The sequence below is a fragment of the Cygnus olor genome, chromosome 6, assembly GCF_009769625.2.
Source record: "Cygnus olor isolate bCygOlo1 chromosome 6, bCygOlo1.pri.v2, whole genome shotgun sequence".
In the NCBI taxonomy this organism is placed as follows: domain Eukaryota; kingdom Metazoa; phylum Chordata; class Aves; order Anseriformes; family Anatidae; genus Cygnus; species Cygnus olor.
Genome location: NC_049174.1, coordinates 14,676,104 through 14,820,282, shown reverse-complemented (window position 1 = coordinate 14,820,282; position 144,179 = coordinate 14,676,104). Strand labels below are relative to the sequence as shown.

The window sequence follows — 144,179 nt, the reverse complement described above, 5'->3', positions numbered from 1 at the left end:
ATGGTCACACAACGTGCTTCAGTGGACGAGAGGGACAAGAGATTCATGTGTAGAGGTTCACCATCCCTGCTATAAGTCCTCTTAAAGAAAACCACATCTCAATAAATAAATAGATAATTAAAACAGTAAGTCCCTTATTGTGCCTAATATTTTAGCAAGAAATTGCTTTCACTCTCAACAGGGCTCTGTATGAGGATGTTTTTCACAACACATTTTGAAATATGAGGGGTTTGTTGTTGATGTTCTATGCTGGAAGGAAATTAAAACTTTTTCAGTGTTACTTGAAATGAGTGTTTGAACCAGGGGCATTGTCCTGACATTTGGAAGAAGCATCTTTTAGGGTAAAATTCCTGTCTGACTTAGAATGAAGGGGGTTGTAAAAACCTGTCTAAATCAGAGGGAGCAGGAATTTGAACGTAAGCCACAATGCCTCACACTCCTCTACGGAAGCTTTATTTCAGCAAGCAGTTGCACTCCACATTTGCATTAATTTGTTTTCTTCTGTGCCCATCATCCAGGACTAACCTGCTAATCTCTTGAGACTACATTTTGAACACAATCTTATCAAGCAATGTCAGGTTTCTGTTGACACAGAGGTAATTTAGGAACATCTATTATCCCTTACTATAAACATTCAATACTTAGATGTCTTTAGGGTGATTTCTATTCTTAAATATACTGCAACTTAATTAGATCTGAATTGCATTCTCTCTTTAAAATGTTATTTTTTCCATTTCGCATGCAGTGAGAGTGCAAAATAATTACAATGGCCAACTCTAAAATCGCATGATGTTCTTTAGTGATGCATTTGGTTTTCCTTTCCTGCCAACAGTGACGACAATGCCAAGTACAGTTTTTTGGCTCATTTGGTGACAGCAGCCCATTATTCACCTCTGGCTATAGTTCCTTCAGATGTGCCTGCATTATCGGAAATTTTCAGGGAATAACTTCTTTTCCCACACACTGGGAGGGTTTAAGACTGCTGAGACACATAGCTCTTAGGCACACTCAGCCAGTTGTAGTTTAGCTATTATGATGCAAAATTTCTACTAAAAAGCCTTTGCCCATGTGTTCACAAGGAAACATGTAAATGCCAACCTGACTCCTCAGAGCTGACAACTAATGGAAGCAGGGCAGCATGAAGAAGTGTGTATGTCCTACACTAAGTGCTTTTGTTAATTCAGTATTTGATTAATTTCTCAAAAACTTGGATATCTTAAAGAATGGGATAATAATAGTAATTTCTATATTTACTTTCATTAAACTGATTATGAAAATAGAGATCAAACAAATAGTCCAAGGAAGGAGAATAGTTCATGAGTGGACTTCAGTTCATTTGCTCTCAAAATATCCTCCACCAAAACAGATTCCTTGTAATTTATTTTTGTTAATATCACCTCCCAAAAACACAAATAAAATGTGTTCTTTTTTGTTTTGTTTTGTTTTGTTCTGTTTTGTTTTGTTTTTTAAATCACTAAATAATTCTTGGGAAATGTGCCATAAGAACAAGCAGGAAGAATATATTTTTAGCACTTTGAAATTCATGCTTGACAGAGAGTAAGGGAGAATGGTTTGTGAAGTCTGACAGCATGCTAAGCGAGTAACTTTTTCTTTCTTCCAAGTAAATAAGTTGTAAAAACCATCAAATTGTATCAGTTTTGGCAGTGACCGTCTCTTAAGTACCTGGATTTTATTACCAACAGGATGCTTCTGACATTTTTTTTTCTTGTACTGGTATTTCTTTGTTTGCTGTACCTAGTACAGAAATTCTGCAATTCTAATGAGAGTATTCAGAACTTAATCTTCTAAAATGTCTATCTTTCTTCATTACCCCTCCCCTTAAAAACATCTAAAGCTCACATTAATCCCAAGACTGGAAAAGCTGATAATATCTAACGGTTAGAGAGAATAAAGCAAGAAAATAGGAGAAATGCATCTTGACATGAAACAGTCTAAAATTCACTTCCAAGCAAGTTCCAAATGTTCCAATTTCATCACACATCCTTTCATTTGACTGTGTCTAAACATTCGTATACTCAAGAAATGAGGACAGAAACAGCATCTAGCAATAGCTGCACTAATGGATGTGTATTCACATAGGCTGGTGATGAATCATATCGTTTGTAAAAATGTCGTTGCTTATATGGGATTAAGGATTTCTTGCTGAAAACGATTATCAAAAGTTACATGATGTACTACATAAGAAACACTGCCTGAAAACAAGGGTATCTAAGGCTGCTTTTTATTGCTCCTACGATTAAATTGAGGCCCTATTATTCTGCTTACCAAAACATAATCATGAGAGTCTTTCTCACCCTCTAAAAAAGGAGAGATTTATATCCCTGAGCAAGCTCTGTTATAAGAATAGGGACATAAATTGAATGAATTACAGATTTGGCAAGGAATCAGGAAGTCTTAGAGGATTTCCAAACTACAATAAATTGCTGGTTAAAAAAGAAAGCAAGTCACATACTTGTATCACATACACATTTTGATAGAACAAAGACAGTAAATACTTCCATTTTTGTAGCATTTGCTTCTTTACTACCTGTTTTTATCTCGGAATTCAGTTCTCTCCACATTCAATCACTTAGGGATGAAGGTTTCCATAAAACATTCTAACCTTTGCACTTAAAAACAAAAATCTAAAAACAAATATTAACTTGGCAATTTTTCTTGAATATACACTGAGAACACAAACAGCCATTGACTTCAGTAACTAAAATAAATCTTTCACCTCTTTTTGTTTCTCCTATAAAAGCAGCAGCACAAGCAAGGAGTAAGCCACTCTGCCTGGCATTGCACCTACCAGAGGTGAGCATCCACAAGTAGACATTTACCACAGATCAGCAGGCACGTGGTAATTCATTGCCACAGAAAGCAGCAGTTCTTCGCTTCCGGACCTGCTCCATCACACATCTGGCCACAAGTCAGTCAGACAAGATGCAGCTTTTCTCTGAAGACGTGCTCAGGAGGTTGGAGGGTATCAGTTTGAGTGCTGGGATTGACTAATGAACAAGTCTGTTCTAAAAAGTTGGGAGGCTCCACCTCTGAATCTTGCTTGGACCTATCTTTGCCACCCCTAAAGGCTACAGCTATGTTGATGCAAAATTAAAACCCCACTGAAAAATCAGGAAGCTGGGATAAAATGCTGCTGAATGAAGGAGAAGCTGCAGCAAGAATGTCTACTGGCAGATGGACTGGGAGTCCAGACTCGAATATGTAAGTTGGTTTAACACTATGGAAGATAATTTGCATGCCTAAAACACAGCTATTAAATTATTTCCCTTAAGAGCTGGATACTTTTAGAAGAGCATCTTACTGAAGATGGCAAGGAGCCACCCTCTTCCATTAAATGGACACTTGGAAAAAAAAACCCTAAAGTCTAACGCAGGAAATCTGTCTGGGTTAACAGTTACCAATGCTTTAACTACTGATATAAACAAAAATTAGTATCTACAACAACACAGAATTCCAAACACTAACATTGTTAATAGCAGTGCTTACCTCTCTTGGAAACAAGCTTGCTTTCTTTGTTTCATTTAAAGCTCCATCAGTATTACCATGTTAGTGGCTTTTGATGACAGAGGCAAAAGTGGCTGTGTGCACAAGACCCATCTTTCCCTTGTGCAGCAACAACAGCAGACCTTTACTTTTAGGAAAGGAAGGAGCTTTCTGTTGCCACGCTTCCCTATGCATCAGCTATGCACTCCTGTAATAATGGACTCCATGGGGAAAGTGGAGCAATGAAAGTAGAAAAGGTAAGAGGCACTTCCAATCCTTTGAAGGACCCTAGACATAAGTGATAACAGTCACGAGTGCAACTGCTTTAGTCAGTTAATTTTTTAATGCCAGACAGCTAAGAATGTGCTGCAATTGAACACGTGAATCTGATCTAATATGACACTGCTACCTAAAGGGGCAACTACCCCTTTATATACCTATTAACTTCCCACTGCCCCTGAGTAGAGTGTTACTGCCGTCTCCCTTGTATTAGTGCAAACATTTTTGTGGCCACATGGTAAGCTTCTCAGAAAACTGATTTGGCTGGAACTAAGCCAGCAAAAAACATAAAACTGATTCATTTTCAATCAGAATGGTTCCTTGCTTCAGCATACTGTGTGCTCTGTTGGCAACAGTCCAAAGGACAGGGCAAAATGCATGGCAGAGGATGGAAGGGAAGGCAAGATTTCTCCTTTCAGTAGGAGCCTGGCTTAAAAACACTAAAGTCAGAGACACGGTATTAGTTAAGCACTCTGAACGGAAACTGTACCCAGGGACCGTACGTCTTTTATCTTTCATTAAGATCTACAGCAAAATGCCAGCATTTCCTTAGACCTTAGAATTATACATACCTGGTTCAATAATGAGTCCTTGGTTACAGTGGAGTGCTTATGATTTTCTTTAAGCATGTACATTTCCTTGAAAAATAACACCATTCTTTTCATTGTAGAGGTGAAACTTGGGATAAGCGGTGCACACTTCATAAAACTGAGAGCCTGCTTTGGAGACCAAAATAGTAGCTTGGTAGTCAATGCTCCAAAATGCGAAAGCAATGGCTGGGTATGCTACTGAATGAATCATAGGTGGGGAGTGAATTAATCAGTGTAAAAACTTCAGTGCATAAAGTAGAGAAACTAAAGGATCTACAATTTGAACTGCTAATTTCATTGTCTTTCCAACATATTTCCGTGCTACAGACAATCTCTAATGTCTCTTTGAGGCATTGCCATTGCTGAGGGCTCTTCAGTGAAACTAACCATATCTGAGCTTCTTTAATTTCCCAGAATGTGCAATGTAACTGCAACTGAAGCTTTTTAATTTCATTATCAACCAGAAAGCACAATTTAAATTTCTTCAATTCTATTTCTTCTCTAGTTACATTTTTATGGTTATCCAAGTCCAACATGATAATTTATCATGCAGAAGTGGTTATGCTAATCTGTATCTATTTCTACTAGTAAGAGGGTGGGGATGAGGGAACTTATGCCTTTCAACAAGAAACTTTAATGTGGAAAAATACGGTTTATTTTAAAATGTCATTCCTATGACATTTTTGCCTTTTTTGGAGATGCGTGGCTTGTTTAAAAGACACAAGCACTTAGGAGCCCACAGTTCCCCAAGGAAACAGAAAAGTGAGTCCGATTTCTAAAAGCTGCATAAAAACACAAAAACTCAAGCATTAAATCCGAACTTTCTGTTTAATTATTGCCAATCTTAGAATCTTTATTCATTAAACAACTTTCCTTCCTAAAACGTCCTACCAACTAGACCTCCCGTGAAGTAAAACCCTTCTTTTACTACTGGACTTGCATAAGCCAAAATGAAGAAGTATTCTCAAGTCTTGTAGCTGACGTAGATTCTCATCTTTGCTAATAAAAATATTTTATCAAATGTCACAAAGCCTGCGATTATGTCAATTCCATTTGCAGATGCTTGATAGCAACTGAAGTGAAATTCAGGAGGTATTCAAGTGTGCATAAGGCCTTAATTAAATCCTTCCACTACTTGACATTATAGATATTCATAGCTCTGAATTTTGCTCCCAGAATTTCTTAGATTTCAGCTTTGTGTCTTGAATGGAAGTTCAGTTACTTACTCAGTATTAGACATGAAAGAACAGAGTTATTCATATAAATGTATGACTATTAGTAAAACATTCTTTCTTTGAAAAGGATGCAAAAGATGTACACAGACATTACTGAGCTCTACAATATTCACTCATACAGAACTGCTGCAATGCAACTATTTGTACAATGAGAGAAAGTATCTTTAAGGAAATGCATGCATTTGAAACTGTTGGATGTCTACATCCCTATTTCTCTTATTCTGTAATTACCAATGCCATTTACTTGCAACTGGAAGTTTCTCCTCTAGAAAGCAGCACCCCCAACAACACAACATTCCCCCAGCACTCAGTAGTCCAAAAGCTAAAAGCACCATCCCGACCTACATACTCTTCCCAGATTATAAAACTCTATCAGCATTTTGTTATTTAGCACAAAGAGTTATGGTTTTCTGCCTTCTCCCACCAGTCTCCATATCAATTTTCTGCCCATTATTGCCCAACTCATTCTAATTCAAGAAAATAATAAATAAACTAATAAATGCAAGTTTCTAATAGCCTCACTATACACCACTCACGAGATATTACACTACGGTCACCCTACTCAGACCATGGCAGAAAAGGCCCTTTGCAAACCTACATATAACATATCTGTTAACCAAAAAGGGCAATTGTCTGTGGAATGTTTTTGTGGTACCTATTGCTTTTTGTCTTTTGAGTTACATTACCATGTGTGGTATATAGAATCACAGAATCGTCTAGGTTGGAAGAGACCTCCAAGATCACCCAGTCCAACCTCTTACCTAATACTAACAAGTCCTCCACTAAACCATATCACTAAGCTCTACATCTAAACATCTCTTAAAGACCTCCAGGGATGGTGACTCAACCACTTCCCTGGACAGCCTATTCCAATGCCTAACAACCCTTTCAGTAAAGTTCTTCCTAATATCCACCTAAACCTCCCCTGGCGCAACTTTAGCCCTTCCCCCTCGTCCTGTCACCAGGCACATGGGAGAAAAGACCAACCCCCACCTCGCTACAGCCTCCTTTAAGGTACCTGTAGAGAGCGATAAGGTTGCCCCTGAGCCTCCTCTTCTCCAGTCTGAACAATCCCAGCTCCTTCAGCCACTCCTCATAAGACTTGTTCTCCAGACCCCTCACCAGCTTCGTCGCCCTTCTCTGGACTCTCTCGAGCACCTCGACTTCCTTCTTGTAGCAAGGGGCCCAAAACTGAACACAGTACTCAAGGTGCGGCCTCACCAGAGCTGAGTACAGGGGGACAATCACTTCCCTAGCCCTGCTGGCCACGCTGCTTCTTATACAAGCCAGGATGCTGTTGGCCTTCTTGGCCACCTGAGCACACTGCTGGCTCATATTCAGCCGACTATCAACCAGTACTCCCAGGTCCTTCTCTGCCATGCAGAGAAGGACCTCTATACAAAATAGAAGAGAAAGAAACAGACTAATCTTGCCTTATCAAGAATGAAATCGCAAGATGTTAATGCCCATAAATCCAAACTAAAAAAATAGCTGCATTACATGGATATAAAATATTTTTAAAATCCTAATAAAATGATAGAGCAGCCATTACCATTGCAGTACATAACCAAAAAAAAAAAAAAAAGTGAACATATATATATGATTTCTGTCACCTGAAATATTTAATGCAGCAATCCTTTCTCATAATTCAAGCACTTTTCTACTGTTCTCTGCATCATCACTCTGTTAACATTATCTTTTATATGATTTCTGTATCTACAGAAACATGCACTCACACGTTACTGTGGTTACTCTTATTAACAAAACAAACCTGCATACCATAAAGTCATAGTTCTGTAAAGGGCTTTGCAATGCCTATTGTCTTTGAATAATGTTTAGGAAGAAATAGTTGTTAAAAATGTCAGGAAAAAGTGATACTATGCTTATGAAATAGGATCTCCTTTGAAAGAGTACTTTAAAAGACATATTAAAAAAAAAAAAAAAGTACCAATAATTCTACAGAAAGCTGAGAACACAGAAAATTCCATTGTCCATCATACCCCTATGTACATATGTATATACATATGCCAATATCTATATCTACATATATATAAATATTCCATACTTTTAAACCCAGTAGCCTTTCACAGTTTATTTGGGCTTCTCTAAAATATTGCAGAGGTAAATATAAGGATAAAGATTCCTTGCATTCAGCATTTTAAGGAGATAATTCAACTTTTAGAATGTCAAAAACAAGGCAAATGTCAAGTTAAGAATAAGCTATCCACATTGATCTATGCTTTGCTAGATAATGCTGTAGTCTGTATAGAGAGTACTTTCTCCACTTCTGTATGTGCATTAATCTCATTTGCAACATATTTGAAAGATCAGCTTCTATCTTCAATGGTTCCTTTTTGAAAAATAAAACAATGATTTCAGTACAAGCTTCCCCTTGCTGCAAGTGACATATTCTATCTGTCCTTTCTGAATAAATGCATAATGCATTTAATCAGCTAACCCTAGACCACACTGTTAATCAGCACTGGAATTTATCAGTACCCATTCCCAGTTTCATTTGCAAAAATAATTAATTAGCTTGTGAAATTACAATTCTGTGAAGAAGAAACTATGTCATTATCACTCAAAAGTAAAGCTAGGCATAACCCTTACTCATCTTTGGATATGCAAGGTTCTGAAACATTTTATTCAGACTCTCATGTAGCATGACCTTTTCTAAAGTGAAAAATTAATGTTTGAATCAGGCAAAGTATCTGATTTGAATCAGACATATTTCTGAGGATTTTATTTAGGTTTAGCATCAGTCAGAATTTTTGCCGTGCTCCACAGGTATGTGCTAGAAAATAAATGGCTACAAAAATGCATATGGTGAAAAAAGATTTGGAAAGAAAAGTTACATGCATTTTGATTGCATAAATTGCAACAGGGTACTTCCTACAAATAATAGGGAGAATTTATCTGGGACTGGGAAAATATGACAAAGGATATAAAATAAGACATTATAGAATATTAAGTTTTAGTTTGTTGGCATAAGAAAAACAGCACATTTTGAAACTTTAGGGTAAAATGCAGTAAATAGAAGACTTACTTTAGTGGGGTCAAGATTCCACATGGAGGGGGCAAAATGCCTCATAAGGGACATTAAAAATCAGTGTAGGTAAATAATCAATGTAAGTATATTCCTCTGGAATTAACACTTAATTTCACATATGGTGAAAACATCCATCTTTATTTGCACATCCTTTGAAATGCAGTCCTGGACATACTATTGTAGAAACATTTGTCCCTGTTACTTAGATTAAACAAAATCCTTCAGCAAATTTTGTGTCTAGTTTGTGAATCAGCTAGAAGACAGGCGCTGGAACAAGGCTCATCGTCTGTTTACCAGATATTTCATGTATGCTGGCCAGCACATTACTCTCATTTAAACAGAGCCCATTCTCAAGAAGCTGCTGTTTACTCACAGCAGTAAAATATCCCTCAGAGTCCAGCCAAATAAATTCAAGCCCACATAAACTTTCTAGTTACTACATGGGGCAATACAGGGCACAGGACATGCTATTTCTGGTTTCTGTAACTGCTCAAGGACAGATTTCCATTAGCTTCTTATTTCTCTTGCCACACCCTTAGGACAAGATAACTAACTGAAATATAAGGTTCTGCCAAGAGATCTCTTCCTGTGGCTACAGCTCCACCATCCCACCTTCACACAGCAGTGAGAGGGAATGCAAACAAAACATTGCTCAGAATAATCAGATATAGGAAATTCCATATTACGAGTTTTCTTCTTCTCATAAGAATACACTCGGAAGTACATGTAACTACATAAATATTCACGTAAACAACTACAGAAAGCTAGAATTAATTGCTAAATGCATCAGTCTGATGCAGGACTAGAGTTTATTTATCTTTGCTTTGTCTAATGGAAAGAGCATTTAGGCTGTGTAAACTGCTGCTAATGGAACTGTCAGTCATTCAGACAAGTAAATAACTTTTTTCTTCCAAATTATGCTTTCTGAAAATATTCATAGCTACTTAGCCTCAGTCCCTTTCTGCCTGCGAGCCAAGATTCCTGTTAGAGGTTCTTTCACTCATGTCCAGAAATCTCCAGCTCCTGGAAAAGCTCTTCTGAGATCTTCTGGCCTGCTTCTCCAGACTCTGAAGCTGAGTTTCAGGCACAAAGTCTGATGTCTGATAAGAACAGCCTTCCACCAGTGCCTGAATACTGTCTCATACATCAGTCCCAGCCAAGTCAACTGGCATCTGAGGAACACTTTGAATTCAGAAGCTCCTTTCTCAACATAACAAGAACCTGCTCCTAGAGCCAGTCCTTTACAGCTTTCTCCCATTCAGGCCCATTATATTCCACATGTAACAGGAAGAGCTGCTTGAACAGTACAGTCCCATGCCTTTTAGAGCCAAATCCCCAAGGCAACAGGAAAGAAGGTTGAGAAGGATGGACAGGGAGTGGACAAAGAAACTGAGGTTCATCTGCCTTTGTGAGGCAAACTAACACATTATTCTGTAATTGGAAAAGGCCAGTAAGTGTCAGGTAATTACAAAAGATTGGCTAACACATGACGGTTTGGTAGGCTACAAGTAACCTGCTAACCTGAGGCTAAACTCTTCTTGGTGGCACTGTACCAGCTGAAGAATTAAATCAGCCTCTGTCTCCCACTGCTCATTGTTGTCCTTGAGAAAGGGTGGCACACCTTCCCAGCCTGCTGCCTGGGTGCCTGCATGGCAGTACCCTCTGGCCCATTCTAGTAAGAAACAAAATTTGTGCCAGAGAAGAACTATATGCTTACTGTTTAAACTTACCCAGCTTATTTTGACTCCAGCAGGTAAGAAATTTTTTCACAGAAAGAGGAGGGCTGGTAACCGCTAGAAGTATAGATGGAACAAGAACAGGACATGCCTCTAGAGCCAATGTTCATTTTCAGAAGGCTGGGTCATTTTTGGTTTTTCTTTTCTTTTCCTTAAATGTGCACATAAAATTGCTTGTTACTTTAGTATTAATCTTCAGAGTATCATATTGCCAGTTTTAAAATGGGAATAGAGAGAGCCCTGTGCTTCAGAGAAATGTGAAAAATCAGCTGGTTGCTATTTACAAAGTTGTTGCACATGTATGCTAAGCACCAGAAAGGCCTACAGAGTTAACAGCTCTGTCTTAATTCTGTGCTAAGAACTGAGCAGGAAACAAAGCACTAACCATGGGGAAAAAAAATACAAAGAATAGCTTTGCACTAAATGCATACAATCTTCTAATTACTGTCTTTTAGTATACTACAACACATACACACAAACAACCATAACAGCTGCTAATTTCAAAAAAAAAATACAAACAGCTGTGATTTCTTACTATTTTAAGCACTTTCTATTAATCTTAGCAAAGCTATTTCAGTCAAGTTATTTGTGATTAAGAAGGTACCTTGGTAATAATCTGGACTAAACTGCAAGCATAGCTCATGGTGACAAATGTTATATACACTGAGGTAAGATGTTTGGGTTAGTATTTTCTGAATATTCTTTTAAGTTTACAGAGCATTCTAAGAGCGCGGTGTAAGTAACAGATGGATGGAGAGAGTGTGTCCTGATAAATTACATACATTTCTGTTCCTATTTGAATTGTAAATACCATGTTGCTACAAGTTACCCTGTGAATAAGTTGCAGTACACACTTACATAATCTTCTGCTAATGTGAAGTGTTGAAGAAATGCTTGGTGTTAGCTAGAAGCCTGACAGAGTGATTTGAATGCAAGCAAAAAGCAGCTAATACTGAATACTGACTTTTTAAACAGATTTTTAGTGGATTTAGCTCTATCGTTTACAAACCAAGAAATTAAACATAAAGTGCAATTAGGAGATTGAATGTCTTCAGTACTAAATCCCTTGCAAATTGCTACATGAAATATGGAATCTGTCACTTAGAATTAATAAATTCTCTGTTTTAGCATTTTATCAAAACGAGTTTTTTTCTCCACTGTTCTCTATTAATATACATTTTGGAAATATTCCATCTCCCAGTGCCTTCAAATGAAGATGTCCAGCACAATGTGTACAAGGCCAAGCAGCTGAAACTGAAGTCTGGTTTAAACTCTGATCCAGACTTTCTCTCTCACTTTGGATGAGTCCAGCTGCATCCAGACCAAAGCTGGGAATGCTTCCCATCTCCTGGACTTGAGCAAGCATCATGACTAACAGGAGGTGGCTGGGTGGGCACCACTACCTGCTCTTCCTCTCCTCTCACTCTGGAAGCATTTTGAGAAAGAAACTCAGCCTTACAGGGGTAGAAAGGGCATCATACAGTGCAGATACAACCTTAAACGACCTGTCTTGAACAAGCACGTTGATAAATTCTAAAGCTTATTTATTTAGTGTGGAAAAAATGCAATCGACAGACTAAAATGATCACTCTAGCCATGAACTCTAAGCTGCTGCAACACTATGCAAAGTCTGTTGCCAGTTGGACACCGGACACATAGCTAGCTAGTTACAAATCATAGCTAAAAAAAACATATAACTACAAAACTAAAACTAAATTTCATGTGCCTACTGATATGTAGCAGGAAGTTACATGCAATATATATGCTTTCACAAATATAGAATACTGTATTCCGACCTCTTCAACAAATTTCTTGTTTTCTCACTGCCTGCACAAGTCGAACACCTCAAGACGCAGAGACGAAAACCTTTCCTCTGTGTTACTGCACTCAGGGTGCCTTGAGACTTCTTTAAAAGAGGATGGTCATAGATTGTCTCTTATTATGTAAATAATATTTCTTCAACCATAAATCTTCCCTAGCATTCAAAAAACACAGGTAATGGTGAGATAGCAATGACTTTATGAACTGAGAAATTTCCAAAGATATTGGTAAATAAGTGTCCTACAGTGCCAAGATAACTTCTTCTGTATCTCAGAGACAGAAAAGATTTTACATTAAATTACTTATTAATAGAAATAGATTTATTATCTTTGTAAAGCAATTTCTCTCATTGCAGAAAACTGTGAGATGGGCTCCCTCTAGAGTCTTTTCTCTGATACAAACTTGGAATTAAAAAAGATTGCATAGATCACTTATATGCATCAACATCATACTCAGTTCCTCTCAAAAAAAAAAAGTTCTGAGATAGCACAAGTGAGAAAATTTTACATTCCCAGTTAAATAGTTTTATGTACTTGTACAGATCAATTAAATTCTTAATGCAGCACAGTAAATTTTGTTCTTCCATATATTTACCACAAGATCCAAATAAATTTTGAGATATTTCAAAAACCTGAAGTGAAGTGTAGAACTGGAACCGTCCATCTGTATGAAAAAAAATAATGGATCTTGAAATAAGTATGTTAAGAGTATGGAAAAACATTCTTTTCCCCCTCAAACACCACTTAAAGTTTTTGTAGTAATTCTAGTAAAACTTGCATTACCCTAGTGTTTGATCTTGTTTAATTCACATCAGTAGACACTTTTGTACCAGTATGAACATGAGAACATGCCATCAGATTATTAGCTCCAGCGTAATTAAAGAGCACAAAAAGTGTGGGTGGGCAACTTTTGCTATCAGCTATGGAAAGTTGTATTATAACACGACACTTATTCTTGTCTTCCCCCCAGAAGACAGTGTGGAGGGAAGATGGCAAGCAACAGGGTGAGGCTGGGCTGTGTCTTCTCCCCCACCAAATACACAAGGGCAGCAGAGCTGAACGAGCACAGATGGGGGAGAAGCTGAGCACGGAAAAAAGCTGCTGTCATTCTTTTTTCTTCTAAAGCAAAGGGGAAGCAGACTGTGAATCTCAGTATATGCTCCCTGACATAATTCTGTGAGATGCAAATCTATAGTATCTCTTTCTCCACCTAATACAACCAGCAGTGATGAATCCTAAGGAAAGGAAATACATCAATTTTACAACAATAAGCTGTTACCTTTCCAGCCTTGTGTTTTTATGTTATTTTTTTTCCCACTCTTTGGAGGAAAAAAAAAAAAACAAACTTTGCCTTCAGAAAAACACAGTGTATTAGACATGCAGCCTCTTCCAGAATGAAGAAAGTACTACTGCCTCATAAAATTGACAATTACAATTATGTAATTAACATAGTTATACATAAATTACAACTCAAAATAAACATGTGGATTAACATTAATTTGTCATTAACAGAGATACAACAAACCAGAAATGCTCATTTCACTTCCTAATGCTAGTATTCATGCTTGTTTTGCTCTGCAGTTTCTATCTTATGCTGTAACTTAAAAAAAAGAAAAAAGAAAAAAAGAAAAAAAATAAAAAATAAAAAAACAAAAAAAAGAAAAAAGAAAAAACAAAAAAAAATAAAAAAGAAAAAAGAAAAAAAAGAAAAAAGAAAAAAAAAGAAAAAGAAAAAAGAAAAAAAGAAAAAAAGGAAAAAGGAAAAAGAGAAAAGGAAAAAAAAACAAAAACAAAAAAAAAGGAAAGAAAAAGAAAAAAAAGGAAAGGAAAAGAAAAAAGAAAAAGGAAAAGAAAAAGGAAAAGGAAAAGAAAAAGGAAAAGGAAAAGAAAAAGGAAAAGGAAAAGGAAAAGGAAAAGGAAAAGGAAAAGGAAAAGAAAAAGAAAGAAAAAAGAAAAAGAAAAAGAAAAAGAAAAAGAAAAAAGAAAAAAAGAAAAAGAGAAACAGAAAAAGAAAAAGAAAGAAAAAGAAAAAGAAAAAGAAAGAAAAAAAGAAAAAGAAAAAGGGAAAGAAAGAAAAAGAAAAAGAAAAAGAAAAAGAAAAAGAAAAAGCATATTACTAGATTAAGACATCTTAGTTCTGAAGGTTCCTTCAGAACAGTTAAGAAGAGTTGTCATAGATTTTGGCTGCAGATTATCAGCTATTTCGTATTTCTTGTTTTCTGTTTGCTATGTACTGCTAGGACAGATATAGTAGTCATTCTCTGCAATCTGGCCATGAAAAGGTATAACAAGTAAAGAGCTTGCTGCCTTGACTATCTCAGTCTTCCTTAAACTCAGACTGAGCACAGAAAATTATCTTTATTGTCTCTTAAAATAACAGTGACACTGCTTAAGAGAAGAACAGGTTGAATGGAATCATGCAGTCCCTTAGGCTTTTGATACGTGTACGTCAGAGTCCAGTTGGTAAATAGGACTCCAGACTGAGAGCAACAGTATTCTAGGAAAGTCAATCATTTTTGAAAAGCACTTTATATTTGGGTTGTAAGCACCAAGACAAATAGAAATAAATCCATTATATGACATATATTTTCCTTTCTTTATGCTTCAGTGCAAAATAATTACATCACGTGAATTTCTGTTACTAATGCAGCTAAATCTTCCTTATAGTTTCATCCATTAATAAAATAAGTTAGCATCTGTTATTATGTTGGAAAGGACTATAAAATATTATACACAGCATCAAGTAAGTTTACAAACAATTAATTCAGGACTTCTTATAGAGCTCAATGTGCCTTGAAGTCACATTAGCATCCTTTCTTTTGCTGTTTCCATAGGTCCTACAGCTCCCCATGAGTTGGGTAAAAGATGTGTGGTTTGAGCGTGCTTGGAAGGTAAGTTTTCGAAAAATAATCAAAGGAATGAACGAGTATCAAAGTAGATTTCTTCAGGGAGAACCCCTTCTGGTATCTCTATATTTTATTTAAAAGGTTTTCAGTAAATGTGCATCACAAAACCTCAGTGCACGGCATCCTACAATGCACCATCTGAAAGCATAGTAACATTTAGTCTGTGATTAAAACCATTTTATGACAACATCCTACAAAAAATATGTTCAAACATGAATAAATTAAATAGTTCCTCTAAACCACTTGTCTACATAGGAAATCAGCAGCCACGGCGGCCAACCCCCAGCACGGTAATTTTGCAGCTCCACGCCCTTATTGCTGCTAGTCTAGCAGTGTGTCTGGCCTGGGGCCGAGCTGAGGCTAAGCATTTTGTACTCCAGACCCAGAAGCAAGGCAGCACACTTCTGGGAGCACTGACATGGTCAGTAGACAGGATGGAGTCAACACTGAGAGGTCTGAGCATTAAATTGCTGCATCCTAGCTGAGACAACCATGTTTTCTCCTTTCCAAGGAGACGAGAGTTAAAAACATCCATCTCAGCTGAGCCTGGCACCTTCCTGCCACAAAGCTGGCACCTGCCGTGCCCTGTGAACAGAATGCGCTGCAGCTGCCAGCGAGAAGGAAGGAGAAGGTAGCGCCTGGTGAGGACAGCCGTGTGGAGCCCTGTGCCCGCTCTGCCTGGTGCAAAGCCATAGCACCATCCCGTTCTGGCAGGCAGCTCCATCTTTGGGGGAACTTCCCGAATGGAAACGTGACCAGAACTATGCAAACAGTGAGGTCTGGTTAACCACAGTGGCAGCTGTGGACCTGCTGAAAAGTATGTCTCTAATATTACTGAGGCAGGTATTTTGAGAAATAGATCTTAGGACGAATAGGCTCTTCTTCCTATGTTAGCTCTACCTGATTTAAGAGGTAATCATTGCATTTGCTTCTAACGCACTGAATGTCACAAAAATGAATACTGATATTAAAGCTGTTTACTCTGAAAACAGCTACAAAGCTCTTAGTAAATATAGCATGTTTGAACAAATGCCAACCAGCTAAAAATTGCTTACATATTTAAAATAAACATCAAAGACAGTCAGGGTTGAAGCGTCTTGATTTGCAGTCTCTGTATGAATGCTAGTTTACATAACAAAAATGAATCACAGTAGCTTTAGTTTCCACCATGTTTCCACACATTCTTGGATCACATTAATATATTACGGCATTTCTACAACTGTCAGATTTGTTACCTTGATTGTACAGACTTAAATTCTGCAAACACTTGCACATAGAAATATCATCTTTTTTTAAAGTATACAGCACTTCAATGTTGTCATTTTTTGTTGTTTTTGATGTGCACGTAAATGCAAATTGCCTACAGAACTGAGACCCTGTGTGCTAAGCAGTTTCCTCCTACTTTGAAATCAGACCTAACAGCCCTACTAATATCCTCATAATTTGCTTACCAGAGATCACGATTATTACGGCCTTTCACCTTAAACACCATCTGAGCACAGAGTCACAATCAAACATAAGCAGACTTTCTTCATTCAAATATCACTTACTAAAGAAGTTTCAGGAAGCTGAGATTTCCAAAGTTGTGCTGAGGACAGGTGACAACTCCCATTCAATTCCATAAAACTACGCCAGTTCACATCACAGTGAAAGCAGAGTTCTCTGCTCAGGATCCGGCCCAGCAAGCACACTGGACATTTGAACCCAGTATTTAGTCTTTAGCATGTAAGCTTATTGCAAGTGTCTCATGGGCAAACTTGCTGAATTGATAGATACTTCAGAAAGCTAGTGTTTATTAGAAATCTTCACATTCTTACAATTTCATCACAGAAGTTAAAACTATATGATGATTCAGAGTGCAAATTAAGCATCTATTTTTGGATTATGAATTTTAACAGGAGCACAGGGACCAATTTTGAAGGAATATAGATAAAAATAATACCATTAACATCAGTTCCAAACTAATGAGCTAAGTTTAGCTGGTTACTGTTCTTCAGGCTCATTAATGATAACTGAATATGAATCACAAGAAATGTAAAATACATTGATTTTTTTTTCTATCAGGCTTCTTAAACATTTTCTTTTCATTAAAATTACACATACAAGGTAAATAGATGGACAATGCAAGGAAATCAGTTTTAAATTCCCTGTACTAGCTCAGAAAAGGCTTAAACTGCAGCACCCTTTACAGTTAGAATTATAAACAATGATATATGTCATACCAGTAGAAAGGAAGGCTTTTACTCACATTGTCACCTGCAGAAATCAAACTAAGCATGGTATCTAATACAAAAACCTTATCGTATACTAAGACAGCTACAACATATGTAGAAAAGGTCATGTTAATATGCCACATACATGTTCACAATTTGATACTCCAGTGCTAGAATATGTCCATAATGAATAAACCTTTATCTGCTTGCAAAATGGAAGGGGTAGCATTATCATCGCCAACAACAGCAGGCAAACACCTGCTGCATCCTTCAGTGGTAAAATACCAAATATGCCAAAGCAATGATCTTTGTACCCCAAGGGAGGATGATTTTAAACCTCAGTGACAACAGAGAGTTGTGTTTCTAGTCTTCAAAGAAGCTGCCACACAGCTGGCTCCTACTGTGCATGACAACATGTAGAGATTTGTTTAAAACATATGGTTTCCACTACACTCTGAGTGTTATGGTTCAGGTTAGAAGAAATATAACAGCCCTGAAGAAATACTGAGGCATGAAAACTAGTAAAATACAGTTGTGACAGACCTGCATGTTGATGGGGGGAGTTGCCCTCCACGAATAGCACCATACAGACCAATCACAAAGTCCTCGCTTTGAAAAACATTTACAAGAATAATGTTCATGATGTCAAAGGAACTATTTTTGTGAATAACTGCTCATCGGTGAGTAAAGGATCACAACTTAAGCCATTAATTTGAAAAATACTCATCTTTAAATAACCAACCCAGTATGACCCCATCAGTCACTTTCACTCCCTTTGACGGGCATGATTTTATAACCTCTAGCCTAAAAATGTCCAGCTCTGCCTACCTCAACTCCATGTGCCCAATCACTGACTCTTCTCCCTCCTTTCTATCTTTTCTCTCTTCTTCCCATGAGCAGAGCTGTTCCTAGTCAAAGTTACAGTCTAGCTAAATTTGGACTAGATGGTCAACGAGAAGTAACCACACTCTCCAAAGAGCACAACACTTAGGCATAAGCCCATGAATGGAGTGCTGGAAGTCTGGGCTTCAGCCTGGAGCAGGGCATTCAGTCACATGTACACATACAGGCTAGCAGACCTAATGCTGAGGAATGAGAAAGCTGGGCAGTAAAGGAAGGAAGAAAGACTAATATAGACCTGTCTCATTTCATCTGGATTCATATCATCAGTTTAAAGTCACGCAATGTGACTTGCTGTTCATGGGACCATGGCAGTTTGTGAAGATGGGTAATCTTAGTGCTGCAACAACGTTTTGGTTTAGTTTGTTGTTTTTCTGCTGTCCGTTTGTTTTGTTTCAAGAACATACCAGGCAGCTAAGAGTCATGAAAAAGTACTTGTGCAGCATCCAAAATGGCAGTATGTCAGTAGAATTAAAATAGGATGCTAAAAATGTGAAACTAAAAATTTCACCTATAAAAATAGGATGCTATCTCATCCTATAAAAATAGGATACTTAGATTTTCCCTTTGGGAAATTTTTAATTAATAATTAATGAGAAACAGTAAGCGCATCTTCCCCGTTTACTAAATACTGACAATATTAAGAGTGGTTCCCATGTTTTGTTTGCTCTTTCTTCTCTTTTTTATGCAATTAACTGGTGACTGCCACTGCTAATCTTTCTGAAGTAACACATCTGCAATCATTTTTGAAGGTTTCTGCTTGGTTTTAGATTTTTTTTGAAGAGCTGTGTTGTTGTTACTATTATTGTTTAATGGAAAAAAAAATTCAAGGATACTAGGAACTTAGAAACTGAATCACCAATATTTAAAACATCAAATGTTGAAATACTTGGACAAACACAACATCTGCTACATTATGGCTGTTTGCATGCCCACTTCTATCTAAAGTCTCACTTCAGGGGATATGGAGATTTTTTAGAAGTTTATGGGTACGTTGTGAATAAATTAGTCACCTTCACCCTTAAATTTTTACTGAGTTAGGAAAAATTGTTAAGCCATTACTAAGAGTAGAGGAAAGACAGGACTTTTGGAACTAAATCTGTCAAATTTTGTCGTAGTCCACAAAAAGGTAAAAAAATAATCTCAAAACACCTCTTCAGATAAGATGTCTGAAAACCTTATAAAATACTGAAACTCAAAGCTTACTTGTAAATAAAAAATTATCCTACTAAGACTTTAAAAAAGTTTGTTAGCACTTCATGCTCTTATAACAACATTTGTATCTGTTAAACCATGCATTAAAGCACATACAAATATTTCTTTGAGGGTATAAGCAAGCAAAATAAGGCTTGTACAAGGGAAAAACACCTTAAAGAATCATAATCAGGAATTCAAAAGATCAACTACTGGCAGACCAAGTCAGATGGAAAGTATAGTCGTGCATTCAAGATCTGTGAAGAAACGCTTAAGCTGAAGTACACGTTACAGGAAACTTCTGCCCCCACAGTCTTACCTCATTTTATCTTCTCATCTTTTCTAAACTGTCAGAAACTGTCCTTCTGAGAAGCACCTTGCAAACAGCTTTTCAATTGCATCAGAGAAACTCCAAATAAACTAAAAAGTTCCAGTAAAATAAAGCTCTGAGTGTTTATAACACCAAATGCCACATATCAGAATTTTAAAATCTGATAGGAATGCTATGGAATTCCTGTGTTAGGCTTTAATTAGGATTTAGCAGGTAATTTTCATTTGTTCAAGGGTTCCCCAGGAATCCTGCCACCAGGAATGGCAGAAGAGATGTATGCTTTCTGCTCACAGTTTCTCCTGCCAGCTCCACGTAACATGAGTTTATGTTGATTCTTTAACAACCAGAAATGGGAACTAGTTTGCAAATACAAGGGCCCAAAGAGCTGTATCGTATGACACCAAAGAAATAGATTACAGGAAAAAAAACAGCTAATGAATAGAAAAAATAAAGCCCAAATCCTCCTAAGTTACCCACTATCCATCATATGGAAACCTTCAAACTCTCACAGTCTACTTTAGCTTTTATCTGTTTAAAGCTACTAAGAATAAAAAACTCAAATGCCAAAGTCGATAAGTTCAAATTCAAAATGTAGTAATGTTAACAGAATTTCTGCAGAAAATCCTCTTTGCTAACGGTTATTATATATTTCACTGTATATTTCCTGAGGACTTTCTGCAGAAGTCCTCAGGAAAGCTGAATGCTAATTTTAAAGCAATCAAAAATGCATAGATGTCTTAAATTACAAGAAATGGCTCTGTAACATCTTGACTATCTAAACAGAAGCAGATGGTTTACATGGCTTTACTGCTTAATTAAACATTTTATATACTCTGTAAAATTCTATCTGATGGCATTCTTTCTGATTGGCTTTCTAAATTTAAATTACAAAGTAATTTTATATATACACCATATTAAAATGAAAATTAATAAAAATATTCATATCCAATACTAACTAACAAATCTAGTTTATTTTCTAATACATGTGAAAAATTTAATGGTCCACCTCTTTCTTATTTCTTCTTTGGGATAATGCTAACATCTATCTTTTTCATAATTCTGCTAGATTCCTTTATTTTAAATAGTCCTAATTCAAAACCCAGTATTTTAGATTTTCCCATCCCATTCCCTTTACAAAAATAAAAATAGAGAAACAGAAAAAAATAAGATGGAATATATTTTATGAAAGACTTCAAACCAACTCCAAACAAGATATAGATATGGATGTTACTATCATAGTAAGATACAGCTAGATGTGTGGGAAAGATCTGACAGAAACAATAATGAAGAAAGTTTAAAGAAATTGCTTGAAATTCCTGTCATGAATGAAAGACAATTGGGAAGACGTATGCTGTCTCTGAGTTCCCCAGGGAAAAAATAAAATCAGTTTACCTAGGTCCGTAAAACCACGGTCACATCACTGGAAGAAAAAGAGGAATGCAAAGGAAAGACTGAGCACAGCAGCCAAAATTTTAATTAAATCATTACTAAGTACAAACTCGATGTGGTAAGTCAAGTGAAAGAGCAACTTTCACTATCGTTATTTATAGTTACTGGCGTGACTTTTTAAAGCAGATGCAAAACTGACGTAGTAAAAGGTAAAAATAGACAAATAACAGCAGTAAGCTGGGTGCTTGTTCAAGTGTATGACTGCTAAAGACAGCCATGGATTAGAATGAGCTTCATTCTGTTCTCATGGCTAATAGTTCAAACTGGATAAAATCAGCATGAAAAGGTATTATCATTCATTGCATACATGAATGGCCTTGCTCAGTTACACTTCACTACAACCCTTGCACAAGCAGATGACAGAAGCCTATCAAAGTGAAATACAGAAGAGGATGAAGTTGGCTTGTGAGTCGTGGAAAGTCACGAGGGTCACAGCTCATTACGCCCTCCACCTAAGTGAAAAGCTCTACCATTAGAGAGTGTTTTAACCTACAGCAGCTTTTCTGGTTCTTTCCAAGCATTTGTTCAGCACTGTGCAGCTCAGAACTCCAAGAAACTTTGGAGGACTTTTCTGATCCTCTTGACCCAACACAAACCCACACTAATGAGTAGGGGAGCAAATCAAAACATTAATAGGTATTCCTTAATTAATGAAAATCAACTATGTAACAGCCCAGTCCATTATATATTACTGGTACATTGTAGAAAAACACAGAAATAACATTATTTTGCCATCTAGTTGTACAGACATGTATTTTGATTTAAAATAGCAGTTGAGAAAAGGGCATTTTATTGACTAAATCAGAATAGCAACTGTAGAAAATTGCACTAATATGATAAAAGGACAGTTAGCTGCTAAAGTGAACCCTATCCTTACAACTATGTAGGATTGTCTGCTTCCCATCTCCATTAACACTCAAACTCAGCATTCACAACCACAGACAAAAAGAACAGCAGAATAATTAACTCATGGAACTCACTACCATTAGGAACTGAAACAAATAGTTTAGGGAATATTTTTAGACCTGCATTGTTTTCAATAATATATATAACCACTGTACCTGCATTACTTTAAAATAAGTTAAAGTTATTACATTTTAATCATGACTGAAGATCAAGAAATGCCTTTTCTTGTATTCCTCTAGCTAAACAAGAAAACTTTTACCCTTTGCAATGAATGATACATCTAACATTGCTTTCCAGCTACATATTAGTTCGTAGTGATACCTGAGTTCGCTTACCTAGCAGTTGCTTGTATTCCTCTAATTGAAGCTTGATCTGGAAAAAAAAAATATAAAAAAAATAAACTAACTGAACTAACTTAGGACTAACATATCTCTTATGTTTAACAACCGCAGTAAGTGTCCCCACCCCATCTGAAAGATACCAAGTCAGTGAGTACCCACATAAAGAGATAAAAGTTGCATTTAAATGTGTAATTTAAAGCATCATTTAATTTTTTTAAATTGAAAATTAAAAATAATGGTGTCTTTCACTTTAACCTACTTTGTCACAAAATCATTAGGGAGGAAATTTAAATGTTTCAGCAGATATATTTTTTGTCATTAGTTTGACAGACGTTTTGATTTCCATAAGGTTGTAATAACATGAAAATCAGAAACTAATTTCTCAGGTACACTCCATATTTTTGTCTTCACTGGCTAAACTGTTTGTTGGTTTTTTTGTTTGTTTGTTTGTTTTTACCCAAATATTTCACAATGGAAACATTTGTTTAGATAACTGGGACTGAAAAGTAAACAAACAGCATGAATCAATTCATTTTATCTATCAATGACCCTTAAAGTGCTTCTATGGCAGCTTGACTTGGGCTGAAGTACGTAACTTACATTCAGTTTTGTCTACATAAAAAGGAGTAAGTTCAGATAGAGAACTGTTTGACAGAATTTCAAACAAAGCAAGTGTGTGGAGAGTCAAACTGTAAGTATGTCTGTATTGCATGGGCAGTGTTTCAAAGATTTCTTGCAATGCACATTTATTTGAGAACCCACTTTCCAGGCCTTGATCATAAAACAAGTCTACCTAAATAGCGACAATGGGCAGCAAGCTCAGTTTTTAACCATCTTTGAGCTTTATAAAGAAGCCTATCACTTCCCTCAAAAGACCATACCACTTCTGAATCCCTTAATAGCCCTCACTGTGACAAATGGTACTTTGCTTCTTTGCCTGACCTGGGTGAGGAACACCCCAGCGCACTCCTGGAGGGGTTCAGCAACCCCGCCACACCTCACATGTTACTTTTTCTGCTGCCCTCCTCACAGTGGGAAGAACTGTGTTCAGCAGGGCATCCCAAGCAATGTTTCAGGTCTGTTTCTTTTCAGACATTTATGCCCCTGTGCAGATATGTGAGGAAAGGCAAGTGACCAACTATGAAGAGACCACTGCAGCCTGTCTGTTTCTGGAGCCTCTCTCCGCCAGGAGCCTCACTGAGGTGAGGGCAGCTCCCCGTGCTATGGGACAGCACTCCTGAGGAAATGGGCCCCTTGACTGTCTTTATCTTCAGAGACCTTCAGGCATCCACTGAGAGGCTTCTGGGCTCAGGGCAGAGATTAGAGCCTGGCCACAGACCGGAGAGTTTGTGGTGGGTCAGCATCCTTGCCATGCCCAGGCAGGCCTGGCACCACAGGGCTTCTTCAGCACTCCTCCTCCTCCTGCCACTTGCATCTCTTCAACTACCAGCCTCCCTCAGCTGGCTGGAGGCTCCCTGAGGATGCGGCCAGGCCCTCACATGTAATGGCCACCTTTGGATGCGTTTTGGGTTTGCGTGGCAAGATTTTGGTAGTGGGGAAGCAGCAGAGGCAGCTTCTGTGAGGAGAGCCCAGGAGCTGCCCCACGTTAGATAAGAGCTGGTTCTGTCTGTCTCCAACAGAGACTTGCCGCTGGCCAGAGCCGAGCCAGTGAGCAATGCTGGTGGCACCTCTGTGGTGATGTATCTAGGAACTTGCAAGAAACGCTGTGGCACAGCTTTGTGAGAGGCGAGTGAAAACGTGAGAGAAGAAGCCCTGCAGACGCCAAGGTCAGTGAAGGAGGAGGGCAGGAGATGCTCCAGGCGCTGGAGCTGAAGTTCCCCTGTGGTGTGTGGAGAAGCCCCTGGTGGAGCAGGTGGATGTGCACTGAAGGGAGCTGCCGCCCTGGGGGACCCGTGCCGAGCAGTCCGTTCCTGACGGACGGATCCCGTGTCACAGAGCCCTGCGGAGCTGTCCTCCCGCGGGAGGGACCCCACGCAGGACAGCGACCACGACCAAGTGTCGGAGCTGAAGCGCTAAGGGCTGGCCGCCATTCCCCGTTCCGCTTGGGAAGAAGAGGCAGAAGAGGGCGGACGGGAGGAGGGTGTTTCCAGTTTGTTTTCAGCTCTCACTGCTCTACCGTTATTAACGGCCAATAAATTAATTTTCCTCAAGCCAGTGCTTTGCCAGTGAGCGATCTCCCTGCCCTTATCTCGAGCTTTTTTCCGTCCCGCTGATGAGCGCGGCGATGCTGCCGCCCACCCGCGGCTACCCCTCAGACGGCCCCGTGGGCTGCAGCAGCATCCCAACCCGCTAGGGGCGGGCCGAGGCCGCGGGGAGCGGCCGGGAGGAGCCGAGACCCGCCCGGGGCGGGCGCGGCCGCCACGTCATCCCGGAGCCGCCCCACCCGGTCCGGCCCCGAGCCGGATCCCGGCGCGGGCCGCCCTTCCGCCGGCGCCGGGGAGAAGGCGCTGCCGACCCATGCTGCTCCGCGCCCGGCCCGCCGCCGCCGAACGGTGAGAGCCGCGCTGCGGGCAGGGCACGGCAGGGGTCCGGAGCGGAGCGGGCGGCAACCCCACCCCGGGCGCCCCCGGCGCCCCCGGCGCCCCCCGGCCTCTCCGGCCTCTCCGGCCTCTCTGCTCCATTGCCTCACGGCCACGGCCCTGCGCCGGCCCCCGCGCCCGGCCGGTCAGCGAGAGGCTTCCAGCGCCCTCCGGCCCCGAACCCCGGCTGCGAACGGCGCGGTCCTTGGGAGAAGTGTCCCCCCGGGGCGCTGCGAGTAAGTTCGATGGAAGAGCGGGGCGAACCGAGAAAGCGTTTGGGCCAGCCGCTTGGTTAAAGCTTTGCTTCGTTGCCTGAGTCAATAAGGCACTTGATAAAGAGCTGGTCTGTTAGTTGTGCGGCCTTCGGGAAGCAGGTAGCTAGCCATCAAAAAACTTCATGTGCAGACCACAAAACCTGGCGATGCAGCTCTTTACTCGTGTATATTTATTGAATACCTTGAAATATATACTTTTTTTCCCCTCTTTTTATAGATTGTAATTCTTGCAAGACTTGTGATGTGAGGTAGGACAACTAGGATTTTGAAGAGGTCTGTCATAAGTACAGCATATCTCCAAACATCAGTGGATTTACCAAAGACTCTTCTCAAAGCCTGCTTGAATCAGAACCTGTAAACTTTCCAGAAGTTTCACGATGGAGTTCATATTGTTCAAAGGAGATCATACCAGATATTTGAGATTTTTACTGTTAGTTTTAGTATGTGCAATAGTTCTTGTGTGCACTGATCAGGACTACTATAGTTTACTTGGAGTATCCAAAGAAGCAAGCAGTAGAGAAATAAGACAAGCATTCAAAAAACTGGCATTAAAGTTACACCCTGATAAAAATCAGGTAAGTTACATCTTTAACAGGTCAATGTTGTTGAGGTAAGGGATCTTAATGTTTAAACAGAAAGCGTTTTTATTTTTACTTTATCTAAAATGTTTCTCTGTTCTTGTGAAGTAATGTACACAGCTGGCAACATGATTTAGCTCAGATTTTCTGTAGAGAAGACTTACGAGAAGGGGTAGACTGGTAATATACATGGTTGTGTTGACATTTGGGTCATGTCAGATTGCTAAAGGAAAAAAGGCAGTATCATTTACTTTTTGTTTGCATTTTTGTAAATACAAGAAAACATACATCTGTACCATATTACCTTGTTGGTAAACTGATGAGTTTATCTTTTTCTATTTAGCTTAGGGGACCTTACTGTTTCCCTGCTGTGAAGTCTCAACCAAAGAGCAAATAACACCAGCCTATCTTGAGACATCAGTCTCCAGGTGTCAAACAGAACAAAGCAGAAATTCTAGGACTGCCAAGGCCTAATGAAGGAGGGTGAAAAGGAGCTGTAGGGTGAATAGAGAAAGATGACTGTGAATGGCTCAGTGTGTGATACCGTATTTTCCAAAGCACAAAGAAATTATTTTTAAAAACTTAATTGCCATAATTTTTTTCAAGATTTCCTTAATTAGTCAGAAGTTCATAGGAAATATGATGGTTTGGCACTTTATGTGCAACTACACCTGCACAGAGATACACAGGACATTGATGTGCCATGTAGGCTCACGGCCTGCCTCCACAGAGTACAAACTATGTTTTTACAATGGATTTGTATGTGACAAAGCTCGAAGAGAAAGCCAAATCCCAACCAAGTCAGAAATGCCAATTTGTACCTGTTAACAGCAAGCTATGGTTTCACTGGGTTGATACGTTCAAAATAATATTTCAGGTCAGATTCTGTAGCTTTCAGGTATGCAGATATTACTGAAATACTACAAACAATTTTTCAGCATATTACTTGCAACATTAAAGATGATCATAGAAGATGAAGCCGTTACACAAATTCTATAATAGCAATTCATTTCATGTACATCTATGTAATTATGTGAAGTATCGTTCAAAAGGCACTTTCTTAAAGCAATGTGTAAGCAGAAGTCAAAAAGGTGGGAGAGAGCACTACAGATCTTGTTCACCGCTGTTACACTGCACCAGCTCAGGACCCAAACTGGAATTAAAAGTATATTTTTCACCATTCTAATTCCAAAGAACCTAGAATACCTAGAACCAATAATGCTTTTCAAATAAGTAAAGGAACCTATAAGCCATGAAATACATGGAAATATCAAGTCTTCATTCTTAAGGTTTTTTGGTGGTTGTTTTTTTTTCATTCCTCTGCATTTGCAAAACAAGGTGCATAATATACCAGGACCCAAAGTAATAGGAGAAAACAGGGAATGCATTTCTGCAAGTCCATATACCAGAATAACTCAGTTAATCTACTGAGCTCAGAAGTACAAAATATTTTCAGTTGGGAGATGCATTGACAGTGTTTTACTTGTCGGAAGAAGCATCCTGCTGAATTTGCGTGTATGCTCCTGCTTCTCCTACACACACATTATGTATTATCTTCTCAAGGTAATAAAAGTTGCACAGGAAACTTAATCTGGAAGGAGAGGAGATCAAACAAAAGTTAGGAGAGTTGAAAGAAGAGGTATCACTGAAGAACGTTACGGCTTCCTACCAGTTTGCTTTGTATTTCAGTTGGTACCTTAGTGAGGATGAAGAAATGAGAAGGAGATGCATTGGGCTTTAGGAAAGGAAAACTTTACTGTAGTTTGTTTGGAGACCACTAGTGTCAGATTCCAGTGCAACTGGCATCTTTAGGGATACAAAAAAATTTTCAAAGATTGTACACATAATGCTGAGAAAATAATGTGGTTTATTAATTATTTACTAATTATAGTTTTTCCTTAAATAGAACGATCCAAACGCACATGAAAATTTTTTGAAAATAAATAGAGCCTATGAAGTACTTAAAGATGAAGATCTACGGAAGAAGTATGATAAATATGGAGAGAAAGGCCTTGAAGACCAGCAGCAAGGAGGTCGTTATGAAAGCTGGCACTTTTATCGCTATGATTTTGGTAAGTGATGATGTGTGTTTGTGACTTGTTTAAAGCAGTCACAAGCAAATGCTATATTCAGATCTATATCAGTCTTTTCATAAACTTCTGATGTATCCTGTCGAGATTTCTGCTTGCTCGGTTGTTCTGTAGCTGTCAATTTCACTCTGAGCCAATTTTTTATTTATCATGTTAATGGCTACCCACAAAATAACAACATGGTGCTCTATCTACCTAGCCTTTTGTTCCTGCTGCCCGTCTTTTTACTCTGTGTCAAGTGCTTTTTTTTTTTTTTAATTCCAGTGTTACTGTTTCATTGGTATTCTTTTTAACTCTTCGGTACAGGAATTGCATTCTCAAGTGGATTTTGAGAGATTTCTGCACTGTCAAGCCCATTTTACATGCACTTCTACAGTTAGAGATCAGTGAAGAAGTAGAAGAAAATTAAGAAAACGAATCATAAATAAAATGATCTTAAGACAAGTTATTTAGTGTTTATCTCAACAAATCTTTTATAGCTGTAGGAAAAGGTGGGGATGAACTATTCTCAGAGCTGCTTTGGCAGAAGTAAGTTAAAACAGGCAGTTGAGGAACATGGCTTGATTGATGTGAAGAAGAAAGCTGAAATGAACCTCCACCCTGGCAAAACAGTCAAAGCCAGTAGTTTTTTTTGGTGTTTTTTTTCCCCTTGTGTAGGTTGATGTAATATGTTCCCCATCTCTAAAAAAAAAAAATTGTCTCTGCAGATTGGAATTGATTAAACTGGAGGCAACTATCACAGGAAAAAAATGGAAATTACTCTAGGCAGCACTGCTTGATTGAGAAACAGTATCCTTGGAAGTCTATTAACCAGTCATTTGGAGTGGTTTATTTATATATACATGGATGTATATTTATATACTATATATGTATAAGTACAGATGTAATATGTATAAATATTTTTTCAAGTGCATGGGTGAGTGTAATGTATTAAATTATATATGAATGGGTAGTAACATAAAAACTGTCTTGTCAACTGTGAAAAGTAATTTCTTGTCATTTATTTGTATTTAATGCTTGTATACCTCAGGTGAAATGGGACCTTAACATGTTAGGTACTGTAAAAGAACTGTAGCCATAGTAGCATAATATAATATATAGTACTCTGGGTATCTTGTTACTGGCTTTCTTGAGTACTTGAAGTAGTATACCAGCTGTCGTGACGTTCTAGGTAGAACTGTGTAGCTTTTTAGGAAAGCTGCTGTTCTTAACTTTATTCTGTGCACTTTATTCCACTGTATGCACACACTCTGTTAGTGAAAAAGCTTGTGGCTTAAACACCTTTTTGTTCTAAATAGTTTAGATAACCAGAGGCTCAGAGAAGACATTAAAGCTTCCATACATTACATATAGTGCTCTCACTGAGAGCTGGAGTTTCTTGAATTATAATCTGACAACTAGTTGACACTATTTCTAATATGCTTGCTGTAACACCATAGCTGTCTCCTAGAAGCCTGTTGTTGATAGGAAGTGGTAGTTCAATTTTCTTGCTCGCTCAGTAATTGGTCTACTAAAATACCAAAAGAACTCTTCTGTTCTGCTGGTGGCTTTTGTAGCATGAAGACATGGCAGTTCATACGAGATTAGACTAAGGTTACATGTTACTAAATAAATACAGTTTAGTTGTAAAAACCTGTCTCTGCCAGCCTGCTGTTTCAACTTAAGTGTACTGCTTTCTGTTTCCTGTCTTGTGAATAAAATTATGGTTTGTTTCTTCTTTTTAAAAATGGTGACATTAAAAGGAATTGTTTGCTTTTTGATAGGTATTTATGATGATGATCCTGAAATTATAACATTGGATCGAGGAGAATTCGGTAAGCTTTAAATAAATAGCTTAGTTTGACAATCCAAGGTAAAAATGTTTACATTCTTAGCTGTGTATCTATAAACTTCTATTACATATCTTTAAAAAAAAAAAATTGTCAGGAAATCATCTTCATAAGAGAGAACCAAAAAACCCCTAACGCGTCCTGGCAAATGCTAGTTAGCAAATAGTTCTATCAATAAACAGTTTGGTTTGGTTTGTGAGATCTGTAAGAGGAACTTATTTGACTTATTTAGTTTCTCCTTATCTTTCATCACGCCTTCGTGGTGTCTTGTCTAAAAATGCACTTGATAGAATTTCTTTTCTGTTTTATTTCTATTCATTTTTTTCAGAATATCATTTTCCCTGTATATTCTCACAAGCAAGAAAATTAAGGAATATTTTAATATAGGCAAATATAACCTCCAAAACTCACTGTAAAAACTATGGCCAAAAACACAGAGGCTGAAAGATATGTAATTCAAGCTGATAACATGTATGTGTATATTTTGTTGCCGTTGTCTTCTTTTGTTTGTGAGAGTATTGCATTGTTTCCCATGATTTTTCTAGTAACTATATTGGTTAAGTTGTGTTTTTACCTGTTAGACAGGGATTCTACCTAAAAACATGGCCTGGTGGAATCCTGAAAAGAAGTGATTATCAGGAAATGGAAAGTACTGTTGTGTAACATTGTTTTAGCACTTGTGTTTTGTTGTTAAGGTAACCAAACTTACACTATCAAACATCTCAGGTTAATCTGTAAAGATTAATTATTCTTAATAGAACACATGTTGAGAGTCAGGGTGCTGAAGTATGATTTTTGTTCGTTTGCCTACAGCAGCAAGTACGTGTGAATGAATTAAGTGCAATCTTTATCCAATCTCAGTTACTGTTACTAACTTGTGTCTAACATAAGGAAATACTTAATTTGGCTTTCAAGGAAAACAGTATAGTAAAAATGTACATTGGAGATATATCTACATTGTAGGTGTGCATTACTTACATGTGATTTTCTTCTCTTGATCTAGATGCTGCTGTTAACTCTGGAGAGTTGTGGTTTGTGAATTTTTATTCTCCTCGGTGTTCCCACTGCCATGAGTTAGCACCTACGGTATGTATAACAAACAAGTGACTCTTAAAATTCAGTTCCTCAACTTAAATTTTAACAAAGCAGATTTTTACACTGAAGTCAAAACCAAAGACAATCACTCAAAGTTCCAGGAAGAAAACATATGCTGATTTTTCAGTATTTCTTCATAGGAGAATATCCCTTTTCCCCTCCCTTTTTTTCCTAGTGGAGGGAGTTTGCTAAAGAGATGGATGGAGTAATACGCATTGGAGCTGTCAACTGTGGAGATAATAGAATGCTTTGTCGAATTAAAGGGATTAACAGTTATCCAAGTCTGTATGTTTTCAAAACTGGAATGGTAAGTGATAAAACTTCAAGCATTTTTTAGAATTACTAAAATCTGGAAATGTATTTCTTTAATACTTGTTCAATTGTGTATCTCTATATAAAGCTTTCCATTTGTTTTAACTTCTTTATAAGAAATTACTTTTTCTCTACATTTACCTTGCTTAAATTAATTTATACAGCTAAATTCAGTAACTGGCTTATACAGTCCTTTTTTCCTGTTTATTTATTTATTAATCATTTTGCTGTTCATCCATAAACTTCTGATTTTCTTCCTAAAATGCATTTTACTGTGCAGCAGTAAACTTCTGATTTGAGAAGATACTGTCAGCAGTGGTGCATTAGTAAAGCAGTGAGTCTAAGTACTTGAACAATTTCGCTGATACTATTGCAATGGACTTTTAAAATACAAAGAACGGTCTCTGATTTGAGTTCAACGAATATGACCGTTTACCTAAAGAAATTTGGGAATTGCTTCCACAAGACTTCCTCCATGCTAGGAGGAGTTATGTACGTCATGCTGCATAACTGCCTGTTGAGTCGTAGTTCCGGGAGTGGCATACAAAGACGTGAATAGTTAGGCGCATTTTGACAATGATAAAATTTGTGAGGTTAGGTGCAGAGATTGTACGTACATGCAAATGGACTGATGCAAGTAATTTTAATTTTTATTTAAATAACGATATAATCACTGGGAGCTGGTATTTTTAAGACTTAATTATCTTTCGTTGCTTGACTTGGGAAGAAATCACATTACGAAATTTAAATAAAGGTTAAATTTCAGGCATTCCAATATAGGAGGGAAAAAACAGAGCTACGGTCTCAGGGAGAGAAGGGGGTCTAGCAGTTGCATAAGTACTGTTATGAAAAACACTGGTGTGTGTGTATATTAAATTCTATGAACTTTATTCTTTGTCTTCTATAGCAACCTGTGAAATACTATGGAGACAGGTCAAAAGAAAGCTTAAAGAACTTTGCTATGCAGTATGTTACAAGCACAGTCACGGAGTTATGGGCAGGTAATGTTCATGTATTTTTACTTGGGGTGCTGTTCTTGAAATTGCTTTTATATGCTTTTATAAAAGATGTCAGAAGCTATGTATAAAACCAAATCTGTCCACTGTTGCTAAGTGTTACATTTGAGATTAAAAATAGTATTTATTGTAGTTTGTTAACATAAAACTTTGTTTCAGTCACATTGAAGTATACCAAAACCAGTCACAAACTTACGCAAATTGATTTATTTTTAGGAAACTTTGTTAATGCCATTGAAACTTCATTTGCTTCTGGCCTTGGTTGGTTGATCACCTTCTGTGCTGAACGTGGGGGTAAGTGTGTCAAATACTAGTCAAATAAAACGAGCAGGGGGAAAACTAAAATTTATTTTTGTAGACAATGGCATAATCCCTTTCCCTTATAATAAAGAGTAAATTTGTTCAAAGTCTCAGAAGCCACAGTATGTGGACTGTGGGTCACTTAAGCTCCATTCTACAGGCTGTTTGACAAAAGGGACGTTAATAGAAAGATTATGGTATTGTGCTTCTCTAATGTCATGTGAGTCATTAAAACAGCACTCAAATACAACCCCTAAGGGAAGGGAACAGGTAGAAAAGAAGTATCTCTGACTTCAGTTTCCAGCACAAGCTCAAATGACAGATACTGCATATAGGCACATAGCAGCTTGTCATGGTACCAGAGTAGAATCGTATCGTATCATAGAATGGCTTGGGTTGCAAAGGATGTTAAAGATGACCCAGTTCCATCCCCCTTGCTATGGGCAGGGATGCCACCCACTAGACCAAGTTGCGCAGGGCCTCATTCATCCAGCCTGGTCTTGAACTCCTCCAGGGTTGGGGCATCCAGAAGAAAGGATGTATCTCCCTTTAAACCACCAATACCCCAAAATTAGCTGAATATTTTCTTAATGTTACCATTAAAAATTTGTTTTGTGATTTGACATCACATCTGATAGCAGTCTGCGTGCAATGCTCACATTGCTTATAACAATAAACACTGTTGAAGTTGCTGGACTTTTTGTTTTTAATAAGCCATTGGTTTGAAACTGGTTACCAGACTCATTTGCTACGTCTTCAGCATGTTTGTGAAAGGACAGAAGTATGATTTAGTTTGAAAGCTTTCTCAACATTGATCACTGCTTACACAGAAAGATACTATCTAACATATATAAAACAAATTATAAGTTAGAATTGGACATAGTAATCATCTCTTACCAATGTCACGACAGTGTAGATTTGTATTATTTTCAGTATTTGTTTTGTCATGGACTTTCTTGGGATCAGTATTGGATACAGTAGGAGAAAATTGCCTTGGTTAGCTGGTAGAGCTAAGTAAATTTGCTACACCTTTAACAAATAAAGATTTCTCAGTCTTATGAAGAGACTTTTGTTCTGGGAATTGAACAATCAGAGTTAGCGTTAGGTTTACGTTTGTAAATAGCTTGATTTCAAGTTGTAATCCTTTTGTAATTAGGTTTTCAACTTCGGTCTAGTTACAGTGAGGTCGATGTATCTTTTTTCAGAAAAAAAGTCTGCATCAGAAGCTAACTATTCAAACTAAGTCTGGATGGGTAATTAGAGCATATAATATTTGTTACACTGAGTTGTTATTTTAATCACAGGGAATTAATTGAAATCTCCTTATAGGACAGTATGTATGTATGTGGTGTGGTTTTTTTAAACATTGAGTCATACAAGAAATTTTTACGGTGAGTCTTAGTACAGCAAATAAAAATTTAATATAACTTAAAATGAGAATTGTTTGTTCACGAAGCAAGAGAATGTTCACACTATATTTTAACTTAGAGTATACAACTGTGCTGATTATTAGGTGTTACAATTTAGAGTCACTGAAATGTTGCATGACTAACTGTAGCATGTCTGTTGAAGTGGTTACATTTGCAGGGAGGAAAGGGGTAATTCTAAACAAAAGTATGTTTAGTGGATTAATAATTTGAAGTCTTATGTTTGTAAGTAAATCACTTCTATTTTGCAGATTGCTTGAGTTACCAAACACGTCTTAAGCTTGCTGGCATGTTGGTAAGTAGTGTTTTACTTTTCACCTGTTATATTTAAAACAAAATAACAGAGTTGAAAGCATGAAGTGCTAAATTCTTACTGAGTTTAGTGGAACTATGACTTCACCCATTAATTTTCAGAACAGTGAAAAATTTTGACTAAGCAGCTGTTGAAATTACATTATTTTTAAATATATATATATATATATATATATAATGTGAATGAATTAATATTAAGTGATGAATGATAGTTGTCTCCTTCCATCTTCTAAATGTTGTACATAATTGGTTGTATTGGGATTTTTAAAAGCATTTCTGAACCTAACATTGAAAAATACCATTCTTCGTTTTTTTGTTGTCTTGTTGTGTTTTGTTTTTTTTTTTTTCTTTTATTACAGGAAGGCCTTGTTAATGTAGGCTGGATGGACTGTGGCACTCAGGGTGAGCTTTGTGATAATTTAGATATCTCATCTAGTACTACAGCATACTTTCCACCTGGAGCCACCATAAATAACAAAGAGAAAGGAGGTGTTTTGGTACGAGTTGTTTCTAAACAGTTCTGTATTTAGATAAGATAAGGTGATGACAAAGGAATGTATAAATAATTATTAGATTGATTATATACAACTGAAAAAATGTTTTGTTTTTTTTTTTGTCTTCTAAGCTTGTGTATCCTGATATGTATCTCTCTTGGTTTCTAAGGCAGTTATCCCTGGTGGTAGTCCCCAGCTTGCTGGTATGCTGGGAGAGTGAACAAGAACACAGTGCAGTAGCAGCAGCCTGTAACTGTGCTGAACCATCTCTTCAGGAGCCTCACTGAGTAGGAATCCAGGGGTCTTTGTGACAGACCCAAGAGCCTAGTCCTGAAGCTGCTATCCAGCTATCCTGGGCAAGCTTGGGAGATTTCCCATATGCCCCCAGTTTTTACTCCAGAAAGAATATGCCCCAAGTATCACAACTTTGAGAAATGCTTCTCCAAACAGAATACTGACACATGTGATGAATACTCCTACATTGTCTGTCCGCATGGCTTATGCTGTTTGGCTCTATTCTAATACTGCAACCTCCTCCTACATTTGTATGGTAATTTTAACTTCCTTAAGTGATAGGAGACGTTTCTCAGTTTAATGTATGGTTTGTTCCTCTATTGTCACTACTGTTACCTTTAGTCTTAAAAGGAGGAAATTAGATTTGCAACCTACCCATTTTCAACCTTATCATAGAATCACAGAGTGGTTTGGGTTGGAAGGGACCTTAAAGACCATCTTGTTCCAACACCCCTGCCATGATCATGTTGCCCAAAGTCCCATCCAACCCGACCTTGAACACTTCCAGGCACGGACCATCCACAACTTCTCTGGGCAACAACCTTGTACCTTACCACCTCCGGAGTTACTGACTGATACTAATTCCTAAATTTTACAAATTACTGAAACATAAAAATCTGTACAATGCAATAAGGGAAGGCTGTAAAAATAGACTTGAAATCTTGTAAATTTGATCATAAAATTTGGTTTGAAATTTGAATTTGAGGACTTTCAGCACCCAAAATACAGTATCTTGAGTTTAATGTTGTGAGAAAACAAGCTGAAAAGCAGTAGTCTGAGTGCTGTTGTCAAATTATATATGTGAAAAAAGTTGATCAAATAACATAAACTGTACCCTTCAGTTGATAGAAAAGAACAAATCAGAATAATTTCCCTGATGCTTTGAGTACAAATCATCAATAATCAGGATGATATTCATAGTTTCTTAAACAGAGTTAACTTTCCTTTCTAGTTTCTTAACTCCTTGGATGCCAGAGAAATATATCAGGAAGTAATGAAGCATCTGCCTGACTTTGAAATTATTTCTGCAGCATCATTAGAGGTAAATTAAAAAAAAAAAAAGTCACAATGTCTATGAAAATCTTTTTATCAACTATCAGTTTTAAATTTCTCAAATGCTGTTGGTATGACAACCTAGTATTACTGTTTCTGAAGATGATATTTTTTCCCCTCTAGACAAAATTGGTTATAACTAGTTACTACTTGTGTAGTTTAGCGCAATAAAAGTGGGGGCAGAAGGGTGTGCATATTTTTATTTGTAGATAGAGATTTAGTAGGAAAATAGAAAACCACAGACGTTGCCTTTGGAACTCACTCTGCAACAGTAACTTCCTAGTTACTATTTTTTAAATCAACTACCAAATCAACTTTGTCATGTTTTGCAGGAGTGGGAGGGGAAGGAAAGGAAGGCTCTTTTGACACTTGTAATAGTGGCAGCTTGACCTCCAATAGGAAATGTGATGGAAACAAAGTGTAGAGAATAGCACATAGCCAGCTTGGTTTCAGACTTCTTCCACTTTTCACTTACAATGCACTGAAGGAAGTTTAGTGAAAGGACTGCACGAAAGAATTTACTGAGGAGGGGGACGTCACTTAAAGAACAAGTGAATAATTGGGCATTTGTCATTCTAAAACATAAAAGGAATTTATAAATTGGTATAAGTAGGAAATAATGATGTTTTTTCCCCTCCCGCATGTAAAGGACCGTCTAGCTCATCACAGATGGCTAATTTTCTTCCAGTTTGGGGAAAATGACAAATCAAGTGTACAGGAATTTAAGAAACTTAAATCTTTACTAAAAGATGAACATATTCAGGTAAGAATGCTCGCTTAGCTAGTATTAACCTCTCTTTGCGTTCAGAGCACAAGTCAGCATGTTGTTATCATTATTAGTTATTATTGCCACCTCTGGTACCAAAGAGATATGCTATACTGTGATAGATGTGTAGTAATGCTTTTAAAATAAAGCAAGCAGTGAAGCTTTCCATACTAAATAATGTCTAAATAATTTAAAAGTAGTTAGGAAAGACTCTATTTTAAGTCACCTCTCTTGTAGCAAATGTTGTTGCTGCAGATGCCCTTCAGTTAACAATCAAAACTTAACACTTTAGTGTCAAATTGATATATGTGAAACTATTTTAATTATTTAAAAAAGAACTAATTATTTTGAAAATATAATAAAAAGAAACCAAATTCAAACTTTGTACTAAACATATATGGATTGTGTTACTATACAAGATATGGATTTCAAAAAATGTGGCGTTGACTAGAAGAATTCTGAAGTCATTTATTTCAGGTGTCTTTCTAGTTCCTTGCTGTTTTACTTGGAGAGGGGAAAAAAATATTAGGTTTTATTCCTTGTTTTGACCTTTAAATTTAAAAGTAGCTGAACAGCCTAATATAGTTATGGTGGTAGTTTTCCTCTAACATCAAAGATATGTTTGTCTTAAGACCTCTGATATTTGTTTAAAAAAAAAAAAGGCTACTACTTGTCCATACTTAGACTTTATGTTGTGAATTTATCCTAATTTTTACTGCCCTTCAGAATATCTTGGTGTATTTAAATTTGTATGCCTTAATGGTGCTGTCTGTTAAATAGGTTGGCAAGTTTGACTGTCTTTCCTCACCAACCATCTGCAAGAAGCTATATGTCTATCAGCCATGTCTAGCAGTCTTCAAAGGAAAAGGAATTGAAGATTATGAAATTCATCATGGTAAGGGAAACTTTGGCAAACTTAAATCTTTACATAATCACTTTAAGATGACACCATCTTTGGCACACTGCATTTGTTTTCCAAAGAAACAGTTTTGTAGTCCTAGTATTTGCTCTTTTTTTTGTGACCTTATTGTAGCCTTGCACAGACCTATCATTTCTTTTAGGGTTTTTTTGGGTCCCCCCCCAAGTAAGGGATCACCATATGCTAAGAGATATACTTTGCATTTACTGTCTTGTCTATTTCAGTCATCCTTACATCTACACCCGTACATATGAAAGAAATCTCTGAAGCTGATCAAGACAGCTTATGCTTTGGGTAGGACAGCCAAAGAATGCTGCAAGGCACACCCGTCACAGAGGCTTTACGTGCCAGATATACAGTGCTGTCCACATGATAAACTTGGATTTGATTTTGCTTGTCACTGCACTGAAATGAATTCCTTGTTTAATTGATTCCCATCCAAGAAAGTCTATACTGAGATGTTGCCACTTAGATTCATTTGCAGAGTAGTAGTTTGGTTCCATGAAAGATTGGAACTATGTTACTGCGTACCTCTGAAAGGATTGAAAAATGATGGTAGGAGCGAGAACAACACAGGTTGCTACAGTTTTGTTTCAACAATCAGTGTAGCTTCATCCAGAATGCAGCAAAAGGCAGTTACGCATGATGAGGCTCTGATTTTTCAGTCTCAGTTCCTAGGAACAGCTTGCAAGAAATCTCAGCCAAAATGTAATATTAAAGAAGAGAGGGGATAATTGTTTGACCACCTAGATAAATCAGTCATATCGAAGGGTGGAAGATGATCCCATGCATCTAATGAGTGTTGTCAGAGAAAAACCTTACATGCCTGCAATTTCCACCCCTACAAAGAAGACAAGGGTCGTATACATACAGCATTTCTAGATCTTTTCCAGTATTTATAACAACATAATATTTTAAAGACATCTTTCATAGGGAAAAATAAAGTTTCCTTTCTACATTGTTTCTTGAAGGAAAGAAGATCTTATATGACATCGTTGCATTTGCCAAAGAAAGTGTCAACTCTCATGTTATCACACTGGGACCTCAGAATTTTCCTGGCAAAGAGAAGGAACCATGGCTTGTGGATTTCTTTGCACCAGTAAATATTTAATATCTACATTTCCCCTTTTCTAAAATCTGTTATGTAAATATGTAACAAAATGCTATTAGTATTTTGAAAGCATCCTTCGACATCATGAGACAGTACTGTAATTTCTCATTCCTTGGCAGCACTAGTTCCTAGATTGTGTGGGCTTTTTATTTAGTGGAGTCTGTTGTCAAAGCAGCATATTATTCATTTCAAACAGCTTACATTCTCCTGAGAGCCAACTGCAGGGCAAAGCAATTGTGTTTATTTGCATTTTGTTTTCTAGTGGTGTCCTCCTTGTCGAGCTTTGTTACCAGAGCTGAGAAAAGCATCAAAACATCTTTATGGTCAGCTTAAATTTGGAACGCTAGACTGTACTGTCCATGAAGGGCTTTGCAACATGGTAAGCTGTAGAAATTTAAAACGGGAAAAAAAAATCGTATCAAATGGTTTATATATGGTTTATATATATTGGTGGGAGCAGATCATGCTTGTTTTTAATACTTTTTTTTTTTCTTTTAAAGGGCAGTAACCCAAACAGGGCATTTGTATCAAGATATTTTTTTCAAAGCAACAAACTATACAGTCACTACAGATAATACCTAAATGCAAAAATACAGGTCAAATTTTGGTCTGATTTGGTAGTGTTATTGGAAGACTCAGGAAACTGTTAGAATTTAGTAATTCCTCTTTTTTTTTAATAAAAAAATAAAGCAGACCCAGAAAGGTTTTTCTTTCTGTAAATGCATACATGCGCTCGTTTTGTTCTTCACGTGTGAAGAGGGAAATAGTAGAACATGTAAAAAAACATAAGGTTTATATTGATGCAGCATTTTTTGAAGGTGTCTGCAAAGACTTTTACTTTAGTTCACCCTAAATGACTGATTTTTATTTTGTGGGGTTTCAGTGCAGGATCAGTTTTGAAGTAACAAAGTTTATTACTTATTAGCTTGCACTCATTCCATTACTACATTTTTGAATAAAAGATTATTAAAACCTTGCCCAATTTTCCATTTTTAAATTTGCTTAGCTTTTGCTTCAATTAATTTAGTGGGGTAAAAATTATTAATATTACTTTTCTTGATTTCCAGAAAATACAGTTCGGCAGATTTCCTGCTGAATGTGCATCTGCACATTTTATTGTTTATAAGAGCTTATGTTAGAATATTGTATCAATATTAAAAATGTGAATGTCTTAAAACACATGAAAACTAGGTTAAAAAAAGGAACAACTTTGAAGTTGTGTTTTAGATGTGCTTATACACTGATTTCAAATTATGGGAGCATCAGCGTTCAATAGTAGATGATATGGTTCTTCATATGGTACAAGTGTTTCCACCTGAGGCCTGAGAATAGTGTTAAAAACTAAAGGCTTAGAAGGCCTGTGGGTTAATTCCTGTATTGCAGAATACACTTCAGGACAAACTATACTATCTAAAATACAAATTGGCTTTTTTTTTTTTCTGGACTGGTTTGTTATGGTTTCAAACTCCCACCTGCATGTATATTTAAGCAGTTGTACTGCACAGAAAGGATAAAGTAGCAGCTGTGAGCCACCAATACCAATGGCAGTTAAAGGAAAGTATGGGAAGTCTACTAATTCCTTGCAATTTCTCATTGTCTGTTTTGTTAGCATAATATTCGAGCTTATCCAACAACAGTTTTGTTCAATCAGTCCGATGTTCATGAATATGAAGGACATCACTCTGCTGAGCAGATCTTGGAGTTTATAGAGGTATGTAAGTTACAATCCTTGTTGCAGTTGTGCTGTATTTGCAATATATGTCAATACATCTTTAGTTGGAAGATTCTAAGATTTATTTTAATTAGACTAGTAAGACAAGGAGTGGAAAAAACACGTTGGGCGAGAAGTGATGCAGCAACTATCAGGCTGGGACTTGACACTTAGCAGATTTATTTCCCTACTCTGTCAACCTATTTCTTTGATGTCATTAGCAAATGTCTTAAGATCCTTTCCAATCTACAGAATAATAGTAGTGATTTCTACAGCACAGAGCAGATAAATTAATTAAAAATATGAAGTGCTATACTATTAAGGTGAAAATCTCACACAACTTGACATTAGGAGGAAGTTCATATTTTTTGTCAATTAACTTGCTGCTCTCTATACTTAGTGTCTGTTCCTCAAACTTTCTTAACTCACAGAACTGCAAATCATTGATACTCAGCATTGTTGCTGCCAGAGTTCTTGTACCATCTTTCCTCCAGCATGCAGGTTCTCTCACTGCTAGAGCCATGGGCTGTTTTTCCCTCTTCAAATCAAAGAGACTTTGCATTCTTTTCAGGCAGCTTATAAAAAAGCAGGTGCAAGAGTGCTTATGCAGTGCTCTTTCCTTTGATACTCAAAGGTACCTAATGCACCATATGCATTCCTCTGCATCCCAGTCTAAAATGCATGGCTGAGTCTCATAATCCCTGTTCTTGCCAGGTGAGCTGAGTTTCATACCTTTTGCCTCCCTTTTGCAGTCTTTTGGGGTTTGTTTTTGTTCATTTTTCCTATCAAATCAGGCATGTGACATCTGATGCTTGCATGCCTTTCAGTGATATGGAGTCTTCCCTACCCCCAACATCAAGCAGATTTCAGTAAAAAAAAAGGCTCAGACTTTTGTACAGTCTGTATGTGATGACAGTAGGTACAGGTTTACAGGATATTATTGCAAGGTACGTGTCCATAAACTGTCTTTGATTTAGGATCTTAGGAATCCATCAGTGATCTCCCTAACACCAGAGACTTTTGTTGAATTAGTTGAGAGAAGAAAACGAGAGGAAGTCTGGATGGTTGATTTCTATGCTCCATGGTGTGGACCCTGTCAAGCTTTAATGCCAGAATGGAAAAAAATGGCCAGGGTAAGAGACATTCAGATGTTTTTCTGTTTTTGTGTCCTGTTATGCAGTTATTGAGACTGAACAACTGCTGTCTTAAACTTGTCACTGAGAAAGTCTGGTGATTAATATGGTGAACAAAACAGGGAATTCCTACCTAACAGTTGTATATTATTCCAGATGAAGTTTTCCTTTTGTTTTTCAGTACATTAATATTGTAGCCCAGTCTTTCCTGTTGATACAAGTGAGTTTTTGAAGTTGTGAGAAACTTTCAAGTAAAGTTACTTAATGCTTAATACTTTGCAGAGATAGCAACTCTGCATTTGTTTAAAATAAAACATAAAAAATTAAAGCTTTACCCATAAATAGAATAAGAGCAAGTTGAAATAATTTGCTGCTTTATCCACAGTTAGTCTTCATGATCATTAATCATTTTTAAGATGGCACTTAGACCTTTGTGAAATCTCTGGTTTGAATTTTAGATTAAATGAATTCAATCTTACCTAATTATTTCTTAAAAGATGTTTTTTCTGGAGATCATGTTTTCTTCATTGAAGGTAAATAAATGTTAAATTCCATATGCTTTAAGGATGACTGTTAACTGAATTCCATATACTTCAGTACCCAATTGTTGGTGCTGAGAGAGGATGTTTCTGTTTTGCAAGGTCGTTACAGTGTTGTACTATTTGCAAAAGTAGTATTTGTAAATACCACAGTCACTGACAACCATCTGGGTTTTCCTGGGCATACTTCGGGAATTTGAACTAGAAACTTTGGGCAAAACATGAAACTAGTCCATAACTTTCAGACATTTAAAACTCACTTGGACTAGGAATTCTGTCCAGGATTCTACCTATGTTCTGGTCAAATGTCTGTGAAGTATTATTAGTTCTATAGTATATGTTCAGTAATCATCAGCTTCCTTGCCCATGCCAGGTGGTTTAGGCCTTTGCAACAAATCCAGCACATTCAAGACAGACACAAACTGTGAAATTGATAGCTCATCTACACTGTACCAGGATCTGTTATAGTTACTGAGCCTGTGATACAAAACATGGTAAGATGGTAGTCAAACTAGATAACCACGCTTGTATGTACCTTTAAGGTAAGACAGGTACCTCATGAACCATGTCTGTACAGTTCATACTAAAATGTTACGTGGATGCTGGGAATGCACCTGGATAGCTGGCTCCCATTAGATACCAGTGATACATTTACAGGAAAGAAAGCCTCGTGATAGTCGTGATTTGTTGGTTTGTTTTCTCCCCAGCTACGTATTCAAGTGATTAAGGCACAAATTCTGAAGTACTACTGAAGTTGTAGTATTATTGACTAGCAGGTTTGACTGCTGTTTTTTCTTATTTTTAGATGTTAAATGGATTAATCAGTGTAGGCAGCGTGGACTGTCAAAAATACTATTCTTTCTGTCACCGAGAAAGCGTCCAGGGATATCCTGAAATAAGACTCTTTCCTCAAAAATCAAAGACAGCTCATCAATATTAGTAAGTAGTTTACTTCACTTTGGAAAATGATAGAGGATGTGTTACAAAATGAGTTTGCATATTCTGTTGTATGGGAAAGGTTCACCAAAGCTATTAAAATAGGCTCCTATGACATTTTGTTGTCCTAGACATTATTGACTTCACTGCTTCAAACATACCATTGTAATTTGATCTTCTATTTCCGTAAGTTGAAATGAAACTCTCTCAGGAACCTTGATTTTTATTTCTTGATGCTTATTGAGTGCCAGTTTTCTAAGTTCGGTAGCCTGTTAAAGTAGATGATGTAAATCACATAATATAAAAATACTATTAGGCCTAATTGATTGCAACTTCAAAGAACAGTGTGATATAGCCATCTGATCATCCTCACTGGCAACAGTCTTAGCACCATTGCAAAAATTGTCTTCGTTTATCTAGCTATCCCATTCATTGTATGATTAGTGTGGAAACATTATTCAATAATGAGAAAAAAAAATCCTGTTGGAAATGAAATCTGGCCAAAACCAAACAGCCTGTCCCCTTCATTTCACAGTACTGTTTGAAGATCCAGGGATTTCAGAAGGCATATGCGTATTTAAAGATACATAAAGGTCTGAAATGGTAGATGTGTTACTTCATTCTCTTACAAATTGGAAAGCTGATTAAATGCTGGCAGATAATAAAATGGATTGCCTTTTCACTGTAGTGCTTAATAGCAGGCCTTCAGTAGCTTTCATCATGGGACTGTTTTTATTTGATTCTGCTAGAAAAATCTTCTCTTAAAAGCGTATTTCTTTTCTCTGTTGAAAACAACTAAGTTGGTGTACCTGACTGTTATTAAATTCCTAATAGTAAGTTAGCTACTTTTTTTTCCGGCAAAAATATGGATATTTGTCTCTTAAAATAAAACTCACCTAACGCTATCAGGTCAGATCTTCACTAGTAACTCTATATTGAAAAATACTCTGTTATGAAGTTGCAAATTAGTAGATATGAATCACGATTTCCTATTTTTTTTTCTTGGCATTTCAAACTTAAGCAATGCCTCAAGTCCAAGTAATAAACCTTAATCAAAGTTACTAGTTTGCCTAACTTTTCTACCCTCAAATTGAGAAAAATGTACCTAATTAGTAATAGTAATATTGTAATGAAGGGGCATCAATTAGAAAACACATTAAGATATTTCTATTTGATTTTTATGTTTCTTAGTGTCTGCAATTTTATCTGGAGTTACTACCAAAGATCCTTCATTCAAAATACTTCCAGCTACCAAAGTTCACGTGCTTCAGACCAAATTTCTTACTTTTCTGACACAATTTTCTTCCTTTTCCTTTCTTCATTCTAGTTCTTCTGGTCCTTAATTCTGTATCTTTGAAATGTATTAATGAGACTCTCAGATTTGAAAGCAAGGCAGAAATACATTCTGAAGCACATGCTTTTAGGTTCATTATTTCATCATCTGTATTCCATAGACAATTCAAACTGCTGTGTGACTGGATATTTTTTCTTTTTAATCTTTTTATAGTAGCTACAATGGATGGCACAGAGATTCGTATTCACTGAGAGGCTGGGCATTAGGGTAAGTTACAGCATGAAACTTTTGTTCACAAGCTGTGCATATAGTTTTCTTGCTAGGAGAAATTAATATCCAAATTGTATATAAATCAAGAATTCGAAACACTGATGTATACGTATTGCTTCATTTAAGATGTTAATGTTTCCACATTTTTTAAATTAAGCTTTTAAAAGTGTGGAGAAATACCATTACTGTCCACCAATTTCATGAAGATTGTATCATCTTATCTACCACATCTAAAAAGTGATTCCTTAATAGTAGAAAGAATAAAGTAAGAATTTCTAGATCACTAGTACACTTAATTTCAGAAAGTTCTATTGTCTGTAAGTGGAAATTGAATATGTTTTAAGTGTTGAATTGATTATGACTGTTACTCTCCCTTTCCTCAGGTATTTACCACAAGTGTCTGTAGACCTGACTCCTCAGAGTTTCACAGAAAAGGTTCTGAATGGGAAAGATCACTGGGTCATTGATTTTTATGCTCCTTGGTGCGGACCTTGCCAAAATTTTGCTCCTGAATTTGAGATCCTTGCAAGGGTAGGTTTTTTAACTGTATTAACAGATTGGTTTCTTCTACTAGTAATGGTTACAATACTCCACAGCACATTATTTCTTAGCAACCATCCAAAAATCATATACCTTGTTCTATCTACAGGAAAAAAGACTTAGGTATTTAAAAACTGAAATATTATAACTGTTGCTTTTTAGGTTTGTTACGCATTTCACTGTGGTTTTTTAAGTTTGAGGCATAATCATTAATTCATCTTCAGTATTTTTAATGTACACACCTATTGTTCTTCTGATACAGGGAGCAATTTATTAGAGCATTTTATGTTTATGGTGATAGTAAGAAAATGTTTCTTGCCATTTTATAGAAAATAAGAAACATGTCTAGAAGTCCAGTGTAGTTTTACAAAGTCTTCAAAATCTCACTGATCATATTTTCAGACTGAGAGAAGGGAGACGTTCTCATTAGAAGTCCATGCTTTTAGGTCCCACTTGCCGGGGGTATTGCACCTTGTGTAGACAAGCGCGCACACAAAGGCCATCCTTTGAGGCAGACATCAGCCTGTGATAGGATGACCTTTTAACTGTGACATGCTTTGCTCTGAATTCAAGTAGGAGTGCTCTGCTCAATGTGGGGTAGCTTCTGCTACAAGGGTTAACACTGAGAACAAAGCAAGTGACTACTCTTTAAAAGATTTGAGCAATGATTTTTGCTTTTTTAGCTGCATTAAAAATTTTCAAATTATTTGCTTACAGTCAGCCCTGGAAACTTGATGTTTGGTTCTACTTAACATATCTCCTTTTAGGCTGTTAAAGGAAAAGTAAAAGCTGGAAAAGTAGACTGTCAAGCATATGGTCAGACCTGTCAAAGTGCTGATATCAGAGCCTACCCTACTGTTAAGTTTTACCCCTACCAAGGAATGAAGGTAAAGTGTTTCCTTTGTGTACAGTGCTGTGCAGCTAATGGTAGGAGACATTTAATTTCGCATTAAACTTAAGAGACTCTTTCTATAACATATCAAAGTACATTATTTAGATATTCAAGAGATACAATTATAATTGATTTCAGTAATACTTAAAACACTGGGAAAATGATACAATAACAATCTGTTACTGTAAAAGAGTAAGTTGTAAATTAATTGAATAGCAATGAAAATGTAGACTTAACCAGAACCAGGGTTTAATTTTGCAGGAGTCTCAAATGATAAAAGGTTTTTTTTTAACCACCAACTACCAAAGCAGGCAAAGTCTCTCTTAAAATGAAATGTGGATGAATTAATTTTGGTTAAGGAAGAATACTCTTTCAAAGTAATCAGTATTTCATTATAATTTTGACTTAGATAATATTTCAGGATAGAAAATTAGTATAAAATACTTAGTTGCATTCTACCTCAAACCTTCATAAACGACTTCAGTCAAAAATTACTGAGACCACCAGCTCCTATTAATGGATTAATAGTATTAGATTTAAAAAAAATTCAAGTGTTCAGACACTTCTAGGAAACTGCCTTTATTCTTGTAAAAGCAATCGACTGCTATTAAATTTCAAGAATGTTGCAGTCATCTTTTTAAATGTATTAGTCTAGAATAGTATTCAACGCATCCTAATAGTTAAACCAACTCTTAACTATGTTTTTTTTTTAACTCAATCTCTTAAATTAAAGTATTAGAAATCCTTCCTCACACAATCCCATCAAATTTTGAGGGATTTTTCTGTGTTGAGTAGGGGTTTTTCAGGTCTTCCAAGCAGTGAACCCACACTGACAGATTTATTGAATATAGAGCATGAAGTCACAAACTTTTTAATGGCTGTCAACGTCAAATACCTAGCTGAATGAATGTGAGAAAATTGTAACCATTTTGTATTTCTTTAAGTTTAATGACCAAGACAACGCTTTTATAGTTGTAAAAATCTAGCAGCTAGAAGTGGTTCTTACTGCAAAGAGAATTAGCATTGTTGAAACAGGCAAAATATCTATCAATTTCAAATCAAGCTGCAAAAGTCATTGCCTGCCTCCCTGCATTCTTCTGGAATTTTAAATGAAAGTAAGCGCATATTCTATTCAGTATAAAGTATGAGTAATATTTTACAACATTTTAATTGTTTTTTTTTTAAGAAAAGTGTTCTTGGGGAATATATAGACAGCAGAGATGCAAAAGGTATTGCTGACATTTTGAATGAAAAAGTAGAAGCAATTGAAAATAAAGGAAAAAGAAAAAAATCTAGAAATAAGGTAAGAAAACTTATTCTGGGGACTTTTACAAGAGACATTTTAAAGAATAGCGCTTTAAAACAATATTAGCCTTTGCTCATTTTCTGTGAAGTATCAAATGCCATCTCTTCAGACAGCACCAGGTACATTTTACTTTGGCTTGTTTTGGTTACTATTCAGTTTTCCATGTCTACAGATATTGCAACAGCAGTATTCTGATACATCAGTTGTCAGGACTTAGATGAATTTATAGATGTCCATGGAACATGAAAACACCCCTTTGGTATGAAAATACAAAGACTATTGAGATGCACTGTATGTGTAATCCTTAGACTAGATTTACCAAGCAGACACACAAAGTCAGGGGCTGATTAGTTCAGATTGAGATTGACATCCTACCTCAGAAAGAAGATAATACGCAGTAGTGAAGAAGTATTAACAATTCTTTTTAAGAAACACTTGTCCAACTGAGATAAGTTAGTACTTAAAATCGAAGAAAAAACATTGCAAGTGGTATAAAAAATCTGGAAGACTTATTTGTACTATTAAAATAACTATTTATTTTCCTGTCACTAGGATGAACTCTAAATGGTACTGGAGGCGGTGGATAACATGAAAAATACACTGAAGCTGTGAATATAGAAGACACCATAAGGAAAACATAAAGCCAGTTACATTCATGACAAGACAAATGAAAATAGTTTGAGTTCATGGACACATGTGACTGCGTATATGAATTCTGTTAAACTGTGGGGAGATGAAAGCATTTTTGTTTTGGTGGAGGCATTCAATGTTTCTGCAAATGAACTGCGCGTGTCCCTCTTCTGATACGCCAACTACCTTCTTCCTAGTCCAACAGTGGAGTTAACCAGAAACATGGACTGTATCACTTCTGTCTACCCATTTTCTATTTCCTTACATTTTTCTTGTCTGTTTCCAAACACTTTTGAATGTGGCACTCAGCCTGTGGCTGAATATGCACTCAAACCACTCTGCAATGCAGAAACACAATGAGGGATTGTCTAGTTGAAAGACAGTTAATCTGCTTTGGGTTTGTATTATTGTTTAGTCAGTTGCTAAGAGATTAAAATCAGGAATTGGTAGCAGGACAGGTTTATTGAATTCCAGTGTTCCTGCCCTTCAGCACATTACTGTGGCACTGGTGGTGGTAGCAGGATTAAGACTGAAGAGCTTCTCTGGTTGTTTGGTTTTGAGGTTTTTGTTTGTTTTTTTAATCAAAAAATAAATTAAGGACTTTGAACTTTGTGTTTCACTGACTTTTAAGATTTGAATTATGCCATAGAAGCATCTGTTTATGAGCTAATACCTTAATGTTATTATTGTCTTTTTAAATATGAATATATTCTGTGGACATGTTTAACCTCTCTTGGTATTGCCACTTTTCCTTCCTCTGAAGACGTGTGAGTTTTGTTTCAAATAGTCATTTGCAAATAGGATAGCAAGTGCCTTTTTAATTTAATAATGAACACTGTACATTGCAACATCTACTCATGCATCTTAATGTAAATCCTGCTTTTACAGTACTATTTTTCATAGCTTCTCCCTAGACAAAAAATACTGAAGACAAACTACTACATTTAGGAGTTTGTTGAAATATTTCATTTTTTTCAATAAAATGCTGCTGAGTGTGTCAGATTTTTCTCCCCTATGTGTTTGGATTTGGCATGACTAGTCACTAGTGTGAATATTATAAATTTGTAAATACTTGTACACAAGTAATTTATTTTATAAAGCAAGCAGCAATAAATAAAAGGAAGAGATTCTAGTAACTTTGAAGCATTCAAATGCTTCTTCCCCCTTGCTTTGGGTTCTGCAGTATATTAATAAGAAAGAAAAGGTATTGCATGGTGTTTTTTAATCAAGTTGACCTTTCCCCCATCTAAATCAAATCTCAAACTCCATCACGGTCAAAAAAGGAACATTTTTATACTTGTGACTTTAATACAAACTCTATTCCTTTGGACAGCTATTACATCTATGTTTGATTTTAACTTCCCTTCTCATTTCCTCCTTTCTTCCTGAAGCCAGAGGTCATGGTTACATATTCTTGATCCTACTATTAAAATTCCAAAAGTGACCTAATACAGAATTGTACCGTTTCTCCTTTATTTCTAACAGGAATAGAATAGTAGGACTAAAATACAAGTACCTCATGATAGTCTCCTCAGTAACAATGTGCTGGCTTTACTGTGGCTCAACTCATACTTCACTTTTTTTTTTAATAAAAAGCACACGCTACTTCCTTCTATTTTAGTTGAACATACAGGTAACTACTATAAAAAGACAAAACTACACTCCTCATAAAAATATCCTACACACTGACTTATTATTAGAAGGGTTACTTACTTTGAAACACAGGATTTGGGTTAAAAATCAATAAAAGCTAATTTTTAAGATTTAATTCTGTATCATAAGATTTTTTGTAAAAAATAATAAAAACTTTAGGCTAAAAATAACATGTATAGATTATAGGAAAGGCTTCAGTACAGAAAAGAGAGCTGTAGACTGCAGGTTTCCAAGCGATTTTTCCAAATTTGGGGATGGTTTTTGGTTTTTTTCTTTGCTAGTTGCCATTTCTGACAGTTTTCAGGAGGCAGGGGGGGAAAAAAAGCCTTTATTCCTAGTCAAAGCAGGAGACCTTGTGGCTGGCCTTGTACCTTTCCTTCTCATTTAACTACACATGCACAAAGAAAGCATAATACACAATCAAACACAAAATAAGTGTGTGCTGTGTGACAGCTGGCATAGTACATATAGTCTAAAATACAACCCTCATTTTTCTGACCACATATATTAACAGAAATGGTATCTGTCCTCTCTGAGGTACATATTCAGCTACTACAGGACATCAGTCCTCCACCTCTTCATATGTAGACTAACAGCACATTTAGACTACCTGAGAAACAATACAGAATTCTTACTAAAACCATATCTTCTCTTCCAGTTTTGCTATCCTGTTACGTAATTTAAACAAACATACAGCCAGTCAGCCTTTGTACTAGAGGTTTATTTGAAAAACTAAATTGGATTGCCAGCAGGTGGCAGCAAAGATTCAGTCTTCTGCAGCCCACCAGACCTCCCTGTTATTTTACAAGCCAAACGAAACCATCTGTCATCTACTGCTGTACCTATACAGTAGCCAACTGCTTTTCCCCTTAGACAAACCTTTTCAGCGAAGAGAGCCTCCTAACTGCAGTAAGCTTTCAAGCCATACAGGACATCCTACTACAAATTCATATCAAAAAGTAGCATAGAAATTCTGTTTTGAAGGCTGGAAGTTCATGAAGTTTCTATCAGAACTGTAATTATAGATCATTTCAGGTAATCAAAGGCTACATTCCTGTAGTTGCTATCTCCTAATTCACACACTAGCATGTACCATTTTTACCTCAGAATCACACCCATAATTTGAGATGAGCTACCACTCTGCTCAGGCTGCATGTAGTTCTCAGCTCCACAGTATAAAAAGGATGTTAAAGTACTTGAAAGAGTCCAGAGGAGGGCAGCAAGGCTAGTAAAAGGGCTGGGAGACACACCCTATGAGGAGAGGCTGAGGACCCTGGGGTTGTCCAGTCCAGAGAAGGAGGCTGAGAAGCGACTTCACCCCTCCCTACAGCTCCCTGAGGAGAGGAAGCCCAGAGGGAGGTGCCGGTCTCTGCTCCCTGGGAACAGATGGCAGGACACACAGGAATGGCACAAAGCTGTGCCAGGAGAGGAACTGACTGAGCACGAGGAAAAGTTTCTCTACTGTGCAGGTGGTCAAATATTGGAACATGCTTCTTAGAGAGGTAGTTGGTGCCCTATGCCTGGCAGTATTCAAGAGTCATTCAGAAAGCCCCCTCAACAGCAGGCTTTAACTTCTGTTTAGCCTTGAAGCGGTCAGGTAGTTGCACTAGATGATCCTTGAAGGTCCCTTTTATCCAAACTATTCTTTTCTAAATTGGAAGCAAGCAGCCTGTTCGAAAAATCAGCACCATCTGCTGCTTCTCCTCTAGGAAATGTTTCTCATGCAGCGTCAACTCAGAGCTGGACACAGCCAAACTTGTAATGACAATATTTATAAAACATGCTCTAATCAGCCAGAGAAAACTCAGACTAAAGGTTCTCACACAAAGACCACAGAAGTCAGGGGAAAACAGTCACAAATTTAACAGGCAGACTATTCAGTCTCTAACATGTTTTCAAATGGACAGCCAGGTCCAGCTGCCGTGCACAAAAGGCATTTATTTATCATGCAGAAAGATCTCACTGCATTTTGTCATACACATCTGCTCCCTGGTTCTATTTTTCTGTTGCAATTTAAGTACTGTTTTACTCGGGTGAAGGCTGGCAGGCAGTCCTCCTACAAATACCTTCTAATTTCAACATCTTGAAGTCACCTCAAGTTCTTTCCACCCAGGTAGCCTTTCAGCTCTGCAGTATGTTATTTCAGGGTGGCCTAACAAGAGCCTTTCCTCCTGCCTACCACAGACACCAGCAGTTTCTGCCCTGATGAGAGAGGAGCAGGTAACCCTCATAGGCAGCAGTGAGAGCTCTCCTTAGAAGAAAGGCGATCTTCTGCACCTCCCATGGGTACAGCCTATGGTGGGGAGCAAACTACCACAGCAAATCAGCTCAGTGTCAATTTCCCTATCTCCTTGTCCACTTAGGTGTTACCTCACTCCTTAGAAATTAATGACCATATTTAATCAGATTTAGCTAAATCAAATTAAAACAACACTGCAACCTCCCCCTCCCCTTTTCCCACAGCTCAGCCTCACCCACTCCCAACTCCTCCACACACACACCCCCCAGCAAGCAGTGCAGGGGAAGGGGACTATGGTCAGTGAACCACGATTTCTCTCTGCTGCTCCTGCCCCCTCAAGCTTTTCACCTGCTTCAGTGTGGGCCCCCTCCACTGGCTGCAGTCCTTCAGAAGAAGCCTGCTCTAGTCTGGGCTTTTCACAGGTCACAGTTCCTATTAGGAGGACATGTACTTGCATAGGCTTCCCCACAGGTCACAGCTTCTACAGGAAAAGCCTGCTCCAGCATGGACCCTCCATGGCTACATTTCCTTGCAGGAGAACCCACTCCTGCATAGGGCCCTTTGCAGCTGCAAGCGTGGATATCTGCTGTGGTGTGGTCTCCTCACGCTGCATGGGAAAACCCTACTCCAGCACCTGGAACATCTCCTCCCCTCCTTCTCTGCCTTTGGCATTCACAAGGCTGTTCCTCACTCTTTTTCCCTTTGTTGTCTTCTTTAAGTGCTTTTTCACACAGGCACCACCAGCTTTGCTGATGGGCTCAGCTGTGCCCTGCAGAAGGTTCATTGGAGCCAGCTGTGACCAGCACATGGCAACCCTTGGCCACCTCCCACAAAGGTCATCCTGCAGCCCCCTGCAGTTAACAACCTTGCCAGGGGCACTCCATAGACCAGTTCTCTACCTCTAGAAAGCAATCAGCCTGTTTAAGAAAAAGAAGATTTAAAAAAGTACTTCAGAACAGTAATTTTCACCCTTCTCACCCTAGTGCCCCTCTCCCTGACTTCAGTGTAACCCAAAAGAAGTCTTCTTAGAGCACTGTTGGGATGAATGAGCTAGAAGTGTAAGATGGGCAAGGAGGATGGGATCAGAACAGAAGACTAGCAAGGAGGATTTTAAATATGCTCAAGTGACCTTGAAGCTGGGAATGCATAAAGTCTGGGGAGCAGCAATGTAGAAAAAACATAACTTATGTCTGCTGTTGTTTATGCTTGAGCTCCAGGCTTCAGTACAGGAAAAAAAAAAATCAAAGAAGCACAGGGAGAATCACAGCATGGTGGTAAGAACTGTGCCTGCACAGTAAACAGGCTTTGATAAAAACAGGTGAAACCAGCAGGCCAGCAATCTCCTAGGATGGACCCTGTTTAGTGGTTCCTGCATTCTCACTTGTGTGCCTGTGCTCATGTACCTCTGCTCAGGTGCTGCTTCGGGGATCCTCCAGTTGGAAAGGTAATGAGAATAAATTGACTCTTTGCATTTTAGCTGAGTCTGGTTGTTCCTGTTGCCTGCCTGTGCTGACTCTCACAAGCACAAATTTACCTTTTACTGAATATCAACAGTCATACCTGGAAGGACTGATGCTGTTTGGTCCTACACTTGTTAGGCAGCTGGACTTAGTTCCTTTTGCATCAGAGCTCTATCACTGGGATTCATTGTGAACAACCCAAGAGAAGCCCCTCAAGTTCTGCCACTCAACCTTACAAAGGAAGCACCACCCTAAGTTGAGCATCCCACCTTTTTCCTTGCTCACACACCTGTGCTGGGACAGCTTCTGATGCAGTTTCATACAGCAGTAGACAACAGAACCCAAACTCACCTGGCAAAAGTGAGGATGCCATGTAATGGAAATAAAATCCCTAAGTTTCAGATTTCGAGTTTAATACAGTCTAAGAAACAACAAGGCCCCTTTCCAGATCTAATCACACATCATTTTTAGCTGTAAGAGGAAGTTATTATATACTAGAAACATGAAGCAACCCAGACAAGCCATTAGCTTTCAAACCTCCTTGGATGATCATTATTATTAAATCTTATCCATTGAAGAGAAAACTACAGAAATACCTGGAGAACTTATAAGAATGCTCCACCTCTTGGAAGAATCGGGCCACAGAAACATCACCACCTGGTGGACAAAACTGGCTCCCTGTCTCACACAGCACTATGTTGGAAAGCAGCTGGGGAGAAGAGCATGACATGTTATTAGCACATTCTATAAACACTGACTAGGAGAGCTGCCCAGAGGTCCTTCTACATCAGAAGATTCAAGCTGCAAGGCAAAGAGATGACAAACATGCTTACACTGCATGCAAAGCAGGCAACCTCCAGCAGAGCAAGCACAGTGCTTGGCCTCTGATCAGGAAGGTGGGATTCTACAGGAGACATAACTGCTCCACCACATGGAACGGACCCAAGTATATTTTAGTCACTTTATTTGCATTTTTATCTATATACATTACATTTTGATTCTCCAAGTAGTCAAGGCAGTTACTCTCAAATAGTTTAGTACATCAATCTTATAAAATACAGTTGAACCAAGGTAGATTAGAAATACATACATTATGATACATGAAGTGCTTTGAATAATGGTTAGTCTGGCCTCCTGCTAGTGAGTGATTAATTTGGTTTTGGTCATTCTCACAGAGGACAGCCCACTCCACAGGTAACTCCACCTGAGCCCAATGGAGCTCCTTAACTAGCAAGAGTCCCTCATGTGCTTTTGGGGAACAGAATACAGCCCTGGGCTACTGCAAGGCAACTTGCTGTCTACACGACTTGAAACAAGTCATTGCTTCTGAATGGGACAAGATTTAGATGTTTGTCACACGGCCTCAGTTCAAAACAGACAAGCCAGTGCAACTCTGGAAAAAAAATGCAGTCTCACAGTGCATTTACAACTGGATTTTGCTTATGCACACATACACTACACCTGCATTACAAGGAAATAAAATGCTCTAATCAAAAGGCTTATTTAATACCTAGGCCACTCCATTAAGACATCCTTAGGCATGCTGCAGGGACACAGGCCTATGAGCCCCACAAGAAGGATCTATTCTGCATGAACTATTGTTCTCCTTTCAAGAACATCAGCTTTGTAGCAAGTGAAATGCCAGGACAATTCTTAACATAAAAAGGAAACGTCTGGGGGGATCTATTCAATTTCTGGGACTTGAAGTAGCAATGCTTCCAGCTTTAGGTTACATGACACCCAAAGATGTCCCAATTCCAGTTAATGCTACTGTTTCACCCATGACTAGTAGTTTGCTACCTACTCCAGGCTGGTCAGTACTAGTCTGAGCCACATCCTGACCAAAAGTTAACTGTTGATTCCAGCCCAAGATCTCTCCAAATGCTATGACTTCAGCCCAAGACTGCAATTCAAACAACTGGGCTGCAGAACAGCTGGCCAGAGGGGAGGGTTCTCCCATTTTGTCCAGTGGGAAAGGCCTCGTGCTATTACAAACAGGGGAACATAAACTACAATCGGATGACCAAGTTACTTTACAGCCAGCTGCTTGGGACTCTGGAAGACAAGCAGAACAGCCACATACCACTCTGGAGTAAGGATTACTGGTGATAAGATGGCTAGCAAAGCCCAGCTCTGCACCATACTACTGCAGATGCCACGACACTGCCCATATTCATGGTCCATCATCCACTGCACATATTAACTAAAGTGAAAGATAACAAGCTGCTGTTGGGTCACCTTAGATTTCGGGCAAGTCAAGTATTTTCCCTATAAACTTCAGGATAGGAAGGAGAAACTCGACATGTAATCTTTAATGGAGAACAGAACAGATTCAGGCTACATGTCAGGCTCTTTCCTGAACATCAGTGGACCAAGACAGAAGGCAGGAGACACAGAAATGACTAGCGTTGAGCTGATGGACAGGTTGGTTCCTCATTACACAAGGCCCTACACAAATAACCAACCTGGGAGCACATTTCAACGCAGGAGATGATGTGTCCCAGGGGTAATCAGCTTCACCCAATGCCCTGTGCTGAACTGGAATGATTCCATGCCAGAGCGAGTCAAGCAGAACTGTCGTCTTTCCACAGCACACATCACTGCAGCCTTCCACACTGCACCCCCAGAAACAGAGATTACATTAGACAGAGGAAGCAAGAATACTTTCGTTTCTGCTGCTTCAAGGCCAGTACTTTTGCTCATCATTGGAAATGACGGTGGGGAGTAGGAAAGACTTCTTCCAACACGAATGACTATTGTCTTCCAGCAACTCAGACTTGAACTGCACTGGTTGTTTTCAGAGCCAACAATTCAGTTTTCACTGTCCTTTCCTTTCCCAATGCTGCCCAGGTGTCACTCCTGACCAGAGCCACCACCATCTGCTGCAGAAGAAAATACTGAACACAGGAGGAGTGAAAAAAAATGCACCTTTCAATCCATAGCTACAGTGAAGATGGAATTACCAAGCAACTGATCAGAATGAGTAAGTGGTCATAAAGAGCTATACTGTCCCAGACTCCACATCTGAAGTCCTTTCAGAGACTGGAAGGACAAGGACAGTATTCTTGCTTCTCAAACTTGCATTTAAAAAAAACAAAAACAACAAAAACATAACTCTTATTTACTGGCCTATATTATACTGAATCTAAAAAGTAAACTTGTCACCTACAAAACAGGTAAAAAATAATAAAAATGGAAAGAGGTGCTTATTTTCATAATGTAGAGATTCTCAGATCTCTGCACATCTTATCCATCATACAAGATACTTGTTAGTTCAGGTTTTTTCAGAAGAATACATTCATCTTATTGGTGCAAAAAAAGTCTAATACTGCTGAAGAGAGTTTTTTCCCATTGGAATAGCACAGTGTGACGAGATCTGGATGCTTATTCTCATCAGCATGTCACAAACACAAGAAAAGCGTTCTCCTGGCAAAATTTCACCATGAGGTAAATACATTGTTTCAAAGGCTTTAGGAAATGAAATGGATTTTAAGTGATCTGCCGGGAATAACGGTTTCATTAAGGAGAAAGTTGTCAATCTAAGGCTGCATGCATTTCATCTGGCAATTTGGTGCCTTCTATTAAGGGAAGAGTTAACCAGTTTCATAACTATAAGTAATTGAGCCTTGTTACATAAAAGGGTATGTTTTAGTTACCTGTTTCCAGGGAGTTGGGCAATATTTTGATCAAATTCCTGTTTAGGATTGAAGGGATATGTTTGGGGTTTGCAGCATGCTGATCACTGACAACCCATTTTTATGGGATTCAGCTAAAATGAAATTAACATAGACAGAGCTGTACTGCACTATTAAAAGATGTAGTGATTTGGAGAGTTATGGCATTATAATTGTGGAGCTGCCTTAAAAAAAACACAACAAAACAAATCCATGCATGCATACTTCCCCATCCTCAAGTACTGTTTACAGAACCTAGTAAAAAGTGAGGCTACAGAGCATAAGCAGGACAAGTTATTCTTGGATCCTAAACAGGTCAACTACAGATCACTGAAAAAAAAAGCCAAACTTAGGAATTAACTTCATTCTTCTCTCACTCACCTTCATGGGGTGGGGGGATATTTCACATTTGCAGTACTACACATCCACTACAGAAATGTGAGCTGTTCATATTCAACACCACTTAAGGAATGCAAGACTTACAGAGATCATGTACTTCTACACCACCAGAACTGGATAGTAGGTTTCAGCGCTCATACATGGAGATAGCACCACCTTCCATACTGACACAGGGAATGTCTCAATCAGCGCTCTTCAGTGGTACCTTACAGCTTAGATCCTTAATGAGGCTGGCTCACCCATCAGCCTCCAAGAGAGGATTAAAGTGCAACAAGCAAATTTCACACTCTGCAACATGATGCACGTGGTCAGTGTAGACACAGAACTGCAATCCTCTTGCTTACTGCTGGGCAGGCCACAGGAAGAGTGGCCTGTAACATCATTGTCCTCTTGTGCTTTCCCAATATGGGCTTTAGTTTAGCAATTCAGGCCCAGCCCTGTCCAATGGTCTGGCACCATCAGGAAGTACTTATCCATAGCTTCACAAAACCTGGTCCGGTACAGTTCTGGAGAGACCACAGTTGGCATCTTACCTAATGTACAAGAGGCAAAAGCAGTTAGAAACGGGCTAAAGAGTACACTGCAGTACAGACAGGTTTCACGTGAAATTACAGCATCAGATGGTACAACTATGAAGGCATACTGTACATGGAACCAACAAGTATTGATAGATTTTATTTACTTTTTAAACGTTAGGGAGACAAAAGAGATCAAGGTCTGGATCCCTAACAGTGAACTGAGATTCACCAAGTTGGAGAAACTAGGTTTTTTACACCGGTCCCAATTGGTTTCTCTTCTCTTGTTTACATATCTTTACAGGCTTTCCCGCAGAGAAGCAAATTTCTCCAAGGAAAAATTTAACTCTGTGGACATGCTCTTATCTTCTCCAGATGTCCAAGCAGTGAGACCAAGTGTTTCCCTTCCTTTTTTTTTCTAGCCTTCCTACCAGCACATGGCCAATATTATGCAATTCTGCACAAGTACTCCTCTCACTTCCACAAAGGGAACTTAGCTCCTCAAAATCTGGGTAGCAGTACTCAAACATTTGATAAGGACTCCTCCACACCAATAGTCCAGAAGAAAACTGATTTTCTAGACTCAGAAGACTTCTTCTGAAACCAGGCAGCAAGGACTTTTGCTAGCATGTCTCTACAGTTAAGTTTTTGTGTGAGCACCGGATAATGACAAAACGTAAGAGAACAGTGATATGTATCTCCCATCCCCAGGCTTTCAAGTACTTAAAGGGTCTCTCATAAAGGCAGGTCAATGCATGATTTCTTCTGAAATTCTTTATTCTTCCCCTGCTCTGCACATCTTAATTAAAAGTGTAGCAATTTCACACAGTGGAGAAGTTGTAGGTTTACTAGCGCAGTTATCAGAAGCTTCCAGGTAAAAAATAAACACGATCAAAAGTCTTTCCTTCATTCTAGCCTTACCTTGTCCTCCCAAGATGCCAGTTGACTTCACCACCATTTCAAGTTTTTTGTCCCAGGTAAAAGTGCGAATATAATCTGTTGCAAGAAAAAAATGATCCACACCAAAACACGTCATATCTGCTATAACACAAGTAACGTGTTCTAAAACGTATCTATTCCTCCAACTGGGAGAACACAGTAGGCTTCCATAGACAGGACTTGGGTGCTCTCCCGGCAAGCATTTTCACTTTCCAGATTATTTGAGATTATTCATTATATTTGGTTGGGGCGAATATGATAGCTTAAGAGTTCAGGAAGGTCACTATCAAATCAAACAAACAAACTGCCCAGGCAGTTAAAAGCTTTAAGCATTATTGTAGCCACTTGCAGGTTCAAAGTAAACACTTGCCACTTCATGGAATGAAGGATTGAAAACATCATAAATAACCCTGAGTGGAAAAGGGGGCTGCAAGGAAAAGACTTCCCGCCACCACTCTGAACACCCTTGACAGGTAAGTGCAGTATTCCATCAGGGAGAAGACGAACTTTCTTGACACACATCTCTGTAGTGGTGGTGCAGTTCTAAGAGTACTAAAAATGCTGAAACCAGAAGAAAGCAGCGTCACTAGCTGAAAGCAAGCAAAAGCAAAAGGCAACCTACCAATGATCCCAACAACCAGCTCATTGTTGGTATCATCACGACCCACCAGCAGGGAGTAGTCTATGATGAGATGGCTGGAAAGGAACTGGGAATCACTGTGTATGGAAGCTCGCAGCACAGCCTTGCAATGGGAACGGATGTACAAAGGGTTGTCCCGGACCATCTTCAGAAGGTTCTCATCCAGCAGGACTACATCACAGCTCTCCTTCCCTGTGTCTGTTTTAACATTTCTATTCCGGAGGGAGCCCTTTAGGTCAAAAACCTGCAAATGGAGAACAGCATTACTACTTTTTTCTTCAGTTTTCTGTGAGGTTAAAAACCTCAATGTGCCTGAGTGCAGTGTTTGAGCAGGCTTCACAGCAAAGCAACTCTTGCCTTCTCAGTAGGGAGAAAGCCAGCAGAACACAATATTTTCATACAACTAAGAAATTAAAGTTTCACCAGCAGACAGTAGCATGCAAGCCTAAATGAAAGCTCTGCTACTTCAAACCACAGTTTTAGGCAAGTTATTTCACTAATATTTAGCCTTATCTAAGCAAAAAAACTTGTGTCCTTAATTTTAAGATGTATGGGCAAACTCAGCTTCCCAGTCAGCTTATTGATTCAAATGCTAACAGCAAAGGCACTGAAAAGGGAGGTGGGTCTTGCATGAAGCACTGTTTAACAGGGGTTTGCAAGGTTAGAAAGAGACCACAGAATCACTTCGTTGTAAAGGACCTCTGGAGATCTCTAGTCCAATGCTTTACTTGAAGCACATCCAGTTAGAGCAGGCTGTTCAAATCAAGATTTTACTAACTCCAGGGACAAAGTCCACAATCTTTCTCAATTCACTTCTTCCCATAGCCATCCACTATTTGATGTCAAGTATGGGGAGGGAAGGTAGAAAGAAGTGATGCTATATAGCATTAGATGCAACATTTGTTTGAACTTCCTTTTCAGCATTGATTCTGTATTTGAAGCAAATTTTCAAAGTCATTTTAAGGTTTCCATTCTATTGCCTCAAAGGCCACTCTCCCTTTGCTAAAGAGCGAGGTCGAACTCAAAACCTTGTGGTTCAGGAAGAGTGGATTAAAAATGTTATTAGTTTCCCTAACTTCACAGAGAGCTCACTATCACCATCAGTGAGGCTCTCCTTTTAAATAAAGGAGTCTGTAATCCTAATTAATTTTATAAATGCTTGACAAAGTTTTCCCAAACAAAGGAGATGCAAGGACACCTTGTGGTTTTTGGCAACCAAAGGAGATGAAAGGACAAAAGACTTAACAACTGAAGCGTACACTACAGCAACCTGAACTAGCCAATACAGTCATCAAGCTACTGAGGATCACATAACAAGGAACAGGCTCAAACTGTCAACTTTGAGCACATGCAAAGTTATCTAGATAGATACCACTCTTTCCTGGCTGAGAGCAAGAGCAGGGTCAGACTGCACTGCAGTGGAACAGAACACTTGGTCACATACAGTCAGCACTTTTAACTCTTACCTGAGCCATCTTCCTTCCATAGAAAAGGTTTTCCATGACAAGCAGATCCAGCTTCTTCTCTGTGTTGTTTTGAGAGTTCTTGTACCCAATTCGATACACCCCAAGAATTTTAGCCAGTGCTGTGGGTTTCTGGTGAGAAGATATTGGGTAAGATCTTTGTGTGCAGAAAACCAATCATATACGAGAAGTGCCACTATCCTGACTGTGCATTACAGCTTAGAAACTCCAGCAGAATTCCCACTTTTCATCTTGAAAACACATATTATAACTCATACCTCCAACTTTTTTTTTGCTTAAACGAAAAGAGGTGATAGAAACAGCTACTAGTCAGCAAAATACAGAACACTGCCTACAATAAAGTTCATTTTTTAAAAAAAAAGTTAAAAAACATACCTTCTGCTGAACTGCATTAGTTATGTAAGTGAAATAATGTGGAGCAAAGTCAAGGAATGACTGGACTTCCAGACGAGGCATCTGCTTTAAGATAAATCTATCATCTGTTTTAACATCAGACAGAAACAACAGGCTTACATACTGTAAGTGATGTATTTTTTTTCAAGTTCTTAAAACAGTCATGCAGCTGAAATGGTCGAAAAATTAAAGGACTGAAATTCTCTTAGATATTCTAAGCAACAGGAGTTGATTTCAAAGTTTATCTATCTTTTTACTGGATATGTTCTGAATTTCAGCCCAGTAGTAAACAAGGGAGAAAACAGAGTGCCTAGGTTTGATTTACCTCAGCTACCTGGGCTCTTTACACATACAATAAAAACAGGCTATAGACCCTTCATTCATGACTTGCTTTAAGTAGCAGCCTAGAATCAGCCACTGTTGAAAAGAAAAAACCTACAAATCAACTACAACATGTGGAAATATAAAACAACAGTTTCTTTAATAACCACAGTTGTCCTTGAATTACACTGATTTTTTTGATTTCTGAAATCTACCCAGCTTTTCATTCTGAGTCATCATTTGATGGTCAGCAACCCTCTGGCTAGATGTGAACAAGGATTAAACAACTATCGCCACATCCCCAAACACCACCCTCTAATTATGAAAAAGAAAGAGACCACTTTTACCCTCAGTCACATAGAACGCAGCCCCAGATTTGCCACCGCGTGCTTGCCAGGGCATAGAGTGAGAGAGGGAGCGGATGAAGTCGTCTTCACTGCTCCCCAGAATCACTTCACGCATCTTGTGAAACTCGCCAGCGTAATAAATCCTGCAGTAGAATTTGGCATTCGCATCTGAAAATTCTGAAAGAAAAGGTCTTCCTCAATAACAGTGTGTAATACTCACTGACTACCTGAGATGATACTTAGATTTTACTGATGTCTGGAAAAACCTTATTTTGCTTAACATCTTGATCTGACAACTATTGCAACTTGGAAATTTAAACCAACAGGAGTTAAATTAAAAGCCTGCAGAAAAATCAACCCCCTTTAGGATAGCTCACAGTGTATGTGAAAGGGAAGTGCCCAGACAGCAGCCCAACATGGGGAGGGGAGTGAAACATACCACACAAAACCAAAAAAAACTAAAGTTTTAACAACTAAAGTTTTGTGGTATTTCTGTACCATGGATTGATTAAAGTAAAAAGGAGCATTGCTTTGTTCTTGATTTTTTTTTCCCCATTTATATGGGACAGGAAGGAAAAATAAATCAAACTTGTAGATTTGTTACATTCACATAAAGAAAGGAGTTTATCAGCTAAGACTTCAAGTTATTATGTACAACAACTCACGGAGTTCCACATGGGGATTCACCAGCTGCTTCTTCTGTCCATCTCCTCCATCTACCTCATCTGAAGGCATAAAGGTACCACTCAGTCACATTTATTCATTATTATTACCCAGAAAGCCATGCAAGATATTGCTTGTAAACTCATTACAAGAAAACTATTTTCTTTTTTCAAGAATAGATAATGAACTATAGAATCAGACACAGCTGTAATTATACATCTGCTAGAAGGTCATTGATATTCATGGAACACAAGTACAAGCTTTCTCTTAGCTTGTTTTCTTTATTTTCCATGAACCAAAACAATAGAAGTTAAATCTCAATGTTCCTATTTCCTATTCTCAATGTTCCTATTCCCTGTTCAAACAGGGGTTTGAAAGCCGTCCGCCCCATTTCCCTTCTCATAAAGCAAAGCAATATTATCAAAAAAAACCCTACATTTTACACTTAAATCACCCACTTTCAATGCACATTTGGTTGAAACAAACTATTGGTAAGTGAACTGTTGAAAGAGTATGAGCTAGAATGCATTCATGGCCTTTTAAGTATGAATAAGGTTTAATAAGGTTTGGAAGAAATAACAGTCCAAAACAGAAGATGGACTTTACAGTCCTGTACCTTGAGGCTCCGCTCCTTGGTTTTCTGCTCCCTCTTTGCCCATCTGTCCAACCTGGTAGTAGGCACTGTCAGCACCACGTAAGGTCTCTTTCTTCTGGGAAGACAGGTCTGGGCTCTTCCCTCCCGTGCCACGGAAGAAAGACAAAACGCCAGATGATTTCTTTGCTAGAGTGAAAAGAATAAAGAAGTTGGTATTGGCATTATGAGAGGCAGTTTAATAAAAGCTTGACTCATAAAAGAATTCTCCATTCATCGTTCTAACTGGAAGGGTGATGTTATTCAACTAATTTGGCATTCCTCAGGCAACCAATATCTGTCAGATCAGCAGATTTATTGATTTAAGTAGCACTGTGGAATGCTGGAGTCATTTCACATAGCAGACTTCACAAGAACAGGGAATTAACACTTCAAATGACTGCAGCTGCAGGGGTGAAGCATCAACATTTCAAATGCAGAAAATACAATTCAAAGCAGGAGTTGTGGTAACAGTCAGTCATAATTTAAGAACATGGAAAGGGAGGACTACAACACAGAAGCCTACGCCATTGGAAGAATGAATGGCACCTTGAAAACACAGACCAAAGTGAGGATCTTTAAGGTAAAAGTATTCCGTCCTCTCCATTTTAAAATATTTTAATTGGCTACTTTTTAAACAAGGCAGAGGTCAGAACAGAGGTATCATGACCCACTGAACACACTAGATCCAAGAATAACTCAAGTTCCACTACATAATAACACATTAAAGCAGATAATAACATGATCTCATACGAATCAGAGAAGGCGATTACAGACAGACTTGTAAAAAAATAACATTTTCTACATCAAGTCGACTACAAGACGCATCACAGCTTCAACATGACAAAGCTCAACAAGCCCATTTGGAACAATTTTAGTTTAGCACTCAATTTGTTATAACTTTCACGCTATCTTAAATTCAGGTTTAGTAGACTTAAATCTGAGCTGATATTAGTATCACATATGATTTTGGCAAAGTTGTCTTACGTTGTTCAGGTTCTGCAGTACGATTTGAAGGACCCATGGTAGTCTCAGGCAGGCGGACAGGGCTACTGCTCTTTGGTTTGCTGTCTGACATGCTGAAAGACAAAAAAAGTCATAAGGCCAATATACGCTGCTACCCAAGATACTATTGCTTTACTCCTGCAGAGCTATGTTTCTTCCGAGCCTAACACTAAGGGAAAGTGATATAGTTTGAAGTGGTAATGATGCAGAAGTCTCCAAAGTTGACTGCCTCTACCTCCCAGAGAAAGCCTCTCAGAACTCCATAGCAACACTTGCTTCCATCACCATCAGCAAGTTGAGCAGGGCCAGTGCTCCCTACCATGCATGTATGTATGGTTAAGGGACCAGGTGAGGGAGCCAGCACAGCCTCCAGCGTTAAATGGAAATTCAGTTACTGCAAGAATGTGTTGGCACACAGATTGTGCCATATTCCATCAGAAAACAGAAATCCTAACTGAAGCATATTTTCAGGGTTTTTCCCCATCCTAGTTTTGGTTTCTTTACCACAATCACTTTGCCTTTGCTCTAAATACTGCAGTTCCTGCGTTTAACCTGTTCGGCTGTGGTCCTTCTTCAGAACTGCTTTTCACGGATGCTTTGGACAACTCATCCAGGGCATTTCTGTATTCCTTGCAACTGAAGGAAAAAGAAAAGGAAAACTTTTCTGAGAGACCCCACAATACCTGCCCAAAGATTCAGTTCAGAGACAGGAAACAAACCCATAGTAGAAAACCTCCGCCTCGTTTTTTCCTTACAGCTAGGATAAATTCCCGTATGACAGATGCTGCTCTAGATTATACTGCAGGAAAAAAGTCCCCCCTTGTCACTCCCTCTTCTACAATTTAAGAGAATGAGCTACTCTGAAAGTCTTCTGCCTGGTGACAAACAAGCCCCAAGATTTACTGAAGCTGCTAGTTTGTAGAGCCAAGTAGTAGCAATAGCTGCTATGACTGAAGGTAAATGAGGGAGAGATTGCATTACAAACATCCAATTGGTGTTCCTTAACTCAGTTGCACTTTCTCCAGGCTAGGGAACTGATAGAAAGAAATGCAAATGAAGCTTGCTAACAGTATCAGCTTTCACAGAACACCACAATTCATTTTTGTGTACTTGAGCTGAACAGGAATGTCTGAAATCCAGTTGCAAGTTGGAAAACCTACATTTCATATCTCAGTAATACAAGGAGACAACTTCAGCTCTGCCAGAAGCTCTCAAAGCAGCTGAGTGAAAAAAATGTCATGCTTGTTCCCTACCACTAGAATTTAACTTATTCTTGCAGATTTTCTGTGCAAGAAATATATATGTCTGATGAAGATCAAATCACACCAGTACCTGAGAGCGAAAGCTATGATGGAGCTTGGTTCCTTCTCACAGACTGCAATAGGTACACGTTCATGCTCATACATTAGGTAGTGCTTATCTGGGTCACTAAATGGAAATGAAATAGGGAGACTGTTAGTAGATCACAGAAGTCTGTGGAAAGAAAAGTTCAAGGTTTGGTTAATCTCAAAGTCTCTTCACTGCACTTCAGGCACAAGCTGCAAATCTCAGCATGGAGCCAAAGTGCCCCAGATCAGCTTCTCCTAATAGACATGTTCACAGTTATGTGGTTAAATCTAACCAGCAATGTGTTAGGAACAATCATCACTTCAAGCAAGCTTCTTACATCAGAGGATCAGCTCCAAGTTAGAGTCTCTCTCTGTTTAGCAGCCACTGTTTCTAACAACACTAAAACATGCCAGTTTGCTTTGACTGTCTTGCAGTATAGCCTGCAGAGTGAAGTTAGGAGATAAGCTTGAACTCTTTTGAACAAGAAATTTAGTACAACAGCCTCCCCAAAGCCTCCTCAATTTTTTAAGAGGTTTTCTTATCTGTAGGGTTGTTTAACTTTAACCTCACTAGCCGATGATCTCTACTACTACCTTGGAGTTTAGAAGTTAGGCTGCCAAACATTAGGTTCAAGTCAAACAAGAAACACTACAACACACGCAGACAGAGTAGCTGAAAAACTTCCCAGCCTGCTCATTTTCACGTGAAAGAAGGACTTGAGGGCGCATGCAGTAGCCAATGAACCTGACCTACACCCAGACAATGCCAATTTGAGTCCAACCCTTGGAAGAGGTCTAGAAGCAAAAACAAGAAGTAGGCAGGCAGCTTTAGTAAGTCTTTACTGAGGAAGGACATTTCTGCTCCCTCCCTGCAGCTAGGAAGATAGCATGTACCTCTTTCCTCCTCCCTTTCACCTCTCACAAGAGTTCTGAGTAGACATGCACACTAGGAGGAAGACAAACTGATAACGTATATGCACAAGGGTGGCATAGAAGTATCTGTGTCATTAATAAGAAAAGGGGGTAACCTACAAACCCCTAGAAGGGAAAGAAGATTCCTTGCCTTGAGGAAGATCTTTAGTCTATTTGGATGCAAACCCAGTTGATGACTTAAATTATCTATGAAGCACAGGAAGCATGCATAGCAGTTTGCAACCTGACCAGGCTGCTAATTTTGCACATCATGTGTATTTGGCAGTTACTTACAAGGGAAATGGAATGGGGTTATAATTGTTCCCAGGCAACAAGTTAGCCAAAATAGCTTTCATAGTAGATTTCTCCTTCACTTGGCTGTCTGTAGATCCCAATGAGTGTCCATCAAACACATCTGAAACAGAGATAAGTTATGACATTTGCCATTTTCTGCATAGATCTTATACACTTGCCAGAGGAAAGGAAGAGAAGGAATACAATACCACAACAGAACTATACCTTCTGAGCTACTAGTTGTATCCTGTTCAGACAGTGTGCTGGCACCAGTCAGTTGCTCTGATACAACCTCTGGAGGGGTGGGCAACTGAAGATGCGTGGAGCCTGTGGAACTCTGACTTGATAAAGTAGTCAGGAAACGATCCTCTGAAAGCACAAAGACAGTCAAGTGAAGGACAGAGGAAAGCATTAAACATTTTACATTGCTGTCAGAAGTGATATTACTTGCCTCCAGGCCAAGCTATCACCAGCATCTACTTTCAAGAAGTTTACTTAAAAAGCAGGTAACATCTCTCAGAGCAAAGGAACTAGCAGCCAATCAATGTACTGTATATAACCTCCAGCAGATGTACACAAACACCCAGTGCCTTCAGTTACCACAGACTATGTATGCCTCACAGGTAAGAGGTCTCAGCACCCACAACCACTTCACAGAAGATGCAAGCGGCATTTCCCAAATTCCATGCGGTTCTTCAGAAAGCTTCTGAAAGTTTTTGAACAATACTCAAACTCAAAGGGAAACCCTCGGTAGCCTATTTAGCATCAATAGTAACTCTACCTCACATTAGCAGCTTAGTATAATAAGCTTACAGTTGGCTTATCTCCACCTTGTACAATGGGTATTCACCATCAAATCTGATAGTTTGGTCATAGAAAACCTCCCACATTCTGTCAGAGAAAGGGTTACAGCAAGCTTCTTTTCATAGCCTAAGAAAAAAATAAATAAATAACAGACCTTTCTCTCCATTTTGCAGTGCTGGAGAAGCATTGCGTGGGGAAGCATCCATGCTACTGATCTAGGAAGAATATCAGGTGATCAATGTAGATGCCAGGCTCTTTACAGATGCATCCCTTCCTCTCTGTGGAACACCTGCAAAAGCAGATGTACCACAGCAGAGAACTCCCACCCACTGTTCTCAGTTTCAGCACCATCACTGTCTCTGTCAGCACATGAAACAAGGCAACAGCAACTCAGCTTCACAAGACTGCTGTCATTTCTGTATGCTGCTTTAAAGAGAATGCTCTTCCTCTATACAAGCTTCCTTGCTGCTAGATAAAGGCTAAATGTGTTTTAGCATTAACAAATGTGTCAGGTGGAAACAACACATATGCATGCAGATGAGCAAATCCAGGATCTCAGTAGATTTCTTTGTGTACCTTGCTAGCATTAAAACTATTCAAAGTTCAGCCTCTGTATGACAATTACTGTACGCTGATTACATTGTACTGCCTTGCAGTCTGGATATTTTCTCAGAGTACCAGCTCCCCCAGTGTGGTAGTTCAGCCTACTGCCAACTGTACCCTTACAAATAGTTCTTGAGGGGCAACAGTCCAAGATCGCTTACACATCCCCCCAGGCAGTTCCTAAGACACACTACAGAACAGAGACAAACCTACAGGATTATCAGTTCTTCCTGCATTCCTTGCTCTGCCCCTCCTTATTTATTTTTATTTTTTTTTTTTGCTTTTTTCTTTTTCACAAGGGTAAGCTTGACAGGTAGTCACTGTGTCATTTTCTCTCACTCTACTTTCATCCAAACCTAGAGCCTAACAAGATTAGTTCCTTCCTATCTAGGTGTACCCTTGACAAGGAGTGCAGCTCTCTGCTGTCAGTATTTATATTAACAGTCCAGAAGCACCAAAGAAAAACATCAAAACCTATCCTCAGTCTTCTCTTTCTGTATAATAAAGCTTTTGGTTCATGTCTGTAGAGAGAGATGCATATGCTAACATGCAATTCAAATGTTTACAGATGAAAGTTATATGATGAAGTAAGACAAGTTACCTAATTGTTGAAGTGAACTAAAATTCAACTTTATACTATGGCACTCCCGCAGAACAAATGTTTATTTAACATCCAGACTGCTGCTAGTACCTTGCTTTCTTCACCTTGCCTCAATCTTCCAGGGCTGGGTGGTACTGAAGGGCGCTTTCTCCCTTTCTCTTGTTGGAAGAGATCCTGCAATCTTCAAAACCAAAACACAATCAAAGCAGAGATTACACATATTAGCTGTAAAAGGCACAAATTGTGTTGTTTTGCCAAACTAGAAAACAGCCAAGCATGCCTTTGCAAGTCTTCAATGCAAACTGAAATGGCTGCTAATATGTGCTGAAGCTATGCTTCAAACTGCCAAAGACAGACCATTTTCCTCATGCCTTAATGAACACTATACCAACAGGAGATGTTACAAACACCACACCCTACTTACATTGCAGTAGGGGAGAGGACAGCCTTCACAATAACAGCGAAGTTGTCAAACATTTAATTTGGCTTCTGTCCATCTCTGAGATTGTTTCACCCAATTGCTTTCACATGCTCTCCTCTTCCACCTCTATTCAAATAACACTTTCTCTTCTCAGGTGTAAGTTGTGCTCTACAACACAACACTTACACCATCAAGCCTTTAATGATTTTCTGTTCCAATCAACCAACCAGCAGAAGACATTCATCACAAGCTGTCGTAGCACCCTCTGTATAACAACTGCACTACAGGAGGAGACAGTACTGATGACTATCTTCCCCTTCTATAACCAACACAGCACCAGTGTTGCTCATGATTCCTGTATCTGTCCTCTTACCTATTATTCCAGGCTTGCAGCATCTCACAGAGACCTTGCTTTTTAGCTATCAGAGACTCAAAAACAGATTGTAACTGTTGAGGTGTGTCTAATGATGATGAAAGCAGTCTTGCCTGAATCTTCTCAGTCCAGTTTCGAAACTCCCCCTCTTCCATCTGCCAAAAGAAAAATTGTCAGTATACTGTCACGAGACTTAACACTCAATCCAAGTAGCTTCTCCACATGCTTTGCAGTGTATGTTCTGCTGATGCAGAAGTAGTCCATTACCTCCTTTTGTGCAAACAGATCTTCCATCTTCTCTTCCCTTGTTTTGCTGAAAGTATCTGTTTTCAGAGAAGCAAGGCGATCATCAACAGCAAGGTACACTTGTGACACCCTGTGGACAGAGATGCAAACAGTTAAGACAAATTGCACCAGATGAAAAGGTGAGAGTTAATATTGATGGAATAGGTAAAAGTATAAAAGAAAGTTCCAACACCACTCTCCCCTAGAATTATATATACACCTAGAAGTGTGTTTAAAATCATCACTTTCCTTCTAAACCATGAACATTTAGCAAGTGTATTATCTACATCAGCAAAAATGGTTTAGTGATCTGCTAAGAAGTCTAAAATAAATATAAGGCTAAGGAAGGCATTAAAAATAAAAACTTACTTTTGAGAGAAGTCCTTGAGATCCTGCAAAATAGTAACTTTTAATGGAGCCTGTCGTTTGATGTAGATCTTGGGTAGTGGGACACATACTTCAAGCAGACGGATTGGAGAGTAGCTGAGAAGACAATGCAACAGCTTTTCATGTGTCTCCCCACATAATAGTGGGTCTACACCTTTCAGCTTGTGGACTTTATAAAAAGGGGTACTGTCAACATGTCCAGGACATTAGTTACTTTTAGTAGCACTTAACACCGTTTTTATTTATCTCAGGCAAAAAGTAAAACCACAGATCATGTTGCAAAAATGAAGTTCTGAAAGTATTACAGATTAAACAGACAGAAGTGTTTCCCTTCTGTATCATATACTGGCACAATTCATTTTTCGGAATACTGCCCATCCCATCCATGGGAATGATGGGACCTGCAAAGCCCCCTGCAAGCCAGCAAACAATTCTGCATTTGTAGTTACAGTGCAGTCATGCTATCCCATGCTGTACTCAAAGCGAAGGACACACCTGAAGAATCCTTATTAGAGCCATGCACTTCATACAGTGCTAGAGGTGTGTGTGTGTATACATATATATACACACATATACACACATATATATATTTTAAGCAGTGAACCTCACCTGAAAGATGCCACCATCTGATTATAGGAAAAATATTGGTGATAGTCATGATGAATGGAATGACCACAAGGCTCTACATTGGCCCTTCGAGTGTACTGGTGCCCATAGAATCTCAGCTCAAGGTATTTTGCAAAAGACATAGACCAAGAATCATTGGAAAGGGGAACAACTGGTGTCACCTGAAATTGAAAGCAAAGTGCCTTAATTTCACCCTTCAACCAGGATTAAGGACAGGCTAACCTAGACTGTAATCTAGGTATTTCTAGAATCCGAAGCACAAACGACCCTCAAAGATACCAAACAACAACAACAACAACGATAGCGTTTATACAAAGCTAAACCCAACACACAGATGGATGCAATAAACCAGATAAGCAACAACTGCTAGTTGATGATAACAGGTGCTTAGTTGGGGGAGTGAAAACACATCCTTAAATCTGGGATGCTGTTTCTCTGCATAGAAATAGTTTCCAGCAGTCCAGTCACCAGCAACAGTTTCACTGCATGCTTTTTCCCTGGTGATTCTTCACCTATGAATACACTGATATTGCTCTGCAGTATATTTCAACTTCAGTAGTGCTTGCAAGCTTAGAGTAGCCATTTATACATACCTATTAGCCACAAGCTTATTAGTGTTTACATGAGCACACAGAAATAAAAGGTTATAGAACAAGTGTATACACAGCAGCGTAGGGCTTGCCTTCAGCAATTACATTAACTTCCTCCAGATATCTCTAAATCCAACACCTATGTTTAAGCCAGCGTAAGTACGTGAACTGAGTCATTTGCATGGGTAATTAAGATGTTTTAAGTTTGAGGCACTGCATGAATCTTGTTTAATTGAGCTTTATTCTTGTCTTAGAAGGCTCTTAAATTAACAATAAGTTTGGCCAGAGATGAGTATCCAACTGACAATGTTTTCTTAGCTAAATTAAAGAACAAGTTTCAGATAGTACACAAATCTTGCAACCTTGTGGTTTTTCATCTTTCTAATGAAGATTTTATTTACTTTCTAATGACTACTAAACAAAGTCTAGACATCACACTGACTCAATACAGACTGTCCAGTCTAAAACAGATTAAAGAACACCAAGTGGTTTAGTAATTGGTGGAGCCAATTACTAAGCCAGTAGGCCTCAGCATCTGCCCTTCCCTATACACACATTCTTCTGATGCTTGTATAGATTCACTGCAGGGAAGAGGCAATGCTCTTTGTCTCTTAAAGGGCAACTCTAGTTTTTCCATGTGTCAGAAATTGGTTTCCACCATACTATATCTGTTTCACCCTCAACAACCACAATTCTACAAGAGTAATTTGTAGACACATGAGAATATCTGTACTAACAACAAGCTTTGTACAAGTTTAGCCATAGCTCCAGGGATAAGCACTTTCTCAAAAATCCTGTCTTTCCATGCACACCCAATCACAACAGGAATACTAAATCGGAAGAGCAATGATTCTTAAGTCCTCACCCTTACCTGTTTGCACAGTCTACACCAGGAGTAAGTAAGAATTGTGTGTTGGTACCCAGGGACTGGGGAGTCCAGCTCCTTTAAAACGATTTGCACACATCCTTGCCCATGTACAAAGCGACGAATGTGGTGCACCATTGGTGTTTCACAGAACATGCTGGGGCACTGGTAGGAAGGCCTTAAAGAGAGAAATGGGAATGCTTATGATCATACGGTAGGCACTGCTGAAGAGCTGATTCAACACCTTTAGTATGCTTTTTAATGTCACAGTACTATTTATCTTTACTGTAAAAGTTTCCCAAGCCTTTAATAAAGGCTGTTTCTGCAGAGTTTATTGTACTCTTTATGAATTTACAACTTTATGAATTTACAACTCTTGCTTCGTAATCCATTCCACTTATTCTACCTTATTAATAGAATAGACACAAGGCAGAAGTAGGGAAGCAGTGGATGTATTCGCTTGTCAGAAGTGAGCACGAGGAAATGAAACAGGAACCAGGTTTAAGAGTTTACTACAGCATGTTCATAAAGCAAAGGGAGCAGCAAATTTAAGGTGTAAGCTTTCCTAGAATACAACAGGCTCATGCTAATCTCCTGAGTGCACAGGAAGCAGAGTCTATAAAGAAAGTGTCAGCTCAACCTCACTGAGCTGTTAAAGGCTTTTGTTTTGTTTAGAATGAGATTTACTACTAATTCACCTGAAACAGTAGCGCTCCAAAAAAATCCCTAGTGTCAAGTCATTTTTCCCATAGAATTCCATGGTCACAATCCTAAAGCAGAGAAAAAAAAAGCTTTAGAGGGGATATCCTGCCACTGCTAGCTGTGCAATGGCGTTGAAGTACACAGATCTGTACCTTCTGCTTGTTTGTTCTCAGCCCTGTATACCAAAGGCTATTTTTTCCCCCCCCTCTTGACTGCTCTTCCCAGATCCCTGCTGTCAAGTTTGCTAATAACGAGGTTTGAGTTCTTACTAGAACAACTTTCAACTTGACATTTAAAAGTGGAACACAATTCAATTGCTCTTTTGAAGATCATGTTCAAGAACACCTAGGCACAGAAGTCTAGACAGTTTGAAGCCTTTAACATTAACATTTAAACAGTTACAAAGAGGGCACAAATAGAACATGAAAAAAGCCTAGAAATCTTATATAAGATTAGCTTTAAATTTAATAGCAGTTTTCATTTCTCAGAATATGAAGCGACCAAGCCACTTAAAATGTGTAAGTATCAATTTAAGTCTCTATTCAGACATTTCTAACTATCACTAATTTATGCGCCTTTATCACTTCTTTTTAAGAAGCTCAACATTTTTTTGTTCATTCCTTAGCTTTTACAGAGGAAGATCTAGATTTCCTGTGAGAGACATCTCTATATTTTCACCTGAGCTAGGTGAAAGACCTGTCCAAGGAGCAATACTAAAAAAAATTCATAAATTGCAACAAGTTATAGCCCTCTAAGCTAAAACTACAGTTAAAGCTTAACATTGTTAACTTTATGAGAAAGACAGTAATATATTCAAATGCCCCTCTCAGATAACACAATTTAGAAGTAGTCTAAGATTCTTCTTCAAGGTTTATTTTTGGGCTTGGACATTCTTCTTTGTTTATATACAGCAACTCTTCCCCATATTGCTGCACAGTGTCCTCCCTACACTTACATCGCTCTACAGTCTGAAGTCCAACTAAAGCATTCAGTTTCAGGCTGGGCTTTCTCCTTCATGCCAGAGGGATTAGAAAGGCTGTGGAATATTGCTCTGTACCCACCTAATCAGGCAAGATGAAATTTTTGCACCAGTTCCCATTAGAAGATGATTACAACCTACCAACAAGTCCTCAAAGAAGTACTTCTATGAAGTGAGCACTGACCTTGCCTTCAGAAAAAAAAGTTAACAACTACACATGCTGTAGAGGAGTAGTTTTCGTACCAGGGGCTAACACAGGCACTTGGAGCATTGCTGGACTGAGCAGAAGAGCTACTGAAGAGAACACAGAGTCTCTGATGGTTTACTGGACTCAGACAATCCACCTGGTAGAGAGAAAACAGCTCATTCACTGGTTACAGACACCTCCATCCACACACATAATCAATGACAAAATATTATTCTAGTAATTTTATTTAAGGGCAAAGCCCGGTTTGTTCCTTTTCTACAAATTAATCTTACATTATCTTTGAGCTTCAAGTAAATTTAAGTGCTAACTGCCATTTTTAGAAGCTATAACCAATACATATAATACAAACAAAATAACCATGTTGTAGAAAGGAAACTGAGGGGCCAAAACAGAAATCCAAAGCCCCAAGACAAAAGTCCAGAGTCTCCAAGACACTGAATGTTTTAGCACACCTTAGAGTCAAGTCTTTGCCAGTATATTACACCTCAATTACTCACTGAGACTACAGAAGGACTTCAAACTTTCTGCCTTTTTCTATGAAGAGATTTACCACCCTGCTGCCAGAATGGAACCATAACCCCTCTTACTCCCTACAGAACTATGAAGTTACCAACTATTTTTGAGGCTAGAGAGCAACCCCACAGAAAGGGATCTGGGGGTTCTGACTGATGGCAAGTTGAATATGCATCAATGTGCCCTGGCAACCAAAAGGGCCAAAAGTATCTTGGGGTGCATCAAGCACGGTATTGCTAGCGAGTTGAAGGAAGCAATTGTCTCTCTGCTCTGCACTGGTGCAGCCTCCCCTTGAGTACTGTGTGCAGTTTTGGGCACCACAGTATGAAAAGGACATAAAACTACTGGAGAGTGTCCAAAGGAGGGCTACAAAGACAGTGAAGGGTCTAGAGGGCTAGACATATGAGGAGCAACTGAGGCCCCTTGGTTTGTTCAGCCCAGAGCAGAGCAGGCTGAGGGGAGGCCTCATGGCGGCCTGCAGCTCCCTCACGAGGGGAGCGGAGGGGCAGGCGCTGAGCTCTGTTCTCTGGGGACAACGAAAGGACCTGAGGGAACAGCATGGAGATAGAAGTTAAGAAAAAGTTCTTCACCGAGAGGGTGGTCAGGCACTGGGACAAGCTCCCTAGGGCAGTGGCCACAGCACTGGCAGAGTTCAAGAAGCATTTGCACAACACTCTCAGCCCCATAGTCTGGTTTTGGGTGGTCCTGTGCAGAGCGAGGAGCTGGACTCAATGACCCTTGTGGCTCCCTTCCAACTCAGGATATTCTGTGACTTTATAGTTTTCTTTATAAATAAATTTATACAGCACAGAGCAGTTTGATCTAGAGCAACAGCTACTCTTCCAGCTTGTTAGATTATTGCCTGTGAAGCTACATAGATTTACATTTAGCACCAATTAAAAGGTGACTTCTGGTCACGAACTTGGAGACTGATGGTGGCTCCAAAATGTACGACTACTACAAGACCAGTTCTGCTACCCTTGACAGACTTTTTCCTGCATAGCTTTCAGTGCTTGAGAAGTCCCAATACATTTTTCCTCATATGCAAATTAGCAGCTGTCATGGCAGTTTCCCATGCCCTTATATATTTTTGGTTCCAAGTGCATACTCCCTTACTTGGAAGTTTCTAATAAGATCTTACCCTCTCCATTAAGAGATTCTCGCATTTCTCCAGATCACCCAAACTTTTGCAAACAATCAAATACTTTAATGTAATTACAGCCTACTGCTGTTTCCATGACGTTAATCCCTCTAAAGAGGGATGAGCATTATGCTTTTAGAAATCACCAGTACATGCAGCAGGGAAGCTCAGTTTCAGAAACAAAGTTTTTTTTTCCCCCTCCATGTATTCATTTTCATGAATCAGTTGTGTGCAACTGAGCTGAACAGCCAATGTACTAAACTGATTCTGGGCTGATTTTGTACGCTTCTCAGGATAAGAGAAGAAGGAGCCTCACAGGCTTTTCCCTTCTCAGGGAAGTTTTGCAGTCTCATGTTCTGCTCTCTCATCTACCTAGTAGCTGGTTAAATTGGTTTAAGTGCCCAGAGCACTGCAATCCAAAATGCAGTTTTGACCCAGTCATAAGAGTCTCCAGTTTTACATTTAGTATTAAACACATGTTCTATATTACCAGGAAAAAATAATGTAACTGTGTTTTCAGTAGCATAGTTTGAATCATTACCTTATGAGACCAAGAGGATTCACTCTGAGCCAGTCCTTTCTCATCCTCTTCAATCCTGCAACCAGTTTTTCCAGTAGGGACACTGAACACATCCTTACTTTGAGCAAAGGGATCTGTACTTCTCTGTAGAATCCTCCCTCCTCTGGCCCGATAGTCAGCCAGCATCCTGGCTAAGCTCTGGCTATCACCTAGATGCTCTGCTATTCTAGTGTTAACCAACTCATGGGAAGGTAAGATTTGTATAGCCTTGGTTTGTATACTCCCATTCATCCCTTGTAATCCAGAAAGATCCCGCAATAATTGTCTCTTCCTCCTACTTTCCAATTCCTTGTATTCCTTATTAAGGAGAGGAGACCAATAAACTTGCTCGGGGAAGTATTCTCGGGCAGGGCATCTCATGCCTTTTTCAGTCAAAAGAAATGGTTCACGGAACATCATTACAGGAGAAATACAGAGAATGACATCTTTCAACTCCTGTTTAAAGGCTGCAGAGTAAGTCTTGAGACGATCCTCAGAAGAAGTTACCTCTTCCGTAACATATAAACCACTATCATCCTGGAGAGGGTCTCTGAAGACTCTCATTTGACTCTTGGATTCCTGCAGATCATCTGCCTGTTGAAGAGGCTCTAGTGGCTGACTATCCAGAGTGACCAAGTGCTGGTCCATGCCATGGAGGGGCAGAAGAGATGTTTCAGGTATTGCAGGAGGTACAGAGTGGAACACTGGAAATGACGACTCCATTTTGTGGTGCTCCTGCTGTTTTGAGGACATTGTTTCTAGCTGACTGTTCTCTTGGTCACCTCTCTCAAATAATCCTCTTTGCTCAAGCAAGGTGACCTCATCAGATGACACTGACTCTGAGATTACAGGAAGCTTTTCAGTGGAGAGTTCGATGTCTCTGATTGCTGTGCTATAATCCTCACCATTGAAAAGATTCTGCTGTTCATTTTCATCTCCTGGATCCTCAATAAGGGAATGAAAAGAGGTGTTTTTTGCCAGAGTAGGGGGCATAGCAAACTCGTCCATAAGGAAAGAGATTTCCAGTTGGGAATGATAAGCCACACAGACCATGAAGATCAGGATCTCTTTCACACGGGCCAGCTCATACTCTGCAGCACCACACAATTTGATAGTGCAGCCCAGGTGCTGGGGACACCCTTCAAAGAACATCAGTGTTTTTGTTTGATCTACAAGGAAAAAAAAAACAAAAACAGAGTTAGGATGACAACCTGCTCTTAGGCATCTCACACACTGAATAGACTAATGGAGATTAGGAGCAAGAAACACTGGTAGCACAATCCAGCTGCAGAAATCAGTATTATATGTACTGAGAAAACACTTTTTGCAAGCAAAGCAAACTTTTGCTACAAACTCCTCCTGTTTTATAAAAAAGTCATTGTGCAGTCCAAGTAAAGACCGCATAAAACACATTAATCTGAACATCTTATGCTAAGATCGCTGCAGACTGGGAGACAGGGTATGCAGCAGTGAAAGAGAAGAACCATTATCCTCCCTTGCAAGTTTGCTCATTCTTATGAGTCAAAGCGCACAAGACCGAGTAAAATTTAGAAGTTGGAAGGGGGTAAGGCAGACCTGAAGAAGAGATGCAAAGACTACATTGCCACAAAAACTGCATCCACATTTGTGTGCCAGCACCATTGGTAATCTGCCAGGTTACTTCCTTTGAAGAATTCCACTACCTACAGGGTGTTACAGAGAAAAAGGAACCTGATTTCTCAAAGATGTACAATGAAAAGACAAGGGGTAGAGTGCACAGATAGTCAATCAGAATTTGCCTTGTTAAAATGTGGAAGAGTTCTTTATGGGGAGGATTATTAAACTACTAAACAGCTGCCCAGATTGGTTGTGAAATCTCCATTCTGCAATATTTTCAACACTGCTGACAAGCCCCTGAGAAATCTGATCTTGCCTTGAAGTTAACCCTTCCTGTTTTGAACAGGACATTGGACTAGACAATCTCCAGGGCAGTGGAAAGAACCAGTCTAATTGAAGTCTAGCATCTTTCATCTTACCAAGAACAGAAGACCTTGTACTTTTTGATGAAGCTTGTGTGCTCAGACTTAGTTCGCTGTAGTTCCAAGATGTAACAGAAGTAAAGAAAGATGAATAGAAAATATAATACTTGATAACACAAAATACCCAACAGTTCAAACCTTGTTACCAAGAGCAAAGCGTTTAGCCTCTTATGCACACAAACTAGGACACATTAAGATTTACTCACCATTGGGCAACTGAAACACTTGCATATAAAATTTATGGCAGGTTCCCAAACGTGGTTTGGTCAACAGTTGATCCATTGACATCACTAAGTCTCCCTGGGTCATTCGACTTACTCTGTCTAGCACTTGCTGTGAAAATTAAAAAGAAAAGTAAGAATCTACAGTGCAAATAAGACATTAGTACTTTTTAGATTGCTCTAAAAGATGCCAGTGCTATCCAGGCAACCTCCCACTTTGTGAGGTAAACTCTGGATTAAATCCAGTCACTCACACACACACCCAAATACACATCATAGAAAAGCAGTTTGGCAGTTATTACTGGTGAGAGGGAAGATTGTAGCATTTGCTACAAATATGACTCAATTAACTAAAACATAGCCAGGGTACAAAGACCAGCCAGCAAGGGCACAGCAGAGAGTTGGTAGGAATTAGTGAGGAAAAATTACTTTCTAGGTTTGTCTGCTGTGTCTCCTTGGAAGTGAAGACCATTTAAAAAAATGCTACAAAGAGAAGTTAGAGATCCACCACAAGGTACAGTCTGATGTCTGACAGGAAACACTCACTGGCTTGACGTTGATGACAAGAGTGATACCATGCTCCAGCAGCATGTCCTGTGCAATTCGGGACACAGTCTTCTCAACAAGGACCAAGTTAGGCCTGACATCAACTATCCGCTGTACATAGTTCTTCAAGAACTCCCTTTCCTGCAGAAAGAACAATGCATGGCAATTAAGTAGACCAAACCTGTCCTAGAATATATATTTAAATGCTTAATATTACTTTCTCATTTATATATTGAGCTTTCCTATAGAACAGGGAAAACAGCTATCCAGAAAACACTATCAGTTTTCCATTGTGCACATATCCCCATCGCCCAGTTTATCAATAGTTCGCTACATACCCTAATCAGGTGTGAGGGCATGGTCCAGTGACTGTCTGAAGTAAGAAAGCTGCAGAATCCAAACATTTTTTATATATGCACAGCCACACCACTCAACAGGAACTAGCTTTGTGTGCGGAGTCCAGAGACAGCAGCTCTATTCTCAGTATCTTGGATGACTTCTCACAAAACAATACTTCATTCCCCATATGAGGCTCAAATATCTTAATAAAATATCTACATGCACCTTATATCCTAACACAAAAAAATTCTTATGTTCAAATGATGCTATAATTAGAGCATCCTAAATAAAAGCTGTTTGCAATATTATGTTCCCCACCTTCAGATACACACTAACGTCGAGTGCTGTCACTCACAGACGCTTCCATTCACTCAGTATACAACTGCTCTCTCTCTGTCTTCAACTCCTGCGCCATACAGCAAGCCTCAGTCCCTAAATCTGCACTTGGGAACAATGCTTCCAGAGTAGGATCCCAAATGCTGTGCACTGTGAAATTGCCTTGCCAGCCATTGCCACCTTCTGGCTTCATTTCACTATCTCCCCACTTTTATTACCATGCTCAGAAAGAGAAAGCAGGACTGTAACCCCCATAAGAACTAATGGGCTACACTATTAGAGGGACAATACAGCTTCCCAAATCAGGTATTTTTGGTTGTGTTATTGTGACTCACAGTAGTCAAGTTTTAGAGGTTCCAGACAAAAGAAAGGTACCACAAAAGCAGTTTGCCATTCAACAGAAGCTGACCTTTTCAACTGAACTAGTATTTCTGTAGTATTCTCTGCCATATAGGATTTTAAGGCAGATACACAAAAACATATGATCATGTTCTGAAGCAGATACTGAAACAATCACAGTAACCAGTAGTCAGAAAGAACAGTAGATACTTCTACGTTGTTCAGACAAAGGACAGGACTCAGCTTAAGCTTTTACTGGAAAAACCAACTCACTATGCAGAAGTAAGTTTTATTATTTAAGTTTTTATACATGCAACTCTATTAAGCACCAAATGGAAGCAGTCTTAAATGCATTTTAAGGAAACAAAGATGGAAAAAAAAACATTATGGCCCAAGCTTAGTAAGGCACCAAATGCCCAAATTACAAAAGACCTGAAAACTGATCCTCAGACAGGCATGCAGTACATTAAGGAACGTCCACCCATTTCAGTGTTTTCATACCAAGGCACCTCCCTGCTCTCAAGGGCTGAGCACCTGTTCCAAAGTGATGTTTTGTAGTTCATCACTTCATTAGGTTGGGTGTTGTCCCATTTGTTCAAGCTTGACAAAGAATAATGTGGGTACAACTGAACTCTCACTTATACACACTTAATATTTCTCTGCACACTTAAGCCATGCCTAGCTGTGACTTTCTGAACCCTGTGTTCCTCACACAGTGTATCATTAAAAGTGAAAAATGTTTCTTAAAATATAAATCTTGATCCTTACAATTAAATACAATCAGTATGTGTAACTCTTGATGGCAAAAACCCTCAGAAGACTACAAGTTTGTACTCTATTTAGTGCAACAGTTTTCCTAGCTAGCTGTTACAAGAGGAAATCTCTCTTCAATACACAATCCCAGTAACTCAAGTCCACCTTACATACTGAATAATCAGATGTGCACCCCAAAAGGGTGAATCAGTCTCAGGCAATTTCAACCAAGAACAAAACCATGCTCTTACCTGAAGCACTATAGGGTCTATGCAGGTAAACTTGGTTTCTTCTCGATAGAGGTACTCAATTGAGCACTTCAGCAGAAGAATTTTGGGATTTTTTATGCAAGAGTTCATCTAGGAAAGAAACAAAATAGTTAAAAGACAGAGCTGGAAAAGTAAATAGGGAAAAAACCCATACCAGACTACCCATGACTGTATTTAAACAGGCATCTCAGTTATTCCCCACACCAACTATACATTTTTCTTTTTATGATCATGTTACACCCAGTTCTTGGAATTTCACAGCTACTGTCCAGTAAGAGTGAAGTGTTGGAAGTTTCTGCAGTCCCCGCCCAACTACACCAAGTCACACTAACTCTTCACATACCTTAGAGCCTCCGTTCAGATCACTTCTATTTTGACCTCCAGCTTTAAATAAAGGTTCACTTTATTATACTGTCACAAAGATCATGACCATAAGGTCTTTTTTTCTGGCTAACTCTTGGGGTAATCATTAGATACATTCTGAAGTGATAGGGGTGGAAAGGATATTTTGCTATACATGCATGAGGAAAGCTTTTTCTCCTCCCTACACTAGAATCTGACACAACAGAAAACAGCTTTGAAAAGAAACACATTAAAACATTCTCATTCAGGTGCTGTGCAAACTGAAAAAAGCCCATACACCTCCAGACTGGTGAGAGAAGCTTCTAGTGCAAAAGAAGTCACAGGACATTTGTTTCCTCAGCATGCACTACAGCCAGCACTTGATTAATCCAGTCTGCATTACCTTTTTGTGGGCAACATTCTTAGTGCAAACAAATCCATTCACCACCATGGAGTCAAACTTCTTTCCACCAGGAATCTAACAGAGCAAAGGAAGTCGAACACTTAGAACTGTTATACATTCCCATAGCTTAAATGCTGTAAACCTAACAGAATAGTTATTGTGGCTATTGCGCAAGCTTCATCTGCACCCTCAATTATCAGATGAAAGACCAGATGCTGTCATGCTGGACACACAACTTTTCCTTTAAAGTCTGGTAAACTAGAAACAACAACATGAAAGCAAGTATTAAGTTCCAGGATCTCCAAGCTCCTCCCAGCAAATACGTATCTGTGAAATCAAGTACACTCCAGAAGACAATAAGGGAATGCAAGTTTCTACAGGCCATCGGGAGCATATGCCTTTGCACATACCATTTTCACTAATAATGGACAAGAGTTGTAATGACGAAAGAGAATAAACAAACCTCTACTTACTATTTGAACACAAACAGTTGACTGGTGTGCCTAGAGTCACAACCAATCGCAGGAGTAATAAACATGAAACAGGTTCCTAATGACATGTTTCAGAGAATGTTTCTGTTACTGGCATATAAAAATACCTATGAGAGTTTTCACATCTGAACATCTGCTTTTTGAAACTGGGCCTCAGGACAGGCGGCATCAATTGTTGCTGCCTCAAGAGATCCTACAGAACTGTCAGGAGTAACACAAGGCTTTCCTCATATCTTAACTTGCTTCTGCAATGCAAAAATAAGCCTGAGCCTGTGAGCCTCAGCAAGGCTACTTCCTTAGAGGTTAGTTTCACACCAGCCTCTAAGAAGAAACTCTGCACGCCACAACTCCAGCCTTACAGTTCAGCAATGTCATCTCTTGGCCATCTGGCAGACCTAAATGCACCATCCCATAACAATCAAGTTTTCCTCCACAAAAAGTCATTGCAATTAGCATGGGAGGAGTTAAATCCTCCATAACAGGGAGTTACAGAGCAATAGATTGCTATACAGAGTCTTGAAAGTTACTTATCCAGTGTTTAGTACCTCTCCAATCCAAGCATAAAACAAGCAGAAGCCCAAAAAGGAAACAATTCATTACAGAGGTGTTGCTCTTTCCTACTTTCTGCAGCCTACGGCCTGAAAGAAGAGGCCAGCTCCAGGGCATTGAGACACCTTTCCCAGGATACAGAGTTCTTTCTATACAACTTTTGCTAGAAACCTGCATTATCTAAAGGCCCTGTTGGCCAACTACACCACTGAACATGCTGAGGGGAGTGTGGATGACCCTTCTCTTCAAACAGCAGGTGCTGCCAGCAATTGCATTCTTTGTCTTTCCCTACATTCAGGGTCTGAAACTTACTTTTTTGATGTGGACGAACTGGCGGATATCCATGTCATCATCTCTGTTCTTGACATCAGGCCGTACTGTTTGAACTACCTGACAGACCACAGGTACAATGATATCCCTCCATGACAGGGACAGGGACTCATTGTATAGAAGTTGCTGAAGCAGTGCCATCATGTGGTTGTGATTAGCAGAGCTGTAAAAAAAAAAATGTGGAAAAGATACAGAGCAGAGTTTAACTGAAGTCACCTTTCAGAAGTTACTTTCAGAGAGTGAACTCTCTGGTCCTCTATTTCAACATATAAAACCACGTGCAAGAAAGCAATCAAAATATACTGTAAAAATGCTGTTTTCTTAATACAAATGAGTTCCTTGTATTGTCCACAGAAGATCAAGTACCACAGAAAGCTGGTGGAACAGGAGGACTTCAGGAATTGTTACTCAAAATATGTAAATTCTTTTTTCTATATTTTTCTTACAGCAGCCTTTCCATGGCTTGTTTCTCCCCATTCTCTTCCCTCAGCAGATCCAGGTTGCTATGGTGCCAGCCTAGTGGTGTGAAAAAGAGTTCTTTGGACTTCTCCTCCACTCTCCTGTTGAATAATGACTCTGCAAGAGATAAACAAACCTTGTTAATATAAAGTTTGTTGTTGAATTCCTGCATCTTTCTGAAAGGCTACTTGGAAAAGGAAAGAATTTACTAAGACGTAAGTCTAAGCCTCTTGAAAGACTGAGTTTGAGCTAGAAGTCATGGTAATAGGAGACTGCAAACAATATCAAGTACAATAGCTGTGAGTACATTGAGGAAAAGAGAATTAGTGAAATTCTTGTACTGGTAGTATACAGCACATAATTTTAATTCCAGAAGAACAAATTAAGACATGAGAAAACAGAAGTTATATCCCAGTTTTACCTATAAATAAGCAGCAAATTCAAAATACATTACATATTCATAATACATAATCATAATGCCTTTTAGATTTAGAATATTAGTCAAAGGCACTAATTTGATCCACAGAAAACTGTTGCTTTAAAGACCTATACATGTAAGTGGCAGTAGAAAGATCAAGTTACTCCATTCAAGCTGCAGCACAAGTAGCCAAAATATCTTGGTAAAGGTCTTGTTTAACATGTCTCCCAAACGTTTTAAAAAAAATGCTATGCTACTGATGAACCTTTACATGACTTGTAGTCCTGAACCCAACCACCACCCCCCTTGCTAGTCAGGTGCAGAGTGAGCTGCAAGCAGGCTGGCTCAACTAGCCTAAGTCACAGTATTTAATACAACAAAATTCTCTTTTCTCTCTGAAGTTTAAGAATTTTCTATAAAGAAAGTAGCAGAAGTTTTCCAAAAATCTCAGCACATCTTCTCATACCATTTCACCTATCATATACTCTTCAGCATGTTAAACAGGATGCCAAAGGCTGTATCTACTGGATACTTTTTTTTTTTAATTCTAAATGTCAACATAAACTGTAGTTATTTCTGGTTTTGGAAAGAGAAAACATGTTTCAACAGTGCAGAAGAGTCCCCAGTTAGAGGGCGTAACTGCCACTTTCAATCACTGTTTAATATGCCTTTAAAACATTCTCTGTGTTTTGCAGTACCAAGATAATAGGTAATTTCGTTACACAGTAACTCTTTCAAATTGCAGAAAACTAAGTTATTTCCCACACAGGTATTACGATATTCCAAATCAGAACTTCCCCATTCACATAATGGCTGACTATATTATAAATCTTTTATGCAAGCGGTGTGTAACTTCTCATCAGCAAGTATATAAGTCTTCAGAATTCAAGCTTAAAACAACTGAGAGTGCATGATCTGAATGCAAAATCCTTATATAATAACCTGAGCAGGAATACTGAAAAAAAGAAATTTACTTCTTCCAAGCACTCCATACTCAAAATTGTCTGTATAGAAGATAAGCAGAATTTAAGCTGGGTTTCTCCCCTTACCCCTTCCTGCAAAAGTTCAGTTAAAAACTAGGCATTAGTTTAGCCAAAGACTTCATTTTTCTAGCTGCACAGACTTTGCGATTTCCCCATTTGTTTCCTCCTCTCCTTTGAGCTCACTAAAATCAAGAGCATCAAACGGAAACAAAAATCCCACAAGCGCACCAGACTACAGCATTGGAAGGCAGATGGTTTTAAAACTCACAGCTGTGTCTGATTACCTTTCATTTCAGAAGTAGTAGTGCTGGTGACCGGAAATCCAGAAAAATTTGAAATGAAGCTTTGAATTGCTCTGTAGAAGGAGTGCAATTAATCCTATCACATTTTTTTTTTTTTTTTGCACAGAAAGTCAGAATTGGTGTCTTATAAAAGTTTGTGGGTAGGGAAGTTACAAACAAAAGTGATAAACCCTGCTACTTATACTTTAATAAAATAAAAGGTTGAGTGTTTTTGAATGAAAAATTTGAGAAGTGAAAGAAATTTGAGCTTGTAAGCACATTAAAAAACAGAATATAGTCTATATACCAGTTTTGCCACAAGTAGCTTCAGTTTTACTATCAAGAAAATATTTCTAAAAGGTCAATAACCTGTTAAAGGACTACTGAAGAACTTGCATGGTTATATTAAAGCACACAACAGCAACATTTGAAGTTTCCCCTTACCTTTAATAAAAGCATCACTTATAGAGAACATCTGCTGCCCTCCGTTGTCAGGATTCAAGTACTCTGAAAGAAGAGAGAAGAGGGAGATAGGCGGAGACAAAAATGACAGGTTATACTGGTATGCCCATATAATTATGATGTTCACGCCCACACCAGAAGAAGCAGCATTACTCATGTAAGTGTTTAGTCATCAAGCTGTTGCTAAATTAGTGAGTGATCAAGACAAGAATATCCTCTCAGTCTTGTTCTATCAAAAAGCTCTAGGAAGACAAGAAAACACTATTTATTACTGCAAAGAAAACAAGGAAGCAAAGTAGAGATGAGCACAGACTGAACTAGCCCTTAAAGAGTCTGCTCCTTCAATTGGCACGCACTTCTTAAAGATCTGAATATAGTTGTGTCAGGCTGTGAGCAGACACCATGGAAGTGTCCAGACAGGAAATGGCCTCCTCATTCTGATCTCAAAATGCAGCTTCAGAAGCCATTCTGATCTCACACTCCAATAAAATATTTTGGTGTTATCTCAGACTCAGTGAGAGACCAGCCTTAAGATTTATCTTGCACAGTGAAGGAAACAAATGCAGCAGTTTACATTTGGGAAATAGGACGAAGCTCTATCTACTACACTTCTTTAGCTTGCTAGATCACCACAACTAAAATAGCACAGTGATCTTTCAAGCAGACTGTCTGGCTACACAAATCTTGTTTCCTCTAGAGACCATTAACCTGTTGTGCATTTAGTTAGTTTACTAGCTTCTACAAGAACGGATTTTAGTGGGAAAACAAGCAGTAGCTCAACTTTTTATGCAGTGCGGCCATTCGTTATCACCTTTCCTGAGGACGGTCTGGACTTACTGCCACAAACAATGCAAAGCCAGGCTTCAGACACCAACAGAAAGCAACATAAAGTTGACAAGACACAAGCAATCACAAGTCTCTGAACAGCAGCATTCAAGAGACCCTTTACATACCACTATTTTAAAGATCTGAGCTTGTCTGCAGTTACCCAGTTTGAAATCACACACTCAACAGATGATCAGTGCACCAGACTTACGGAGCAGAACAAGGAGGTGCAAGTATCTGTTGCAGCTCAATGGTTATTTGCAGACTCCTTTCACCTCTTGCTTAGATTAAGCATTTAGCGTTACAAGCAAACTACCGTATTACATAAATTGTATCACCTTCAGCATTCACCCACAGCTCCACAGATCAGCTAGAGAAAAGTCGTGGCAGACTGTCCCTACGCACAAAGATGTATACCAACACCTCGAACCCTCTCTACCTTGCAACAGCCTAAGGGCAGAAGCTCTTACTTTGAACATACTGAAATTAGATCTGACATATAACCCTGCCTGGCATGGCCAAAGCAGGAATAATCCCCAGCTGAAACCTAACCTCAGTTTTTCTCTGGCCAAAGAAGCAGGTGACACCTTCAAACCAAAACTTCTCAAAAACAGAGCTTCACCTCCTATAACTTTGCTTCCTTCCACTTGTGTCCCAAGGGAAGTTCCTGACAAGGTAAGAAATCCATACCTCTTACTAGACCAGAAAGATAACACACCGATAGGTGCGAGTTGGGACAGTGAGAGTGGCTAATACACACAATTCTCACCTCACATCATCCCTACATTTATCACGCTCCATGAAGGGGAAGAACAGGACACAAGAACAACCAGAGGTTCCCATGGCATATTTTCCACCCTGTTTGCAAACAGTTAGCTGTTAATAAATTATCATATATACTGCCCTGATCAACTTCCCCTCCCCCCAAAAATACACAAATTCCTAAGTTTGATATTCAAGGGAAGCCAATACCACAATGCACACAAATTCACAGGTCTACAGTGTAAACCAGCAAGTACCTTCTTAATAGAAGGTGCACCAGAAGAGCTCCTGACAACTGGACTCTAAGCCCTGTCAAGCAACAGTGGTAAGGAACTGTGTCATTATTACTCAGAATCTTCTCTGTCCCTCTCCAAGGTACATGCTGCCATCAAAAACTCCCAAAATACCTGCCCTACCAGGATCACAGATACTTGGCTGCAAGGACATTTTGAAAATAGTCTCCCATACTGATGACTGTATCTCTTTGAAAACAGCAATTAAAAGTAACACTCAGAATAAATTGATCCCATCACTTAATCTCCTCTCCCAATTTAAATACAGAAAGCAGTATGGCTTGGTTTCCAATTTTGATACATCCCAGAAAGTACCATTATCTTTGGGCAGATGATACTATAAATGAGTCACTATATTCGTTTGTAAGATACTACATGCCAGCTAACTTAGAGTCACTAGAATTTCACAGGAACATGCTGGACATTAGTCAGCCTTTAACATCACAAGAAGTCCTGCCACTAGACCCAGACGATACACAAATCACTGTTATACACCACAGCTAGTATATCACGGACTATTGCTTCAAAGCAGCTGACCTCTGTGACCAGTGAAAATTGCTGCATATCCCTTAGTCAGCTGAAGAAACCCACTAAGATCAAAGTTGACCCACACTTCCAGCACTGATGTTTTGCCCCCTCAGTACTCCCTTAATGACTGTAATTTACACAGCTGTGAGGAAACTGAGTTACTAGACTCAAAATGTGGGCATCATCTTCAGTTTTGCTTCATTTTTCCAGTGAAAATTAAATCACTGTCACCTAGCCTAAAGACAAGACAATTAGGATGAAATCTAGCTCTTTACTCTTGACACAATGGGCACAGGGAAGCTACCGATCCCTGACAGCTACAAACACGTAGTGCCACTGAATAACTATAAGTGCTCTGTCATTAAAATAAACATGTCCCATTTTACATAGAAGTTTAACTATCTAGTCTTGACTGTCTGGTAAGCATCACTGCGATAACCAGTAATACCTCGAAACACACCTTTTGCGGAAAATGGCCAGGATAAGTTGAAAATGCAGACTGAAAGCCTTTGCTTGCACTCAGACTTTAATACAATCCAGAACAAAGTTTTAAAAGCCAGCCATTTCACTACCTTGGGCAACACATGGTTTTGTTGCATCTAATTTTTGGAGGCCTTCTACAACAAATATCTAAGTACCTAAGAAATTTCAGTTTCCCTGTTGCCAGGAAATGTTTCCTGCTATTTTAAATGTCGGCGGTCATTTTAAGTTGTTTCCTTCTGGTTAGTTCTTCCCTCTAAAGACTCTCAGGGTAGGAAGACAAAACAAGACCTGCAATAAGTCCTCTGTATCTGCAAAGGGTACAGATTTTTCTAAAAACTGCAGAATAATATTTACCTGTCCACAACGTGTTTTAACAACTGACACCTCCACCTTATCTCAGTTCTAGGTGTATTACTGATATTTTTCTCCTCAAGAGAAATCCATTCTCTTAAATAGAATTGTTTCCAGTATTCTACTACAAACTGCACTCTTACAGAATAACCTGATTAAGAAACCACACATTTCAGGAACAACATAAACACCAGTTAGCAGAGATCCAAAGACAGCACAGTGCTGTCAGTACATACAACTCAAAAAGCAGAAGTGTCTCTACTTTCAGTTCCCTCACTACTTGCCTTCTCTGATAATCTTCTTTGAGCTCTCCGTCATTAAAATCTTTTTCACAAGAGCTTCAGTTCTGGCTATGAAAAGCATTGACCTGGTTAACAGCTTCCGAGAGAGGTAGGCTCTCTTACGTTTCCCCCTCATCATGTAAAGCTTTTTGCACAGAAAGACCAAGATACATCTGAAACCAGGGTTACTGCTCTACAAGTCTTTTAACGCTGGCCACAGCCAGTTTTAAAGTACCTGACTACAGCCTGTTTTAATGCCAACACATGCTGATAAAGATAAACCTACTACAGCTGTAAATTCATAGGATACTGAAACACACCTGGGCCTTGTTCAAGCTCTGTTAATCCAACATCTCTCTCTCCTAATAGGAATTCCTTGATACATTTTCCCTCTCCACATTTTTGCTTCCCTTGCAGATGTATTAGTTTTTCATTTGTTTAGGGCATGAGCTGGAAACAAGACAAAAGGTATCATTAACAAACTGGTGTCAGTACTGCTGACAACCCTCCCTGTTTTAAGTCATTGTCACCAACTCACCAACTCAAATTTCGAACTTCCTATGCTCCTCTTTAAGGAGCAGGGAAAAAAAAAAGCAGTTAGATTTCAGTTCGTCTACACACATTTAGAAAAATAACAAAAGGGTGACTTTAAAAAGTACTGATAAATGCTCCCTCTAATTTTCCTCACTGTCCTTCCCTAAACATCTAACATACTTAGCAAGTCAGCTGTGAGTAGTTCTCCTCCCTCCTTCTCTTCAGAGAGAATTTCACAGTTTCAGAGCATGCAATCCATATATAAGCATAAAGCTAAATCTTGTAAACTGATCCAAGCCAACAGAAGAGACCTGCTAGACTTCATGGAAGGATGAATTCATCAGAAGGAGTCCCGGTTATTTAACTCTGGATCATCTTTTAAAGTTAGAAATTCTGTAGGGGGGGGTGTTATGGGGGTGGAGACATAATTAAGAATAAGAAACTCCTCAGAAGCACTAAAGGACAAAACTTTACAAAGTTGTTGTAACTTGTAAAGAAACAATACAAAGACATCAATTGCTACCCAGCATGTAAAACAACTAGGATATACTAGACCCATGACACTGGCAAGCTCTAGACTCATTAAGCTCTTTTGCAATTTATGTAATGCAACTATCAACAGGTAGGCACTATTTTTTTTGCTCATATTTAGTCTTTTGCTCATATTTGGAGTCTTTCAATTCAGCATTTAGGAGAAAAAAAATCTAAAGAGGTTTTCAACACTATTTGATTTCTTCCTACTTCAGAGGAGGTTCTCTTGAAAAGAAATATAATGTATATGGATTAATGTATATTAGGCCATACTGCTTATTAATAATAATATTCTTCTGTCAAATGTAAGTTTACTAAGGTAGGATTAGAAGCCAGCAGAGTTCATCAGTTTATTGTTGTTCATTTGGTGTTTTTTTTCTGCTTGCTTTTCCAGTTTCATCTCAAACTGGAGAGATGGGTATCAAACTGGTTTATGCATGGACTATTTTTCCACCCCAGTTAGCCAGAAACTTTATGCATGGATATGCCCTACTATGTGTGGACAGCCGGACACCTTGTTTCAACTGCAAAGAGAAAGTCACAGGGGAAGTTACACACACTGCAGAGAAGGCAGTTCAACATGTCTCCTGAGCCTCCTCAGAGGTAAGCGTATCAAAACTGCAAGCAAGTGCCAGCTAGATATCACACTTCCCCCTCTGTAAGACAGCTACTAAAGTAGTGTCCAAATAGATCAGTGTTATTAGGGCCCAGCTCTCCATCATGTGCAACTCCAGCTGGTGACTACCTCATACCTTTTTGGTCGGCAGGGTGAGGGGGCACATGTGGGTACTTGGAGTGCTTCTTGATATGGAAGTTCACGTTGTCCAGCTCCACGTTCAGGCTGATGGAGGCGGCTGAATCACTGTCCATTGTGGACTGGAAGCTGCTGACTGAAGTACGCTTGCTAGGGCTGGCGGAGTCTTTTAGTGTTGGGTAAGGGGGAAGATACATGGAGGAGACGGGTTCAAACGGGTATCATGAGGGTACCAGAGAGGAGAAAAATTGTCTTTAATACATAAAGACCAGTGTGAAATACTACAGGAATACAGTATTTTCATAGTTCTTACTTTATCTTGATCTGTGTATGCTGACATATTGGGTCAGCATTCTTCAGTGCATTACTATAGAGCCACAAATCAAGCAGAAGTCTGCTTGAGAAACAGAAGGCAGTTTACATGCTTCTCCTCCACTAGAAGTATGAAGCTTTTTCAGTTCCACTAAATACAAAAACACTGCATCCATCAGAAGAAACAGGAAGACTAGCTAGGTTATAGTTTGCTTAGATCCTTACAGCCCCATGCACACATACACACAAGTAAAGCAAGACATGGTTAAACTACTATGTCCTGAAGGACTGTGGATAACAGGGAAGAAGGCAGAACGAGAACGAGACTCAGCTGAAACTCACTGGCCAAGTTATCTTCTCCTTCATCAGCAATCTGCTCTGTGTCACTGTCATCAAACTTGATGTCTTTGAACCAGGATGGCTCAGAGTGCCCCTCTACAGAGTTCACGGAGTCACTGTCTGGAGAGGGGGTTTCCGAGAACTCTGTGCTCTAAGTAGGCAAGGAAGAAAAAAGGTGTTATAGTGCAGCTCTGCTGATTTCAGCATATTTATTAAGCAGCCTTAGAAAGCAGCCTGTTACAAATGCAGATCAGACATTTTTAAAATTAGAGGATACTCTTAAAATTAGAGGACTGAGACAGGTTAGTCATAAAATGATCCTTCAGCACAAAACGGGAACAGTTTTGAATGGGAAACAAGCAATTCCTTACACTTCCCACAGTGTTTAGTCTCTGCTTCCTTCCCACTTCCAGAGAAGTTGTGACTAAGTGGCACTAAAGGACAAGTTAATTCTACTACACATTTTCTGTCACCACACCCACCTAAGCAGTTCTGAATGTTCGGTATCCCCAACAGAAGTGGGTGATGATCATATCCTTTACCCAGAATCCAGCAGACTAAGCCTAAACCACTGGAGCGATTCTGTGACTGACCAGTCAGAGCAGCTCTAAGTTTCACTCACAAGTCAGGCTCTGTCTGGGGCTCCTGTGTCAGAACAACTGGCTATAGCACCAGATAACCCAGAGACTACCTAAGTAATTACCATCAGCCAGTCTGACGCCCCCAGTCACCTCAAGGTGAAATTCTTACTATCACTCCTTTGGCTACAGCAAGTGCAGCAAGCAACTGAGTCACCAACAGTTTCTCCTGACTCTTGTCTAAACCAGGAGAAATGGGATCACATAGCACCTTCAACCAATGAGAACAGGAATTGGCTTTAAAACTTGAGTAATATAATCCCCTTATAAATAGTTACAAACATATCCACAAGAATTTGCTAGTCAAGGGCAAGGTTTTACTAGCAAGCTGAGATAGTATGGTTAACCATCTGAGATTCCAGATGAAGCTCAGAGGAATCTCAACAGAAGACCATGTGATTATGGCCAAAAGCTGAAACACGCAATGAAAACAGGATGCTAATTGCTGCAAGCTTTCCGACTGCGGCTCACGGGGCAGCTGAACTATTCCTCGTTGTCAGAAGCTGCAGAACATGCAAGACTTATACCTAAATGCTTACGGGTAACAGAGGCTAGAGATATCCTGTTCAAGTAAAAAACAAAATAAAACAAGAAAACACTGCAATCCACTCAGGCCAGTGACTGCTTTTACCCCTCATCAAGTTTGACTGCAATGAAATATGGCAGGATAGCGTCTCTGATCACTGCTTCCCTGCTTTCCTCTCAGCTAGCCAGTCCTATTTGGTAGGCATGACAGAGACCTCCTCCCAGTCCTTCATTACGTGGCTAAGGTACTGAATTCCTTATTGCTGCCGTCACTGGAGATTGGAAGAAGGTTACCTTATGTCCAACACTGTATATCTAAAATACCCATTCTTTGAAAAGTTTTAAAGAAGCTCAGTACCAGTAATCGCACAGCAGACTGTAGACTATGCACATTACAGACAGCTGCCCTCTGCCATTCCAAGGCCTCTGGAAGATGTCCACCATGAGAGGCACTGGCCAAGATTGGAGACCTTTTTCTCCCCTTCAGGCGCTAAGTATAGCAACTCATCCTCCACAAAGGAAAGCCGCAAAGCTTTCTGGGCAAATGCAGCTTCCTCAGGCTTTAAACCAATAACAGAAAAGTCATGGACTCTAATTCTCTATACAGGAGAGCTTATTTAGAAAAAAACACAATGGCTGCTGAGAAAGGGATTGAAAAAGATTCTAGTCAGCAGCCAAACACAGCAAGGACCATAATATTCCTGCTCCCTCCCTCAAATCAGATTCGCCCTTTTACCTGTAATGGTCGGTACAAGGCATACTCATCTCGGAAGAGCTGATCATGATGACTGACACAATCTAGCCAGCGTCCGTCAACCAATGCTTGTCCTATTGCAATGGCTTGGACTCTGGAGGTATAAGAACAGGGACAGTTTTTTAAGTCTGGTTTTAAACGCATATGGTATAAGCATGGTACAAGAGGAAAAAAAAAAATCATTTGCTACACTGACTCCTGTATTCCACTGCCATATTTAACCAGACACTATTTAAAATGTTGTGGAGAGGCAGCAGAGTGTACTGTTCAAGTATGGAGTTAAATTAAGAGGTTCTCAGTGCTCTAAACTCAACTGAGGTGTCCATCAGACAAGATATTGGAGGAGTATAAACAGTATAGCTTTAGCTTGAGTTATAGATATTGATCTGCTGAGTGAGGACCCTGGCTAGACAAATATGAAAACCATCTTAGTTTTATCTCTCTTGCATAGTTAAATATAACTGATTCTTTATACTCATTTACAATACTGAGAGCTCACCAAAAATTTAGCTATCAAACTCTACTAGTGATTTTTGATCCCAAGGTCAGACTGTCCCCTTGAAATATTGGTGAACTCCACAGTTTGCTTTCTTCTGTATTGCACTCCAGGGATGAACAGATTAAAGTGGATTTTTCCCCACTTAGCAACAAGGAAACGCCTTTTGTGGAGCTGGGAGAACACACTTTCATTTTGACCTGTATGTTATGAAGTAGAGGCTTTTGTTAACAGGTATCCAAAATGTCCATTGCTTTGTGACTCTGCAATTGCTTTCCATTTACCAAAGGATAGCAGAGGTCTGGATTTTTTTATTTATTTATTTTTAAAGAGAGTTTTTATAATGTATTCATGGTTCTCTGCCCATTGAGTGATATTTAACCCATAAATCTGCTTCTCACATCAGCTTCTGAACCAGCCAGCACCCTGTTCCTTGTTTTATTTGGGCAACAGTGAATCAGAACCATACCTGCTTTGGTAGGCAGCAAAAAGGTAGGTCTGAATTTTGTTTCTTTCTCATTTTCCTGCAAAGGGATCTATCTCTGGAGTCTGAAGTACCTAACATTAACTGAAACTCACATCCTCCCGCCACAGAGTCAGAAGACGCCTGTCTTTCTAACGCAGCAGGGTTACCTTGTGGTTATGTGCCCATTTCTGATGAGCCAGTTGACCAGGTCTTTTCCCACGATGCAGTTGGGATGCGTCCGCAGCCAGTAGCGATGGTCTTGGAACTCCATCCCACTGTTGTGATGGCAGATCTTCTTCCACAGATCTTTCAACTGGACTGAGTCCTGGATAGGGAAATGTACAAGTCACTTACAAGTCTGACCTCAGCACTGGTTTCAAGAGCATCAGCCTTGGTCCTCAGATAAGCTTCTAGATCAAGAACCCTCTGGAAACAGGCATAAAATCTAAGCCATTCTGCTCAACCTATGCAAAGTTGTAAAACAGAAATGGCAGACAAACACGAGATCAGCTCCTTGCATCCTTTACACAAAAAAGAGAATAAGCAAGAAACAAGGTGGTTACACACAAGAATTAAGGGGGCTTGGTGTTTTAACACAGCAAGCTTTTCTACTACCTACAACATACGTATGCCCTCGCTGCTGCCTTCTTGCACCCTAGTCTCAAACTCAGGTGGTGTGTGCAAGGCCAAGAAAAACTCATCCTTTGGAAGAGGGTTTTTCTATACTTTCCGTGCTCATCCTAGGCTTTGTGAAGCACCCTAGTTCATTATCCAGCCTAGATAAAGCAAGTACTTGACACTGCAATGCACTCTGCCACGTTCACGTTCTGACATACCATTTGAGTACCCCCTTTTGTAGCATCCAATATGAAGTCTTTTTTAGCCACCACTAATTTTGGCCACTAAAGAGAAAAAAAAAAAGCTGTGTATCCTGCTCAACTTAACTAATCCCTTTTGAAGTTACAGATCTCTTCTCACCAACTGGAACACTTTAACCTGTGCCCTGACCTTATTTTCAGGCCTGTTAAGCATGTGTGCCAACTCTTGTTTAGGCTATGCTCCATCCAAACTGAACTGTCGGCTTTGCACCCAGACCCTTTTGCTTTCGCAAATGCACCCAGGTTTGGCACAGAACAACTGTTGCTGCTGAGTGGTAGCAACCTGGGATATAACCTGGGATTGTTTTGAGAGCAACAAAGCACTCCAAGGGATGGAGAAGTGCCACTGCAGCTCACTTTCTCAAATGCCTCACTCATTCTATTTTTGTGCAACAATAAAAAAGCTTTAATTAAATTTTAACTAATTCCAGCTTTCCAGTTAACTGCCAGACCCGTATCATTCTACCTTCCCAACGGTGCCACGAGATCTAAGAGTTTTGCTCCACTTTTGTTACCAGCTGCCTTTCTGCTTTTATTTCCAGCACCGGCTGTCCTGGGCATCATCTCAGAGCCAATGTCAGCAGCTCCACTGCCACACCAGGTTCTGTACCTCACCCATTTGATGCTATACATGTCACAGGACCATGAGATTTGATGCACGTGGCAATTCCACAGTTAGCTGCCTTGAATTTTACCCTTAACTCACAAAGGGAATTCAGAAAACTGGACAAACTGGCAGAACACAACAAATCCTTTCAACTCAAGGATTTTGACCTCTGTTTCATAGACGTATGTGCTTACTCCATGTGTGCACATCTTCCCCCTACCCGCTGTTTCATAAGCAAATTTCATTAGTTTTCTGAGTGCAGTGTGCTAACCTTTCAATTACCTCCTGATACAAATCAGCCCCACATGCTAAAAGCATTACACAAATAGTGGGAATTCACAGCAAATCCTACATTAACTAACACTACATCTTCTGTACGTACTTGAACAGAAGTGATACTACCAAGCCACTCCTCCCCCAGCTAAGAAAACACACAACAAAATTAAACAATGTGAAGCTGAAGTGAACTGGAACTTGATCATCTTGCTTCAACTTGCATTCATAGCATTTTAGATTTTGCTTTTTCTGCATTAACATGCATGTGGAACAGAGGGGTTGTAAAGACATGCCTTAAAAATGCTTCTGTCTCACATGGTTGTCCCTTTACAGAGCCGTGCAACCCAGGAGTAAAAAGTGTTTCAACTTACTCACATGCATTCTGCTGACATCAGACAAATGCCTGTGGCAGGGGGGTTGGAACTAGATGATCTTTAAGGTCCCTTCTGACCCAAGCCATTTAATGATTCATTCTGTGAAATACCTAACAAGTTTACTTCCCATTGTCGTTTAAAATTAGGAAGGTTATCTTGAATTTTTGAGTGTGAAAAAGCACTCCCCTCCCTTTTTCTCCGTCTTCTTTTGCCCCATTTGTTGGAAACTTTTTTCTTCCCCACCAAAGGGAAACACCATTTTCTACTTAACATTGTAAAATAACTGCCACCTACAACACTCCCATCAAAAGGGAGGAGATCATAGAATTACTTAGAACACTTTGTTACACATTGATTTTTCTTTGAACAAGTATGTTACAACAACCTTCTAAAAAACATTTACATTCATTCTGCAAACAAGGGGAGGGGCCAAGTTTTGTTTTGGTCCAATAAGCTTCAACAGCTTTAAATCATTCATCAGGGTGTAACATTCTGAAACAACCATTTAAAATTCCCCTTTATGCAGGCTACGAAGGGAAAAATCTGAACGTGGAGATATACAGAATCAGATCACTTGGTTTCAACAGCAATTGTGGCAAGCTGAATCCACACAGAGCTAATGGTATACCAACTCCACACACTAACACACTTCCCAAGACTAAAACCCTACACATCTTTATGCAAACACCACATAAAACTAAGATTTGCTTCAGAAAGACAGAAAAGCCCAAAGCAGTATCAATATTCTCCACCCCTGCACCACCTGGAGGAGAGGTCCAGGTAACAATACTCAGAAAAGGCTCTTTAAAGGCAGCAAGATTCTCCCACTGCATGATACAAGGAAGCCAAATGTTATTTCCTTCACAGAGCAAGACAAACAGAAGCATGAAAAGTACCAAAAGGATTTTGCGCTCATCCTCGCTGGTCTCTGCCTTCATATGTGTGCGACTGGCTTGGGGGCTGACGGATGTCTCGTAGGTAGGCACCATCGGTGAACCCGACCGATCCAGCGACAAGTTAGTGATGCTGGCTGACCTGGAGTACGAGAGAGAAGGATTGAAGTGTGAGTGTTCATTGTGAGTTGCTTCATGGGAGCAGGCAGTGATCTTACAGCGTGCTCAGAAGGAGCTTAACTCCTTGACACTGTTCTCCCTCCTCAGTACAGACATCGCTTAAAGCTCCCCTTTTTCCCTCCCAGTCAAAGGAGAAGAACAGATCCCTAGGAAGCAAGTGTATATTGCTCTGGAACATCCAAGTTAAATAAAAACTCTTGTAAAGCACTTCACAGAAAACAGACAAAGCTAAGTTTAGGCACAGCAATTCATACATGCCCGCATTTGAATAGAGTGGGAAAGGAATGGGGTGCTGGATAATCAGAAGGTCCAGCTGTTTGGAGGCAAGGCAGATGCCAGAAAGGGCAGCCAACACCAGGATCCCTGTCACAGGGCACAGAGATTCTCCCTCCCCTTGAACCATTCAAAATTCCTTCCCCTCACATCTCTGAAATACATGACTGACAGTTTGCAGTGGTCAGAAGTTTGTTAGACTGTCTGCTGGACCTGGAGCCCTGTCCAGCTGGCAGTTTTCCTTGTACTGTGATACAGAGCATTCACCTGATCTCAAGCCCAACTGTTAGGAAATTTGGGCTATGCACTCCAATGCAAACATACCATTTTGCAATAATCACTGCAAAGCTACAAACGCACATACAAACTCCAAATAACCTCTGCTCCAATATCCCATGGCTAGATTAAGCCTCTGAATAACAAGAGTGCAAGTTCTTATCATACAGCAGCTGCAAACATGCAGCATAAGCTAGTAATGCTAACAGTGCTATAAGGAGTGCACATGGAGAACATTTCTGCATACAGCAACAGGGAAGATCAAAATTTCAATGCTGAACTGACCCAAGAGGCTTGCAGCAGTCTCAGTGGTGAGAACTGTTGCCAGCCCATAGTCTTTGGAATGAAACTCAGCCAATTAGCAAGCTCTGCTTAACAGATACTCTGACTGTTTCCAAGAATTCTCAATGGATAATATGGCCAAGCCCAAGCATGAAATACAAAAGCTGAATTAGGGTGGCATTGCTACGGCAAGGTAGTATGCAATCAAAGTACAATAGTCTCAAAACGGCTACTTTTTCCTCATCTTTTTTTTTTTTTGAGCAGGAATACTAGGCTGATAAAGAGTTTTACTTGGTTCCTTTTTAGTTATGTATGCAGAATCAAAAGGAAACTACGTTGGCATTACACATCCTTATACACTTAGGGGTAATAAGCAAAATTTTTCTGTCCTAGGCATTCAAGTCAGGCTAAAACTCTGCCTGTCTTCTACCATTCAGATGTTCTGAAGTTGAACAGAATTAGAACTGATAAATCAGTCTGGCAGAGTAATGCAGCTGAACAGAAAGTCTTCTTATGTGGAACATGAGAATGACTTTAAAGCCCCTCATTAAGTATTCCTCCCACTTATTTCACAAGAGCTACTTTAACTGTGTCACCTATCTGTAAGCAGCAGGGATTTTTAATTTACATAAAAGGGTATTAAGCAAAGGCTAGAACAGTCACACTTCATTTCATATCTGTGTGCTTATCAACACCAATTATATCCAGGACTCAAATGTATTTAGTGGATATTATATACTACAGTGAGATCATGAATAGGCACAGAGTTAAATGTTAATTTGAACAAGTAGTCTGGGCCTGCCAGGGCCATCTTAGAATCATCCTATTACTGTAGCATGTAGGAACAAACATGCTTTTAAACTAGACAATGTCAATTCACACAAGAAGCAGAAGAGCACCCTCAAGGTCTCGTGTACATAAGTGGTCTTTCCTTACCATTACATACGAATTCAGGGAGTCCCGTTTTAGATACAAAACAGCATGCTCAGTAAAAATAAGACCCAAAATACAGGCTTTATAGTGAAGAGTGTGCTAGGAGTGCATCCAGAACAGGAAATGCACAGATATGATTAGTATACCTATTTCTAGCTGGAGACTTCCCTGCATCCTCCTGAACAGACCCAAGGCGTGCAGACAACGTGGTAGTTGAAGAGTCTGGGTGAATCAAACTGTAAGGGAAAAAAAAAAAAAAGAATATGTTACAGAAGTTTGAAAGACTTGTCACATGCAGCAGTATCAGAACAGCTGGAATTAAAATACAGTTCCTTATAATGCTACCTCATATTCACACCCATTATAGCTAAATCAACGAGATAAGAAGGAAATCTTTCCCTGTACGTTGGCCAATGAAATCAGGGGGACAGCATTTAAGTCTCCTTTCTGACTCAAGTCCTGAACTCTTCAACCCTCTTATACTAACCTGCTTTTCTGCACTCTTCCCTTATATCCATTTCTTACAGATTCACCCTTTTATTACATGCTACTGTTCTGTGCTTTGGAGGTAGAGGCATTGCCTCCATCTCCAACACCTCATCTTTGCAATACAAGCAATGCTATCTGTAGCTATTGCTAAACAGCTTTTATTAAGATACAGAAAAGCTTCTGTAATTAACCTTATCCTTATCACCTTTGCCCTCTTCCTTCCACCCCAGGAAGGAGGAGATCGGCTGTACAGAGACCTACAACATAAATTCCTACTGGTAAAACTAGGAGATACAAGTCACTACACTCCCGCTGATAACAGCTGTGCTGGCTGTGCTCTGTGTAGCAGACATGTTACCAGCATAATAAGTGGTATTCATCAGAAAATGTAAACAATACGACTTTGCCTGAGTAGCTTAGCTGTACTTGCCCACTTACTCTACTCCTTGGCTGTTACAGGACACGGCCCTTCAAGTTAGTTAAAGCAGGCAGCTGTGCCACTATGCTACAACAGTTCAAAGATCAGAGCAGCATCAGACAAGTAAACACAGCAGCACTCTCCTAAATGCCTTTCTCGCTGCTTTGTATCACAGAATGGGAGTAGAGGCAAAAGCCTCATCTTATATACGTTTTGGGAAGAGACTTAACCTCCAAGTTTTCTTTTGAAGCAAACTACTTCACATAAAGAAACCACATATAGGAAGGTTTGCTTTCATAGAGTATCAAGTTCCCACTTTCTACTGCGCTGCAGTTTAAGTTTGATGTCCTGAATTTAAACCTCTGAAGATCAATTAGGAATTTACCAAATGCAGTATTAAAAAAGCACGGCAGCCCATTGTGAAGTTTTTCATTTTAACAGCAACAAGCACTGAAGAAACGTTGAATCCCCTTAAGCAATAACAAACTACCTAATTTTAGTCTTTGTCCCTCTCACAGACAAAAACAGCTCATGTTTAGTCAGGGTCTCCCAGCAAGACTAAGCATCCTAAAAGAGCAACAGTTATCGGCCTTCCAAGAACAGGCACTATTTCCCTCCAGTGCTATAAACTGCCCATAATAAAGACAAATACTTTCTGTACATGCCCATGACTAGCATCTGTTGTATTGACATGACACAGATACTACTAAACAGATCAGAAGACGGAAGTTATGATACCTCCTATTACTCTGTATCTGAAAGAGCATTCTGAACACACACAATATTCCCCAATTCAAAATGTGGTAGTATTTATGCCAAGCACTTCAATATACTGTTTTGGATGACTATGACATTAAACTAAAGGTACTTTCCTTTATTTAGGCCTTATGCTGATTATTTCATTGCTTCCATATAGGAGCACCATACTCCGAAGAGCAATATGCAAAGCAGGAGTCAGCACATTTTCTGAAGATGGTTCCTGCTGAGATTTTTCCTTTCATACTATCAGAACCACTAGAAGAGCTCTCCTGAAAGAGGCATATATCACTAATATTGCACCCCAGTCCAGAGCCCTCAGAAAGGCTCTGATTCAAAGCTTCTTCAGTAGTTTCACACTTGACTGTTCTTCTGTTTTTAGGGAAATGAGCACAAACACCATATTTGATTATTTCTTCCTCCCCCACATATTAAAAGAACATTGTACTTCTACTCGAGCAGTATGCAAGTTAGTTCCTGAGGACCTTGACTTTATTTACTTATCTTCCAAAAATAAAAACTCCCTAATTCAAGAGGGATAGAAAGAAACATATTTTGAAAGGAGATCCGAGAACCCTTATAGCTGTCCCTTCAGCTGACACAGATGGCGTCTGCCACCATTTCTCTTATTTACACAGGGAGCATCTCTTACATTCTCTTGCCCAATCACAAACCTGACAAGTAACTTATCAGTGTTACACTGACTTCTCTCAATACAGTGGTGGTTAGAAGCAATTAAAAAAAAAAAAAACCACACCCATACACCAATACTGAAGCTAGAAGCCTCTGCTTTGTCACTGGTATAGAACCGATGCTTCAGTAAGTTAAATGAAAAACTGAAAATAATTTAAAACTCCGCTAGAAATGTTTCCACATTTCAACTTGATGAGAATATTAAAAGCAAGCACAAGACTAAAATCTTTTTACAAGACAAATGTTTCTAAGCTTACCAAATATAAACCACCAGCTTTTGTCTCAGCAGGTGACAGCCTGAAAATATAGTTAAGATTCTAGAGCTTAACATGAAGCCATTCACCTTACCTTTGCCAGGTTAGATCCTCCTCCAGAAAGATGTTGCGGCTAGCTTTACGGCTCCCAACCGGTGTACGAGGCTCACCAGGATCCAGCACTGACACAGAACACGCAGAATCTGACAGAGCATTTAAGTCTTCTCCAATGGAGTTGCTATCTGTGGAGTGTGCATAGCTTAAGGCTATTTTGCGGCAGTAAGTACAGGCTCGGAGATCCCCTATGAAAAGAGGAACCAGACAGTATAAGTGAACAGGAACAAAGAGTGCTCTGTTCCTACAGGATCAGAGGTGTGCAGTGGTGGGGAAAAAAATGATTTCCTGCTTCAGAACCTCTTTGCATATTTAAGTCCAGTTCTCATATTCCCTTAAAGAGCAAAACCCGGATAACTATACACTACGGGATTTTCTCTGAGTCAAATGATGGATAACACATGATACAACAGCCAGTCAGATATAACATACCAGCCAGTGTTTGGAGGTAAGGACTTCCTTCAGGAGATGTCTCACATTTGGTTTTGGAAAGTTTCCCTCACCCTCAACTAGAGCACACGGCCCATTATGTTTTAAAATTACTATTATTAAGCATAGCTGTTACTTGGGCACACTTTTTGCAGCAAACATCCTTGTTACACAGTGGCCTTATTTGTTTTGTCATCATGAACAGTGTTGATACAAACAAACAGACATGGCAAAACCCACCAATGCACATGGACAAAACTGTAGAATTAGGCCCTGTCATTCCTTATGCTTATTTCTAAGACTGCTAGAGACCCGTACAGCATCTCTAGCAGATGTTAGAATCTAAAATGCAGTAGTCCAAACAGAGTTTAGCACATGGACAATGTTCTACTTCTTAGAGAATAAACCCTACCTGTGTAGCCCATGAATTTTCCAGGGATTTCTTGATTGCAGCATCGACTACAGAAGATCTGTCCGCAAAGTCGACAGTGGTGCCTCCGCCGGAAGGTGGTGAATTTCTCACTGCAGTCATAGCATTCTTTGCACTGGCTGTCAGGCATCCAATACTGCTTCAAGTCACTGTCCTACAAGGGAAGGCAGAAGAGGAAATTCATTTGTGAATAAAAAAAGCATGTTTAGGCTGATGATTGCTTTGTAGACTGTGCACATAAAATGACAATATCACTTATTCACGTCCATTTGTGCATGCACACACTCTCAGTTATAAACACATACATGCACAGAAAGAATTCTTCATGGGGTTTTATAAGAAGCCAGAAAGCTACAGCAGTTCTTAGCTGTGAGACTAATACGTCTAATAAGCCTTTGCTTTCTTGATCCAGCATGAGAGGCAAATCAGGAGAGGAAAAGCGAAACAAACGAGCAAAAAAATATCAAGAACTGTAGATAAAGGTCAAGAAGCAGCAAACATATGAAGTATTAATTGTTCTTCTTTCACATTTGCCCCGGTACAACAGGCCCTCAACCAGAACATTTTAAAATCAGAAGAAGTTCAGTTTTCCAGGGGTAAATTAAGCTATCAGCAATTTTCAATGCAAAGGTAATTCCAATAGCTAACACTAGGATGTACTTTGAAACAACTATGGACAAATGTAAAAAGTTTTATTACATGGTCAAACTCTTCAGAACAGTAAACAGTTGTAAAACCTTTGTCCCAGACTGATGTAGGTTCAAAACTCCAGGTTAACTGCTACGTGAAGACACCTGTAGCATACACATTGAGCAGTTAACATCATATACTGGTTCTACAGCATTGCTGCAGCCACAGGAAGTTTTGTCTCATTTTTAAGGCTCGAAAACAAAGAGGCGAAACCTCCATTTGTTACTGTAGCTATAAAAAAAGAACAGGACAAATCTCTCAGTTAAAATTCTGAGCACAGCAGATACAATCACCATGGATGGAGGCAACTGCTAACGGTCACATGACAGCTCTGACTGTGAATCATTCTTTGCTAGAGCTCAGTTCTGGTAATTAGCCTTTCCAGAGGAACTGAATATGTGTGAATTTTCTGAGGAAGAGAAAACACTGCATGAATTTTCTCAAAACAAACCAAGAGTAAGCACAGAGAAGCTTATCTGTGCTCCAATTTTCACATAAGGGAAAAAAGGCATACCCTGAACTGGGGTTTATTTTTGGATATTCACAAAGTGAGGTTTGACATGACCTCAAAATTTGTCTAGCAGCTAAAGCATCTGTGATTAACACAACAATTTCTTGCTGTTCATTCAAGACAACTCACATAGAAAGGGTCCAAAACTGTTAAAGCAGGAAAAGATGCGAAGAAAAGCTTTGCCAAGGAACTGCTGCAAAGCTACAGGGGATCCCGATTAACAGTTTTTGCTGTGGCTCTGCAGGATGAGCCAAGTCTCTGTTTCTGCCACATGGACAGAGTGGCTATTCCAAGCAGCAGCGCATAGCTTTTGGAGCCTCTGCCCACCATCCCTCCCACGCTGACTCTGCCACACTTGCACATGGCTGGGTGTTTAGAAACTCAGCCATTGCTGGTTTCTCCATATTTAGAGAGAAGTAAGGAGGCAGGAAACTAGAGACACCTTCCAGCTCTCTGCTTCACTCTAGCTGGAACCAACATTCATGACAGGAACAGCCTTCAAGGAAGGATTCGGAAAAAGAGATCTGGCCCCGGTTAGCAGTAAAGGTTGCTTTGAACAGCACCTTTCAGGATCTGACACACGCTTTCTACAATAGTAAAGTGGTCTCCTGTAGAACTAAACCAACTCCACAGTAAAAGAAACTGTTGCCTGAAGTGACTCAAGCAAGACATGGCTGCAGGCAGAGGCAGCGAGGCATTACCATTTGTACAGATGTCAGCATGCTGACAACAGACCGCTTCCAGAGACAGATCTAAACTTACTCATTTACTGCTGCATCTTGCCTGTTTGAGCACTAATTTCTCCAATAGCCTCAAAGATATCTGAATCTCCAAGGCCTTCAGAAGCTGACACAATGAAAAATTAGTCGGAGCCACACTCACCGTACTGCTCACTACAATGAAAGGCTTGAGTTTTGCCCTCAAAAATATCACTCTGACAAAACAAAGTTATTTTTACAAGCAGAATGGGACTGAAAGTTAAGTGAGTTTACTCAAAGTCTACCTATAAAAGATATCAAGCCAGAAGCCTTTTTCCAGTTTAAACAATTTGATTAAATGTACTTTCATAGAATAATGGAATGGCTTGGGTTGGAAGGGACCTTAAAAGCTAGTTACAAAACCCCCTACCATGGGCAGGGATGCCACCCACTAGACCAAGTTGCCCAGGGCCCCATCGAACCTGGCCTTCCAGGGATGTGGCATCCACAGCTTCCCTGGACAACCTGTTCCAGTGCCTCACCATCCTCTGAGTAAATAATTTCTTCTTAACATCTAATCTAAATCTCTTCTCTTTTAGTTTAAAACCATTCCCCCTTGCCCTGTTCATTAACTGCCCAAGCAAAAAGTTGCTCTCCATCTTTTTTTTATAAGCCCCCTTTACTTTTGCTTCCTCACATCTTGTTCCCAGACACAGCTATTTATATCATGACTTATAAATAGTTGTGGCTTCTTTTCTCAGCTAGGTCCTCCTTTTAAAGGCATCATCCAAAAGAGAAGAGGCAGGCAAAAGCAGCAAGTCAGTAGCAACCACCAAACCCTTAGCCATTTGAATCAAATCAGTTAATAGGACAAAATTTTCAAGCAAATATTGCTGAATATCTATTACCACAGTAAGTAGCTTTAATTCACTCCCAGAATTCTCATTACCACTTGTGACTGTCAATGTGTTTCACTTCCCCCCCATTTCTTTCCTTCAAGGAAGAAAACAGTCAGGAAATACAAGACAAGGTAATACAGAAATGGGAAGGAATGTAAAATGAGAACATCTGGTCCAGGTTCAGAAAACTGAACAACTGGGAGATTTCTGATTCTGACATGTCAGAAGTCAGCATCAACTTAAATTTGTTTCCCCTGGGCTCACACAGTGAGTTTTGAATTTATTCACTCATTCTTCATACGTCTAAATAAAAAATCTGCGTGATGTATCCAAAAACAAAGCTCAAGGAAGCCCAGTAAACAGTTCAGTTTCTAGATACCTCGGCCTACAAGCCCTCCTAAAAGAAGTACCTGGCTCTTCCCCTCCATGATTTCTTTGAGGCGCTTTAAGACAGTGCTGAGACTTCTTAACTGAACTGCTGTTCGAGGATCATGACTTCCAAGAGGTGGTTCCACTTTCCTTCGAGTGTCTGGAAAGGAAGGGATAATAATAATATTTCTTCCATGACATATCCATATTTACATGACAATACGAAAGCCCATTAGAGAGAAAAATGTTCATATATATATATATATGCACATTACAAAGTTACAGTGTGTATTACTATTTCTTGCCCTACATTCCTCTTCCCCAAAAGGAGCTTCTAATGCCAGATAGCTTACTTTGACATTTAAAATCCTATTCTCTGTTTACAAGAACTGATTTAAATTCTCAGAATAAAAACATCTTTTAAAGAAGAAAAGTGAGATTCAGCCTATAGGAATCTATAGGAATAGAAACTATAGAATATAGTTTCTATTTTTATAGAAACTATAGGAATCTTGTAATCATTTAGAAAGCACTGAAGGCATTTTAAAATGCCTTCTAGGATATTAATACTCAAAAAATAACTGTATTAATTTCTACATTCATTCTAGGACTGGTGTAAGTCAATGCCTTAACCTGAACATACTTATACATGACTACAGCAAGTCTAAGGACTCCATACTCAGTTTCTATTACAAAACAATAACTCAGAATAAAATTTATCCAGAAGGTTAGGCATTTTTTTTAAAAAAAATTAAAAAAAAAAAAGTTGAGCTGTCGAGAATTTGTACAGGTATTCTTATTTAACTATACCAAAGAGAATATTGAATAAGAAGGTAACAGATAATTTCTATCCTACAAAATTCTTGATTGTAACTAGTACAGCAATGATTCAAAGCAAAAATGGTCCTTCTCTCCGGAACGATCTGCAGACAGGGCTGTATTTACTTTAACATTTAAACATTTTCAGAGTCACTTTTCTACATCAACAACTTTTCTGAACAGTTTAAACTTTCTTACCAGCTTCGCTGCTCTCCATCTGACTAGCATTTCATTTTGATTTCCCGAGTTCAGGAAGAACAGACATGGCGGCTTTTTGTTTACTGCTTTAGAGACCACTGATGTCAGCGAGAACGCTGGCAGCAGCAGCGCTAGCAGAAGGGTGTTAACTGTTGCAGTGCAGCAAGAAGCAGGCTGCGCCTCTGTGGGCAGGAGATCAAAACCCTTAGAGTAATGTGATTAAAACTGTGGGATTCCGTGCCTCCTTTTCAGGTTCTTAGTAGGTATTTTTAGTTAATCAACCCACGTGCACATAGTGACCTCTGTGCAACAAAGAATACACAGAGGATTTTAAAGTGACCCTAGAGTGCTTAAATCCAGTTTTGTGGCTAGCCACTTGGGATTTATTGAAAAAAAAAAAAAATATATATATATATATATATATATATATACACACACTTTCTGACAGGACCAAGTTGACTATTTTAGGGTGATTAAAGTGACTTTAATATTTTAAGAAAACATAAATAATACCGTAGAAATCTTTGGCTCCTCCTTACTTCTATCAAAAGGTCTATGCTGCACTTACTTCCTGGACTTTCCTGCTGTAACTTTTCAAGAGTATCTTCTTCCAAGGAATGTTGCTTCCAATTCAGGAAATTATTCTCAGGAAATTATTGGAAGAAGCTATAGTCCCTGCAGTACAGGACACACTCTGTCTAAAACACCATTCTTACAAAAGGATTCACCTCCATCAGGCTTAGGTTAGCTCTTGCTCCTGATTCAAACTCCATTACTGTAAGCACCACAGTCACTTTCTTAGTTAATGCATACATGATTTACTGTTACAGTACTGAAAGCATAAATATCTGTATTTGCTTATTTCATCATTAAATCTGCAAAAATCACCTTCGCTTTCACAAACATTAAAGTCTTTTCAGGACAACCAGCTTATGCAGCAATCATGTTTTCTATTCATTTCTTTCTCATCTACACATTCACTGAACACAACCTCTATATATTGAGAGGAACCCCACCTGTATTTCCAATTTGGCTTATTTCTAAGCTGTTTGTCCTCCATAAGCTAAAAATTAACTCCTACAGATCCAAAGAAAATCCTCACATTTCAGCAGTAAGCCTCATCCTTCCTGTATGTATTCAAAGCAGCTGATCTTTGGGAAAACCAACAAACATGGTTTGTCTGAAACACTACATGTTTTTCTCCTCATCTGAACTGTGATCAGTTCTGGGAACCAGGAATACCATCCCAGCTATTCATTTTAAGGTGAATGACAAGTTAAAAATACTACAATAACTCCTTTGTTGCAGCCTAACTGGTAATTTCAGTTTACAGGAAGCTGACCATACACTACCTGCAGATGTAGAACAGACAGCTTCACAGTTTCAACACTAAACAATCAACCCTGCCAGGGATGCCGCAGTTTTGCTAGTACAACCCAAACTGCTTTCTAGTTATCCATTGCCAAAGTACATAATTGCACATTCAAGTGCACTCTGACAGTTCAAACATTGTATGTCAGTGACTCGAGGAAGATGTGAAATACCTCATTTCCCAAGGCCTTTTCCAACGGAAAAGACGCTGTAGTCACGTTCTTTATGCTTCCCAATAGCCACCACAGGCTTTCCTCAGGTCTTTTCCCCACCTCATGTGTTCACTGGCCTTTCCTTACTGCTGCTAAGCCCCTTTCCCATTCCCTATTATTGCCAGTCTGCTACAATCTTGTAGCACCAACAGCATTATCCTGCAAGACGGGGGGGACAAGCTAGAATTGCTTTTACTAACAATTCCCCCATCTCCTTTAAGTCAGCATTTCTAGTTCTTCTTAAAATGGACTGGAAGCTGTGACATCATCTCAGTACCAGACTACCTTGGTTCAGTTCAGCACTTTGAAAGCACCCAGCTGGCAGCACACAGAGGTGGCACACACATACACTGCAGTACAGCCAGCTGGGCAGGCTGCCTCTGTAGAAGCAGTTCCAGCTCTCCAGCACCCTACTGCTGTAAGTAAGGACGCAACAGATTACCCTAGAGGGAGGCCACAAGCCAGTGCAGAGTTTCAGTACTGGTTCTTCTGCCACAAATCCCAGAAAACATCTCTGACCTAACCCAGTATCCAGCAACTTCTCCTATTTTTGCAAAAGCCACGAAGATGCTATTATAATGCTTTGGTGTAAGCCGTCACAAGGAAGCACACAACTGAAATCCTACTGATTTGATGCTAGACACTTTCCTACAAAAGCCACCATCCCTTCTTGTTCTGCACATGTAGTTGTCAGAAAGCACGGTCCCCGAGGAACAGAAGTATCTGCTGCACAGACAGTGCTGGCTGATGGAGAGACGAGGATAGGAGTCAGCTTCTTCAGGAGCAATTGCATTCCACCTTTGTTTAGAGGCACCAGCAGCCTTGCTCAGTCTTTTATTTATTCATTTCAGTTTGCTTAAACTTGGCATGTTATTTAAACTCAAGGAGGCTAGGGAGACCTTTGTGAAGGACTTAAACTTTTTCCTGCCTACACTTGCCCATGTCATTAGGAAGAAACACCTCTTACAAGTAATGGCCAGGCCTAGAACACTTGGAGACTGACAGATAGGAGGTTGCAAGAAAACTCAGCTAGATCAGACACCTCACTGTCACTGAACTGACTGAGTGAGTCAACCTACACATCTAGGTGTTTGTTTATGTACATCACATCACTTACTTCAATACTTTGGTATCTGAGCAAAGAAAAATACTTGTGATGGGAGCTATAAATATGTTTGTGATTCTTTATTGAAAATAATCTCTAAGATTATTTGTGCAACCCAGCACCAGCTGCAATGGCAGAAGCAAAATTCTCTTCTGTTCCATATTCACAAATCCTCAACGGTCTGTTTATTCAGCACCTCTTAAGACAAAAGAAAGCAGGAAAAATGATTTTCTAAAGCTTGATTCAACAAAAAGGCTGATTTTGGGAGAGGGAAGATGAAAGGCCTTTTCCCTCTTCAAATACAGCAAGAAGGACCTGAAAAGCCCCCCTGAAACCTCCCCACCCACCCTGTAGACTTTTACTTGAATTACACAGCTCATCTTTGTTAAGAGTACCAAATGAGGACCACAACTACTCTTTCAGTTCCCCCCTACCCCTCAAAGTGTGTGTGTGGGGAGAAGAAAATATGATGGGGGAAAAAAAAAACCCTCACGGATTGAGATAAGGAAAATTTAATTACAGGGGGAAAAAAAAAAGAGGAGAAAAAAAACACAAGCAAAGGCCACACGGAAGCAAAGAGAGAAAACAACTACTCTCTACTTCCCATCCACAAGCAATGTTCAGCCACATTGTGGGAAGCAGGGCCTCAATACACGCAGCGGTTGTTAGTGAGGACAGATGTTTTCATAACAAGAGCTCACATTCACACACACACACACACCCCTCTCCTTCCCCTTTCCCACCTCTTATTGCTGAGCGTTACACCATGTGATACAGAATATTGCTTTGGTCAGTTCAGGTCAGCTGCCCTGGTGATGTCCCCTCCCCAGCTCTTGGCCACCCTAAGCCTGCTGGCTCTTGGGGGGGACTGGAGGGAGTCTTGGTGCTGTGCCAGCACTGCTCAGCAATAGACAAACTTTGGTGCAGTATCAAGGCTGTTCTAGCTAGAAGGGCAGAGCACAACACTATACGGGCTGCGGTGGGGACAGAAAGTTAACTCCATGCCAGCCAGACCCAGTGCACCAAGGTTAGTAGCACATTTGGGAGAAGGTACTCAACCATGAGTCAGGCCACTCAGCACCCAATATCACAGAAATCTCTTCAAAAAGTCAGCAAGTTTTACTTGGTCTAGCTTTACTTCTTGCCAGGTTGATTCGCCTTCATGTTTTTCTAAGCATACTTTCATCTAAACCCAAGGACAGGCATGGAGGTCCTGAAAAGGAGTTGGAATAATGCAGCAAGTTTTGTTGCAGCACACATTTGACTAAATCTCAGTTCCCTGACTGCCTACTGCCAATGAATGTCAAACATGAAGATTATTCCTGCCTTCTATGTACCAAATGACCTACCTTGCCTCAAGGTTTCTAACCGACAATCCAGAGATAACACTTAAGTGATCTACAAGAGGTGACTAAGAATGAAATAAGGTAAATTGGCAAATCAGTCAAGAGCACACAGCCGTACTTGCGGTGCTTGAGAAAAAGCCTAAGAAAGGAAAAAAAAACACCAAACAAGCCGACTTATTTGGTTTGTTGTGACAGGTATAACTGAATAGCACAAACGGCACTGAAGGGGTAAGAGGAAGATGATAAACATATCCGATGAGACAGAATGCAAATAACTTAAAAAGATGAAAATGCAAGTCGTCTACACTAGACATGGTTACCAGGACTAGATGCTTTTCTGAAAAACCCCCACAAATTAACAATATTTAATATCAGATTTGTTTGCATTGAGTACCACCGTCTTGGAAATACTGTCTGGCACAGGATCTTTACCCAGCTTAGCAGTTTGCTCAAGACTACCTTAAACTGCTAACAACGAGCAAGCAGATCTCAACAGGAACCCCTGCAATCTACTAACAAGCTCTTCCAGCCTTTCATAAAGCCATCACACAGTTGCATTTCTGAGATCACATTTGATTCCCATTCCACCTACAAGAAATACAGTAAAGCATGTGGCAATAGTCCCCAGGTTATAAATAAAAAGATTCAGACGAGTACCTATTCAATTCCCCTCATAACAGCTACAAGAAAAAAATGCACTTAAAGCTTCCTTGAAGACGCCAACATCAACCCCATTCAGTGTGAGCTCTGAAGTTGTAGTCTGCTTGTAGCTGTTAAGAAACTGAAGTCTCTCAAGACAACACAGATTTTCACAAACAAGGTTCAAGTAGCTTTAAGATGTTGAACATGTTTTGGCAGCCTCTTTTGTTTCAGTGCTTTGCAATTGAAACAGCAGAGCCACCAACAACAAACGGTGTCTTGCTGGAACACTGAGAAATGTGGAGGGACTATGCTTCTGAGGTTAAAGTGCAAGCTCACCAACAAGTTCTGCTATCAATCTACATAATGAACCCTTTGTTACCTCCTTTCACCTCACTCGAAAGCATCCCAGACTGGCTGGTACAATATTCCCTTGTAGCATAAAGAGTTGAAATTACCCAGCGTTGTAGAAGATCTTCTTTGCAGCTCACCAGATAGTTGTTTTTTGTAAGGAACTGGTGACCTCAGAGACTGAGCCCTGGTGGGATGCTGAGGACTGGACCAGCCACCACTCAGCGCCTGTGGATCAGCCTGTGCTGCCTCTGCTCTCTCTGCTGAGGATGAAAGCCTGCCATCATCTGGAGGTGACAAAAAGAACAAGAAATCAATGGTTCATATGTGACAGAAAAAAACAGTATCAACAGTATCACATGCAAAACCCTCATGAACAGCTCATTTGGATCATTATTATACATCACAAAGGACATGAATTTTTAGTCTGAAAAGTGCCATAAAAATGTGGAAATAGGCCAGTATGTAGAACTTGTCTGTCAAGGCTCAAGCTATTGCAAAAATATCCCTAATGTGAAAAGTGATTAAAAAAACTGGCAAACGTGAATTATTCTTGATATATGGAATAGTTACCTTTTATTATCAGCTTCTGCCCTCAGAGGAGATTTTCAGTTATGTTAGAAGCCGGTACTGTGGTCACATTACAGTTACTGCAGCCTTTAATAAACCACCCTTCTCTGTCAGAGGATCAAGTATAGACAGGTTCTCATTGATTCCAGCAACATGCCCTTTTTGTGTGCTGTTTCAAAGCTGTTTTTCCATACTTTCAAAACAATATTTTGCTGACTCCAGCTACATTTACCAGAAACAAACAAGTGAAGCCAATGCTGACTAAGTTCACGTTATTTTCAATAAATTAATCGGGACAAGTGAATTCTACTGTACAAACTAACAGCAGTCATAAGAAGTAATTAGTCTTAACGGATCACTTTGCTTATGAAAAAAAATTAATCTTGGCCCTTTTTTCCCAGCCCAAACGTTTCAGAAGTATGCTTGACAGAGCTGGAAAATGAACACATTAAACAAAAGCAGGTGACCAGGCTGCCATCTCCAGCAAAGATACTTGCAGCTTTTGTATGATGCACCATGCTGCATTCATTCACCACCCTATGCAAGATTCTTCTAAGAAGCAAAAAGCAAGAACTCAGAGTTCTTTAAGAGCTTGCTTACTGAAAACATACGTGTTTCCTGACACATGCAACACAAAGGCCAACATCAAATAGTACTTTTTAAATATAAAAAACTTTCATAACACTATACGGGAACACTTAAGCCATGCAAATTAAGAACAGACTTCGTATAAACACGCTGCTTTATTGTAACTCTGCTGTCTGACACCCAAATAAAGGTACAAGACACACAGGAAAGTGAGGAGTGGATTAAGTCTGGAATAAGAACTTGCTTTGAAAGAGCAGGCAGATATTTCGCTCATATAGCCTGACAGAGGGTTACTCCTGCTTTTAGCCCTGAAAGTTTCATAAAGACAAGGGACATCCAAACACCCAGATAAGAAACTATATATATTACTGTCTGCAGACTAGCTTGTCTCCGACCTTCACTGGCAGCCAACAAGTACTAACTGCAAGATGCTGGCTGTTTTCTCCCATGGCACAGCTCTACTATGTCAACCAAGAGCAAGATGCAAAAGACTGGCTCACCATCTGATTGGCCAGCAGTCTGACATTATACTCCTATGTTCAGAGGTGATTTTACAAGTTTATGTAGCAGCAGAGGCCACTGATAAAATCGACAGGACGCAAAATCCACATATACACGTTCCCCCAAGCACTTACCCTTGCTGAAGCGAAAGAGATTTACAAAAGAGCTGTAGGCCGATTTAAAAGGAGGCTCATCCTGGTCAGGAGTCAGGGGTTTGAAGTGAGTGAGATGAGATGGACTGCTAGGAGAACGAGGTAGATCACCGGCAGAATCCAGTGTCGGAGACCGTTTGTCATCTGCTGCCATTTCACGTGCCCTGGAAAGAGTTCAGCAACATGCATTATACACAGGGTGGTGAAGCAGAACATTTTCAGTCAGCTGAAGTGGAGGTGTCCCATTAGATGCTGAGGGAGGTGTTCACCCCACCTACCGCAAACATCTGCTATTAGCACAGGTCAGAGGGCCAAACTTAGGAGCCCAAGTCCCCTGTCTGGTCAGTGGCAAGATAGCAGCATCTTCAGAGATAGCAATTCAGAGCTGCTAGAGCAACATCCAGAGCAACCAGACTAAGAAAGTAAACAGCCACTAGGCTGTCTGACAGCATGCTCTGGTTGATGCTCTATGGGAACTGACTTGCTTGAAGTTTTCAAATGGAGGCGCCGCATGCAATGTACTACATCTAAAGAGAAAAGCTATCAATTCTGCGACCTCCATAGCCCTTGTAACAAGAAAATTGGAACACCTCAGCAAGCACGCGACATACTGGCTATTTGGCCAGGTTAACTTCAGAATGAGAAATAAATGAAATGCAAATGAAAGCAGGACTGAAAGACTAAGTTTGTTTGGTGGCACACTGCTTCCTTTCCCTCTGTGGTACAATGACCCTGTGCAAGTCACCAGGGCAGCAACCCAACCTGTGGTCTCTTGTCATACGTAACACCTCCCATCTTCCTTGTTTTCTAAAGTAGCTACATCAAGGGAAGGAGGAGAGGAATAAAAAGCTGTCTATATCAGGGGAAGTCATACTTCTTGATCCCATCTGCTGTGTATCAAAGCCTTCATATGGCCAAGAGTCATACCTTCCCACACTCTGTATTATTTAACCTTAATACACACCTGATTTCTTCCACTCCACCTCACAAAGCCCACAGTCTATCCCCACAAGCTAAGGCGCTTACTACCTTCATCTTTGTTCAAGCAAGACTTGATGAAACATTTGACAGAGCTGGAACACAGGTAGCTGACTGAGCACACAAGTGACGGCTGACACCCTTCATCCACGCCAAGGATCAAAGCTCTCTAAGTCCGCTTCCTGCTTTGCAGCTGATACACGCTCCTTCATGAGAGAAGGTTTCAAGTTTCCCCTGCTGCTCCCTAGATCATACGTGTATTTTGCTGGCTAGAATGCTTTCTGCCAAGCTCTAAGAACCCACACGAAAAATCTTCGCAGTCCAGAGGAAATCCACGTGGCTACCAGGTGGCAGTGGAACTGCTCCCCAGCTGCTGCAGCTCATGGGGCAGTGCCTGACCACTCCTACAAGCAGCACACAAAGGCACACATCTTGAGTCTGTAAGGCTCTGCAGGACCTACTTAGTGCTCTGTACAGTAAGCACCTCTAGATCAGTTTCTCCCAATATTCACAAAACCATAAGGAAAAAAAAATAGACATCACGAACAAAGTTTTAAGAGAATTTTTGGTCATACTTTATATAAGTTTGTGTTATGGTCTGGAAGGCTTCCACATCTTTCTTCCCTGCAAGCCATAGTATATTTAACTATTGTGCATTCCTACGAAGCTATTCAAACAACAGATAATTGAACATGCGTGGACACCAGACCTCACAGGAAATGCCTTCAGGTAAATCTGGAATCGTTTCTCCAATGCTTAAGGCAACTGTGCACTTGCTTCCTAAATGCTGGAGGCAGGACAGGCCCACGCTCCCCACACCGCCGCCTGCAAAGCACCCTCACGAGATAAACAGCAGCTTTCCAGGACGCCAAATTCCCCTCTCCGTGACCGGCTTGGGCCTGGCGGGACGCGACAAGAAGGAAGCCCGGGGACCCGCACGCCCGCGGCCGCCGCGCCGCAGCCCCGAGGAGCAGCAGGACGCAGCCGCTGCTCCTGCGGGGGCGGCGCTCGCCCCGCGGGGCCGGGCACGGCTCCCCAGGGCAAAGCGGCCGCGCGGGCCTCGGCAGCGTTTAAAGCCCCCGGGGCCGATCGCCTGCCGCCTGCGGGCCGGGCCGGGCCGTGCCGAGGCCGGCTGTCCCTCCCGCCCCTAGCAGCCCGCCGCCAGCCCTGCGCAATCGCCGCCGATAGCGGCCGAGGCAGCGCCAATCGGCCCCAACCCTTCCGCCTCCGGCCGGGTACCTGCGGAACGGGGCTGCCGAGACCCCCCGGCCGGCCCCGCAGGCAGGGGGCAGCGCTCCAGCACCCCCCGGGCCTCCGTGCCGCCTCCGCCCCCGGCTGCCCGGAGGCTGGGCAGGGCCCGTCCCGGCGGGCAGGGCGCGGTGCGGGCAGGCGCTGCCCGGCAGCGGGGCGCACAGCCCGGGCTGGCCGGGCAGGGGGCGGCCGGTTCCGGGCTCGGGGCCGTGTCCGTGTCCGGCGGCCTCAGGCCCCGCCCCGCCGCCGGGAGGAGGAGGAGGAGGGGCAGGAGGAGGAGCAGCAGCAAGGAGGAGCCGGGCGGGGGCGCGGCCCCATAAGAGGCTCCGCGGGCGGCCGGGCCCGTACCGCCGGGAGCGCCGCAGAAGAAACCGGGGAGCGCCGCAGGTAGCGGGGGGTGGGCTGGGGCCGCGCCTTTTGTCTTCTCCCCCCGGGCGTGCCGTGCCCCCCTCCCCGCGGGGAGGCCCCGGAACGGCGGCTTGGCGTTTTTCGGGGTTTTGTTGTTTTGGGCAGGGAGACCCGCAACGGGCGGATCCTCCCTTCGCGATCCGCCGCCGCCCCTCGGTACCGGCGGCGCCGCTCCCCGCTGGGCCCGGCCTCGCCCCGCCGCCGGTGGGTTGGGTGAGCTGGGGGGGCTGGGGGCGATGCGGCTGGAAGACAAGTGCAGGCAAGGCCTGCCTCAGCCGCCCCGGCTCGCCCCCGGGCAGGCCTGGTCGGGAGATGGCTTCTGCAGACGTGAGCTGAGGTGTTGAAATCCCTAATTGCCGGCTGTTGGGCCCGGTCCTCGCTGCAGACCCAGGGGAGCTCGGAGGTTGTTGAACGCTCGTGTTTAGCTGCTTTGGTTAAATGGTTGAGAAGGGGTGGGGTAGGAAAAGGACTCTGCTGACCTTTGGCAGCGCTGGAGAGTGCAAAATCCAAGGGGACAAGTAACACTGCAGGGAATATGTGCTCCGGGGAAACGCACCTGTTGGTGTGCCAGCTCTGGTGCTCAGAAGAGGGAGGATGCTGCAGTGCTGTGCCTGTACGCAGAGCAAGGGCTTGAGGGGAGGAAAGGTGCTGCTGCTGTGATCAGACGAACACATATGGTACTGTCAGAGTTGCTTAAGAAGCTGCAATTTCCACATCTTGGTGGAGGTGTATCTCAAGTGCAGGCACATCTCGTGTACCTTTGTTTTCCCCTTGTGACAACACTGCTATGTAGGTCTGAAGCTAGCTTTGCAAAACCTGTTGCTCTGGGGAGACTGACATTGTCTGATTTGCCTTGCTTAAGTAGGGATCAAACCACAAAACAAGTGCTGGTGGGTGAGAGTCTGTGTACATTTTGGCTTAAATGAATCACCAAAGTTTCTCTGAATGCGTAAGTGCCAAGAGCAAAACTGAAGGCTCCTGGCCAGTAACCCTGTGCCTTGGCCACAGGAGTGTGAGAAGGTCCCTAATTAAGCTGTTATCACTGAAAATTAGGCATGAAATTCTTGCATAAATAAACTGAGTAGAGATACTGCGTGTGATCAAATAATTAAGTTAGTTTTCCATGAGGACTAGAAAGATCTAATGTGAGCCAAGATTTTATCTTCCTCTGGGGTAGAAGTGCCTGACTAGTTCATTTTTTCAAGTTTGTGCTCATGTGAAATTGAGCAATATGAGGCTGTGAGTTAGAGTATTTGCTTGCTTTTTTTCATGTAGTTCTTGCTGTTGGGAGCAGTCTCCCCATGCATTTATAGCCTGGAGCCCTTGCACTACAAACCTTGTACCTCTGAATAACTGCATCCAGAATTAGGAGCCCTCCTGAACACAGGGCCTATTCATCTAGGTAAAGCCATTCATGGACCTTGGTGTCTGTGAGACTGTAAATTCAGGCACAAGGGCTTGGTATCTCACTGTACTATCCTAGCAGCTGCATACAAGAACTGGACTGTCTTGGGAGGAAGAAAATGCCAAGTCATAGCTCTTGCATAATCAGAGTTGAGAATCAAGAAACTATGGATGTTAGAAAGCAGGGCACTGTGTTAGGAAAGTCCAGTGGCTCGTGGGGTTGTTTTTTTGTCAAGGAACAAAGTGCAACTGGAAGGGTAGAGTTCAGGGTTGATTTTTTTTTAAGCCTGAACAAATATCTTAGGAAACGTCTGTACCATACAGAAAAAAATCTGTCTGGTATTTATTTTAACAGCAGAAGCTTGCCAGGAGAAAGTACTGTTGATGTGGCCCTTGGGTTTCTGTACCTGTTTTCATCTTCCCTGGGGAAGGAAGCTAATAAGGAATTTGACAATGTATTAATATTAACAGTGCCAGTAATCCGAGCTGTCATTAAAATATATGCCCATTAACAATCATTTTCCAGAAAAAAAGGGAGAGAAACAGGCAACTGGATTAGAACTCATGAAATCTTAAAAAGTGCTCGTCTATTTCTGTGGAATTTGGGGGGAGCAGTTTGGTTATGCTTTCAAATTCTTTTGTACAGCCATAACTAAAGCTCAGAACGCAGGCCGTTGATGCTCAGCTGTTAATCTTTTATTTCATTTCCAGGTAGATCTCTCTAGGAGCTGGGGCTTCAAGAAAAATATCAGTTAGTTATTCTCAAGACTTCAGGAGAGGTCCTGTATGCAATGTTAGTACCTCTCTACTAATTGTGTTGTAAAGATGCAGGATACATGTATTGGTATATCACTGGTATATTTTAACTCAGTTTTGTTTTTTTAATCTACTACAGATAAAGATGTCTAAAATCCATGGAGGCTCTGTTGTGGAGATGCAAGGAGATGAAATGACACGGGTCATCTGGGAACTAATTAAAGAAAAGCTGATATTTCCTTACGTAGATCTGGATTTGCACAGGTAATTGCTCTTTATGACATATAGCTGACTGGTGCTACAATTTGCATGTGTCATTAAGCATTGATCAGGTTTCACTTAGCACCGAGAGCCTTGTAGCTCTTCCAGCACTAGTGCAGAGAGGCTACTAGCCCATTTTTATACTGGTAAAATGCCAGGCTGACTTCCTGGTCAGCTTACCTAAAGGACCAATTACACTAAGTACTGTGGAAAATGTGGGTTCATGGTGAAGATAGTTTGGCTAACTCTCCACTGGAAGCACCTTTGGGGTTCTTCACAGCAGTAGACAGTGAATGTTTAATAAGGAATTACCTGTTTTCTGTGCTGTGCCTCTAAGAAGTTCCCTTACGGCCATGGTCTGCATTTTCATCTATTCTCTTTGCTTTCCAGTACCTGGGCGGTCTGCATGGCTTCCTGCAGCCTAAAAAATTAGAAACATGGGTTTCTTCAGCCATTCCCTGGCTTGAAGCCTAACATCTGTGGACTCTGAGCAGGTTTCTGGAGACCTGCCCAGAGGGCAAAAGGGCAGCTGTAGGGCACAAATTCTGCCATGTTGTCTCTAAGCTTGACCTCTGCTGCTGGCAGTGTGAGTTAACTTGCAATTATTCCCTGAGCCTAGGCTGTCCTATGCTTCCTTTCTGGAAAAAACAAATACAGCTGTTATGGCAAAAGGGACATGCACGCTATGTACAGCATCTGGTCAAGCAGAATAAACAATTCCTTCCCTTTCTAGCCTCTGAGCTATAATTATTAGATAAATATCCAGCTGTGTTGCTCCTAGCTGTGTGGAAAAGAGGCCTTTGGCAGTAGCTGCCATTATTAAACCCACAGGTCTGACCTCTTCCCCTGTTCCTGATGTCATTTGTATGCCACCTACATCAGGCTTTTTCTTGCTGGTGTTGAGACCCAGACAAACAGGAACTCAGCAGCATAATACATGCACACAGTCTGGAGAACCTCCATTTTCAAAGACGGGTGGGAGGAGGCAAAGCAGACCCCTGGCTGAGCCGGCACAATAGCTAGATTCATGTAGAGCTGGCTGTGCTTCAGGACTAGCCCACACTGGGCACCCATTGTTCTCAAAAAGCTAGTAAAACAGTCAGTGGAGGAAACATGCTTCCTCTGACTGTTTGAGGGGACTCTCAGCAATTGTGCTGTCAGAGCAGGATTGTGGGTCCATTGTCAAAGCAGTTTTCAATCTGAAGCCTGGTGTTGCTTCACACACTCAATATATGAAGGAAGCCAAAACCCTCAGTACAAGAGGCTTGAAATAAAGGCCTATATTCACTTGGGGATTGTGCTGTTCCATGCCATGAAAAATCCAGGCTGGAAGCTCCGCTGTCAGGAAGCTTAGAAGGGAAGGCAAAGGAGATACTGGCTATGTCCCACACTGGAAGAGAGACTGAGACATAAACTGAAGCTTTTTTTTGTCCACCTTCCCACCAGCCTCTCTGTTCTTCCAGTGTGAATGCTGCTGGAGTGGGAGGGAAATAACTTCAGTTAGAGTAGAGTGCTGAAACTATGGGGACTTTATTTTTCCTGTTGGACATGAACCAATGCCCTGGGCAATTCTGTCTTTGTGGGTTTGTTATAGCTATGACTTGGGCATTGAGCATCGTGATGCTACAAATGATAAAGTGACTGTGGAAGCTGCTGAAGCCATAAAGAAATACCATGTTGGCATAAAGTGTGCAACCATCACTCCTGATGAGAAAAGAGTGGAGGAGTTCAAGTTGAAGCAGATGTGGAAGTCTCCAAATGGGACAATTAGAAACATCCTAGGCGGAACTGTCTTCAGGGAGGCTATTATCTGCAAGAACATCCCTCGGTTGGTGTCTGGATGGGTAAAACCCATTGTCATTGGCCGTCACGCTTATGGGGATCAAGTGAGTCACTTCAATGCTTACCCCCTCTTTTCTTGCTATATGAAAAGTCTTAGTCCTGAACTAGTGTAGAGCTTCAGAGCACTCAGACATCCCTGTGCTGCTGCTTTATCCCTTGCAGTCCACCTGGGAGTGGGTACTTGCTAGCACTTTGTACATCACCTGACAAAATGTGGGAGAGCCTATTTCATGCCTTTGTTCCTTAGACAGTGCAGTTGTATAAACAGTGTTCAGGGACCCCTGCTTGGATTAGACAGGGCTATACCTGAACGCAGGATATAACTCTCTCCTCTAAGCTGTTTTCTTCACCTCTACAGAACCCTCCTCCCTACGTATTAATGCCTTTAGAAAATATGCTTTACACAGCCCATCTTGTTGCTTCTCATAAGAGCTTCCTGGTGGCAAGTGTTGCTCATAGTGAAAGATCTGAGTGACTTCTCAAAATAGAAGTTTTTATATAGTTTTTTTAAACTGTGCTCTGCCTCTTAAGCTTGACATCAACAACTGGGGTTTAGACAGCGCTCCTGCAGGGCTGGTATTCACAGTGGGCACATCAGGCTGCAGAATAGAAAGAGGGAAATGTCCATTGGCAGAGGCAGTACAAGGCCATGAAAAGTTGTGTGGCACTCAGTGTAGTGGCCTCTGGGCAGTCCAGAGGATAAATACCAGCCATACTGTTATCCTTGGGAAATGATGCCCTGTAAAGCAGCCAGGCATGACAGAAGGAAGATTTTCCATGAAGAGGTAACTGCTTAAATGGGTAAACCCAACACTGAGGGCAAGCTGTGAGATTAGCTGGGGTGGGAAGGTAAAATAAGTCCTGACAATGGAAAAGAATGTGGTCCAAAATCCTTAACAGTACTGAATAATTGAGAAGGTCAAAATAATAAGAAACAATGGATTAAAGGGGAGGATTAATACCCTGCCAAGGTATAAGATAAAAATGGAAGGAATAATGTAAAGGATATGCTAGCAAGATACTTCTGTAACTTAGGAACAGATTTTCTCAATAAAAGGGAAACCACATGAAAACGGATGATAGATTTCAAGGAAATGTGACCTTAAATGCTACTGTTCTGGACAGCTGGGAAGATGAGGCACCATTTAAAAACTTGAAGTACCTGTTGGCTCTTTTGAGTCTGTGCAGCTCAAAGGAGCAAAATGTGTAGCAATTTACAGAACTCCAAGAATTCTTACTACAAGTTGGCCTTACAAATGTCATACAATGGATAGAAGTAGTGGCTTTTGCTTAGATGCTGTGTGATTTTTCTTTATTGTTGTGATATGAATGGCTTGGAGGGGAGAAAGAGGGAAGCTTTCTACTCAAAAAACACAACACTCTGGATACTTGGCACTTTAAAACTTCTATGCATTTGCAGAAATAGATGCTCTGACAATTGATGGAGCTCAAGAATCTGCAGGCTTTTTCCCCTGAAGAGGAAAATCACTTCTGACAAAGGCAGACTCTTGAGTTCTTGTCTTTCTCCTCTCCAGTAAGATAGTCCAATGAACACATAGCTGAGTAAATGACAGCCTGTTCAATGTTCTTTGTTTTTTTACAATTGTTTACAATTAATTGTTTTACAATTGTTTACAATTGTTTATGTATTTCTACACCTTTACCCTACCCTCGTTATCTTTATGGCTCTGTCCTCCTGATACATAAAATAATCATGGCGATTTTATTGGCAATTTATTTTCATAGTACAGGGCAACGGATTTTGTGGTACCTGGGCCTGGAAAAGTAGAGATGACATACACTCCAGGAGATGGAGGCAAACCAGTCACCTATCTGGTCCATAACTTTGAAAGTAGGTACTATCTCTGTTTTCCTTGGAACTGGTAGTTTTGGTTTAATTCAATTATTAGTTGGGTATGTTTGATGGTACAATATGACTTCAGGAGGCAGAGGTAGGAGAAGGTTAGAGCCTTTGTTATTCATCTGGGAAGTACTGAAAGTTACTTGAAATCTTCCTGGGATCAAAGCAGCACATAAAATACCCAACCATACTAGACTGGCCACCTGCCGTGTTCTTGTATAATGACTCTGGTAATGACATGTATGCTTTTACCTCTGATTAGAGGGGAACTTGCTAAACAGTGCTTGACCTGAGGGGAACTGTATTTAAGAACAATTCAGGTACAATTCTTGCTGGGCTCTATACTGGGCTCTATACACCTTTTTGGTTTGTACCCTTCTTTATTAAGCAGTCTTTCTCAATAGAAATGAGAACTGACACTAACTCTAAAAGGTGGAAAGGAGATTTGACAAGGGTGCTCCTGGCTGTGTAGGCTCTAACTCTGTTTTAATAGATGGAGTCCCAAAGGTATTTGTGTCCTAGCAATGTTGTTGTGCTGGTTGTAGGCATTGCTTGTCTCAGGAGGGGGAGTGCTGACGCTGCTGGGCTTTGTGTGAAAACAATTACATATACCTTGCTAGAATCCAGGGTGTTCAGGGGCAGGACTGAGGAAAACATCACACCAGTCATCTATCTTGCCTGTCAGTGATCAGAGGGTTCAGGATTTGAAGCCTGATGCTGACCTGTGCATGCGAGTGTGCAATGCATTGTTTCTAGCTGAAAAGACCTAATATGTCCATGTAAACAACACAGAATCCTAGTTTGTATGCATTTAGCTTGGGAAACAGGTCCCAAAACTGCCATATGTATGTAACGCTTGATTTCTCTGGCATTCTTGCTCACAGGAAACCAAATCTCTAGTATCTCTTGTTGCAGCTTTTTACCCAGAGTTCACCTGCTTTACTGTTAGTTTTAATGTTTTCATTCACTGACTGGAGAGCCTGTACTGGAGGTGTCTGGTAGTCCTAGCTGTCAGTCTGATTCACTGCTCTGGTGTGTTGCATCAGCAAGCAGGAAGCAAGGTAGTGCAGACACAGCAAGTTACTGCTGTTGCTCTGGGGGAGCTCCCCACCCCACAGGCAGCTGCTGTGCCAGCACACCTCCACCATGCATAAGGGAAGCTTGTCCCATCGCTATACTAATATTTTCAACCCTGACACTGAATTGAGAGGTTTTAATTGGCTGTAGAATTGTATGACTGCAACAAGCTTTCTACCTATATGTAAATAAGTATTTGAATAAAACTTAATAGCTGTTGTCCAGCTAACTATGAAATCATGGCTCCTGAGGCTACGATCTTTGGTCAGACCCTGTTCTGCCCTTGACTCATTAAGGGAGGCAGGGGGACAACATGTATTTTCACTGGTAACAGCAAGAATTCCATTCCCTGCCAATACCAACTTAAGTGACCTTGCTATCTTGGCAAGCAGATAAAGAGGGAAAAAGCCAGAGGAAGTTTATCCAGCATGCATATTCATCTAATAATCTGGAGGTAAGGACAGATTGATATTAGGAAAGACTGTTTTTTCTGTTTTCAAAGTAAAATAAATCTGGGTTGTTCCAGAGCAAAGATCCCTGATAAAGGCACAGCAAACTCCAGAGGTGGCAATAGTAAGATGCTTGAAATTAAGAACATAGCTCCTTTTTCACTTAAAAGCACAAAAAGCTGTTCTCTGAAGGTGACAAAGCTTTTCCATGAAGCCCTAGACCCTACCTTCACCCCCCAACCAGCCTTTCATGTGATCTGAATGCTGCTTTCCCCCAGGTGAGCTAGGCTGTAAGTTTAAGGCACTCCCATTCAGGCTGATAACACACCTGCATTATACAGTCTAAGTCATGTGAACATTGATGGTTCCTCAGTGCTCCTTTTGAAGACTTTACCTTGCACCCAGATGACTGGTATGTTCTCCTCACAACTTGCAGGAAGTGAGCCTGAGCAGGTGAAACAAAGCTGCAGGGTATGCCAAACACATGCAAACAAAGAGGCAGGAATGCATGTGGGGGCTTGTTTACCTGAGCTAGGTTTAAAAAAAAAAAAAAGCAGTCTCTTACTGCTGGAGCTAGTTCTGCAGTGTAGTTGAAGACTGATGGGAGCAAACCCACTTCTCACTTTGACTGAGTCCCCTACTTCAAACCTCTTTCTGCTGCTTTGATGGAAAATACTCTCCATTATTTATCCCATTAGTAGAAATTCAAGCATGCTCACTCCTGTCACAGTTTTGCTTCTTAGATATGGATTAGGTAGAAACGTCTTAGGGGTATTAGCTAAGTACATCTTAATACTATGACCTGTAAAACGAGAACACCTTTCTTATCCACAGGACTGCTCCAGCTTTGAGCTGATAGTGCAAAGTGAATCTTTTCCTGAAAGAACCAGCCTTAAAATGAAAACTGTATCTGGGAATAATGCCTGCCTGTCATAAGACTGGCAAATTCTTAAGCAAAATTAAATCCATTTGAAATCTGTACTCTCTCTGCGAACAGGTTGTGGTGGTGTAGCAATGGGAATGTACAATCTTGACCAGTCTATCAAGGATTTTGCCCACAGTTCCTTCCAAATGGCACTGTCTAAAGGTTGGCCTCTCTACATGAGCACAAAGAATACCATCCTGAAGAGATACGATGGCCGCTTTAAGGACATCTTCCAAGAGATCTATGACAGGTAATTATGATGGTTGTCTACTTCCTACTACAGTGTGTCATTCTGTAGCAGAAACATTTTCTGCAGTCTTATGAGCTGTTGTTGTTAATTCACTTCGGGAGTCTGTGCGCCTTCCCTATTACAGTCTCCCTTGTCCTGCAGGACACACTACTATTTAAGGCTCTGCTAAATCTGGCTATGGTGTTAATCTCTTCTAACAGAGAGCCATGGATTCTGTATGGGTTCCTCTCTGGTTCTGAACAGACTTACACTGACCATAACAATTAAGGAAAAAGAAAAAAGCAAAGATGATGCACATTTCTTTCAGTGTTGTTTAACTCACCTCTATGCACAGTTACTTGCATGAGTTGTGCAGCTTGTTTTTATATATCAGGGTATTCTGGTTTTTGTTTTCTAGAGAATACAAGTCCCAGTTTGAAGCCAAGAAGATCTGGTATGAACATAGGCTCATTGATGATATGGTTGCTCAGGCCCTGAAATCTGAAGGAGGCTTTGTCTGGGCCTGCAAGAACTATGATGGGGATGTGCAGTCTGATTCTGTTGCACAGGGTATGAGATGCTTCCTCTGCTGTACCACAGTAAACTCAGTAGCAGTCTCTTGTGGCCTTGTGTCATATCTTATGTAATGGCCCAAGAGGTGGTGTTGGGTCTTGGAAACTTCATACCTGTGGCCAGTCATGGAGCCATCAAAAAAGCAAACAATTCTGATTTCACTTTAACAAGGAAAATCCATTGAATGCAAACCATGTATTTAGTTGTACTTCTTAACCAGATGGCAGTTCCTAGCAATATAATAACCAAGAGGCTTTCTATTCTAATGGTTGACCAGTGGTGAGCATACTGGCAGGTGCTATACGGATGAGCAAGAAAACTTTCAGAACCCAGATTTGTTTCCTATCCCATCTGGGTGAGATAGTGACTGTCAGATGAATGCTGCTTGCTTAGGAGTCTCAGACTGCCCTTTTTCAGTTAAAAAAAAAAAGTCTACCAAGTTAGGCGGCAATACTAATGTTCTTGAAGTGGGGCAGAATGTCTGCATGTCTTTATCTTATGGTTCAGCAGTACTTTCTGCTCAGATGAGCTGTCACTTTAAACTGTCAAAACTAGTCAGTCAGTTGCAGCAGCAGCTCTGCTGTTGACAAATACAGCAAGGCTAGGAGAGTTTTGTAGGATGGGGGGATTAAGGGCAATTTAGATAGAGCTCTCTGACGGAAACACTGAACTTTCTGAGCCATGTATTCTGTAGGCTATGGTTCTCTGGGGATGATGACCAGCGTGCTGATCTGCCCTGATGGCAAGACTGTTGAAGCAGAAGCTGCTCACGGCACAGTTACTCGTCACTACCGCATGCACCAGAAAGGCCAAGAAACTTCCACTAACCCCATTGGTGAGCTGCCTTTCACTGACCTTTGGTGACCTCTACACATAAAAGAACAGGTTTGGTATAAGAACACCTGCACCCTTTGTGGAGAGCCTAACACTACTGAGTAGTGACACTGGTAGTTCATAATGCACTTGGCTCCAGGGATCTCCACAGAAGACAAAGCAGGCTGGAATGGAGTTTGTAAGCAATAAGCTAGACATAAGCTAGCTTTTGAAACATGCTTTCACTCTTCCCCAAATGATGTGTGTATAGCCACAGAGGAGTAAAGGTTTATTTTAATCTCCTCCCTGATGCTCAAATAAAACCCAGCCATTCTCTAAGCCATGTACATGCTTAAAGTGTAAATGCATCTAGAACTGTATATGAAGAAAAGACTCCTCTACAATTGCACAGGGACCATGCTATGTAATGTAATACCAGGAAGAAGAGTGTCTTAAGGGCAGCTGTCATAAGTTCTCTGTCATAAGGGCAGCTTTCTTTGTAATCAGAGCCCCTTTACAGGTCATTCCTTCTGACTTGGGAAGGAACAAAATAAGGTAAAGTAACAGATACAAAGAGGAGATTGGAGGTAGGGGATAGTTTCCAAGTTCTGTTTTTCTTTAGAGCTGCACAAAATATAAAGGATGCCTAGCTGAAGATGGAAAGTCTGGTAATGGGAAAGAACACTCAACTTCCTTCTGTTTTCAGTGTTATTAATGTTAAAATAACAGTTCTGCATATGTTTAGTACAACATCTTAAGGGTCTAAGGAGTTCTAGAAGAACAGTAATCTAGTGTTTTCTCTCAGCCTCCATCTTTGCATGGACAAGAGGACTAGCTCACAGAGCTAAACTGGACAACAACACTAGCCTCAAGACCTTTGCAGCTGCCCTGGAAGAAGTGTGTATTGAGACCATTGAATCAGGCTTCATGACAAAAGACCTTGCTGCCTGTATCAAAGGCCTACCTAAGTAAGTAAATAAAGTAATCAACTCTGTTTGGAAGGGGCTTGGTTTTACTTGGTTTTAGCACTGAGCAGCTTCATAAGTAATGTCTGTCTTGTTTTGTTTCCCACACAGTGTCACACGTTCTGACTACCTGAACACCTTTGAGTTCATGGACAAGCTTGCTGAAAACTTGAAGGGGAAGCTAGCTTCTCTGCCCAAACTTTAAGGCACGGGTTCTACTCAAGCTCTGCTAACAAGGAAATTCCCACATATACTGTGGTTTAAGTGACGCTGCATCACTATTGTGTAACATTTCAAATACTAGAAAAAAATGTAAACTTTAAATGTTTAAAAGATACTGTTTTCTTAAACCCCTTGAGCTGCTAGGCTAGGCCTTATTTTTTGCTAAGCAGCTGAATGTGGTAGTATTCAAGTTCAATGTGGGACTAGATTCCTTATGTCATTCATAGCAGAGTTGAGGTTCTTCTCTGACTTTATCTGTGATTTTTTTTTCCTCCTTTCCTCTCAGACTGAAAGCCAGTCTCTGTCACACCTCTGGTCAAACCAGCAGTGACTTACTGTCCAACAGACCTTAGAAACCAGAACCGTCCTTATTGCTCCAGTAGTGTCCACTGAGTATAAATGAGCTCACAGGACTGTGACAGCTCCACTGCAGCCCCTCTCTTTCTTAATGTATTATTTTTAGTGCCAACTGGAGCACAGTATCCTGATTACAAGGTATTTCTTAAGTCAAGACTAGCATTTGAGAAGAAGCACTTAGTAAATGCTGGAAACAAGCCCTATAAGCTAAGAGCCTAATAAAACCATGCGGCAGTGTCCTAAATGCAGTACATGCGTTGTTATATTCCATCTGACTGGATGTGAAACATAGGAACTGTTCCCTCCTCCCTTCCCATGTAATTCATAACGGTGCAAAACTTTTCTCCAGTTGTCTGGACTATTACTGAACTTCTTATGATATAGCAGGTCAGATTATGACTGTGAAGAACTATTCCATCCATTTTTTAAGAATATTTTAGTGCAGACTAAAATAAAAGCCAACTAACGTTCTTTGTGTCTCTCCTTCCTTTTGTGTGATTAGCAGCTATAGGGGAAATTCTACCTCAAACAGATTCTAGTACCTTCCAGCACAGTGCATACTGGGATAGACTGTCAGAACATGACACAAACATGAAATAACTTCTCTCCCTTCTTAGAGCAAAGTTTTAATTGTTGTGGCCTAGATGGCCATATGTCAGCTGCAAGGGGGGGTAAGCATCAGGTAGTACACAAGAACTTAAAAGTACCGCTTGCACTGAAGTTTTCTTCTGAAACTAAGAGCACCATTTTGGTAAGTACAGGCTAGCAACTCCATGCAGCTGGAGGCAGAGCACAGGGCTGGCTGGCTAATTCCTTGCAGGTCCCCAGGTAGGATTCAAACCCTTCAAAACAAAAAGACCCACCTACAACAGCAAGTAACTGACAAACAAACAACTGACTTGAGGGAGCCCCTTGTAAAATTAGTCTCGCAGTGCTGAAAGCCTCACTTACTGTATGCTAAATCTGCTTAAAAAAATGTTGAAAAGCCTGCAATAGGGGTGCCAGTCTACACAAGACCACCCAGGGTGGCTCTGTATTCCCATCCTTACATCCGACTAGAATGGGACCCAGAAGAAAGGGTTCATAAAAACAAAGTAGCCCCAGTAAGAATAATCTCTACAGGGTGCTGGTAGTTCACAACAGCAAAAAGTGGTCTATTCTCCCAAAGACTTCATTAACTATGACATGAAAAGGGGAGGCTAATGGTTGTATAGAAAAAGGGTTTTGAGCTCAAACCAATTTTCCTGGCTAATCCAGATGCAGTGCTGTCTATGCTACATTGATTGTGGTTGCCAGGTGAGAACCTAGGGCAGCTGACTGGTAGAAAAACAGTATGAGAACTCAGCAGGAATGAGTGAGGTTATAGCTGAAGTCAGACTTGCAGAACTTACCTCCCATATTTTTTAACATGAGCACTGTTACAAAGCAGTGACATATAAATACTAGTGCACAAATTCTACTCCCCATTTTCTGTTATGGTGTTCTGCTGCCAGCATCATTCAGAAATAGCCAAAGTAGACTTCCTGTTCAGAGCCAGTATATAGCTACGACAATGAGAACAGATGGAAATATTACTGTACTTGAAATTTGCATCAAACTAATACATTACCACTCAGTGAAGATCAGAAACTGGTTATAGATAAGACACTCACCCTGCAGCTGACCAGCTATTTAAATGTGGGTTAGGCTGGAAATGCAAAATCAGATCAAATTAGATCAGCTAGCATTTACATTTCTCTAGGGCTGCGCATGTGTTTGAAACATGGCTCCGCAAGTACTAGCAGCTGTCACGGTGACCGTAGTGTGAATGAACACAACAGCCAGTCCGGTAGTCTGTTATTAACAACAGCATGTAAAAAGTGCACCTAGAAAAGTTATTTCTGAATACTCTGAGACAATGGAAATATCCATCAGAAATATCTTGAGATCTATGTGCCTACCTGCCTGTAGATACAAGTAGCATGCCACAATGGGACAGGTCATAATCCAACAGCACCTCTGACAAATTGTCTTGTTACTTACTAGTTCCCACCCAGCCTCTGGCATTACAGAATACAGGAAGAATCTTAGCCCTTTTCAGGAAATAGAACAAACAAATAAGTGGGAAATAGAATTAAATCTTATACTTTTTGTTTTGTTTTTAATTCCGTGACAGTATAGCTTTCCTTCTGCACCAACACAAAATTTCCACCTTCTGGAGGACTCCATAGGGTACAGCAGGACCCAATCTATCCATGTGAACCGAAGAGTGCTGCTGTAGTACTGAGGAGAGAAAGCTCTGCATTAGGAGGGGAAAAAAAAGGCAGTGTGATCATAAGAACCCTTTGCCTGCTCTGCCATGGAGAATGAGGGAACTACTTTTCCTGCTTCTGTGGATACTCATTCCCTCTCCTTTATGACTAATATGTTCCCTTTTCTCCCTATCACTCACTCAAGCATTTAGCATCAATAACCTTCAAAGTTAAACACCAGCAGATCCTATCAAATCAAGAGCTGGAGGTCAGTGGACACTCAGTGTGCAACGGAACAGAGCACAGGATTTCATGAAACATGATCATCTACTTTGCAGTGTACCAGCTAACTCACAGAGCTCTTGGACCCTTGTGGCTCCCACTAACATTAACACCACCTTGCACCAACACTCCCAGCAGTGGGAACCAGCAAAAATTGTCCTTAAGCAAAGTATAGCCTAACTTACCTTTAGGGCTGACACTGATGTAGTTAGACGCGTGCATGTTTCATGCTTAAGATTGGTGGTGGAAGGCTGTTTTCAACTCCACAGAAATACAAATCCTCAGACAGCAAATACAGTGAGAGGATATACATCAGTTCTCTGACATGGCTCCCTTTGAGAGCAGCAGAGCTCTAACTTCTAGGGCTGTCCAAGGCTTTAGCATTCAATCCTAAACATGACTCCCCAGCAACTTGCTGCCCATACAGAAGCCACCTTCCACCAGGAGGTAAAACTGGGCAGTACATTAGCCTCCTCTTCTGCTTGCTGTCAAAGCCCAGGCTGCAGCACTCTTTTGAAACCCTAGGCAGCAGTCTTGTGATATCTGCAGTGCCAGAAGATGAGCCCTCCCCTCCAAGGTGTATTCTTTCCAGGCTTGTGTTGAGCCAAGAGAGGAGTGGCAGAGCCAGCTATCTGTCTACGCTACCAAAACAGGAGACAGAGATTTGGCCAGCCTCTTTTCAGTGGTTTGTGGGGACAGGACAAGAGGCAATGGCCAAAAAATGGATCACAGGAAGTTCTGCACCAATATGCAAAAGAACTTCTTCACAGTGAGGGTGACGGAGCACTGGGACAGGCTGCCCAGGGAGGTTGTGGAGTCTCCTTCTCTGGAGATATTCAAGGCCCATCTGGACACCTACCTGGGCAACCTGCTCCAGGGAACCTGCTTTGGCAGGGGGGTTGGACCCGATGATCTCGAGGTCCCTTCCAACCCCTACAGTTCTGTGATTCTGTGAAAGCCACTTACGGACAAAGCCTTTGAAAACAGGCACCCCAGCATTGGGGGGAGGACGACCAGAGACGGATCAAATGTCACAGAGCTTTTTATACTGTCCACATAGAATTTATTTATACTTTAAAAAAGCTACACACAATACTAGATACATTCTAGCAAAGACACACAAGCCAGGAGCTTGATGGCTGCCTATTCACCACTATTCCACTTCTGGCTCCTTCTCTTCCCCTTCTTATCAGCTTGCTTGCCTTGGCACCAGTACATTATTCAGAAATCTTCATTTTCCTCTTTGATCTTCTTGGTCATTTCCTTGGCTTTGATCTTTTTCTTTGCGCTTTTGTAGATAGGGGAATGGAGGAACTCCGTGTTTGTAAATGGGTCACCTCGTCTCAGTTTGCTGCAGAACCAAAAGGGTTAGACTGAACCATCAAGAGGTTTTTTGAATACACATATGATTTTAGTCTCTAAAGTTTGTTTTTACTGAAATGCTTCCACCATAAGATAACTGGGTAGTACAGTTTATTTGTTGTCCCCTACTGGATCAGCTATACCCAGAGTACTTTCTGAACCATTATAACTCATTTCTCACATGAAATTCACATTGCAGTACTTTTCAGGGAAAAACACAGCATCACCTAGCCAGCACAGGCATTGTTTTAACAAAATCAATTTAACAAAAGACATCATTTTAGGAATTCAATGCTTCTGTACAGTAGCTACTAGATATACAACAGTTTCTTTGGGAAAAGATGCAGCTCCTTGCTTCGGTACTCATACCTGCCAGCAGCAGCAAACATTACCCAACCTGCTCATGGGGTGTGGTGGTTTCAAACCAATGGCTAGCTAAGCTCCAACACACTGTTTTCTCACTCTCCTTCCTCAACAGAGCAGAGGGAGGAAATATGATGAAAAACAGTTCATAAGTTGAAATAAGGACAGGGAAATCACTCACCAATTACTATCACAGGCAAAACAGATTCAGCCTAAGGGAGATTAACGTAATTTATTGCCTTCTACTAACAGACTAGAGCAGTGGATACTAAAAGCAAACTAAAAGAAACTTTCCTCCCATCCATCCTCTTCCACCTCCTCTTCCTGAGCAGTGCAGGTGAATGGGGGCTGTGGTCAGTCCCGAATGATTCGTCTCCATCGCTCCTTCACGGTCACTGTCTGCCCCACTCCAGCATGGGGTTCCTCCCACAGGACACAGTCCCTCCTGAACTGGTCCTGGGCGGGCTTCCCACAGGCTACAGTTCTTCAAGAGCTGCTCCAATAAGGGTCCGTACCATGGGGTGCAGTCCTTCCGGAACAAACTGCTCCAGCATGGGTCACTCACAGGTGGCAACTCCTGCTCCTCTGTGAGCTCCTCTCCACAGGCTGCACTTCTGGCCCAGAGTCTGCTGTGGGGGCTCTCTCTCCAAGGGCTGCAGCCTCCTTCAGGCCATATCCAACTGCTCCACCACGGACTGCAGCATGGAGATCTGCTCTGGTGTGATACACCACGGGCTGCAGGGGGACAACCTGCTCTGCCAGGGGCCTCTCCACACGCCACCGGGTAACTTATGCTCCGTACCTGGAGCACCTCCTGCCCTCCTTCTTCACTGACCTTGGTGCCTGCAGGGCTGTTTATCCTCTACATTCTCACTTCTTGCTCCCAGCTGCTGTGCTGTATCTTTTTTCTGCTTTCTTAAATACACTCACAGGTGCAAGCAGCACTGCTCATTGGCTCAGCTCTGGCCAGCAGCAGGTCCCTTCTGAAGCCATCTGGAACTGGCTCTTATCTATCACGGGGCAGCTTCTGTACTGTTCTCACAGAGGACACCCTGTCAGCCCCCCTCCCCTACCAAAACCTTGCCACATACACTGAATACATGGGGAGACACCCTCCTCAAGATCTTGCATTCCTTTCACTGAAACCTGATTAAAATGGAAGTATTACTTAATTGTTGTTTAGAACTTCAAATAGCACAGAACAGCAACAAGGAAAAGCAGGGCTTTCCCTTTATTCTCTTTATTTATCCTACATTTTAACCTCATGTTAATCCCTCATTAGCACTAGGCTACCACATACAAAGTCTGCTACGAGAAGTTTTGTTTGGTGAGGGAAATTGTTCTTTGCCAGCTTGTTACCAGAAGCCTGCACATGCATCTACACTAATGCAGAATTTCTGCTTAACCATACTGTGGCAGAAGGACTCACAGAAACATGAAGGGTAAGAGGGACTAAAGACAAACAAAGCGACAAAGGATCCAGCCCTGGAGAGCAAGTGTATGAAAGGAGAGCAGGGGTTTGCAGCACAAGAAATGCATGGGAAGGAATAGTTTAAATCCTAACCTGTTGAGTTTTGGCTCTGCATAGCAGGTTGGTTCTCGTCTCCGCCTGATTAAGCGCCCTGACACTTCTTCTGAGTTGGGGAGGGACAGAGTCCTGGCATTGGTCAGGTCCTGTAGTGGTTTGGTCTCTACAAAGAGAGACATGCACATATGAGTTGATCAAAGTGTTTCCAAATCAAAGTAATCCCTTCGAAATATAGCTGCCAAACAGAGAATGTCAGCATTACCAGGTTTCTCTGAACACCGCATAATCCTGAATCTAATCTTGTCACCTCTAAACTCAGGAGGCCATTTTTGTCCCGAAATCCCAGAACTACTTTTCAGAATTCAGCTCACTGATCAAATTAGGTTACTCACTGAAAAATATTGCAAATACTACAGTCACTAATACTGCAAATATAACTGGGCCCAGCTGTAGCAGCCTCTCCTTGCAGAAATTGTAGTTGACAATTCTAATGCCCAGAAGTTTACAGGTTGTAGAAATCAAGTTTAAAGCACCTCAACAACCTAGGAGACTTTCAGCAAGGCTTCCTGCAAAGCAGGACCATGCCAATGTTTACTGCAGCTTTCAAAATAAAGTCAGCCAAGAAGGCAGAACAAACTTCCCCCCTTCTCCACAACCTCACATAACTGTTTACAGAACATGCAATAACAACAAGCTCCTGAAAAGAATCAAAGTAACTACTGCTACCAGACATGGGATATACCTCCAAATCCTTTGGGAAACAAAATGCAAAAAAAAATTCCCAATGGGGGAAGAAAAAAAAAAAAAGCTTGTGTAGCTCCTGAAGAATTTTCATTGATGTTACCACTTAAAAGTATAAAGTCTGAACCCTTGCAGCATTAACCATTCGAGAGAAAGAGCTGTTATTTTTAATCATACCCTGTGCCCCAGTACTGCCAACTCCAGTGGCCAGGGTTAGCATCAGGTTATGCCTTTCAACTGTTTGAGCAGGTCAGTTTTTTAAATTGACAGGCATGCCCTGTAGATAGCAAGAGTGGAAAAAAGAGAAGACTTGCAGCACGTGGTCTTAATCTCCCAGTACCTATGCATGAAAGAGCAACCAGAAGTTTCTACAGGAAAGCTGATAAACTACAAACAAACGCAACCATGAAAGTGACTGGCCAGCATAAGTAGAAGCATAAATTGTGTACTGAACATTGACCTTTAACTCCATAAACCATGAGAGTATAAGGACAATCTGCATCCTTTGGTACCAGTCTCCAAACACAGGTCCCTTCCCCACCCCACCACCTACCAAGTTTCTCCGAAGATGAACTCTGGGAATGATCTTCAGAACTTGACCCATGCTGGTTTCTTTCCCCAGGTGTTTCTTCTCCATCCCTTTCTTTAAAAACCTGAGAGCATTCTGGCCAAAGAGAGGATTTCTCTGGGATTCTGTTGCCCTCAGTACTTAAGCTCTTGGAAACCAGTAGACCTGTAAGGCCAGCACTGAAATGTAAAGCTGCAGAGCAGACCACAGAAGAGGACTCAAGACTTTGTGAAGAGCCCATAAGATTATTTGTACGCGATATCTCAGCTATCTGCTCCTCCAGGGAGACAACTGGCTCAGACAGCAGATCTGCAGTGCAGGGAAGCTTCCCCATCAGGACAGTTTGCTTTGATGCAAGTTCCACTGAACTTCCAGGGAGCACACTGGCACCATTGCTCTGTCTGGTGAGGAAATCCATCTTTGGAGGAGTAGGGGTGTTCCTGTTCCTCTGAGGCTTTGCTTTGGGATCAGCCCCTTTTTGCCAAGCATTTGTGGTGTCATCTTCAGCTTGCTCCTTTTCTTGAAGGTCCCCTGTTTCTTTTTTATTGTTCTGAGCAGCTATCATCTTCTGAAGTCTGGGAATTTTGCTAGCTTGGCTCCCAGGAATAGACCTAGAAGGTACAATTTCATTTCCTTCAAAATTTGTCTGGACACTAGCCAAGTTTCCTGTAAGATCCGAAGGACAAACGACATAAGTCTTCCTGCTACATTTATCTAGTGAATTCTTCATGCACTCCTTAGCTACTTCTGGAACACCTATACAAGATCCAAAAATATCTTCATTTCTCTGATCACTACAACCGCTTACCCTGACAGTCTTCCTCCTGCTTGTCTGGCTTCTTTTAGGCTGTTTTTCAGCTTTGGCCTCTGGTATCTTCACATTGCTTACAAGAGTCTCCTCAGAGTCATTTGTTTGCCTAATTACTACAGTTTTTCTGTTGGCTTTCTGTCTGATGCTCTTTGTGCTCACACTTGGTAAGTCCTCCTGTAAAGCACATGCACGTGAAGTCTCATTCCTCAACAAAAATGAGTTTTGTAAAGTGGATTCATCTGAGGGAACTTTATGACTTGAGAAGGCATGAACTGGACTTTTTAATAAATCCTCCATGCTTTCGAACTCAAAGACAGCATCTTTCTTAACTTGTTGCAGTAAGTCAGCACTTCCAAGACTATTCAGTTGTGCTGGATTCACGACGTATGTTCTTCTGGGAACTCGGACTTCATCAGGACAATGGGAATGTTGCTCCACACCGGAGCCTCTGTTCTTCCTCTCCAAAGACCCCACACAAGCCTTCTGCCTCATATCTGAGGCTTCTGACTCACTAGAACATGTTGCAACTTTTGACTGAAAAAGCTTCTTTGCATTTAGGGTACTCTCTTCATCCTGAGGTATATCAGGGCTATTTTCCACATTGTTTTTAATTTTATTTCTTTTCTTTTTTCCTGTGCTTGCCTTTTTAACAGTTTTTTTCTCACTAGTTTTACAGTTACCCTTACTTTTAACCTTTACAGGAATAAACTCCAAGACTTTGGCATGGCTGGGATCTATTTCAACACCGCACCCAGTTTCTTCAGCCTGTGGCTGATCACAGCAAGTCTCTTTATCCAAAGATTTTTTATTGGGACTAACAGTGGCTTGAGAAGATGAAACCAGGTAGCTGGGAGATTTCAGCTGTGCCTGTGTGTTGCTCTTGCTGGAGCTGCTGCTGTCCTTAGTCAAACTCCACTGGGTTGCCTCAGTAGAACTGACATGTGGGAATGTATCCTCACTAGAAGATAGAGTGCTTGTTGCAAACAGGGTGGAACGCTTTCTTCTCTGAGTAACATGCCCTTTCGAGAGACGATCACAAAATTGCTTCACCATCTCATCACATTCATATGGAAGTGGCTGACTTTCCCAAGCAAGTGCTGGCAAATCATTGAGATTTTGTTGAGTGGTGCACAAGGGCTCTGTTGGAAAGACAAAATTAATTCCTAAGACTGAGGAACATAGCAGACAGAAGTTAGCTTTCTCAGTACCACTAGATACATGTCCTACACACTACCACAAAGCCCAAAGATAGAAAAGGCATGGTTTTGTTCCACAGGGACTCCCCAAACTCACCATAGTAACAGAATTGCTCAGCTGACTTTGCTCAGAACACAAAGGCAGCCTGAAGCGAAATCCCTTAAACAGCCCTAACATTTAGGGATGCTCAGGATCTACATGAAAGTTATTCATATGGCAAAGCCACGTGGAACAGGAGCTGTGCACCCAGTTACATTCTGGGGAATAGCACCTTCAAGCACTTCTGAAAAGTCTTATGTCAGCCCAGTCCCTATTATTCAGAAAGACTAACAAATAGTCTTGAGATACTGTAAATGCCAGTCATTCCCACTGAGACATCCCATTCTGGGATACCCATAGCTCTGGTAATATCAGTGTCACTGGAGCACATAGTTCCTAGTTGTAATCAGAAGCTACCGGGGCTATACTTAGGAGCAAAGGGGAGCTATGGTACTACACTCATACACAACATCTACACACATGCCAAATCATACCAGAACAACCACAGAAGATGCACACACCTCCAAAGAGAGAAGAGTCAAGGAAAAGCTCTTGTGCTTCCATTGCTTCACTTTGCTTCTTCTCATTTTCTTCCTGGTGGGACTGAGGCTTCTCAGCAAACTGTGATGGCAAAGCATCTTTGGAGACAACAGGCACAATTTCCTGGGGCTTATCAGAAGCAGATCTCCGAAGACTGACCGAGGACTTCCGTACAGCTGTGGATCTGCCACCTTGCTGTCCCATATCACATGGCTTTGAAACGGGCACCCTCAGTGGCATCAGCTCACCACTGGTGAGAAAGAACAACAGTAGAGCATGTTTCATACCTGCAACAGGCCTCAGAATCCAAAAGAACAGGGAGGCAGTGGAGTGACCATCCCTGGGGGTGTTTAAGGAAAGATTGGATGTGGTGCTTAGGAACATGCTTTAGTGGGTGACAGCAGTGGTAGGACCAGATGATCTTGGAGGTCTTTTCCAACCTTAATGATTCTATGATCTACTGTCTGTGAAGCAACACAGAACATGCGCTGGGGAAGAAAACTGTTTTTTCTTTGTGGCTGGTGAGAACTATCTGAAAGTCATGTGTTGCAGTGGGTTTATGTGGCAAGGTTTTAGCAGCAGGGGGCTGCAGGGGTGGCCTCTCTGAGAAGAATCCAGAAGCTGCCCCATGTTAAATAAGGACTGGTTTCAGACAGCTCCAAACAGACCCACCACTGTCCAGAGCCGAGCCACTAAACAATGTTGTTTGCACCTCTGTGAGAACATGTTTAAGAAAGGGAAAAAAACTGCTGCACATCAGCAGCTGGCAGAGAAGAGTGAGAACCAGCCCTGCAGACCCCAAGTCAGTGCAGAAGGAGGGCAGGAGGTGCTCCAGGCGCAGACCAGCAGTTCCTCTGCGGCCTGTGGAAAGGCTCCTGGTGGAGCAGGCTGTCCCCCTGCAGCCCATGGGTCCCACGCAGAGCAGATCTCCACGCTGCAGTCCGTGGAGGAGCCCCCGCTGGAGCAGGTGGATGTGGCCTGGAGGAGGCTGCAGCCCATGGAGAGCCCCCACAGGAGCAGGCCCCGGGCCGGAGCTGCAGCCCGTGGAGAGGAGCCCACGCAGGAGCAGGGGGTCTGGGGGGAGCTGCCACCCATGGGGGACCCGTACTGGAGCAGTTTGCTCCTGGGGGATGGATGGACCCCATGGTACAGAGCCATGTGGGAGCAGTTCTTGAAGAGCTGCTGCCTGTGGGAAGCCCTTACGGGATCAGTTCAGGCAGGACAGCATCCCGTGGGAGGGACCGTGAAGGAGCAGCAGAGGAGTGCTATAGACTGACCACAGCCCCCATTCCCGTGTGCCGCTTAGTGGGTAGGAGGTGGAAGAGGGTGGATGAGGGAAGGTGTTATTAGTTTGTTTTCCTTGTTTCTCACTTCTCTAGCTTTTTAGTAATAGGCAATAAATTTTATTAGTCTCCCTACGCTGAGTCTGTTTTGCCCATGACAATAAATTGTCAAGTGATCTCCCCATCCTTATCTCAACCCTTGAGCCGTTTTCATCGTATTTTCTCCCCCTTTCCCTTTGACAAGGGGGAGTGAGAGTGCTTGTGGTAGAGCTCAACTGCCCAGCTGGGTAAAACCACCACATGTGTTTTCAAACACAGGAGGGAGAAGGGTAAATTCATACAAAGGCTTGGCACTAGGGCAAGTAAGACAAAAAATGGCAGCTGAAAGGCACAGGGTAAGGGAAAATATCGAACTGGTGTTTTAGAGAAGGTATCTCATGGGAAAGTGACAACTGGGCACACATACAAAACACAAGGAATTTCAGAATCTGACATTTTAAGGCCCACCTCACAAAATGACCATCTGCACTAACATCAAACCAGCTATCTTCAGTTATGCTGCTCTTCCGGCCACGGGACAGGGATGAAGAACTTGTACAGAGCTGGAGAACAGAGAAATAGAAGGGTGGCTTAGAGCTCTTGCAATCACCTGTGCAGCCCCTTGCACAGAGACAGCAGCAACTCAGTTTCACCCAGAAAACTGTCAAATATACCAGTTACCCTCTTCAATTTAAAACTGCACAACCAGAGGTCCCATCCTCCCACTCCAAGGTTTCAAAAGAATGGAGTCCCTTGCAGAAGGCTGCTTGTCCAGCTTCCAGGAGGATGTTTGCAGGCACAGGTCTTGGCTCGTACAGCTATTTGCTGGTTTACAGAAGTCATTTACTGCAAGTTATGCTCAATGAATTGCAGCAGAGTCAGATTCTGCCTCCACAGGCTTAAGAATAAACTTTAGATAGTTCAGATAATCTGAGACTAGGAAGTAAGAAGGTTTCCCCCAAATACCCCAAGTGACATAACATACCTGAAATGTCTTATTCCCTATTCCAAGTCACCACGGCAACAGACAGCACCAGCATGCAAAAAATCACAACCTGGCCTAAGCAGAAGTCTCCTGGTCAATACAGACAATGACCCAGAGGAAGACAGTTTATAACTGTAGCCTCTGCTGTGGAAGTTACCCAAGATGCAACCGTAAAAATCATTAGCACCAAGCTAAAAATGAGAATGCAGCCAGCAAGCAAGCCGATAAAAACAGAAGAAACGTCAAACACTTGAAGGGAGCAGGCAACACAAAGCAAGAGAAACACAGCCTCCTTTCTAGTACAACTAATGCACTCACATTTCCCCACGGTTTACCTCAGACAGCCGAGCCATCTTAACTGCAGCCACAAGGTTTTCAAGTTCTTTCATCGTGTTATTCTAAATTGAGGTAATAAAGAGAGAAACAATAAGTTCATTAAATCTAAACATCCGTTCCAACAAGGACAAAGGTAGCCAGAAAACAAAAGTACAGCCCTTCTAGGAAGACCACAGCTTAGAAGAAAGATTAAACACTTATATGGAGACTTGTTTCAGATGCAGAAGATACAGACAATCAGTGACAGCCCACACACCTCTCCCAAGGCTGAGGTACAAGTACTGCCCACCACCCCTCTCCATGAAGGCCCCTCTGTTAGTGCCATACCAGGAAGCAGAGCTTGTGCCGCAGTACGGCATTCTGGAAGTGGCAGTGCTCCACCTCCTTCTGCAAGCTGATCTTCTCCTGGATGAGCCGCTGTGCATTGGCTTTCTCCGCATTGAGGGCCAGTGCAAGTGCTTTATTGTTGTGCTTTAGGGAAACTTTAATAGTGGAGGAGTTGTCTGTAAGCAATAGATAAGTAATGCAAAGAATCAGCATTCAAGGTCTCATCCATGCCTTCCTCTTCCCAGATGAGCCTTCCCTCAGGCTCAGATCTCTACAACTCAGTAGTCCTCTACACAGTCAGTAGTATAATTCCTTCCCATACAGAGGTAACTCGGAATTCTCCAAACAGCAGCAGGGAAACTTTCCATAATAACCTTCAACACTTCAGACACTGACACCTTCTCCATTCTCAGAGGGTCATGCTCAGTCAGCAAGCTACTACTTCAGTTCTTAATGAATGATGGTATGCTTCAGAAGTTGAGTACAGACAGATATGCTTCTGGTTGAGCAAGTCAGCTATAGCTCTCAGTCCTCATCTCCATCCAAAAAGGAGAAGAACCTGCCTTCCTCTGCAGCATCCTTTGAGCAGATTTAAAGCCTTATTTCCCAATTTCAAAATAAATAAATAGAAGTAACAATAACATTTAACTTTTTCAAGGTAATCCAAATAACCCTATGCATTACTTTCTCAGTATTCCCCACCACCACCCAAAAAAAAAAAAAAAAAAAAGAAGAAATCACAGTTGAGCTAGCTTCTGCAATAGATTACATAAATATCAAAATACTTTCTACACTTACTTCTGGTGTTTGGACCCCCAGCATGGATCCTGAGGACTCAGCTACACAGAGTAATCTAATGCCATCGGAAATGTTACTAGAGCAGCCTGCAACGGCCCCAGCTGCTCTTTGAAAGCAGCACGGTTCCTCCACAGCTTCTGTTATACTCGCCAGTCACATATACCTCGGGCACCTTCAGGCATCTCAGGGCACTCCACGCTGCTCTGCGGGGTACTGAATTCTCCAGACACCCAGAGGCCGATAAGCCATTGTTAACTCTAAGCTCCGGGTAAGAGACTGCCTCCCCACCCCACCTAAGGCCAAAGGCACAGTTAAAACCTAATGCAGCAGGCGGCCTCTACACATGCTGCAACGCGAGATATACTCACTAAGGATTTTCGTTTTGATTTTTGACGCGAGCGATGCATTCAGCTTCGCAGTTCTCAAGACACCGTTTTTCTTCTCCCGCATCCGCTCCCTCACACCGCTCAGACTGAAGGAGGGCGTTTCGGAAGCCTCCTGCGATGCCATGGCTGGAGGGAGCGACACGGAGCAGGGTCAGCACCCGCAGCAAGCACTCCCCAGCAAAACCCTACACTCTTCCCGACAAGAGCTGCCTCCCCTGGCGCCTCCTGCCCCGCAGGGAGGACGCGGCCACAGGCACGGCCGACGTGAGAGCCCCCCCGAGCCCCCTGCCTCAGGAGCTGCCCCTCGCGGTGCGCGAGGAAGGAGGTACCCGAGGAGAGGCGGCCCCGCCCGCCGGCAGATTTTTGAACGCAAACAGGGCGGCGGGCAGCCCGCCCCTCGCCCCGCCCCGTCAAATGGCGGCCGCCTCCCTCAGCCTACCGGACGGACGGAGACGGGGCCCGGCTCGCATAACGGCTCCAGCTCCGCCGGCTGAGGGTGCCCGTCCTTCGGTCCCTGTAGGGGGTTATGTGGCAAGGCTTTGGCTGCGAGCGGGGCTGCGGCGTGCAGAGCCCGCGGTGCCCGTGCTGCTGGGCTAGGCCCGTCCAGGCCGCGCCGCCATGTTAGGGGAAGTGCTCCGCCCTCGGGACAGGGGACCCGAGAGCCACCTCAGCGCAGCCTCTGGCTGCAAGCACCGCATCTCAGGCCGTGCTCGTGGGGCTGCAGCGTGGGCACTGGGGGCTGCTGCTGACACCCGGTCCCAGGCGCACACAGCTAAAACGCTCCTAAAAATGCCTCAGAAAAGCCAGAAGATTGGTTTAAAGCACAAACCCCACCCCAAAGTTAGGGCTTGGGCATCTGCAGAACTCGGCACTAGGGCCCTAGCCTGCAACTTTCTCCTAAAGAAAAAAAAAAAAAGTGACATTTTACAGCCTTTTAAAAGGTTGATAGCCCACACCTGACAGTGTTTAAGAGACCTTTGACCAATGCTCTTACTAATATACTTTAACTTTTGGTTAGCCCTGAAGAGGTCAGGCAGTTGGACTAGATGAACTTTGAAGGTCCCTTCCAACTGTTACCATAAAAGTCGGTCAAAGAAACTCTCTAAGACTCAATTTGGAGTTTTAGAAAGCAGGCTGGATGTGCTGGACGTGCAGGGGATTGGATCCTCCACATTGTGTACCAAGTTGTTCAAACTATGGGGGTTATATACAATCAAAACATAAATATTCATCAAACTTTTGTGAAATAGTTAACATATTCACCTGTAACTCATTAAACTCTATAAATGTGTTTGACACATGCATTTGTTTCCACCAGTGGTCTTTTGGGGGTCTCT

General features: G+C 40.7%; 4 protein-coding genes across 9 annotated transcripts; 2 read left to right on the top strand and 2 right to left on the bottom strand.

The window, feature by feature from the left end:
- Positions 1-24,850: 24,850 nt before the first annotated feature.
- On the top strand, positions 24,851-49,114 carry DNAJC10 (DnaJ heat shock protein family (Hsp40) member C10). 2 transcript variants are annotated; one of them, XM_040562138.1, is made up of 23 exons: positions 24,851-24,966; positions 25,486-25,843; positions 27,753-27,918; positions 29,700-29,750; positions 30,769-30,851; positions 31,036-31,167; positions 32,080-32,173; positions 32,405-32,482; positions 34,167-34,210; positions 34,587-34,724; positions 35,968-36,057; positions 36,718-36,831; positions 37,615-37,729; positions 38,725-38,852; positions 39,127-39,243; positions 40,474-40,575; positions 41,553-41,708; positions 43,053-43,186; positions 44,691-44,744; positions 45,131-45,278; positions 46,055-46,174; positions 47,366-47,482; positions 48,038-49,114. In XM_040562138.1, the coding sequence occupies exons 2-23, from the start codon at positions 25,646-25,648 to the stop codon at positions 48,047-48,049; spliced, it is 2,391 nt and encodes a 796-aa protein (XP_040418072.1). In that variant the 5' UTR covers positions 24,851-24,966; positions 25,486-25,645; the 3' UTR covers positions 48,050-49,114. The 2 variants fall into 2 exon arrangements, with proteins under 2 accessions (XP_040418072.1, XP_040418071.1); XM_040562137.1 differs by having other exon boundaries at positions 24,860-25,229.
- A 5,302-nt stretch (positions 49,115-54,416) lies between these two features.
- Positions 54,417-117,087, bottom strand: PIKFYVE (phosphoinositide kinase, FYVE-type zinc finger containing). Of its 4 annotated transcripts, XR_005821278.1 has the most exons (43): positions 116,873-117,087; positions 114,638-114,819; positions 112,952-113,131; positions 106,845-106,963; positions 103,619-103,790; positions 102,758-102,965; positions 100,200-100,289; positions 98,113-98,251; positions 95,249-95,406; positions 94,102-94,213; positions 92,206-92,353; positions 91,550-91,717; positions 86,192-86,254; positions 84,053-84,182; positions 83,589-83,769; positions 82,237-82,311; positions 81,474-81,581; positions 79,456-79,596; positions 78,895-79,021; positions 76,653-77,839; positions 74,493-74,593; positions 73,267-73,338; positions 72,575-72,746; positions 71,096-71,274; positions 70,469-70,582; positions 70,082-70,190; positions 69,815-69,969; positions 69,111-69,201; positions 67,971-68,031; positions 67,238-67,381; positions 67,013-67,133; positions 65,811-65,906; positions 65,031-65,114; positions 64,461-64,552; positions 63,459-63,623; positions 62,845-62,904; positions 62,180-62,356; positions 61,494-61,597; positions 61,101-61,229; positions 59,617-59,878; positions 58,977-59,051; positions 57,625-58,073; positions 54,417-56,346 (listed from the first exon to the last, which is right to left on the bottom strand). XR_005821278.1 is itself a non-coding variant. In XM_040562134.1 (42 exons), the coding sequence occupies exons 2-42, from the start codon at positions 114,807-114,809 to the stop codon at positions 57,958-57,960; spliced, it is 6,357 nt and encodes a 2,118-aa protein (XP_040418068.1). In that variant the 5' UTR covers positions 114,810-114,819; positions 116,873-117,087; the 3' UTR covers positions 54,417-57,957. The 4 variants fall into 4 exon arrangements, 3 of the variants coding, with proteins under 3 accessions (XP_040418068.1, XP_040418069.1, XP_040418070.1); XM_040562134.1 differs by having other exon boundaries at positions 54,417-58,073; XM_040562135.1 differs by lacking the exon at positions 91,550-91,717 and having other exon boundaries at positions 54,417-58,073.
- Positions 117,088-117,126: 39 nt separating this feature from the next.
- IDH1 (isocitrate dehydrogenase (NADP(+)) 1) lies at positions 117,127-129,497 on the top strand. Of its 2 annotated transcripts, XM_040562140.1 has the most exons (10): positions 117,153-117,271; positions 119,408-119,489; positions 119,592-119,716; positions 121,308-121,599; positions 123,302-123,407; positions 125,940-126,117; positions 126,515-126,666; positions 127,364-127,504; positions 128,288-128,450; positions 128,559-129,497. In XM_040562140.1, exons 3-10 carry the CDS (start codon positions 119,598-119,600, stop codon positions 128,650-128,652), a joined length of 1,245 nt encoding a protein of 414 aa, XP_040418074.1. In that variant the 5' UTR covers positions 117,153-117,271; positions 119,408-119,489; positions 119,592-119,597; the 3' UTR covers positions 128,653-129,497. The 2 variants fall into 2 exon arrangements, with proteins under 2 accessions (XP_040418073.1, XP_040418074.1); XM_040562139.1 differs by lacking the exon at positions 119,408-119,489 and having other exon boundaries at positions 117,127-117,271.
- A 3,095-nt stretch (positions 129,498-132,592) lies between these two features.
- On the bottom strand, positions 132,593-143,656 carry LOC121072512 (shugoshin 2-like). The gene is made up of 9 exons (XM_040562133.1): positions 143,282-143,656; positions 142,825-142,968; positions 141,659-141,834; positions 141,331-141,393; positions 140,479-140,573; positions 138,670-138,938; positions 136,087-138,051; positions 134,829-134,955; positions 132,593-132,890 (listed from the first exon to the last, which is right to left on the bottom strand). Exons 1-9 carry the CDS (start codon positions 143,310-143,312, stop codon positions 132,761-132,763), a joined length of 3,000 nt encoding a protein of 999 aa, XP_040418067.1. The 5' UTR covers positions 143,313-143,656; the 3' UTR covers positions 132,593-132,760.
- Positions 143,657-144,179: the final 523 nt, after the last annotated feature.

Excerpts from the sequence above, each read along its gene's own strand:
- DNAJC10 (XM_040562138.1), top strand. The coding sequence starts at position 25,646 with ATGGAGTTCATATTGTTCAAAGGAGATCATACCAGATATTTGAGATTT. Across the intron at positions 25,844-27,752 it reads TACACCCTGATAAAAATCAG|AACGATCCAAACGCACATGA; the intron begins GTAAGTTACATC and ends TTCCTTAAATAG. Across the intron at positions 43,187-44,690 it reads AAGACAGCTCATCAATATTA|TAGCTACAATGGATGGCACA; the intron begins GTAAGTAGTTTA and ends ATCTTTTTATAG.
- PIKFYVE (XM_040562134.1), bottom strand. The coding sequence starts at position 114,809 with ATGGCAGCAGATGACAAACGGTCTCCGACACTGGATTCTGCCGGTGAT. Across the intron at positions 62,905-63,458 it reads CCAAGGAGCGGAGCCTCAAG|ATGAGGTAGATGGAGGAGAT; the intron begins GTACAGGACTGT and ends TTATGCCTTCAG. Across the intron at positions 62,357-62,844 it reads GAATCCCCATGTGGAACTCC|AATTTTCAGATGCGAATGCC; the intron begins GTGAGTTGTTGT and ends CTTTTCTTTCAG.
- IDH1 (XM_040562139.1), top strand. The coding sequence starts at position 119,598 with ATGTCTAAAATCCATGGAGGCTCTGTTGTGGAGATGCAAGGAGATGAA. Across the intron at positions 119,717-121,307 it reads GTAGATCTGGATTTGCACAG|CTATGACTTGGGCATTGAGC; the intron begins GTAATTGCTCTT and ends GGTTTGTTATAG. Across the intron at positions 128,451-128,558 it reads TGTATCAAAGGCCTACCTAA|TGTCACACGTTCTGACTACC; the intron begins GTAAGTAAATAA and ends TTTCCCACACAG.
- LOC121072512 (XM_040562133.1), bottom strand. The coding sequence starts at position 143,312 with ATGCGAGCCGGGCCCCGTCTCCGTCCGTCCG. Across the intron at positions 141,394-141,658 it reads GGCACAAGCTCTGCTTCCTG|AATAACACGATGAAAGAACT; the intron begins GTATGGCACTAA and ends ACCTCAATTTAG. Across the intron at positions 138,939-140,478 it reads GCAGATGGTCATTTTGTGAG|TGGTGAGCTGATGCCACTGA; the intron begins GTGGGCCTTAAA and ends CTTTCTCACCAG.